Source organism: Lampris incognitus, chromosome 21 (assembly GCF_029633865.1).
Source record: "Lampris incognitus isolate fLamInc1 chromosome 21, fLamInc1.hap2, whole genome shotgun sequence".
Classification (NCBI taxonomy): Eukaryota; Metazoa; Chordata; class Actinopteri; order Lampriformes; family Lampridae; genus Lampris; species Lampris incognitus.
In genome coordinates, this window is record NC_079231.1 from 17,673,419 (window position 1) to 17,817,154 (window position 143,736).

The window sequence follows — 143,736 nt, forward strand, 5'->3', positions numbered from 1 at the left end:
TTTGTTTTTTTAATTCAGTTTCAAGCGAGTTGGTGGGTGTATGTTCACGACCGCAGCTTGCAGCCATATAGGTGTGAACCCATGTGCGGGTCAAACTGCGCAATGTGTAATTAAGCTAACCACTGTGGCTGGCGCGATCGCCCCACGGCAAGACGGTGCCGGGGTAGTCCAACCTTGGTGGGGGTCGTCCTCTGTTGGGAGTTTGCACATTATCCCCGTGTGTGCGTGGGTTTCCTCCCACAGTCCAAAGACATGTAGGTCAGGTGAATCGGCCGTACTAAACTGTCCCTAGGTGTGAGTGTGTCGACCCTGTGATGGCCTGTCCAGGGTGTCTCCTCGCCCAATGGCTGCTGGGATAGGCTCTAGCGACCCTCAGCAGGTCAGCCGGATGAGCGGTTGGGAAAACGGATGGACGGACTGTCTACAGAACTCATCGATTTGGACCCGGTGCTGCAGGATGATGCAGTAAAAGAGGTTTTTATGTAGTTTTCACGAGTGTTTAATTGGCGTACTATAAACCAATGCATGCGTGCGTGGAACCACAAACGTGTTGGTTCATTGCATGAGCAACACGACTTGACTGTTTAATGTCCAGCGGCTGCTTCAGCTCAGGTGGCCGTGATCTGAGAGAGAATCCGATGCACGATTTCCCCTGAACCGCAATGCAGATTCACTCCATCTTTAATTCCGATCCCGATAAAATGAAAACCTCACGAACAAACGAGAACCTGCACTGAGAGATGAAACCCCAAACAGCTCTGCAGAAGCAATAGTTATGCGTTTGCCTCTGGCCAGTTTGGATTTGTTCTTTTTTCCCTCTCTCTCTCTCGAAGCTGTTTCTGCCGGTGGTGAACTATACATGAAATGGGGCTCATCATGAACTGTTGCTCACAAGCCCGGGAAGATGAATAGAGATAATTAAAAAAGCCATAAAAGGGGGACGGGGGGGGGTAGCAGGGACTTTTATTACAGCAATATGTAAGGGCCTTTGCTTTAATGGGATGTTTGTTCCAGTGTGCAGGGCTGTCTGATGGCTGGGCTATAGTTTACTGCTGGAGTGACGCTGAGCCCCGACTCCCAACACACACCAGGGGCCAATAAAAGCCATACCTAATGATAGACCAGCAGGACACATGACAGCCACAAGTACACAAACAGACACGCGCCGGTTTCTCATTGAGAGGGGGAGGCGACTGTGGTTTTCAACATCGTGTCTATCACTCGTGCTGTAGGGATAACGCTTCTTTAGCAGCCGTGAGGCCGAGCGTCGCCGCAGTCGGGCAGAGAAGTGTCCGCCAGTGACGTCACTGGCAGACGACGTGAAAACAAAACCACGTACGGCTGTATAAGAGGGCGCAAATACAACTATACAGCTCTGTGACGTAGGAGTCGCGTTTTCTTACGCAGTGTAGCGTATAGGCCAACCGGGACGCAGGTTTTCACAATCACGGATAGCCTGCGTGTGACGTCATCGACACAAGACTGCTCAGTGTTATGGCTGCTAATGGAATGTTATATATATATCAACCCAGTCGCACGGACTTTAGTGATGTCATCACGTTAATTTATCGTGATACCATCACGATTATGACCTGATTTACGTGATGTGGCCACGATCTGATAGAACCCTAACCCTAGCCTTCGTGACATCACCAAAACAGGTGTAATCGTGATGGTATCACGATCGAAAGTCCGTGCGACCGGGTAGGTTTTTTTCTTGGTTGTTTAACCCCATTGGCAGCCGATGAGTGCGTGACGCACGGAACAAGCGTGTTCTGCTATCATTAGTTTCCCCCCACATCTTTCTTAATATTCCACTCATTCGTTGAGCACTTTTATCAACACCATTGACGGTTTCTGGGGGGGGGGACCGGGGGGACCGCTATAGAGAGAGAGAGAGAGAGAGAGAGATGTAGAAAATCAATCTTTATTGAGGGTCATGGTGGCATCAGCAGGAACATCTTATTTGTGGGGGTTTTTTCCCCTTCTTTTTATAGGTGGAGTAGGAGGAAAAACACCAGCCATATATTACCACCTACAAGGCAATGAGAGCATCGACTATCTGTCCGCGCTGGCTTCCTGGTACATTCTGCGCGGGGTGTTTTAAGGCCTCGCTCTCTGGGCCGCGTCATCCTCCATGAGCAGCCAAGCGCGTCCCCGCATGGCGGGGGTCGGTCACGGCGGCGCGGGGTCTAGGTCGACTAATGAAACGGCGCAGAGGTTCTTGACTTGGCCATTTTCCCCGAGATGAGGGGGGGGGCACATGACCCCCGAGGGCGCGCCGCTCCTGCTTTTTCTCTGCCTCGCCCCCCCCCCCCCAGAAAACACTCACCTAGTGGTCTGTGTGTGAGGTGGGCGGTGATGGCGGATGGAGAGGGGGGGGGGCGGATCCTGTCATGCCGGGCAGTCATAACATTATCATGGGTGCAGGTGGAGCATGATGGAGAAGCCACACACACACACACTCTGAAGGTGATGACAGTAGTCTGTATTAACACCAGACGTGCTGGTTGACTGTTTTGACAAGAAGCCAAAACATCTGTCTCCCTCACCTTGTCTGGAAAGAAAAGCAGCTCACTCTGAGAAAAATACCATTTCTGTCGCTGAAAAAGATTTATTTTTATTTTATTCCCGTGAACCACAGAAAACAGAAATGGCCGTTATCGAGGAGCTGGCCCTCTTTTGGGGCCGGGCGACTCGGACCGTTCACCAAACGACGCTGCCCGACTTTCACCACCCACACCCTTTCTCGTTAACCAGCAAAACCTCGCTGTCCAACCAGGATCACATGCTGACGTGTACAAATCATCACGCGCGCCCGTCTTACACACGCACGCACACACACGCGCCACTTCTGCCCTGCCCCATAATTAACCCTCTTAATTAAGGAAGGGGAAAAAAGTTGCTAATGAAGGAAATGGATTTAATTAGCCCGGTCCTTGCCTCGGCAGGTGCGCATGCCAAAAAACACACACACACACACACGTATACGCACATGCGCACGGGCACAAACCCGCGCCCGGGCGCGCACAAAAAAAACAATTAGGCCTCTTTTCATCCCGGCTAATGGCTTCAGTGACTCGGAGCCTTTCTCATTAAGACTATCAATAATATGCTGATTACATGCATCCGCTGGTCTCCTCCATCGGGGCACAAAGGGATGAGCGCGTGTCTCCGAGGTTTCTGGGGCGGGGCGGTGTGTCTGCGCGCCCTTATCTCCCGCAGTAGACGTGTGGCGTGTGTAACTGGAGGGCGCTGAAGAGCCTTTCCTCTTCCCGCGTCTTCGTGTTCTTCTCGCTGTTTGGCTTATTGACGGGCGCGCGCGCTTCTTTCATCCGGAGGAAGTGAAGTCTCTCCGCCGAGGGTTTTATGGGGGCATGTGTGATGTCTGTGGAGCTGCCTGTCTGTCCGTGCCAGGGGTGTAGCAAAAAAATTCGGGGCCCGATAAGCAGTCTCTGAGGGCCCCTGTCCTCACTCTTTGAGTTCGAGCATACTGTATTTTATTTACAATCACAGTACTGTAGCGAATTCGAAGGGGGGGGGCAACCACAGGAACTGCCGCGGCTGGGACGCGAACCCATATCCCCCGCACCACGGGAGACATCGCTGACCGCCCGACTAAAGGGTCAGACCCCCCCCAAATTCGCTACATCGACGTGAGAATGCGCGGACGCACTTTCTCGAAGGAGGGGGGTAGTGTAACGTGCATGAATAAGTAGACACGTTGGCCGTTAGCCAACGGGTCTGACCCTTTAGTCGAGCGGTCAGCGATGTCTCCCGCGATGCGGGGGATACGGGTTCGCGTCCCGGCCGCGGCAGTTCCTGTAGTGCCCCCCGAATTCGCTACAGTAAATTAATTACATTATTTAATCTGTTTTAACCTAACCTTAACCTAAATTAACTAATTTACAGTGATTGAAAAATGTATAGTACCACTTCAAACGTTGATGCATCTTAGGGTACTGATGCTGACACCCACCACGTTTATTCCACAGTGAATGCCCACTGACGGGACTTCTCGTTTGCAAAGTCATTGATTAGAACTTTAAGGTCCAATTGTTTCGCTAATCGGCGTTCAGTTGAGAGTAGTGCCAGGCTGTTCCGCCTCCCCTGGGACGTCGGTGATCCGGTCTTTGCGTGTCCTTGTATCAGCAGTCACTCGCGACAGGACTAGATGAGTTGCACTGAGAGAGGCTCGTGAGGGGCGGACTAAACCATTTTGCGCCTTTCGTAAGGGGTGAGAGGGGCCTCAGAGAGCCTCCACTATTTCCTTTAAGTCCCTCGACCGATTTATCGAGCCACTTTTAACTGAAGTTATGACACTAATTAAAAATTTGCAAACCAAAACAAACGTTTAATTCCAGGCTTCCCGAGCCCTCCTCCCCTTCTGGGCCCTGGTACTAGGTCCTTCCCCCCCTCCCCACTATGACACCGCTGGTCCGTGCCACCGGTTTCGCCTGTGTATCCATCTGCCTGACTGGCTGACAGCCTGTCTGTCCTCCCTGTGCGGCTTTAGATGCAAAACCACTCGTGGATCTGGCGTCTGACTCACTCACAAACTGACATGTGCAAATCTGAGTACGGGCGATTTTAGTATGCAAATGTGATACGGGAAAGGAATGAGTATGCATACTACACAGGAGAACGTATCGAGTGAGGAGGTTATGGTCACTAAACGACCCATAATTCTCTGTGCCTCTGTGGTTTCCATGGAAACAGCAGGCCGCGGGGGGAGAAGAGCAGGAAGAGCGGCAGCGGCGCTGACAAATGGAAATGTTCTCAACAATTTCCTGATGTGGCGTCATTAGCGTCGCGTGTGACAAACCTTGGTGATCTACTCCTCGTATGTGTGTAGTTATTAGCTGCGCCACACACAAAGATCCAGCGGCGGTTATTTCTGTCAATGATTAGGTGACAAATGGTGTTTTTTTTCTGCCGGTGTCATGAAGGCCTACTTTCCCATCGGATGTGAGTCCAGCAAGTATAACGTACTTGGTAAACACTGCATACTGTGTTCCATGTACCGAATAGCATGCCACTAATAGTATGAAGTGTGCGCCACATACTTTAAGGATGTAGAGTAGCAATTCGGACTTACGTTTAGCTGCATCATCTGCATAGATTTGGTGGGAGGGGTTGAATGCAACTAAAATATATGCTGCTCTAAGTCGTTGTATTCCTTCTCGGTAGGAAAATTGGCCAACTATATTTTTTCTGCACCCCCACCATTACTCCACCACTCCTCTCCCTTAGACTCTCCCTCGTATTCCATCCCATTTGGTATTGTCCATTTGGTGTCATTCCAAGTAGGATTTCACAGAAACGCCATCGACAGAGATGCAGGTAGTATGTCCTCTATCGTCTTTAACATGTTCCAACAAATCAATCTTTTCACAAAAGTTTTAAGCGTTTCTGACGTGTCGGCTCGCTTTTCTGGGTTGTTGGTAGGATAAAACACGATTCAGACGAGCTAACTAACTGCTGCAGAAGCATCTATTGCACAACATCAGTGTTAAGCGTCCAACCAAGATACGATGTAAATAATAGTTAATGTTAGCTACTACCTCCAATTACCGTATTTCCCGGGCTACAAGTTGCACCAGAGTATAAGTCTCAGTCAGCAAAAAACGCGTTTGTTGCAAGAGGGCAAAAAAATATTGCTTCGGTATATAAGTCGCACTTGTATGACAGTACAGTATAGAGCCCTGCGCAGGACTGTTTTCTTAATCGCAAACAGTCTGACCATTCACGCACGCGCAGTAGAGTTCCACTGATTTTGTGTTTCCTCCCGTCCTGCAGGGAAAACACGTTATTTCACAGTGTAGTATCAATAAAGATATGCATACCTGTCGGTAATATCATAGCGAAATTATGCTCTACTGCACGATTACATTCATACGAGTGCAATAATTTGTTATTCTAGTGCAATAAGTACACCTATTCTAGGACAAAACTACATTGTATTTATTTATTTGACTTATTATTTAAGAACATGTTGTTTGTTTTGCCGGGGTTGTTTTATTGTGTTTCGTTTCCCTGTCTTTTAATGCACTGATCAGCATCGTATTTTCTACAATGACAATAAAGCCTTTCTATTCTATTCTGTTCTATTCTTTTCTATGTGACCAAAGCCTTTCCGGCGACAGTAACATGGCCGAATGTCTCTACAGTGTGTAGGCAGAAGTACTTTATGTTTGAAGGCGAACTTACTTTGACCTGAGCTGCCAGATTTGTGCCCGTTGTAGAGCAACATTTGCGCACATTTTTCGCAATCAACAAAGTCCAGTTCGTTTCCATCGCTGTCAGTAACAACTGACAATCCCCCCCCCCCCCAAATGTCAGACATGCCTTGCTTTGTTTTGGTATTGTAATGACCTGCTTTAGTCTCCTTTCGAGCTTCCTTTGTGGACTCCATCCCTCTGGTTAGCGCTAGCTAAATCCCGGGTCCTGCAGTTTATTCTTCCGACCGTCCGCAACCAAGTTAAAATCCCCCGCTCTCGCGATATTTGCGTTGGGTCGCGGGATCTCAATCCCAACGCAGTCCTCTACAAGATTTAAAATCGAGTCACAAGGTTAAACAGTGCCATCTAGTGGCAATAGTTGAAATGCAGTGTCCGACAAAATTACATTGTATAAATCGTTTGGGAATATAAATCGCAGGACCAGCCAGACGAGTAGAAAATAAATAAATCAGGAATTTATAATCCGGGAAATACGGTACAAATTTAAGGCAATGATCTGTTCACCACAAAGTCACAAAAAAGTTGTGCTTTCCATCTATGATGCCATGTGTTGTTTCACGGCGCTGTGGATGAGAGAGGGAAAGGGGGGAGACAGACAGCCGTCCGTCAGACAAGCAGGAACAGGAAGAGGGCTGCGTCTCGACCTTCAGTCTCTTCCTGTTGGAACAGACTCTGGAGGTCCATCCCTGCGGGGAAGAGAGGAAGACCGAGGTTTGACCTGCGGAGCCACACCTTCACCATCCCCCCCCCCCTATATCCCATCCCCACAACATCCCCGATGGGGGCTGCCACCTCCCCTCTGATCTCCTCTGTTTTCTCATCCCAAGGCCGACTCGCGCTATTGTGAGGTTTGTTTTCCATCTACGTTCAAAGGCCTCATGGGGCCACCTGTGGCGCGGACGAGTCTTTTGTTTGGCCGCTGGCTTCCATCCCCTTTTGTTCCCCAACTGGTCCAACGGAATCCAGTCGTAGTTACACATAATGTGTTGCATTTATTTTCCTCTGCGTGTGTTACCCACTCAGGATGCATAGGGAATGGTAAGGTGCACTTGATTTAAAAAAAGGATCCTCAAGTCCTTGCTTCTGTTATCTAGCGTTTCTGTTGCACACCCCCCCCCCCCGGTTGAGAACTGCACCAACCTGCAGCCTGAAACCAAGCTGGGAGGAATTTCCACCACTGGACCCGAGGTCTGCCTCCAGTACGTGGCCTTCTTTCTCAGAGTCCGTCTCCTTCATACCGTCATACCTCCTTCATCCACCAGTCAAACCCCACTTCTGGCTGACCCTCAAGCGCTGCAGAGAACAAAAATAACAAGGGTCCATTTTCTTAAACTTTTCCCAAAGACTTCTGCCCGAGTCGAGCATGTTGTTCTTGAAACCAATCTGACGTCCCCCCCCCCTCCCCCCTAAAAAAGAAGAAGAAGAAGGCATTCCTCGCCGCCACATTTCGAGCGAGAGCCAAACGCAACAGCGCGCAAAAAAATGAAAATAAAGCGTGTTTGTCGGGAGGCCCCTGGACCCCCGTGATCCCGCGTCAGCTGTGCCAACAGCGGCGCGCTACGTGGCCTCTCCGGGGTTTGCCGCTCGGCCCCGAACGCCGGCGATACGAGACCAATAACAGGCCGCCCCGGGACGCGTGTGCACCAGGGAAGTTAGCGCGGATGCGGCTCAGCGAGCGGAGCAGATGTCTGTACCGACTGAAATAACACGGCGCCCCCCCCCTCCCCCACCCCGGAGCGAACCCAACACCTCCCTTTCATCCGCCAGGAGAAAAACCACTACAAAAGACTCCCGTTCCTCCTGTTTCTCTTAGATGTGGGGGTGTGGGGGGGGGATATTGGTTAACAATGGCTAAAGTGTCTTAGCCCCTATCTTTGATGTGGATTTTGGGGGGCGGGGGGCTTCTTTCTTCCTTCTTGCTTGCAAAGGTCACTGACGGGGGGGGGGGGATGCACCGGTGCTGATGTTTGATCGCCGTTTCCCCCAAACTTGCACCTCCACCCGTCCGCCCCCCCCCCGAGATGGGAGATGAGAGGAATTAAGGAAGCTATCTCCCCTCTCAGAGGGTCTCGAGCTGAGAGAGCAGGAGGGTCTAGGCGACCCCCCACCCCCCCAGGTGGCAAACACACCCCTCTCGTTTATGGATTCCAAAATACCCACGTTTGCCCAGCGGACCGTGACCTTTAATCCTGACTGGCACGCTGAAAGTGGATCTCGGCGTGTTGCGCACAAACACATTCCTGTATCGTCCGGAGCGCAGCGGAGTGATCGGTCTGAATAAATAAACCGCGCTCTTATCTCCCGACGCAAACCTGCATCGGCGCTCCCACCGGCGCTGCGTGGAGGAAAGCTGTCAGCACCTCCATTCTGGCTTCGTGGAGGTGCAGGGATTGAATCCTGTTTTTCTATCCAGTTCATCCTCCTGGTTTTCAATCCCCAGAGAGTCGTACTCCTGTGTGTCTCTGTGTGTGTCTGTGTGTGTGTGTGTGTGTGTGTGGCAGTGCGTCAGTATGTCACCATCCATACGCGATGATCCCTTTTCCTGCGTACTTTCTCTGCTGAGCCCGTTGCTTTCCCCCAGCTGATAAATCCACAACGTTGCAGAAATTTCCAGGTTAAAAAAAAAAGAAGTAAGAAAACAGGATTTTCCACATCGTCAGCCTTTAAACCTGTCTGCAGAGCCCTATTTCCCGAACGTCACGCACGCGCACACACTTGTGGGCCTTCGCTGCACGGCCCAGCTTCCCCAGCTCACCTCAGCTCTTAACACCCTCCACCCTCCACCCAATGCATTCATTCACATCCCGAACACCGTCATGAGCCAATTCCAAGGAAAAGGCCCGACTCAACAGTACTGATCAAGAGTTTTCCCCCTTTTTCTCCCCAATTGTATCCGGCCAATTACCCCACTCTCCCGAGCCGTCTCGGTCGCTGCTCCACCCCCCTCTGCCGGGCTGCAGACTACCACATGCCTCCTCCGATACATGTGGGGTCGCCAGCCGCTTCTTTTCACCTGACAGTGAGGAGATCCGCCAGGGGGAAATAGCGCGTGGGAGGATCACGCTATTCCCCCTCCCGCCCGACCAGAGGAGGCGCTAGTGCAGCCGACCAGGACACATACCCACATCCGGCTTCCCACCCGCAGACACGGCCAATTGTGTCTGTAGGGACGCCCGACCAAGCCGGAGGTAACACGGGGAGTCGAACCGGCGAGCCCCTGTGTTGGTAGGCAGCGGAATAGACCGCTACCCCACTCGGACGCCTACGATCCTGTCTGTTCCAGTTGAAAACCAGGCCTGTGACCCCGGAGGCCGTTCATTTGAATCCACTCAAGGCTCCTGACGCCAGCGTCGGTGCTGAGGGGGGCTACACACTGGATGTTCGAGGCTTTGTGTGTTCATGAGCCTCGTCAAAACCCAAAAGTCCCGGATAGCAGCAAACACCAGCTGCAGCGTCAACGTGAGGATGCAGGTGCCTTTAACCCGACGCAGCAGTGGTTTCAAGTAGGGGCGAATGTGGTTGTGTCCAAACAGAGGACGAGAAATGTGCCCTAGAGAGTATGTGTGCACCTTGTAGACCTTGGCAGGGGTTTTGTAGCAAGGCGATATCTATGGAGTAGTAAAAGAGCTCCATCTTGGATTAAGTTTAATACAGGTATTGAAAATGGCGAATGCAGCCATGAGAAATACACCGATCAGCCAAAACATTAAAACCACTGATGGGTAAGTGAATAACATTGGTTATCTCGTTGCATTGGCACCTGTCAAGGGGGGGGGTATATATTAGGCAGCAAGTGAACAGTCAGTCCTTGGTGTTGGGAGCAGGAGAAATGGGCAAGCAGAAGGATCTGAGCAACTTTGACAAGGACCAACTTGAGATGGCTAGACGACTCGGTCAGAGCATCTCCAAAACGGCAGGTCTTGTGAGGTGTCCCCGGTATGCAGTGGTCAGTACCTACCAAAAGTGGTCCGAGGAAGGACAACCGCTGAACCAGCGACAGGGTCATGAGCACCCAAGGCTTACTGATGCGTGTGGGGAGTGAAGGCTAGCCCGTTTGGTGCGATCCCACAGAAGAGCCACTGCAGCTCAAACTGCTGAAAACGTTCATGCTGGCTATGATAGACAGGTGTCACAACACACAGTGCATCACACCCTGTTGTCTGTGGGGCTGTGTGGCTGCAGACCGGTCAGACTGCCCATGATGACCCCTGTCCACCACTGAAAGCACCTACGGTGGGCACGTGAGCATCAGAACTGGACCATGGAGCAGTGGAAGAAGGTGGCCTGGTCTGATGAATCACGTTTTCTTTTACATCATGTGGACGGCTGGGTGTGTGTACATCATTTACTTGAGGAAGAGATGGCATCAGGATGCATTATGGGAAGAAGGCACGCTGGCGGAGGCCATGTAATGCTCTGGGCAAAGTTCTGCTGGGAAACCTTGGGTCCTGGCATTCGTGTGGATGTTACTTTGACACGTACCACCTACCTAAATATTGTTGCAGACCAAGTACCCCCCCCCCCCCATAGCAACGGTATTCCCTGATGGCGGTGGCCTCTTTCAGCAGGATAATGTGCCCTGCCACACCGCAAAAATGGTTCAGGAATGGTTTGAGGAACATGACAAAGAGTTTAAGGTGTTGCCTTGGCCTCCAAATTCTCCAGATCTCAATCTGATCGAGCATCTGTGGGATGTGCTGGAAAAACAAGTCCGATCCATGGAGGCCCCACCTCCCAATTTACAGGACTTAAAGGATCTGCCGCTAATGTCTTGGTGCCAGATACCAGAGGACACCTTCAGAGAGGTCTTGTGGAGTCCATGCCTGGGCGGGTCAGAATTGTTTTGCTGGCACAAGGGAGACCTACACAATATTAGGCAGGTGGTTTTAATGTTTTGACTGATTGGTGTATATTGTTCGATACATAATCGATTTCACATGCAGACCAACAGTTGTTTTTCTGTACAAGGACGATCACCGTTTACTGTTTTTATAATGGTGTGCACACCTAAACTCTACCCGGTACGTCCTCTTATTCATGCGAAGGGATTTTCTATGGGGTTTACGTTGATCATAGAGCAACATTGCCATCTGGTGGCAGACGTCTGAATAGCATCCTTTGACTTTGCTGCCGTTCATAGTGCAGTTACATCACACCAAGCAAACTCAGTCAAACGCAGATAAGTTCGCTGGGATGAGTCTGCCCCCAGTGCCTGACTCTTCCTTTAGCCTTCACTTAACCAAGGGAAGCTTTAAAGGGCCCAGGTCTGTACAGCTACGCCTTACTTCTCCTTTACCCGTCCCAGACACACGGGCACAAGTCTGTCTTTCAGAAAGACCTTGTTGTGAGACAACGTCACCAGACTGACTGGAAGGGTTGAGGTCAGTGCAGCTGCCACTCCATTTCCAGCATCCTGTTAACCCTTTGCATCCTGTCATTGGCTTTCAAAGTGTCTGATAGGTTGATGCTGTCGAATACAAACATTAATAAAAGAAATAATATTGCATTTCGACAATGCTATTATTAATTGATTCTGACACACAGCTGGGGATTAGATCAGTAGATAAATGAATACATAGATAAACAAACATGCATAATCTACTACGACTACTACTACTACTACTACTACTACTACTACTACTTTTGGCTGCTCCCGTTAGGGGTCGCCACAGCGGATCATCCTTCCATCTCTTCCTGTCCTCTGCATCTTCCTCTGTCACACCAGCCACCTGCATGTCCTCCCTCACCACTTCCATAAACCTCCTCTTTTGTCTTCCTCTTCTCCTCTTGCCTGGCAGCTCCATATTCACCATCCTTCTCCCAATATACCCAGCATCTCTCCTCCACACATGTCCAAGCCATCTCAATCTTGCCTCTCTTGCTTTGTCTCCAAACCGTCCAACCTGAGCTGTCCCTCTAATATACTCCTTCCCAATCCTGTCCTCCTTCATCACTCCCAATGAAAATCTTAGCCTCTTCAACTCTGCCACCTCCAGCTCCACCCCCTGTCTTTTCACCAGTGCCACTGTCTCCAAACCATATAACATAGCTGCTCTCACAACCAACCTGTAAACCTTCCCTTTAACTCTTGCTGGTACCCTTCTGTTGCAAGTCACTCCTGACACTCTTCTCCACCCACTCCACCCTGCCTGCACTCTCTTCTTCACCTCTCTTCTGCACTCCCCGTTACTGATCTTGTCCATCATACTGTCCATCACCACTCTTACCCTTCCTCCTCTCCCGCTGCCTCTGCACATGCCTCCCCCTCTCCTTCTCCTTCGCCGGACAGTAGCATAATGTCCACCGGCACCCTGCCGGCCAACAGTGGTGGTGGCGGTCATTGGTAACCCGGGCTTCGACTGATCCAGTATGGAAATCTGATCCGCATATTTGATTTGGCAAAGGTTTTATGCTCGATGCCCTTCCTGACGCAACCCTCCCCATTTATCCAGGCTTGGGACCAGCACTAAGAATGCACCGGCCTGTACATCCTCATGGCTGGGTTAAACAAACACACATACATATTATTCATAAACGTATAGCTGCATACATAGATGACTATTAAAATCTTCCAAATGATAGATAGATAGATAGATAGATAGATAGATAGATAGATAGATAGATAGATAGATAGATAGATAGATAGATTGATTGATTGATTGATTGATTGATTGATTGGAGTTTGTTATGGAAACACAATGTAAAGGGGATATAGATAGATAGATAGATAGATAGATAGATAGATAGATAGATAGATAGATAGATAGATAGATACATACATACATACATACATACATACATACATACATACATACATACATACAAGCATAGATTCGTTATGGTCCTAATTAAGGGAAGTTGTTGCCACAGCCTCTCCATCAAAGTACAAGTTCAGCTCCAAACAACCAAACACAAATCCATTACATTAGAAGACAAGTTCATCTTACATTTATACATACTCTCATACAGTTGGATTTGGCATGGTCATGGCATGGCCTTAGCATGGTGATATGGACAAGGACCAGGACAACCACCGGGGTATTCAAAGCCACTATGGCCGAGGGGACGACACTTCTGCCATAGATATAGGGGGTAATGGCAAGGATGTCTCTGACTCTGCCAAGGTTAGAGGGTCTGCTTGAGATGGTGGATGGAGGCATTGCAGAGTTCATCAAAAATAAAGGCGAGGTTGAATCTCTCTCTCTCTCTTTCTCTCTCTCTCTCTCTCTGATCGCTGAATGCTCGAGAGGGGTTCGGTCAGCCGAGGGGAGATGGCTTGGAGGTGATCTCTGGACCCTGTGGGTGGGTACCGACTAAGAAAGCCTTAATTATTGTTGCTGCTGGGCTCGATATGTGCGAGTGTAGCTGTGCAATGATTAGTGTAACAGTGAGCTACAACTCCATGCTCTCTGATGACACGGCTGAGGGGGAGGAGAAGGAGAAGGAGAAGATGAGGGCGATGAACCTTCAGAGCAGCTCACAAATCAAAGTGCACCTTTGACCTTTCTGCTTCCAGCTAAAAACATATTCACCAGCTTGAACATTCACCAGTATGGATGATGTGGACAACTGCACGGTCAGGTCCAGCAGTGATGGGCGCGATGGGGAATCGGCGAACAGCCACCATCTCGAGGACATGTGTGACCCCAAGAAAAGCAATTTCTATGCCGTGGCCGAACAAAACCCCGTATGGTCCCCCTTTTAAAAGTTTTTTTTTTTTGACCGGCTGGGCATCAGTGACCTTTTCTGGGACCTTGGACGGGAGATGGAGGTTGGAGGCCCAAGTATGTGGTTCCAGGGGGAGCTTGTTGAGACAGGGGGGCTGATGATGGCAGACTTGAAACCAGCTGGAACGCCTCCAGTTTTGAAGTGAATGGTTAATGAATCTGGCAATCGATGGAGCGAGAGGAGTGATGCACGATTTGAGGAGAAGAGCTGGAATGGGATCAATGGCACAGACAGGGGATTTCATTTTGCCATTGCTTTCCGTGACTTGTGGGTGAATTGATTATTTCCAGTATTATTTTCTATTGGAACAAAAACAAACAACTTAATGAGCACGATGCTCCAGGCTTGATGGCCTCATGAAATAGTTGTCATTAGCCTGCTTTAAAAGTACAAACAACTATTGTCTGTAATGAGTATCTATGGGAGGGTGGTTCACATGGTACTCAGTCGTGTGTCTTTGGGGGCCATTTGTATGCAGTTTTGTCTCTTACCCAACCTCACACCAGGTAACACCTATTAGATAAATTACCTTAAACTCGACAGAAGAGGGCCAATCGGATTTGGCTTGGAATGAAAACCCGCGTACACGCGGCTCTCCATGGCACGTGATACACGATACACGATAGCTGTTCGCGCTAACTCGTCCCTAAATTTGTGTGCATTGTGTCATATTCGCTAACATCTAACCATCAAGCAAGAGATGACTGCCCCTGCACGTTATCAATACCCAGCATCACGTAGACCTGGTGGTGTGTGGGAGAGTACCACCGATGGCCACTAGATGGCGGGGTCAGCACACTGAGTTGGAGCAGCCACAGCCGCTGGTTTTAATATCGCCATCGAAGTAGGTTTCACCATGTATATGGAAAAAAATGACAATAGCAAAAACAATTAACACTCAAAGTAACACAATTACCTTTGATCTGCAATTAATAATCTCAAAGCTATCAATCTATTTATCTATGTACTGTATCTATCTGTGTCTCAATGTATTTGCTTGTCTGTCTATTTATCTATCTATCTATCTATCTATCTATCTATCTATCTATCTATCTATCTATCTATCTATCTATCTATCTATCTATCTATCTATCTATCTATCTATCTATCTATCTATCTATCTATCTATCTATCTATCTATCGATCTATCTATCGATCTATGTATATCTTGCTCTCTTGCATATCTTGCTGTCTGTCTTTATCTGTTTTTCTACTGTATCTAATGCATGTTATTGCCTCCTACAGGTCTGTATTTCAAGCAAAAACAGTAAAGATGGAGAGGACCTGATCTCCAGCTCTGTAAGTATCATATTTGCTCCACAGATCTGTCTGGAGAGGTCACAAGTTGAAAGTGTGTGTGTGTGTGTGTGTGTGTGTGTGTGTGTGTGTGTGTGTGTGTGTGTGTGTGTGTGTGTGTGTGTGTGTGTGTGTGTGTGTGTGTGTGTGTGTAGTTGCCTGCCGTGGGCATCTAAACACTCCAAAATTGCAAACCTACACACACACACACACACACACACACACACACACACACACAGCTCAGCCACCCACTCTCAAACCCATAAATACATTTTCAGTGCAAATCACACAGCTGACAAGTCACCATGGTTACTGTAATGCAAAGGCAGCTGTACCAGGCTCTGACTGATGCCAGTGAGACAACTACAAATGATAATTTCAGAGAAAATATTTAGTGTGCTAGTCCATTAACGTCAAAATGAATATATGAACGGTGAAGCAAGCGAGGGGTGAGAAAATGTGGGAGTGAGAAAGAGTGAAAGAGTATGCAAAATTTCACTTTGATTCTGAGCTTAGCTATTATGCGAGAACTGACAGTTTCATGGGACAAACTTGCAGAATTTGTAAAGGGAGAGAGTAAACAGGGTGTGTGCTGCGTTTCCATTAACGTCTTTGATAAATGCTTGGCTTCCGCTTTCCTATTCAGCTCACACAGTCACTGCATTGTTTTCATTTATTCATGACTGTTCGAGTATTACGCTGGGTCAGGCTTTCATGTAACATCTCCCTCTTAAAGTACCCCTCCACTTAAACATGTGTTTTTCTAATGTGTGTGTCCCCTAAAATGTCTGGCCTTGACCATACTGACTTGTATCTTTGTGCAAAGTTTTGTCACAAGAGCGGCGTTTTCACATCCCTCTTCTGGAGAGGGAGTTGTCTGTGCACTTCCCTAAAATCTGAGGTTTGAAACCACTCTGCGCGAACTAGATTTGATACGTCACAAACCCAACAGCCAATCGCTGCAAATACGGGGCGGGGAAAAGAAACCGGAAACCTGAACCCTCCTGCTCAGAGCGGACTTGTTGATAATGCTAATGCGTTAGCGTAGTGAACATTGTGCAGCGAACATGGTAGAGTGTGCAGTTTTTCAACTATCTACCAAAATAAATAAAATAATAAAAAAAATCCCACAATATTGCTGAAATGGTTGGAATTTATTTACAGACGTCGGCCTCATGTGCTTACAAACCTGGAGGGACAGCGGCGCTCATTCCAGCGAGGAGTCCATAACCTAATGCGGAAGTAACTGAGCTGTCACTAGAAATTAGCTTTGAAAAATCTGATGTTGTGCCCCACCGTTTACCCTGGGACTGCGACAGCGAGTGGGGGGGTCACTGTGTAAATTATCTATTTCTTTTACTCAACCGACAGTCAAACGAAAGCTTACTGTGTTTCCTCTGTGACTTGCTAGTAGCGTTAGCTTTTTGCTAGCTGCTGCTATTTATTTAGCTAACGTTTCGAAGTTCAGCCGCATGAAACGATTACGTCATTACAACGCTGATCTAGTGCAACAAATCGGGCAATAACATCACCTTCCTAATATTATGCTAAATTACTGTCGCGCTGTTGTAACAGTTTTCCGAAATCCCCCTGTTATACCGCTCGCCGTTAATGGTTTTAGATAAGAAGCGCAACATAATCCAGTGTATAGCCGTAGCCCGCTGGCACAGGAAAGTTAATGACGGCCCCGGGTACGCTTCGATTAATCAGCCATTCCGACATGAAATACACGTGGTAGAATCACATCGTGTTCGTGCAAACGATATTCCGCTATTTTATGGACGCTAGCGAAATCTGGGGGGCGCCTTCAAATTAGCAAACAAAAGGCAAACGGTGGTGAACATCTAGCGGTTTTTCGTTTGCTTTGAGTTCACGGCGAATGCTTGCTAACGCACACTAAGAGGTAGGGGAGGCGCTCGTCGGCGAACAGTCATGGAGGCCGGACTCCTTACGGGCTTGAATCGTCGTAAATTGGTACGGCTTCGGTTACGTAGCCCTGGATCCTCCTTGCGTCGGTAAGTTTATTTTCATATCTCTATAGGCAGAGACTTACGGCACATCTAAGTTTTTATATTTACCAGGTAATAATAATGGCGTAACTGGTTACTTTCTTGCCCGGTGCGGGATTCGATACGGGTGTACTGCGCCGCAAGGCGACGTCACTAACCGCTCGGCTAAAAGGTTAGACTCGTTAGCTAGGGGCTAACGTGTCTTATTAGTAGTTTGCAATGGGTTACATTTATAAAGGGCTTTATCCAGGCACCCGAACAACTTCACAGAGAAGGGGGGAAACTCGCCTCAACCACCACCAATGTGCAGCACCCACCTGGACGAGGCGCTTCAGCCATTTTGCGCCAGAACGCTCACCGCACATCAGTTTGAGGTGGAGAGGGAGGAATCAATGAGCCAATCTGGGGGGATGATTAGGTGGCCAGGTGGAGGGAGCCAGGTTGGGAAATTTGCCAGGACAACGGGGGACCCCCCCCTACTCTTTGTGATAAGTGCCATGGAATCTTTAATGACCACAGTGAGTCAGGGCCTCGGTTTTAACGTCTCATCTGAAAGATGGCATGTCCTACAGCACTGTGTCTCCATCACTGCGGTGGGGGCATTGGGATTTTCCCCCCATCAGGACCAGAAGGAAGACTGCCCCCTACTGGCCAACCAGTATCACTGCTAGCAGCAAAGGTCTCCCATCTGAGTACTAGTCAACCCCATCCATACCTGCTTAGCTTCCATCATTCTGCAGAGCCAGGGTACATGTTGGGCCGTACCAATGTAGAAAACTTGTCAGAGCCGGTGAGTGGGACCAAGGTTTATCTAACATTAGAAACCCATTATTAGCTGACTGATAACGTGTCTGATACATCCACTTGTACACGACTGTGGCAAGTCTGTTGCCACGAGGGTATTTGGACAGAGGGATGGAGGCAAACATCATCAGTCACAGATATATTTTTACTACACATACATACAGACACAAAGAGTAGTCAGAATGGCTACAGATCTGGCCAGCACGGTGAGCTCTCCCAGTCTTTCCCCAACGCACCTCGCTCTGCTTCCTTGCGGTGACAGCCACCCAGCGGTGGCCCTGCCTGGCACAGTATGCTGTCCGTGGCACACACGGCATCTCCCTTGCTCTCCCTCCATCTTCTCTCCGTCTGCACAGGCCTGCTGTCTGTTTCAGCTCGGCCGTCTGGTACGTTCGCCTCCGCCTGGTGTGGCTGTGGTTGCGAGGCTCTGCTTGCCATGCTGGCCCCAGAGGGCAAACCGGTGGCTCAGCGGGGATGATAAAGGCTCCACAATCACACCAACTTGCCTCTTACTCTCCGCTGGTGCTAACAAGCCACAGCGACCCTGTCCAATATGCTCTTCTTCTTCGGAATCGGTTTCCGGTTCAAACCTGTATAGCCAAATTACTCCTATATGACCACTTGCCATTGTTCAGCGGATTGTAGCAAGCAAAGCAGACGACAAGCAGAAGTTTGTGTTTGATGAGCACAGTCGATGGTGAGCAGGTATATGCACTGCAGGCAAGTGGCGGAGGGGTGGGGGAGATTTGAATTGAGGGTGGGGGATAACTTGCACATTCATTGATTCTAGATTTTTTTTAATGAGGGAGGAGTAGATGTGAGTTTCAGGATTTTGACAAGATAATTAAACTTATTTTGCAGGGAAAAAATCATGCAATTTATTATATCTAGCAGAGCATATGTCCTAAAACATGCCTGGAGGGGGACTCAAGTCCAAGACCGACTTCCCTGTTGGAATAAAGGATTTATAAAGTAACAAAACGAACAAGACACTGACAGAGGAGGGATATACAGTATGTGGTTTGTTGTACGGCCTAGCTGATGGGCTGATGGACTGACTGATTGGCTCCCTGTTGCCGACAGGTTTCGACCGTGCTGCTGCAAGTCATTGGGACTGTCCTTGCAACCTGCTGCAGCAGCCAGCAACCTCTGAGCAAGAGGCATCAATATTTCAAGCTGATGGGTCGCCTTGAGGTAGGTTATTATTGTCTCGTAGACTAAGAGGGAAAACAGACACACACACACACACACACACACACACACACACACACACACACACACACACACACACACACACACACATTCCCCGCTCCCTTCCATTCACACTAAGTAGTTAATAAACCTCGCTATTATCCCCCTTTCCGTCTTTCAGTAGTGTGGCCAAGGGTGCACACTTGGCACTAGGTTGTCTCGTTTTCATGTACACATAGATTCACACAAATGTTTTATTCACTTACCATTTGTTGCTGTGCGTTGCATATTCGCCCCGCCTTCTCCCATCAAGGAGTTGATTGGCAAATAATTTTCCTCTGTTTAATAGTATGTTCTCACAATTATGTTAATAATATAGATAATCCCTGTTTAAAATATATTTGGGTTTAAGAAGCTGTAAATGCTTTATTTGATAGGGAAATATATTAATTGTGGGTTTTTTTTGTGTAATTATTAAGCGTAGTGGAAGGGGCTGCCTGTTTAAAAGGGCCGCCTTGGGCTCTGATGGAGTCAGCCTCGGCTTGGTTGCAGAGAAGGTAACACCTATTGACGTTTCAGACTGCTTTTTGGATTGTATTTTTTTAAAAATATATTTGAGTTATTGAGGAACTCCCTTTTGTAATCTTTTGTAATCTTGTATACAGAGTGTTTCGTTTCTCTATTTTTCATCTCTTTGCACTCTTTTGTAAATATTCTCACTTTCTGCACCTTGGGAAACCGGCATAATAAATGACACCATCATCATATTTTCCGACTACGCCTATGTTTTTCCAATGTTTGAGGAGTTTGAAATAGAACCCCACGACAGGCTAGTTGGTGTTAAAGCTCATAATTACTACTCTTGACTTTTGATTACTACTTTTGACTTGACAGTTTAATGTGTTTTTCTGTATGCATGTGTCTTGGGCACAGATCCCGGGGTGGTGGAAACCATGGTTACCTCCCCAATAAATTATTTGTAAATAAATTGTGCAATTAAAAATACATATTTAATAGAAGTTGACTCCACTTTTCAAATAATTTACGCACAAACACAACACCCCCCCTTTTTTTTTTCTCCCTGGCCAATTACCCCACTCTCCGAGCCGTCCCGGTCTCTGCTCCACCCCCTCTGCCAATCCTGGGAGGGCTGCAGACTACCATATGTCTCCTCTGATAGATGTGGAGTCGCCAGCTGCTTCTTTTCACCTGACAGTGAGGAGTTTTGCCAGGGGGACGTAGCGCGTGGGAGGATCACGCTATTCCCCCCAGTTCCCCCTCCCCCCTGAACAGGTGCTCCGACCAACCAGAGGAGGCGCTAGTGCAGTGACCAGGACACATACCCAGATCCGGTTTCCCACCCGCAGACACAGCCAATCGTGTCTGTAGGTATGTATGCCCCACCAAGCCAAAGGTAACATGGGGATTTGAACCGGCGCACCCCGTGTTGGTAGGCAACGAAATAGACTACTATGCTACTTGGACGCCCAAACACAACACTTTTTGAAGGTTTTGTTTATCTCTCCCCTACGTGTCCTGCTCAGTGGTCTGAACCGTTGCATATACTAAACTCAGTGGGAATTTGGGAAATGATTAAAGGTTTACTTCATCCTGGTACCGTTGCTTGCTATTGGACTACATTTCCCAGATTCCATCTCTGTAGCACGTCAGAGTTGCATCTTCAGTGAGTGAGTCTAGTGGCTGGTGTGACTGGTGACTGCTAGGACCATAGGCTAGTCCTGGGACAGATGCCTTGTAGAATAAAAGTGTTAAAAACATATAACCAGACTGTGTTTACCGCCTCATGTTACCTGTTCCCCAGCCAGATTCATATTTAAGCTAGCTTGCTAGCTAATGTTACATTGATCATACCCCGGGTGTGTATTTGTCTGAATAGCGTAGCACACTGTCATGGCGATTATTTAATTCCACTCTGACAATAAATGAGGAGCGAGACAAAATCTCTTAGAGTATTGTCACACTTTAATATGCTCACGAACAGACGCACAAAGCATAGATACTTCAGTGTGTGCTGATTAGTACAGTACGGTCTCTGTTATCGGGCGGTTGTCTGTTCTCCTTATCTCATGTTTTCCAGCTCACATCCCACCAAGACCGTTTCTCCAGTTACTGTGTACAGACTTGCTACACTCAGGGAGTTTCTCATATGTTCGTCTGCTATCAGCTAACCGTTAACAATAGGCCTTTGTGTGTTCACATGGACAAGACACCAACACTGCCTTTGTTATTACATATGAACTTTCAGCATCTATCTAGGCAATATAGATTCAAGTTAAACATGGTATATAGGCCATACATGGTCAAAGATTAAAAGCAGTTTGCCTTTACACACACCAGGGGCCTCATGTATCAGTCGTTACTGTGGGCAAATGTTTTCGTACACACCCATGGGATTTTTTAGCCCTGATTTTTCTCTTAGAGGCCAGTGTAGAACTTGGGTAACCCCTGAATTTAGACACCGATTGGCTAACACTGATGCCTTTGCCGGCCTGGGTGATTGCTCGTTGCAAGAGGTAGACAATAGATGTTAGGAGGAAGGAGTTACAAATAACCATCATGCTTTACTGCTGTCTGTCAGACAAGCTTGAGGGCTAAAAAATTCCACGGGTGTGTAAGAACAAATTTGCCTGTAGTAACGATTGATACGTGAGGCCCCAGGCCTTTATTAGAGACCGGCCGTTATTTGAGACAAGCGTTTATATCGTAGTTATATTAAATTAAACATTCAGAGACTCATTCTGGTGTCTGGTGGTGAGTGTAATATAATGGATGTGGAGGAGCTACAGCTTACTTGGTAACGATCGTCTCGCTAACATTTACTTAGCTATTTAAATGTGTGCCACCTCACACCAGCTACTGTGAAGTTATGCTAGCGTTATAGCCTCCAGTAGCCCACATTAGCACCCACTGTGCATTATGGCATATATTAGCATTATATTAGAGTTAAGTTAAAGTATATTAATTCCATCCATAATTACCCTGCATCCTTTGTGTGTGTGTGTGTGTGTGTGTGTGTGTGTGTGTGTGTGTGTGTGTGTGTGTGTGTGTGTGTGTGTGCGTGTGCGCCAGGTCACGGTTTACAGGAACATAGCAGAGAAAAGGAAAAAAAAAGAAATTTAGACATCAGGACATTTTTGCAGGATCAAAACGCCACTGTGTAAGTAGGAGGCCCCCTGTAATATTACAAATACTAGTTGATAAAGTCCTCATAGGAAATGAATGAAGGCCGAATACAAATGTTCGGTAATTGTGCCATTAGAGAACAACAGTAAAACAATCAATTGGAGGGCAGCAGCAGCAACACAGAGGGACAGAGACGGAGAGTCTCCGTTTTCACAGTTGTAGTAACACACTTGTATGAGAGGCCCTGTCATTTTCAGTAAACAAGCTGCAGAAAAATGAGAGAGACAGAAGGTTGGATGATGTGGGGCTCGTGAATCGGGAACTGCGGTGAAGTAGCAAGGATGAAGTGAGGGCAGCTATGAAGAGGATTAAAAGTGGAAAGGCGATTGGTCCAGATGACATACCTGTGAAGGCGTGAAGAAGTTTAGGAGAGATGGCAGTGGAGTTTTTAACTAGATTGTTTAACACAATCTAGTTAAAGATTAAGTTAGTTGATAGTTTTGCCGTGCCCCACAAGGGGCAGCACAGTGGCACAATGGTTTGCGCGGTTGCCTCACAGCGAGAAGGTCCTGGGTTTGAGCCCCCGGGATAACCTTTGGGGTCGTCCCAGGTCATCGTCCTCTGTGTGTAGTTTGCATGTTCTTCCTGTGTCTGTGTGGGTTTCCCCCCACAGTCCAAAGACTTGTAGGTCAGGTGAATCGGCCGTACCAAATTGTCCCTAAGTGTGTGTGTGTGTGTGTGTGTGTGTGTGTGTGTGTGTGTGTGTGTGTGTGTGTGTGTGTGTGTGTGTGTGTGTATGTGTGTGTGTATGTGTGTGTGTGTATGTGTGTGTGTGATGGCCTGGCGGCCTGTTCAGGGGTGGTGTACAGGGTGTCTGCTGGGTGTCTGCTGGGATAGGCTCCAGCATCCGCTTGACCCTGACAGAAGGCTAAGGGTTTGGCTAATGGATGGATGGATGGAAGTTGCAGAATGAATGGTGCTGCATTTGTGGATGTATGGCTCTGTAAAATAGGTAAATATGTATAGTGATGGTGGCCTAAAAGTGATTTATATATATGTGTGTGTGTGTGTGTGTGTGTGTATATATATATATATATATATATACATATATATATGTATGGGCGGCACGGTGGCGCAGTGGTTCGCGTGGTAACCTCACAGTAAGAAGGTCCTGGGTTTGAGCCCCGGGGTAGTCCAACCTTGGGGGTCGTCTTGGGTCGTCCTGTGTGGAGTTTGCATGTTCTTCCCGTGTCTGCGTGGGTTTCCTCCAGGGGCTCTGGTCTCCTCCCACAGTCCAAAGACATGTAGGTCAGGTGAGTTGGCCATACTAAGTTGTCCCTAGGTATGAACTTGTGTGGGTGTTAGGGTTGACCCTGTGTGATAGTCTGGCGGCCTGTCCAGGGTGTCTCCCTGCCTGCTGCCCAATGACTGCTGGCATAGGCTCCAGCATCCCCGCGACCCTGAGAGCAGGATAAGCGGTTCAGAAAATGGATGGATGGATGAATATATATATATATAATATATATAAAAGCTGCTAACATCTACTTCAGCATCTCTGATATATTATCTGCACCATTGCACTTTAACATCTCTTATTTCACCCGTGTAAGTCAATATGTGTGTATATATCTGAAGACTGTTATGTTGTGGTGTTGCTATTCTGTGTTAAGTACACTGAGGGAGCCACGAAACCAGAGTCAAATTCCATGTATGTGCAAACCTACGTGGCCAGTAAACATGATCCTGATTCTGATATTCAGGCTACTATTAATGGCTGTGTCTCTTACAGCAGATGATTTGATATACATTGGTAATGTTATTACGATGTCCCCTTCAGAAAATACTCCAGAAAATTCCATGTTTGCCCCCCCCCCAAATTGTATTGAGATCTGCGCCCTTGGTGTGTGTGTGTGTGTGTGTGTGTGAGAGAGAGAGAGAGAAAGAGTTTAGAGCAAGAGTGACTGTGATGTAAAGAGAGCATAATTAGCCGGCCTCTCTCTGATCCTTACTCTGTCATTTAATATTTCAAAGAAGTCTAAATCCTTTGGGCGAAAAGCAGGGACCGCCAAGCGGGGACCCCCGGGGCGGGGCAGAAATAACCATGTTGTGGGGGCCCTTCAACCGAACCCAAATTCCTGGTGATGTCACCGGCCTTGTCTGAACCCAGAGCTCATGAATACTCTTAATACAGTTCCTTTGCTGTCTGTGAAGGCAATCCTGACTGTCACAGGGAGGTCGCCAATGACGCATTGATTTCTTTTGTTCAATTTCGGGAAACAAGTCAGCTGAGAAATTAATGACAAAATTGCAGCTGACATGGAAAGCTGTTGTTTTTGTTTTTGTTTTTACCCGTATTGCCGCCATACGTAAAAGAATGAGGAGACGGTTATTTAGCTTGCTGCTGAACTCTTGAGTGCTGCAGCCTTGACAAAACAACGGCCTTGTTGTCATGGTAATACAGCTAATACGCCATTTCACTTGACATTTCCGACATTTTCATCTTTTGCAATTACTGTTTCCCATCTCAAACACCCATCATTTATTCTTGGATGTCCCGGGAAGAGATCTCGTGACTGTAAAAAGCTTACATTACAAGGCAGACTTGCATGAATTTATACAGACTGTAATGGTGTTGGATTAAACTATAATTCCTAAATTTGGATCATATTCTTCCTTGTGTCATGAGGAAATTAAGTGTTTTTGTGAGATATCAGCACTGAACATAACATCACCATCCTCTGTAGTGTAGCGATTGGGGGAGGCGGTCACTGACTGTTGGTGGCTCTGTGCTGGGGGAGCACAAGGGCTCATTGGACTGTTTATGTTCACGTTGAAATTGTTATGATTTATGTGTTCAATGTTTGGTTCATGCCGGGATGTGTTGTTATTTGGGGGTTTGACTCGGTCTGGGTCGAGGACTGTTTACCGACTGACTGACTGTAGGACCGTGACTTGGACTGACGATTCCAGTGGTGACCTTGGGGGGGTGATTGTTGTAATGTTAGTTCTGGCTTGGTGTGTAAATAAAAGAGCACTCACAGGGTTGTGCAGTGTATGGGACATGGCAGCTGCCATTAAAAAAAAGATCTCTGCATCCATTCTTCCATGCCGGCTCGCCACATTAGTGTCAGAAGTGGGATTTCGCTGAAGAATGGAGAGGGTCATCAACCAACACCCAGTTGATGATGGTAACAGGAGAAAAGTCTGGCATGAGAGGGAATAAGTCACTGCAAGTCCGGGCTGGAGACCAGGAGCTGGTGCATGGGTTCTGGCTCGCCAACATCCAAGACCCATGCATCATTGGCCTGAACCTGCTGATCCACTGGGGAGCCCATGTTAACGTGTCGGAGGCAACCATCAACCTCAGCACGAAGACCGTGGCACGCCGGTCCGGCCGGGGGAGGAGCGGGCTCAAGGACCAGCGAGCCAGTCGCCAAGCAGCTGCCACTTAGTAGGCACAGAGCCCTGATGCAGCATTGGAGTGCCGCTACTACCAGCGGCAAGAAGAGTGGGGCCAGATGATGTCGACGGTGGTGGCCGTCCAGACCGCCAGCAATGAAGAGCTGGTTCCTGTTGACTACGCAGCACCTGAAGCAGCAGCAGGAGGCAGATGTTGGCCTGGTGCTGTTGAGGGGCTGACTGGAGATGGGGCGGCACCCTGAGTGGACAGAGGTGTCAGCTCTGGGGCCCGAGGTAAAGGCCTACCACTCTCAATGGGGCAACTTCGCACTCCATGACGGGTTGGCGTACCGGAGGTGGCAAGCTCTCGGACGAGGGACCAACCTCCTGCAGCTATTGGTGCCCCGTATGCTCCATCCCAGGTTCTCCAGATGTTCCATGGCTTGGTCGGGGTGGGGCACTACGGGAACGCCAAGACCCTTCATCGCCTGAGGGGGCGGTTCTACTAGCCTAGCTCTCGATGAGACGTGGAGCTGCACGTGCACTGCTGCGACTCCTGCCACCACCGGGTCCATGCCGGCTCGGAAGTGCGGCAGAAGAGGACCTATGATGCACGGTGCCTTGGGCAGGCCTTCACGTGTGGGGACAAGGTATGGGTGTATTGTCCCGTTCACAAGAGGGGGATTTCCCTCAAGCTTCGCAGCCACTGGCAGGGGCGCGGTGAGGTCATGGGCTGACTGTCCGATTTGGTGTACTGGGTATGCATGCCCGGCCAGGGGTGCATGATGGTGCTGCACCAGGACAGACTCTCCCCATACCGCCCCCTTGCTCCACCTGTTGTTGCCAGGGGTGACAGTAGCACCCCATGTGCCAATCAGTATGCCTCGCCGACAGTTGTGCTTCCTGTGTGCCCCAGGCGGCCTGTTCGCCAGCGACAACACCCTGGATATTTGAGGGACTATGTATCGGGTGATGGGGTCATCGAGGATAACTGATCCCCTTAGGTGGGAGCTATGTAGTGACCGGAGGAGGCGGTCGTTCTGACTGTTGGTGGCTCTGCACTGGGAGAGAACAGGGGCTCGTGACTGTTACTGTTCGGGTTGAAATTGTTATAATTTATGTGTTCAAATGTTTGATTCATGTTGGGATGTGTTGTTGTTTTGGGGGGGTTTGACTCGGCCTGGGTAGAGGACTGTTTACTGAGTGACTGACTGTAGGATCGTAACTTGGACTGACGACGTCAGTGGTGACCTCGGGGGGAGATGGTTGTAATGATAGTTCTGGTTGGTCATGCGGTGTACGGGACATGGGAGCTGCCATTAAAAAGAGATCTCTGCCTCTCCACTCATTCTTCCACCCCGGCTCACCACAATATTATAGTATAGTGTAGATCGGAGCTGGCTGGAATAAAATGGACTACTTGAAATCTGACCATCTACTTAGAAACAACATGGAAACTACCAGATCGCTACTCCATTTGCAAGCAAGCCACAGGTTTGGTTTGTGTTTCCCACTAAACAAACTGAAAACAAATTACATTTGGACAAACTGAAATAGACCGAATTTAATAATCCCTTTGGAAATTGGGTTATTACAGCGACAGGGAGCAGGTTATAGATAAGGAAGAAAGTGCAGCATATTGACAGCGACAGCCAAGAACTGCATCAAAGGAGCACACCGAGAAGAAACAGAAGCGCAGCAGAACAAATAAGGGTGCAGAATGTCGGTCGACAGATTTACAGGTTAGCGTATGTTTGCACTTTATAGATTTACAATTTACAGTCAGTGCAGCGGATGGGGAACATGTGCTTTGCTTGCTGTCGTTTGTGTAATGGATTTCCGGTTTTGAGTCAAAAGCTGTTCGCTGAACATTACCAGGCATACAGATAGTAGAGGAATATATGTAGAGAGTGTGTGTTGGCGGCACGGTGGCGCAGTGGTTATCACTGTTGCCTCACAAAGAGAAGGTCCTGGGTTTGAAACCCGGGGTTGTCTAGCCTTGGGGGTCGTCCCAAGTCGTCCTCTGTGTGGAGTTTGCATCTTCTTCCCGTGTCTGTGGTGGATTTCCTCCAGATGCTCCGGTTTTCCCTACCATCAAAAAGACATGCATCCATCCATCCATCCATTATCCAAACCACTTATCCTTACCCAGGGTCGTGGGGGATGCTGGCAAGACGAACTGGAGTTGGTCCCCGGGTGCTGCACGGCGGCTGCCCACTGCCCCTAGCTACACAGCTTGGATGGGTTAAATGCAGAGCGGAATTTCCCCACGGGGATCAATAATCCATCCATCCATCCATTATCTGAACTGCTTATCCTGCTCTCAGGGTTGCGGGGATGCTGGAGCCTATCCCAGCAGTCATTGGGCAGCAGGCGGGGAGACACCCTGGACAGGCTGCCAGACCATCACACAGGGCCAACACACACATTCATACCTAGGGGCAATTTAGTATGGCCGATTCACCTGACCTACATGTCTTTGGACTGTGGGAGGAAACCGGAGCACCCAGAGGAAACTCAAGCAGACACAGGGAGAACACGCAAACTCCACACAGAGGATGACCCGGGACGACCCCCCTCAAGGTTGGACTACCCCGAGGCTCGAACCCAGAACCTTCTTACTGTGAGGCGACCCCGCTAACCACTGTGCCACCGACCTGGGACGACCCCCAAGCCTGCCACAGACAGGAGTCCAGGGTGTCTCGCCAGGGATCAATAAAGTATCTCAAAATTAAGAAGAAAAAAAATCTAAATCAAATTAGGGTGGGTAGGTAATACAATATCTTTGCTGGCACAGAAATGGGATTCTGAAGAGGGGAAGAAGGAAGATAAACCAAAAAAGGGTCAGAGGGGAATGCTAATGATGATGCACATATAGCCATCCTTCTCTCAGAGGAGACACCAAGTTTGGTGCAAAGCGTGAACAATCGGTCCAAAGAGGATCACCTCACACGGTGAACTGCACTCAGCTTGGACCATTAGAGGATCACTTAGTTAAAAAAGGGCCCGACAGACAGAAAGGGACCGTCACCAATTCATCATGACTTAAGCCCTTTGATTAATAAAAATGCTCACCAGAAGCGAGCCGGGAGGGAAAAAATACGCTCAGGTGATCTTCACTGCAATCATCAAATTGACACAAAAACTGACGCGTGTGTGATACATTGACAGGTCTGCACACACAATCACACACAAACACAGACACACACACACACTCACACTCTGGAGCTTGGTGTTAGCCGTAAGCCCTTTTCATTAAACCTGTGCTGCATTAAGCATTTGGGTTAAAAGCTTTCATAATCAGGTGTGTTCTCATTTAGTCCACGGAGATTTCCAAGATCAATACTGTCCTTGACGAGAGAGCGCTTTGCTGCTGCGTGTGTGTGTGTGTGTGTGTGTGTGTGTTTGATCTCCACCAGGTCAGACCATGAGGATGCATGGTGCTGCTGCATGACTACATGATAGGACGTCCGTATGCTTCGTCTTAGATGGACCAGCAGTGGTGTGCTGTAGATGTTGTGGTTTGCTTTCCCACATAACGCCTCCACAACTGATCCCAAGGTCCGCCCTGCAGACTGTTTCTGCTGCAGAATGTACGCGAAATCTCCCTAATTAAGCACAGACATTTACTTTTGTCTGCATTCAGAACTTATTTACTGATTTACTTACTTTCTTTGCTGGAGTTTGTATAAGTGTATGTGTGCGTGTGTGTGTGTGTGTGTGTGTGTGTGTGTGTGTGTGTGTGTGTGTGTGTGTGTGTGTGTGTGTGCGTGCATGTGTGTGTTTGAGGGGGTGTTCAAGCATGTTTGACTGTATACTCTATGCGTGCGCCTACTGTAGTCAGTGCATGTGTTTGTGTTTGTAAGTGCGGGGGTGTGCAGGGACTTAGAAGCAGTGCTAGCGGCAGCAAATGCGTCCTCTGCATTGAGATCAATACGTTAATCCTTGGGGATGCGTGTGACCCTTGTGAGCATGTTTTCATAATCACTTATTTCTTGATTAGTGTTTTTCTTTATGGTAGTGTGAGCCTATTTGTGCTGTATTGTACGTAACAATATTCCCGTCCCTTTTGTTTCATTCTAATGAAAGGCCCACTTCGGGAGAGAGCAAGATGTCTGAGAGAACATCTGGGCAATTGGTTTCATTTTCAGATTCATCGGCATGAGATCATTTTTGGTGAAGGTGAACTTTTAGGGGGCCCCCAAAAGCATGACGTGGCATCAGATGTGAAATAATGGACTATACCAAAAGCATGACGTGGCATCAGATGTGAAATAATGGACTACACCAAAAGCATGACGTGGCATCAGATATGAAATAATGGACTATACCGTCTTGAAGGGGTTTCCCTCCCGCTTTTTCCCCCCAATTGCACCCAGCCAGTTACCCCACTCTTCCGAGCCGTCCCAATCGCTGCTGAGATCCTAATCTCTGCCGAGGTGGGAGAGCTGCAGACTACCACATGCCTCCTCTGATACATGTGGAGTTGCCAGCCGCTTCTTTTCACCTGACAGTGAGGACGCAGCACGGGGGCCCAGTGGTTAGCGCTGTCGCCTCACAGCAAGAAGGTCCTGGGTTTGAATTCGGGGGTTGTCCAACCTTGGAGGCCATCCCTGGCCGTCCTCTGTGTGGAGTTTGCATGTTCTTTCTCCCCGTGTCTGTGGTGGGTTTTCTCTGGGTGCTCCAGTTTCCCCCACCATCTAACAGACATGCATATTAGGGTTAATACTCCTGTCTGTGCCCCTGACCGAGGCATGGCAAGACGAACTGGAGTTGGTCCCCGGGTGCTGCACGGCGGCTGCCCACTGCTTCTAGCTACACAGCAAGGGTGGGTCAAATCCAGAGCACAATTTCCCCACGGGGATTGATAAAGTATATATCAGGAGTTTCGCCAGGGGGACGTAGCGCATGGGAGGGTCACGCTATTCCCTCCAGCTCCCCTCCTTCCCCAATCAGGCGCCTCAACTGACCAGAGGAGGCGCTAGTGCAGCAACCAGGACACATACCCACATCTGGCTTCCCACCCGCAAACACGGCCAATTATGTCTGTAGGGACACCCAACCAAGCCGGAGGTAACACAGGGATTCGAACCGGCGATCCCCATGTTGGTAGGCAACAGGATTGACCGCTACACTACCCGGATGCCCCCAACTTGAAGAGATTAACAGTTGCCTCTAAATGACAGTAACCTATAACCTCTCATGTTAGCATAGCCACTGTTTGGGAATGCTTCTGAGAGCCAAGGATTTACACCCCACCAAGGTCATTTCTACAACAAAGACTGGGAAAACGTTATGGCATCAGTAACAGTCATCACCAAGTCTTACCCAAGATTAGTTCTTCAGCTTTGAGTCACCACACAAATGTGACTAAACCCATCAAGCTCTGTGCTTCCGACAATGAGGCATGCTTTGAAATATCCTGCAGTGCATCCGAACAGCAAACCCCGTTGCATTTATTTGCCTGTTTTTCCAAACACCTTCTAAGTCCCTTATTAGCTCTTATGCCCAATTATTTTTCGTAGCTGTTATCTCACGGAATGATACTGCGGCTGCTCGTCTTCGCTTGCTTTCTTTTGGTTGCCTGCACTGTTGATGTTCACTGAATAAATGTCTCTTCTGTTCTTGTACTGAGTGTCTGTTTCTCTGCACAAGACAGCAGTCAGTAGTTAGATATAGTAGATGTAAATGGAGGTACCACTTTACAACAAGGATACTTTACAACGGTTTTTAGATGGTTACTAATTACTTTTTCAATGGATAATAACACGTTTATTAACGCATTACAAATCAGTAATCAAATGTGATGATGCATTAGTCAGCAGACTTTAGGTTGCTAGGTTGAGAGCCCATATTTTATCAATACTAGAGTCTTCATAAACATTCCGTTGGAAACCACCTGACTGGCGAGGCTTGCCGATTTACATTTCCAGCAAGTGATGTACAAATATCATGACTTGTCCATGTTGTATAATGGCGGCATGATGGCCCAGTGGTTAGCACTGTTGCCTCACAGCAAGAAGGTCCTGGGTTCGAACCCCAGGCTGTCCCTGATCCTTTCTGTGTGGAGTTTGCATGTTCTCCCCATATCTGTGTGGGTTTCCTCCGGGCGCTCCGGTTTCCTCCCACCATCAAAGACATGTATGTTAGGGTTGATACTCCTGTCTGTGCCCCTGAGCAAGGCAATAGGAAGAAATAACTGGTGTTGGTCCCCGGGCGCTGCATGGCGGCTGCCCACTGCTTCTAGCTACACAGCAAGGATGGGTTAAATGCAGAGATTCAATTTCATTGTATGACAAGTAAAGTGTATTTTATTCTATTCTATTTTATACACAAAAGGCGATTTTCCGGCTGTTCACTTTGGTTTGGTCGTGGTCAAGTTTTGGTTTGTGATTAGTCGTTTGTCTATCTTTGTCTAATCCAATGTCTGTGGGGACTCTTACTATGCGGGCTCCCAACATGGCACCCCAAAAAGTATTTTTTATCAATGCATAACATTATTACAACATTAATAAAGCAGGTAACACTTTAGTATGGGGAACATATTCTAAGTAAAAAAAACTGAATTACTCGTGAATTAGTAATGATGAAGATGTCACTTTAGTATGGGGAACATATTCTAAGTAACAAAAAGTTAATTTACAGTAATTTAACACTATGAACACTTGTAGTTTTGTGTGTTGTTATGTAAGAACAGACCATATTCATTAAGTGTTAGTAAGGGAGAATAACTCTTCTTGTGGTACTACCACCTTATAAAGGCCATACTAAGCGAAGCATATTGAGATGGTACTACTAATAAGCAATACTTCTGAGGTTATAGAGGGAAAACTCATAGTTAATGGCTTACTGGTTGTATAATAAGGCCATGCAGAATACGGCATTAATAAGTGCTTAATAAAGACCAATGAAGAGCCAATATGTTGCTAATTTGCATGCTGATACGCACCTAATTAATGGTGTATATGTTCCCCATACTAAAGTGTTACCATAAAGCAATTAGCCACTATAAAGTGTGCCTTATTATAAATTGTTACCCAAATGTGAAACTTAAAACATGATTGCTGATCAACAAAATCTTTATCATTAACATTCCCTAAGGCCTCTATCCTGACTCCCCCCCCCCCCCCCCAAAGAGAGTCTGTGATGCCTTCATTCCCGGTAACATTTAAACAAGGCAGGCCTTGGCCCTGACTGAGCAGACTTTGATGGCTGTGTTCATTGTTCATGCGCTCAATCGGCAGCACATGGTGTGGGCAGCAAGTCAGTGGGGCTAAATTTGTGCAGGCTGCTCTCTCGGCTCATTCCAGGCATATTTGTGACCTGCTCCTTGTTGACTGGTTGCGCTCCTTGCTGACAACGGGTCCTTGTGTGTGTCATATAGGCCGCTAAATCCAGCCAGCTGTTAGTAATTAGGGCTTGCAAAATGCAGGAGACGTGCACCCTCCTCTGCAAAGCGTGACGATGGCGCACGCCGCCTGCATTTTGTGGCGATATGGCGACTAGGGGGCCTGTTGCGAGCTGATGGGGAGGAACCAAAAGACCGATTCATTTTGCATCTTTGTTCATTGCAATATCGGTTTGTGTCTTCCATCCGTGATGGGAATGTGGTTTGCGAACAGAGAGGTGAAAGTAATTCATGACATCCCGCAGCGCATGGAAACAACTGAAAAAAGTGACTTGATGAAAAATTAATAGTAGAAGTCGGTGGCTCAGTGATTAGGTAATTCGTGAGAGCACCTATGCCATGCCTCTAAAAATATCACATTACTGCCCAAAACACCCACTGGAGACAAAAATGAAACTTCGGTTTGATAGACTATAAGGCAACCCTCCACCCATCCCCCATTCACCCACCACCACCATAAGTAAAAATTAAAATTAAAAAAAAAAAGTTCCCTCTTAACATACACTGCCCCACGGGTTCACAGTAGTTTATTTCGCCGAGGAGATTTGCAATTTGCTGCCTCTCGGTTTCGCTGCGCACCATGTCAATGGCAGGTTCCCCTGGCTGATCAGCTTGTTGATAAATCAGTGGCCACATCTTTTCCCCCCCGGGAGATTCACTCTTGTTTCCTAGGCAACAAGCAGCCCCCCCTCCCTTTGCCCTGGGTTCCTACGGACTGTACCACTTTTATTTTAAGTAGGAGATTTGTTGGCTGCTAATGAAAATAGATATTTGCACTTAACATCAATTAGTTTGGCTCACATAGGGAGACGATATGGTGTTCATTTGTCAGCTGCGTCGTACTGCCTCTTGAATGCGGGCTAACGGACAGGATATAAACGTTCGCACGGCGCTGCCCAACCCCCCCAACCCCCCCCCCCCAGCCAGCCAACATCGTTTACCGTCGCCTTGAACTGTCAAAATCGCTTGTTGCTTCCTTACCTAGCCTTAAAAGTAGATAGCGAGCTAGCAGGCGCGGAGCCACCGCTCACTTTCTGCCCCGTTTACTGACATGTTTTCCGTGGACGGAAAAGTTTGTGTTTGAAATAAACAACAGCAACAAAAAAACAACAACAACAAAAAAAACGGGAAGACTGTCGAATAACGCTTTCGCTGTCCCGCTCGGTTCGGAACCGCGGGTGTCTCTCGGGAGCGGCGCCCTGGCTTGAACGGTGGAGGCGGCGGCGACCGGAGTGCAGCTGGATGTGACAGGTCCGTCATCAGGTAAGCTCGCAGGTAGGCTGCCCTGCGTTAGCTTAGCGGCTAGCGTTAGCCTCTACCCTTCCGCCGGCGCTAGTAATGTTTTCCCTCGCCTCCTTCCCCGCCTGTGGCTTCGGTCGGACGTGTTTGCCCACAGACGAGGCGGAGTTGGCTTTCCGATATTATCCCCGTCGGTGCCACTTTCGACGTCAGCGACGTAACGCAGCCCGTCGTTTCCTGGATGGCTATGCTAGCTACCTGCGCTGCTTTTCAAAGTGAACAAGTGAAAGCTAACTAGCATAATGGAACATTATCTCACCTCGGTGTGGGAACGGCCCCCCCTCCCCCCCAACAGTGATTTTAACGTCGTAGCTTGTGTGACAAGTGTCGTTTGTAATTGCTGGGATAACCAATAGTCCCATGTGTTAACGTTTTCCAGGTCAAATTCAAGTCGGATCAAATTGATTTGTTTAGCCCTTAATTTCGATGGAAGTCGCAGAGGGCTTTACGGTTACATTAGGTTCTCCAAATGATGTAAATAGAATGAATGGCAGCGTATTTATGGCATCCCCCTATCCCGAGACCCTCGGTTCGAATGAGGAAAAACTTAAAAAAAAACAAAACAGAAAAATCAGGAAAAGAAAACTTAAGGAAAAGCATCAAACTGATTTGGTCAGTGACTCCCAAATCTGTTACAATATTATGCCACATAGAAATAACACATTGATTCACGCCGTAGTAATAAGTTACTCAAGTTGTCAGTGTTGTGGTAGATTCGTGTGCGTGTAATTAACCAGCTATAGATTGTAGTGGCATCCCAGTACTACTAAGTTTAAAACACCAGAGGCTAATGAATGGTGACGCTTTAGTACACAGTAAAAGAAAACCAACTCAAACTACGGTTTTGTGGAGGTACGTTTAAATCCACAGCAGGGTGTCCTACCTGGATCTCAACAAGCGCTTAATCTCAGCCTTCATTGATTACGCTTGCTGGCAGGTCATATGAACAGTCCTCTTGAAAATGCAAATGAACGTTAGAAAATCTTCCCATGCTCGCAACCATGGAAACCCAACGATGGAAGCAATGGAATAAAGAATAGAGCAGTTAATGATACAGAAAGATGGCTATTAGCTCTCTTTTTGAACTAAATGCATTTTGTCAATTGAGACGGTTGGCTGAAACACCACTATTCACAATGTGCCAGGATCACTTGGAAATGGCTCATAAAGGCTTGTACTTGTACATAAGCAGGTAAAGCATTGGCTATGATGTATGTGGTCAACTTGGAGAAATTATATCATATGTGTTTAATTTAAGTCAAGTGAATCCAGTATTTAATTTCTATCTTACTTTTCACTTTTTTTTCAATTTTGAGACATAATATTAAGGTATGCCCAAGGTTGTCTCAAAACATACCATCAGCCAAGGCTATGGCACACTTGAGAGAATGGATTTCAAGTGTAAGACAAATTCTCTCGGGTTTGATGTTTGATTTAAGTACAGCTAACAATAGAAAAACACAGCAGCCCTTGATCGCTCTCTCTCTCTCTGTCTGTGTCTCTCTCTCTCTCTCGCTCTCTCTCTCTCTCTCTCTCTCTCTCTCTCTCTCTCTCTCTCTCTCTCTCTCTCTCTCTCTCTGGTGCCCTATTTCCAAACCTTGCTGTTTTTATACTATAATGGTAAGATTACATGGTAGTAATAAACAAAGGTACATACACCATAACAGACACGCACACACACACAAGCATTTTAAAAGATACCGAAAAGCTGAAAAGTTAATTTAGTCATTTTTTCAGAGCACTTGTTTAGTATTTGAAAATTACGCCTCTTTGGGCCACGGAGCCCTAAATCTGGCAGAGTCCGAGCAAGCCAAGTTGTTTGGGGTCAGACAGGACAGGGATAATAAGAGGGGAGGGGACACCATGTGGGAAGGAAGTGGCCTGGCTTGTTTGTCCGCCAGGCTCTTGTTTGTTTTCCTGTTAGACATATCTATTTATGAGATAGGCTATCTGTGGCTTCATGGTGGAAATTAGCTACAAGCAGGGTTTTTTTTTTGTAAGCTTACTGACCATTATGCAGTTTTATTGTTACTGAAGAGGTCCGTTGCAAGAGTTTATATGCCGTGTTGCCTAAGCCCACCTTACGCTGCTGCCAGTATTATTTTAGTTGGAACAATCATTGTGCTTTTGGGTCGACGTTCTAGGGGTAATGGGCTGTGTATTTACAAAAAGTCACAGTGTAAGTGAAACTTTGTCAAGCCGTCACCTTTTCCTCTCTATCTCCCGCATCTGTGTAGCTATGTAATGTAGTAAAGCAAGACTGAATTCAGGCCAGATGTAAGGTGACACTTTCCCTTTTGACAATGATGAATGGCCCTCTCCCACCACCCCTTGGGTGCTAACACGAGATATAACATGAGAGTGTAGTGCTAAACCTTTGTAATTTCCCTACAGGTGCCCTCCGTAGGTGACGTCATTTTTAACCCCCCCCCCCAGCAATCGATGTTGTTTGCTGAGGTAGACAAGTCTCCATGTTTAAGAGACCCCCCCCCCCCGAATGCGCTTGAGAAAATACAAGCCCATGGAGCTTTCAGTTTTGCAATGCTATCAAAGCACAACCCAACAGTTAAGCTAATAGGTTTGTTTATCGTGGAGCTGAAGAGCATGTCTAGCCTCATTGATGCTGATGAAACGCCCTGGCTGCTGCATCATTTACAGTCTTTGTGTGCATGCATGTGTGTGTGTGTGTGTGTGTGTGTGTGTGTGTGTGTGTGTGTGTGTGTAAGAGAGACAGAGAAAGGGAGAGAGAGAGAAAAAGAGAGAGTACAGCTGTTCTATTGAATTTGGATCGAAAAATCGTGAAGCTGGAGCTCTGACTCATCAGTTCTGTGATGCTCAGGCTCCAGAGCTCATGTGATGCCAACCAGCATGTCATCAATAGGGTGGGGAAGGGAAGGAGAGGAAGAGACGAGCAGGGGGACTGGGGTAGGGGTGGGGGGGTGGACCTAGACCTATGGACATGACCAGTATAAATGTTTTTCTTGGGGGGGGTTTGCGTAGTTTGTTGCATTTATAGAAACGATCATTCTGCGTCCACTTTTCTGATGAATGAACTATGACAAGAGGATGAAAAGGAAAAGGTTGCAGGAAGAAGGGACAAGGGGGGGGAGGCAGAGAGACGGGTGGGAGGGGAAGACGGACAGGAGTAGGGGTGATGAGGAGCGGAGGAAGAGACGTGAAACGAAAGGAGCAGAGATGGATAGGGAAGGGGAGGGGGAGAGGAGAGGACGGATGCTGAGGGGGAGACAGGAGGGAGACAGAGGTGGAGAGCTGGGGGGGGGGGGCGCAGAATCACAAGGCTTTGTTTCCTGGGGGGATGGTGTTAATGATAATGTTTGAATGTAGACAAGAAACAAGACTGACGCTCATTATTTAAGTTTGGTTTCTCAAAAACATATCACTAGCATACCTACAGTATGCTAGTGATATGTTACTTAGAGTGGCCCTTAATTGATATTGATAAATCAGTGAGCTGTATGAGTATTGTAATATTTCCAATATTTTTTATCCTATCCTTTGGTATTTTTTCCTCTTGCAATATTTGGAACATTTGATTTTAAATGGAATTCACATTTCCAAGAGAAGAACGTGAAAAAGAGGGAATAACATGTGATATGATTTTTGGGCATGAAATTGGGGAAATACCCCTCAAGATCAGTATGCAGAGGTTGTCACTGTAGACACAGTTATGCCATGTCACTCATCCCACTCCGAGCCAATAGAGAGATGCGGAACTGTATGATTTAGGGACACTATCGTCGTATTGGCTAGTTTCGTCAGGGGGCAGGGCCTCACCAGAGGCTGGTGGGCAGGAAGGGGCTGGCTTTGGAGAGGGGGGATGGCTGGAAGTGTTTCAGCCAGATATTTGGAGTAGACACTCTTCTGCTTCCTGCCTGCCTTGCTCGCTCTGTAGCTGAGAGAGAGAGTGAGAAAATCCCTATCTAGGCATGGGCCTCCGGCTGCAGCACTCGGCAGCTCGTGAGGAATGATAACAGTTCACATGGTCATTAACTCCAGTCGCTGAGGCCGAAGGGAGATATCTGTATTGAAGCGGAGCGACACAGAAGCACCTGGTGCCTCTCACGTCCGAGACAGAAGAAGGAGAGGCACACACCAGACAGCGGAGACTCAGTGAAACGAGGTGGGCAAGAACCGACATACCGGTTGCCTTCTTTTTTTTTTTTTTTAAAGACTTTTTTTTTTCAGGAGTTTGCTGCAGTGTGCTGCATACCAGCCTGGGTGGGGAGGGCCAGAGAGAGAGCGTGAGAGCGAGAGAGAATGTTTTATCTGTTAAAGAAAAAGTGACAGACTGAAAAAGAGGGGAAAGGAAAAGAAGGGGAAAATGGGAAAAGAGAGACTGAGTTGGAGAATACACAAGAGCCTCGGTAGCTTGAAGCCAGTACAGTTTGCAACTACCGTTACTGCAGTTCTCGATACAGTAGTGGACTCTCTTTTGCCCCTCCTGAGGGAGAGGCATTATCACAGCGGTTAACATGCCCCTTGCTTACTGCTTGAGCCTCTTGTTTGCCACATGAGCTTCATATTTTTCACTTTTTGGCGAGGGAGACTTGTTGTCTGGTATGGCATCTGCCCTTTCAGTACCTGCTTTGTATGGGTCTCACAAACTTCTGCTTGTAACTCTCGAGTGTGCATCTTTTACAGTTGCAAGGGCAACACTACAGGCCAGTGTTGTTATACTGCGAAGGCCTTGACGGTTACGTCGACAAGCACAGGCAATTGACTCAATTAGTTGGGACTTCACAGTTTTAATAAGGTCCACATCCTAATTAACCTTTTGAATTTGTTGGTGGCAAGGTTGCTGTGTATATAGCTTTCTGCTGAACGTGGGGATTTATCGTTTAACTGGGTGCTTGGTCCGCTGTCGTTGGGCCCGCAGACATTGCCTGTCTGGAAAAGGCCAGTGGTGTTATGCCTCGGACTGTTGATTGGAGGGAAGTCGGTGAAATAGAAGATCAGCTCAGCCCTTCCTGTTAAGAAAAGAATAGGAGGCATCTGAGAAAAGCACTTGGAAAAATAATTCCACAGCTTAAAGCCACTTGAGCCAGAAAGACCCCATCCCTGGGTATTATTCTCATACAAATTGTACCTCATCATGTTATTAAAAGGTTTCATTGCTTGGCAGGGTTTTTAGAGCTGCTCTGCATATAGTAGTCCGATCATTTTTTGCGGTCATGTCAGGTCTGCTGAATCATTCAGCTCCCGTGATAGAACTGGGAGGCATAGCATTGCTTTCAAGAAGAGTCATGGCTTATAAACGTGGGCTGATGCTTTTACACTTTTTTTTTTGAGTTTATGAATGTCTTGAATAGAATTTCTGCAATCGTTTATAGACCTGCTTCACTTTTGAAGCTGAAATGAGAGAATGACCTCCTTCGACGAATCCAACACTTAACTTTAATATTAAGCCTGGATATTCTGTTAATCATGGTGCTTATCTGAACGATAGAATTCACCTCTTGCTGCCATTTATAATTTAGCTGATGACTGGTCTGAGCTTTATGCCAAAGCAGGAAATAGATGTTCTTGCCAAGGAAAATGTCTGACTTTGTAGAGAAGGGTTCAGTGCTGGGTTAATATTAGGCCCACATGCCATCACTCTTTCTTTCAAGTCGTCGCCAAAGTCCTAGGACAAACTCAATCAAATATTTGTTATAAGTTCAGAGAGGCTATTCTGTGTTTCAAAAATAGCCGGGTCAGGAAAGCCCAATCCCACTGTCTGAGCTTGGCCATTTGGGTCACCATGGTTTAGCTAAGGCTATTATTATATGGAGCACACCTATCTGCTGACTCTGTGAAATGCTTCTCGCATTGCCTCCTCTCAGTAGCTTAGCCTCGCTATAGCCTCTGCTTACCTTACACTCTCACTTGTCCTTATCACTAATGGCACTGATGATATTGAACCCGCAGAGCTGCAGCTTACGCCAAAGACAATTTCATAGGCGTCATGGCTTCCACAGTATTAAATACGAATTAGGCTGTAGGGCATAGTCCTCCTCTGATCCTCCAAGAAAACTGCAAAGGCATATCTGAAAAATGAGCAAAACTGCTGTCACATGAAAGGTGGGTTGTGTTGGTCAAAGGAAATAACCTCGTTGAAGCCTGCAGTATTTCGACTATGCACTTTCCATTACAAGCTAAAATGTTACTATGTTGATCTCTATGATTTTGCCCTCTTTCCACAGCCTTGAAAACACAGACCACTTGTTCCGCTTTGCCATGCAAATGCCAGAGTACCGTGGTTTGCCGACTTAAAATGGTAATAAATGCTAATGCATTCAACCAGGTACCCTATTCATTTCCTTGTCTGTTACAGCCATTTGTATTTCTACTTTTTTTTTTGGCTGGTGGCAACACCCCACTGGTGCCCCAGTAAAGGCTGTCACAGGGTTTCCTACGCAGTGAAATGAGGCAGCTTATCTTCTGTGCCGAGCAAATACAAGCAGCCAAGATAACCTGTGTTGCATGGCCAGAGTGACGAGATACCAGACTAATGGGTTACATACACGGTATCCAGAGGTCAAGCCAATGACTTTCACTCGAAACGCCCCGGTCCCGCTGACTCTCATTCAATTAAGCAGACTGTCCAAGATAATGCCCTGGCCAGCTGGCCTTAGTAAGCGACAGTAATCCATAAAGTCTTGTACTATGGCGCTTTTCTTTACATCTTTGTCCTGCTTTACTGATAAACTCGTTCTTTCCACACCGTGTTGTGAAGATATAAGGGGATAAAGTGCTTTAGGTTGGGAAATGAAAAAATAAAATGGGATAAACAGGTTTCTTTTCGGTCCATCTTTAGCTTTAATGATAAATGTCATCCCCTATGGCATTGTACTGTCGATATCAATTCCCAAATTAATTAAACTAAATCATGACTCATTGAAACTAGGTTTTTGTTAATAGATTAAGTCTAAATATTTGGCCCAACCTACATCTGGATATCGCCCTGTGTTTATCAACTGCGCCTTACATGGGTAGGAAGGTTTTTGGTGTAGAATGAGTATCATCTTATTACGCCAGCCTTTAACATACAGTTTAATACAATCTGATTTGTCAAATAGTAAATTGTTTGTTAATCTACATGGATTCTTACTGAAATGGCTAACTTTTCACCATTAAACGACATCCAATATTCTGTCTCTGGAGAACCCATTTCTGCAAAATCAGAGCCTGGGCCTGCTGCAGCTACAGGGGTGCACACCAGAACTAAATCTCTGCAGGTCATAGCATAGGGTGTTGCATGGCCCCTTCCTACCTGCCTACCATCTGTCCTTCCCTCTTCACATCAGGAGCATTGTCCTGGAGGCACGAGTGCTACGCTCAGCGTAAACCAAGCCAAGCTCTATAGAGGAATATTGTGGTAGCATGCGCTATGCTAGCCAAAACCAAGACATAATTTTCTGACTCTGACCTCAGCTAGCATTTTAGTGTGTGTAGCCATTACTGCATAGCAGATGAAATGTAGGAATTCTTTGGGTTTTCTGCTCTCAGAATGGGAAGTTGTCATTTGTCAGTGGTCAAATGAAATCACAGTTTCCTCCCTGGTTTATGTTGTTATTGCCTATATAAGGGTTCTGATGGAGCTATTCTATGGAGCTTTTGATTTTGAATCACCGGTATGTGTTTTGAATACTGAGCTAACATTTTTTGACTATTGCATAACGAGAGCCTGAGAGCTTTTCAAACCCGTGTTAACTTAACTGCACAGCCCACGCTTTTTTCTTTTTTCTTTTTTACAAGAATATCCATACTTCAAACCTACCCTCTTACAAAAGGAAAATCAGTCTGATATACCTTGATAACGTTCCAATATACCTCGTTCAATTAGTCAAGGCCAAGTCATTTCACAGGAATGGCACCTTTTCCCTTTCTCACACTCTGGAAGAAGAAGTAGGCTAGCAAGACCACGGACTTCTTGTGGCTTCTAAAAATAAGAAGGGATTAATTGTGAAAGGTCAGATCTGACATGATTCTTACCTGACTGTCTCCTTCGCCGCGATTGACTCTCTCCCAGGGGAGATGATGTGAAATTAAATCCTGCCTTGGAGAGCGGAGCCCGGGCCTTTGTACGATACGGCAAGGCAGCTTCTCATCCCATTTTCTGTGATCAGCAGTAAAGTGGGACAATATGATTCGCTACACAGTAGTCAGGTTTCACGGGTCTAGATCAGCATAGGCTAATCATCCAGCGTAATGGGCGATTACATTGGGAGGCATCGTTCTGCCACTCGTTGTGGTCTAAGCGCTAAATCTTCCATTGTATTCTTGCTCGTATTTGTTTTGTTTTGTTTCACCATTTGATTTCATTTAATCTTGTGGAGCGCTATAAAGACACTATTTAATATCAAATTCAAACCGAAATAAACTTCACATTTGAATGTGAAGCTTAGACTTCCCTGCTTTGTTGTAGCAATTGAAAGTAAAGGCTGGTTGATATAGGTCTTTGTTTCATCTCAGGTGACGCTTGGATGTATTGAACATACGGGGTTGGTAGATGGGTGCTTTATTCTAACAGCTGGCTGCGTGCTGGAGCTCGGAAAGATCAATGTTTAGATACAAGTGCATCTCACGCTGTCAGGTTATTGCAATGTTTGCTTTGCATTCATGCAACTGGGGTGGGTGACCCCTTTCCCAACACACACATGCACAAGCGCACACACACACAGGTGGGAAGTTGGAAGAACGTAAGCCTAAGATAATGCGAATTCATCATCTGGCCCACATCTGATAAGTTTCACTGAATGCTGCCAATGGCTCTTTCTTTTGACGAAGCGAAGTCATGAAAGAATTTCATTCTTTCGGAGTTGGTAGACGGTTTGAATACACGTCTCAACTTGTCTTATTAATGTCAAGTGAACCTTATCATATGGCATCAGAACTTGCTCAAGCTTCTGTTTCTCAGGGGTTCTCGATCGTTTTTCGGTGGTGCAAGACTGGGACAGGCTTGGGGGTTGGTTGCTAGTGACTAGTGACTGGCTTGCAGTAGTCCCATAGATACTAGGCCGAGGCTTATGAACACAGTGAATGGGGAATCGTTTAACCCACAGCTGTAGGTTTTTACAACTCCTCTCCTCCTCCCTGGCTCTGTTGTCCCCAACCCCCTTTTCCCGCCCCTAGTTAGCACAAAAACATTTCCAGATGTGCCAAGCAAGAACTCCTTACGCAGTAGTCACTCGGTAATGGATTCCGTACGCCAAGCTAAAGGCCATTTCCTCAGATTGTAGCTCTACCAATTGTCCCTCGTCTCTCCCTAGACAATTGCCAGATAGAGACCAGTGCCCTTAAACAGGACGAGGCAAGGCTCACGGACACGCACACACGCACACACGTTCAGTCCGTAAATGTAAATTGACTGGCTGTCAATGAGCCGGCGTCTAATTTGGATGGTGGGAGGCCAGCTAGTGTTATGGGGCTAGAGAGGCAGCCCTTCAGGGTACCGGGCAGCGTCATAATCGTGTCTGGCACCGGCACATGCATCTGTCTCGGTCCCTCTCTCACTTTTGGATGGCGGCCCGGAATAGTGCTGCGCTGCACGCTTTTCTATTGGCTGTGCTGTCCCGCCGCGCATTGCTCTACAGGGTAGGTTGGACCCCGGGGCTTTTTTGTCTCTCTCTCGCTCTGGCTCACTTTAGTCTGCTGTCTCACAGCACAGGGCCGCTGCCATTCACCACTTTGTGTGCAACACCTCAGAGAGCCAGAGGGCTTGTACTCACCCGCACAATGGGGCACAGCTAATGATGGTCGGACTTAAACCCAAGTGGCTTCTGAATAACCTCACAACTGCCTCTTCACTGCCTGATCAGCTTTATACCCCTTCATACCTCTTTTGAGCCAGCAACCCTTCAGGCAGTCTAGGAGATGTACATAAATTCAGATTGACAGGCGCACAACAAACACTGTTAATGCCTGTTGAAGCCTATTAGATAGATTGTTGTCCATTGTATTTAAGCTAGCCATTCTCTCTCTCTGAAAATAACTCTCCCTCTCTGTCTCTCTCTCTCTCTCTCTCCCTTTCAGATCACTGACAGAAAGTGCCTTGTCAGAAAACACCTCCGCATGAAGTTACCTCGGCATCTCAGAGCACCTTCGGACATTTCCCCTACACAGCTGTGACAGTAGATAACTCAACCACAAACTCTGGTGACCCAGCTGGTCCCCTCATTACCTGTCCCTGGCGCTAAGAAACTCAAGTGGAAAGGCACAACTGCTGCACGGCCAGCCAAGCTGCCAAAGCTCACAGCGAGTTAGCACTGAGGACGCTTAAATAGTAATAACCCACCAACTTCAGGGCAAGCGTTGTCCTAAACTGTGCCATCACACCTCAAAATAGCATTAGTTTCACGCCCCTCTCCCACCCTCCTCCAGCTATAATCAGACACAGAAAGGACATTTCGGGGACATCGGTCCAGCCAACGCAGCCTATCTTTGAGCATGCTCCCCTCTGCCTTGTCAGAGGTGTGCACCTGAGACCAGATGATTGATGAATAAATGTTCTTTGATTGACAGGCCAGGCCATAGAAGCACTTTCCTATGCTTTGGCCACAGGGGCTTTGCCAGTGTATTACCAACGCTCTGCAGTCTGCAAGGGCAAGCCTCAGCCATTGACCTGAAACAGATATTTTTTTTTAGCTACATGATCCATTGGTTTTAGTTATCGTTTCGTTTTCTTTTTTCGTTGTTTTTTTTTTTTTTTCCCTTGACCCCCACTGGAATTCTCTGAGACACTCCTTGGAGGACAACCCTGCTCTTAAAACCAAGTGGCTCCGTTTCAACGCAGCCCCAAAGCCTGCTCCACTGCTGACATGGCTCTAAACATTGCTTCAATACGGGACACAAAATGGCTGACTCTGGAAGTATGCCGGCAGTTTCAGAGGGGGACCTGCTCACGCAGTGACGAGGAATGCAAATTTGCACACCCGCCCAAAAGCTGCCAGGTGGAGAATGGGAGGGTGATTGCCTGTTTCGACTCTCTAAAGGTGAGCAACATCAACTCTAGTAGGCCACTGCTGTGTAATGTAGGAAATTACACCTTCTGCTCTATTCTGTTTCCTATTCTCATTTAATCCCTCATGCAAATTTATTGTGTCGGGCTAAAGGTCTTCTTCGCAGGAACAAACCATCTAAATTGTCCTTTTTCTGTTTTGGGAACAATGTCTTTCCAAACCAGAATCTACTGAACTTGCCAACTGACGTGATGCCAAAAGAAAATTTTGGTTTATATTTCTGCAGTGTGATGAATATAGTAACCGCAGTGTTAACATAGCATCTGATGTTACAGCCCGGTGTGTCCTAATGGAGGATGGGTATTGGTTGTCTGCTCAGATTAGCATGTGTGTCAGGTCTCCATGCCATGCTGCAGTCACCAGACTAGCCTGACCTATGAAGCTAAAGGCCACAGAGGTCTCCTGTCATGTTCAATGTCACCCAGTGGTGCGCTGTGTGAGCACGAGTATGTGTGTAAATTGCTTGTGCAATGCGTATGTGATGTTTTTTTTTTTTTTCATTGATACGTTCAGTTCTAATGTTACCGTGCCGCATCCATCATTTGTACTTGTGGGCCAACATCTGATCTCAGCAGGTCATCGCAGGGCTTCTATTCCTGGATGCGCGTCAGCTGTCCCGCAGAAAGCTGCAAACAACAACAAAAAAAATAAAATAACTAGAGCTTGTGTTGTCAGGCGTTTTGCTTTTTTATTTCAGAAATTCAAGGAGTGTTTCCTGTGTGCCAGCTTTCTTCTCGATAGCCATCTTTTATTCTTTTATCTTATCTAGTCTTCTATCGGGCTGTCAGATTTCTCTTGGGCTGTTTGCTCACTTGTGGCCTTGAACCCCACGTGGGTGTCATGTCACCTTTATTACACGGCAACAATCTGTCCTATTTTCCCCTTTATATTAGGGGTTATAGTGCTGTAATGGAGCTGGGAGTTTGTTAGAGTCGTTTTACAACAATTTGTTTTTCACTGTGGGAAAAATCCATTAAATTTGCTCAAAACTCAGATACTTTCATAGTCTGTTTGGTTATAACAAGGTCACTTCACCCAAGCCCCACATGCTGCGAAATGAGACAACTGCACTGAAGAAGAACACCCCATTATTTTCAGAGCCGTCTGAATTAAAAATAAAAATCACAGCTGTGACAATGATAAATAGCCGATTGCAAGTAGAGCAGAAAAGTGGAACTGCGAAGAGCTTTGCATGAACTACAGCAGCCAAAGATAGAGCGCACTGCGCTGGAAGTAGCCTATATTACACATTTCTTCCAAGGTCATATTTAAGGTCAAAGCTGAAAGTTGGATTACATTTTCACCTAGATCTAGGTGTGTGCCATCATGAGGTCGTGCAATTTGATTTAAAAATAGCAGGAACGTAGTTGATATCAGTAAATGGAGATGTTATCATATCCCAATCTGTTTATTTATATACTTCATTACTGCCTCTTGATACGTCGACACGGTGTTGATGTAATGTTGATGGAAGCTTCCCCATCCTGAAAAGTACACAACCCCAACCATCTGCTTTATTTATATTTCACCTGCAATTTGTGGACATCATCGAGGTCATGACCCCTTCCTTCCTGAAATGCATGGCACTCTGCCCACCCCACGCCAGTTAAACTCAACTCCACTCCACCACTTTCACCTTCAGTACCATTCGCTTAAGAGCCATGAAGACTCTCAGAGGGTGAGCACACCCGCTTCATTAGATACAGCGTACCTCTCGATCGCAAACATTCATTCACGTACTCACTTTCCCGTGGCGAAAATTAACCATATTGAGGGTTCACTCGGCTGTTTTTTGGCAAGGGCTCGGTTCATGGTAAGCCATGATGAGTTATTGCTCGGCACTCGGCCATTGAGTGACAGCCTCTTCCAGCTGCTTGCCTGTGTCAGACCCTGTGATCGGTTTGTTATTGCGCCAGGCAAAGAAAGGCTCGACATCCATCCGCTGCCCATTACATTACTTTTTTTTTGCGCTCCTTTAAAAGCTAGGATCAGTCAGTCCTAACTGCGGAAACAAAATGGTCAGTGCAAAACGTTAATATGGTTCTCTTGCACTAGCTTTAATAATGGATTGTATGTGTGGGGAGAAAAAAATGGTAACAGGGCAAACACTCACTGAACCTCAAATGAACAGAATAACATATAGGGATGTTATTCTGAGCATACACATGGCACTCACTCTATGTGCATGCTCAGAGGGTCCAGACCCTTTGGGGACACACAGTGTGTCCTACCATGAACATCGAGGGAGCACCTCTGCTCCCTTGTTAGGCAGAAATATTTCCGCTGAGGAAGAAACAGGGAGACTTCGTGTATCTCAGAAAAGTAAATCTACCCAGCTCTTATTTCTTTCCCAGGAATTTCTGTGTCGATCATGGGAATTCTAGGGACCCAGAAATATTTGTTAACGCTATGGCCAGGCCTCTGCGGCTTTGACCTTTGCACTCTTACCATTGGTTAATTGTTCTCTAGGAATTCAGACTTGTCCTACTGTATTCATTGTACTCAATGCAAGTTGCTGAAGAAGTAGGTGGCCTCTTATTGTCAGATCTCACCCTCTATCTCACTCTCTCTCTCTCGCTCTCCCTTTCTCTCTGTCTCTCGTGCGCGCACACCCCTGTCCTTCGAACTCAAGCCTTCCCTCTTGTAGACTTTCCTCATGACAGGTAAATGAATGAGTGCTTTATTAAGCATTAGGAAATCTGCCTCGCTCCACGCCTGACTGATTTCAGCCCATTACACCCATATCATCTTCCTGGGTCTCCTCACCTCCTCTCACCTGATGGAGTTATCTATCTGGGGCTGTGCCCTGCCAGGCATTACTTGGCTGGCAAGCGGAAGGGTCTTTTTCAGCCGAGTCAGAAAGGTGAGATCATGGAACAGAGCAGCATGGAAAGTAGGCCCGCACGATATATCGTTTCAACATCGTCATCGTCGCATTGTGTGCATGCACAATAGTCACATCGCAGGACGTGTTACGTGAAGTAAGGCAAATTAACTCAAACACCTCATGATACAACTTTTTGCTGCTTGATACAAAAGCAAAACTCACACGGTTCTCATTTTCCATGTCTAATCTACAAGCGAATTCTGTCTGATATAACATAATTTACTCCGATTTAATGCTTAGAACTTTGTCATTTATCACTCCGTAACACATCGACATGTTCGTCTACTTCTGGGCTAGTGATGCACAGATCACAGTTATATCCACGGGCACCACGGTTAATCCGCAGATCGAGATTAATCATTCTGATTAATAGTGGCTGTGTTGCGGGTGGGTGAAATTATGCACTGTTAATGGAGAAAATAATGTGGACATACCTTAAGCTTCATTTTTCGTCAGGCAGGAATTAGCAGACCAGACTCTCATTGGGCCAATTGCGGCATCCATTTGTCTTAGAACAGCAAGAAGAAAGAAAGCCACTTTATTTTGTCATTGTAGGTTCTAACGAAACGTGTTCTCTGCATTTATCCCATCCTATGGTGTAAGAGCAGTGGGCAGCTGCTGCACCCGGAGACCAACTCCAGTTATTTCTTCCTATTGCCTTGGTCAGTGACACAGGAGTATTAACTCTTAATATACATGTATTTTTTGATGGTGGGAGGAAACCAGAGCACCCGGAGTACACCCATGCAGACACGGGGAGAACATGCAAACTCCACACAGAAAGGACCTGGGACAGCCTGGGGTTCGAACCCAGGGCCTTCTTGCTGTGGGGCAACAGTGCTAACCACTGGGCCACCATGCCGCATGCCCCAATGGAGGCAAAAAAGATCTGAGAGGAAATTAAAAAAGGAGAATTGAAGAAAAAAAAAGGGAAGGGCAGAAAAGTTCTGTATGGGAGCGATTTAGTGAAATTCTTAACCATGACGAGGCAAGTGCTGGGGATGTCATACAACAGCTGCGAAGCACTGTGGGTATATGATAGCGTCAAACCTGGTACCTCAAACATGGTGTAATATGTTACCATGTCATCACGCTTACATATATCCCACTGAGAAATAATGGTAATGTGTAATCGAGTGCGGGTCTCTAAATCGGAGGAAATTATTTGTTTGGGTGGGTGGCGGGTGCATGATGCTTACATGCCGATTCGGATGACGTCAGAGCCGATCCATGACTCCTCTCGGCCATCGCCACGTGTTGTCTCTCTTGCTCCATCTCCTCCTCTTCCTGTACAAATAGCGAAAAAAGGCACCGCCCACGTTTCACAATTTCCCAACAACTCCCCCACAAAATCACCCCAATCATTCTAGAGGGATTCATACTTTACAGATAGAGCTATTCAAGTCATCTGGTGAAAATCCCTGTATTTTTTCATATCGCAGGAAAAAAAAATCGCAATGAGTTTTTTCCAATATGGCGCAGCCCTAATGGAAAGAGCCGTTCTGTCCTTGTAGTTGCCAGAAAGTGGTATGCAACAGTCCTGCAACAAGGATTTTGACTCATCTGATTGGTCAGATTTTGTCTGTGTCCAGACAGTTGTTGCGGGGTTTTCCCCCCACAGCTGACAATATGATTCCTCTCATTTGACCTTCACGACAGCTAGCTCCCTTTGACGTCATCCAAGGACCAAGGTTAAAAAAAAGTCAAGTTATTCGTATAATGAGGCGACATGCCTGCAATTTTACTTAGGGTTGTTCTGTACTTTATCTGTATTTATGATTTTGACCCAAAGTTTTACAGGTCTGAGAGTAAGGTGCACTCTTAAGTGTTGCCAGCAAATGTAATTACTTAGGCTGTGATGTTTAGGCTGTGTAATTTTGAGGTCATAATGATGACAACCCAGCTTTTTAAAGGTGGCATTAAGAAATAGACACTTAGGGCAGTGTAATATGTTTGACTTTTAAGAATCGCTGCTGTCTTTGCCGCAACCCCCCCCCCCTTTTCTCCCCAATTGTACCCGGCCAATTACCCCACTCTTCCGAACTTCTTTTCACCTGACAGTGAGGAGTTTCGTCAGGGGGACGTAGCACGTGGGAGGATCACGCTATTCCCCCCAGTTCCCCCATCCCCCGAACATGCACCCCGACCGAGCAGAGGAGGCGCTAGTGCAGCGACCAGGACACACACCCACATCCAGCTTCCCACCTGCAGACACCGCCAATTGTGTCTGTAGGGACGCCCGGCTAAGCTGGAGGCAACACGGGGATTCAAACCAGCGATCCCCATGTTGGTACGCAATGGAATAGACCGCTACACTACCCGGATGCCCCCTTTTGCTGCAATTTTTAAGGTTTTTTTTCCTGTAGAGTGTGAAATAATCATTCAGTTTCCCCCTCATGGAAGGCACACAGTGAACAACCAGGCCTTTTCGGTTTTTCTTTGTGTAAAGCCCTAACAAACAGGGCAGATGCCGGAGTTGAGGCAGGGGCAAGGGCAGAGTTGAAGGGGGGGGTGGATGAAGAGAGCAAGCAAATGGAGGCCGCTGGCACAACTTAGATACCCAGCCATCTGTGGCTGAGCAAAGATCTGCAGGGGCAACAGAAACTGAAACGCCTGGCTTTGCATTTTCCGTTAGCGTAGTTTGCATTGAAAAACTGATGTTGAGGAATTGCTCTTGTCACTGCCTTGTTTTGGTCTCCTTGCTCTGAAGCGAGGCATCGGTATCCTGAGCTCCATAGCTACTCTCGGCGTTTTGTTTCCAGAGCCTGTCATCTCGGCTGGGGTTATTTTTTGTCCTCCCGCTCTCCATTGTGGGATTTAGATATAAAGTCTGTCTAAACGGCATTTGTCATCTCTTAAAATAGGAAGAGCTGCTTCATCTCTCTCCAAGTAAAGCTGTTTAACGTCGGATCGGTAGATGATTAAACAGCAAGCTGGGTATCATTCATTTTTATTGAGCGACAACGCCGACACTTCTGACAAAGATGATGTCAGCGACAGACGGGGCAGTGAGAAATGTTCAGATATATCAACTTCCATCAAACATTTCATTATCAACCGTACGTACATCTTTTACTCCCATTATTCACCGTCCGTGGCCACGCCAGAAGCTGAATGTGTTCATATTCAGCACTACCTGAGGATCAGATTTAGAAACGAGAACATTTACATGAAAAAGGCATAAAGCCACGTTTTTTTTTTTTGCATGCATGCATGGCTCTATATTTAAAACACACAGAGAAGACCCATGCAAATTCACCTTGGACTTTTATTTTATCACACTGATAACTTTTTTCCCCCTGCACCTCCCACGTTTCATAGCGTAAGCGCACACGCAAGGAATGTGATTTTCGACAGCACTTTTCCTGCGGCGTCACAGCTCACGCTAGCTGGTCGGAGCTCTCCCCTTCAAGAGCTGTGGTACTTGTTGAGCTGTTACCGTGGAAACTGTGTCTTGTGTGGGCAGGGCGGCGTAAGGAATGAATGAGGGTATCTAATCTTAATAGAATAAAAGCAATCGCACCGGTCATGCGATGATGTCACACTAGCCGTGACTCTGACAGTGGCCTTTTGTTGTGGTTCAATTCTCCCCGCTTCCAGCTCTTTCCCTTTTAGTGCTTTGTCTCTGTCCCTGTCTGCTGACTAGGTTAGTGCTTCCTGCAGAAATGGACACGATTTCGATTCCAGGCACCGGAGTCAATTTACATTCCAGACCGCTCGTCCTTCCATAGACGCGATGTTGTTCTCATAACCTCCACCGAATACTCCAGCGCTTCTTTTAAACGTGTTAGGTCATTGCTTGAGGGCAACGAAAATGTTGCGTGAATCATTGCATAGGGTTTCAGTAGAAGCAAAATTGAAACAGCAGAGTGAAACAGAGACTAAGGAGACCCCTAATTGTTTTTGATTTTTGATTTTTTTTTTTTCATTTACACAGCACTTTTTCGTTTACCCAGAAGTCAGACTCCTTCTGGTTTTATTTTACCAGTCTGAGATTTTACCAGGTGACCCACACCCTCCACAGCTGAGTGAGCTTTTTTGCTTTTTTTGGGGGGGGGGTGGGTGTTGTGGGGTTTTTTTTGTACTTTGAATGCATCTAACCACTATCACATTTCACTGAGTTCAGATTGTCAGAGAGAAAGTGGTGGAGCCGGAAAAACAATAGCAGGTCCTTCCAGGTGTGCCTTGTGTTTTCTCATCTCTGTCAGAGACCCAGCCTGGCTCCCCTGGGGCTAAAGGGCCCTGATTTTCCCTCGTTCCGTCAAAAAAAAAAAAATCTTAATCTGCACCCTGTGGGAAGCAAGGAGGTGAGGACGAGGAGGTGTGGATGTTAGGAGACAAGGAGAGAGGGGCTGTTGATGTTTCCGCGGTGGTGGTGGGGGTGCTGTGAATGGCAGTGGAAGACGTTGAATAGAGGAAATAAATGTGTGTGTGCTGTAATGTCAGGAAATAAGGACATGATGGAGGGAGCAAAGTAGGCTTTTTACCAGTTTGCCGGTTGCAATGTCCAGCCCAGCACGGAAGTGGCGCAAGATTGTTAAACCAATTATCAAAGATTGTGATTAAAATTCAGTATGACGCTGTCACACAGCACTAGTCTGTCACACCACGGCAGCGGCACCGGACAGAAACCACACAGTGGAACGCCGAGAACTTCACTCACTCAAACCCTTTTTTGGCAGAGTCAAGATTTCCTCCCAGCTCAGTTCTACCGTAACTGCCGACTTTTGACCCTTTTGTATTTGCATATTAACGTTTCTAGGAAGCTTCAGTGAACATGAACTTAACCCCCCCCCCCCACGCACACACACACACACCTCTGCCATACGGGGAGCTGCCCCCATCCTTGTTTTAAAAGATGGGCCATGCCGCATTCCTCAATGTAATCCCCTCGAACTGGGCCACACCCCAGGCAGAGCAAACATGTGGAGGGGAATGTCTGTGGCACGGCGGGCCCTCGGTGTCTCCCCAGGGTCATTCACAGACACAATGAGGCACTGACTTGAGCTTAACATGGGGTTGCGGCGGAGGCGGTGCGCTTTGATGAGCCCCGAGGAGACACAGTTCCTTAACAGGGGCCTCTCGTACGCACACGCATGCAACCCGTCCGCCGAGTTCAAACCACGCCAGATTTCATTTGATCCATGTGATTTCACCCTCACATCCCTCGCAGTCTGGCCGACCAGAAGAAAGAGATGCAGAGAGAGAGGGATGGAGGGATAGGCATAGATAAAGGATGTTAATCAAAGGGGAAACTTCGGAAAAGGAGTTAAAGAAACTCACCAGTTTATCTCTCATGACTTGGGTCAAGGAGGTCAGACATATTTGGGGCTGGGTATCATTTGAACGTACTGATGCCACTGCCAAACAGTACTGCTTCATGGGCTTTGTGTGTATGAAAGCATTTTTGGTAATTAACTTTTTTTCTGAATAAAATATCTGTTAACAAATTTCTGTAGCAAATATTTATTACACGGCAGTGACGATTTCTTTGTATTTCAGCCACTGGAGGCTTAGACTGGGTGATGACTAAAGTCCCGCTTAGCAACGGGAGTTCAGTGTTAAGGACTTACTATCTATGCTGAATGACAGCTGGGTCAAGGCTTTGTTTGCTAGTGTAGCGTCTTGACACGCAAAAGATGGTACATTCAGCAGGGATGCAAACAACTCGCTTTTTTCCCATCAGTTTGGGTGACTTGAGTGAATTGTCCAGATCCAAAGAGTTTTTCTTTGGGATGGGGGGGGGGTATGGATGACAGACAAATCTCCTTAAGGATTTCTATAGTGTATTTCTGTCACGCTCATATGAGTGAACTGTATTGAGCAAAAAATTCTACTCAATTGTGAGGACCTGTTGTGAGGACCTCACATTACATCACTGGTTACGTGGCTGTTATGGAGGGGACATTGCATTCGGTCACTTTTGTGTGTTTGTGTGTTTATGTATCTATCTGCGGCATACTACTGGCCTATCAGCCTAAATCTTTTTTTGCACAGTTATGGCTGTATGTTCAAGAACCTCTCATGGTTGCGGTGATTCAAAACCTTAGAAAAATGTTTGTTCTCGCTACCGCTGCTCCCTCTCTTCATTCACACTCCAGCTCGCTCGACCAATGTTGCTCTCTGTCTCTGCCCGATCTGAGTCAACCGTAGATGTGAGTTGAGCACGGTTGACTTGGATCGGGCAGTGACTGCATCACAACATTATGTATTCGGGTATGAGTCTTGAAAGTAAACGAGGGGTCGATCATATTTTGCAAGTCAGCAAATCATTCGCTGCTGATCTCTGTATTTAATAATAATCTCTATTTTCATAATAATAATATAATAAAGCTGGGTAAACCCTTAACACTCGCGCATGCACAACTCGCAACTACTGTAGTTGACTCAGATTGGGCAGCAACGTGATCAAAAGTTATTAAAAGAATTTTGATAATCCAAAAAAAATGTGAAAGTTATAAAGGAACAACTTCCTCTAGGTTGCAGTCAAAACAGAAAGTGTTGCATATTCTTGTCACTGCCCAGCTTTATTATATTATGAAAATAAATAGAGGGTTAGGGTTAGACCAAAATGGCTGCATAGCAAACCTTTTCTCTTTGGAAAGTGCAAGTTCATATTAGACTTGGTCGCATTCGTGCGAGGGTCCACCTAGGAGGCTGCACATCCACAGACTGACAGGCAAAACATTTTTATTAGGTAGATTTTTTTAGCATGAGCGCTGCATATTAACAACTTTTTTTCCAATATTTCCCATTCAATTGACTTGGGCACTCTGCAAAAGTTTATAATGGCAGGAAAAACACTGGTGTGTGTATGTGTGTGTGTGTGTCCCCGCTGCTAATCTCACATACTACTGGGCCTGTCAGCCTAATATTTTTTGTACGTAGTTATGACTCTATGATCAAGGACATCTCGTCGTTGCAGTGATTCAAAACCTTTAAAAAAAAACCTGTTTTATACTGCAGTTGAGCGCTAACTCCTCGGCTGGTTTGTCCCCCAAGTCGAGCACTGGAGAAGGGGAGATACACAGGCAATGCCTCCATATTTTCCCTTCTCCCGGTAGGCGGAAAAAAGGGGTGTTTTGTCACCAAGTCTGATCACACGTAGAAGGGGAGATATGCCTGGCGGGGATCTGCACTCTGCTGAGTACACTCTTCTAGTTTACTCTAGTCTTGCTGGACCGTGGCTGACATCAGCAAACGCTAGGAGGTTTGTCTATGACCACACCACTCTCTCCCCTGCACTGTGTGGCTCATTTTGAGGGGCGAGTGGCTAGATCACCTGAGGTAAGGACATTTGCTTTTTTCTGTTGGCTGACTATTTTATATGGTTTTGACTTTTTACACCAGTAGCTCTGTAGGTCATGTACAGGCCTGTTTCACTGACTAGGCAGTATAGGCAAATGCTAGGGGCACAAGATGGTCTGGGGGACATACAACTTCAACCTAAAAAAACAAAACTTATTTTTTTAATGCACCCCTATCAATATAATATAAACATGTTTTCCGCATATATTACATTATACACAAGCGAAATAATTTTCTTGATTGGAACTTGGACTTGGCTCTGTTCCCCCATTCTCACTGTTAACTTGTGGTGATTGGGGGGGGGGCGCCACCCTAAATTACCTGTCCTGATCGAGTGACTTCTGCTGTTAATGACGATGATGGTGACATGTCTTAAAAAAGCCTGAATTATCTGCTCCCCAGGAGAGAAAAAGAAAGAAAGAGGAGGAGGAAAAACGTGAAAAAGATAGCAAACTGGCTTCAGAATCGGCGTGGTTTCCCAACTTGCCATCAAGTAACTTGACTCCAATGCAACTTCGGACTTTCCTATATGAAAAGAGCCTGGCAGAAATCCATCCTAACATGTGGGCAACGTTGAGAATTTCTGCCATGCTTCAAATAACAGTGGCTTCTGCAGAAAGGAGCTTCTCTAAGCTCAAACTGATAAAAACTTGAGGACTACCATGGGGCAAGAACGTCTAACTGGACTTTCTATAGTAAGCATAAACCACCAAGTTTCAGAACAGCTATCATAAGATGACATGATTGATTATTTCACAGCAAGAAAAGCTAAAAGGGTCTAACTGTAGAGGATGGCTGTAGTTCATAGTAGTTCATAGTTTCAATGTCTTGCCTTTTTTATTTATACGTATTTCTTAACCCATCTATTTTTCTATGTCGATATTTAATCACAACAACCTAATGTAAAGAGATGTAAATAGTTGATTTTGTAGCATACTATATGAGCACAATTCACCATAATTGGTAGACACGGGCCCTTTAAGAAATGGTTTCTGGGTTGAGAGGGCGGCGCGAGGAGTAGATCGGTTGGGGCAGCGCCATGTTGCTCAGGCTGTTGGTTTTGTATGAAAGTGAATTATTTCCATAGAATCTGCGACATATGTCCCCCCAGAGTTCACCATAATAGAAAAAGTCAACATGGAGGGGGGCAGATGGCCCAACCGCAACGGCTTCGCCGTACAGGTGTGAAGGCCGGGATGCCCACAGAAGGTGCCTTAGGGACCCTGCGATGGTGTGGGGGTAGGGTGGGGGGTGTTGAGGAACCTTAGGGACTTTTTTGGGGGTGGGGGCAGGGTAGGAGGGCCTTGCGCCGCCCTCTCAACCCAGAAACCCTTTCTTAAAGGGCCCGTGTCTACCAATTATGGTGAATTGTGCCCATATAGTCTGCTACAATATATTCATTTACCTTTTTGTTATTGTGTTTTATTGATTAATTTTATGAAACAAGAAGTGGACATGTAGCATTACAACGGCTGCAAAAAAAAACAAACGTGTAAGTGCACAAGAGCGCAAGAGGGCTGCACAGGAAGAGGAGAAAGAAGCACGGATGAGACATGCAGCCAAGCAAAGGGATGCTGCTAGATGTAAAGCGCTAGAAAGCCTCCAAGTGAAGGCAAAGAAGTACTGTTGGACTACTGATGAACTAACTGCTAGTTACTTCACAATAAAAAATGTTCAACTACACTACTCTCAAAGAACTGTAGCTTGTCAAACTAGGAGAACATGCAAACTCCACACAGAGGACGACCCGGGACGACCCCCAAGGTTGGACTACCCCGGGGCTCAAACCCAGGACCTTGCTGTGAGGCGACCACACTAACCACTGCACCACCTTTCCGCCAAAAGTAGTTCCACTACATCCAAACTATGTTGTGGAAAATTATCACAACCAGAGTCTGGAATCTCAAATAGTTACACAGAGGTACAACTGAAGTGACAAAGAGTAAAGTGTGACAGTGTTTAATTTAGTAACCAGGGCAAGTAAGACCTCACTTAGGCAGCCTGAGGGTGTGTTTTAAGGAGACGACATTGTTGGACATTGAGGACATAACTGAACTACATGTCGTTAACTACCCAACACTGCAGTTATGTTACTTTTCTAACTGACGGCACGTTGTCCCTGTGGTTAGCATTGTTGCCTCACAGCAAGAAGGTCCTGGGTTCGAACCCCAGGCCATCCCTGGTCCTCTCTGTGTGGAGTTTACATGTTCTCCCCGTGTCTGCGTGGGTTTCCTCTTGGCGCTCCGGTTTCCTCCAACCGTTAAAGAGACATGCATGTTAGGTTTAATACTCCTGTCTGTGCCCCTGAGCAAGGCAATGGAAAGAAGAAGTGGAGTTGGTCCCGGGTGCTGCAGCTGCCCACTGTTCCTATGCAATAGGCTGGGTTAAATGCAGAGAACACATTTGTTGTCAGAATACAATTTGTTGTAAGAATACAATGACAAAATAAATTATTAATTAATTAATTAATTACTTAGGCTTAATTCTGAAACAAAACCTTAATTTACTACTTGACTACTGTCTGTCTCTTATTGATCTGAGTCTTTTAAATAGAATTCTCTGTATATGTAAGCATACAGCACAGGCCTTTGTCACATGGTTATATGTTATTATACCGTCACATTTTTTTTTCGAGTTCGGGCAGCTCTGTCCTTTTTCACCATGCATGTGTGCATCTCTGATTCAGATGCTGCCAGTATGCAGCTCTATCTTCAAGCCTGTTTAAGTTATGAATTCTTAACATTCTTAGCAACGGCGTGTTGACCTCAGAGGCCTGCACTGTAACGATAAAATCGGCTACAGATTTATATGTAGGCCTAAGTACTTCTTTTTTTTTACTTGGTTCAGAGACAATGGGAACCTGCAGTCGGGAGACAAATTTTCCCCTTGTTAATGTGACTTTTACTGGTTGAAGTAGGCAGAGTTACTGTAAATGTATGTGGACTGGGTTACATTCTTCTGTCACATAACAGAACGGTGTTTAGCATGGTTTACATGAGGTTTATAGGGCATCCAGTTGGCATGGCGGCCTATTCCATTGCCTACCAACACAGGGATCGCCGGTTCGAATCCCCATGTTACCTCCGGCTTGGTCGGGCGTCCCCTACAGACACAATTGGCTGTGTCTGAGGGTGGGAAGCCGGATGTGGGTATGTGCCCTGGTCATTGCACTAGCGCCTCCTCTGGTCGGTCAGGGTGCCTGTTCGGGGGGAGGGGAATAGCGTGATCCTCCCACGCGCTACGTCCCCCTGGTGAAACTCCTCACTGTCAGGTGAAAAGAAGCGGCTGGCGACTCCACATGTATCGGAGGAGGCATGTGGTAGTCTGCAGCCCTCCCCAGAACAGCAGAGGGGGTGGAGCAGTGGCTGGGACGGCTCGGAAGAGTGGGGTAATTGGCCAAGTACAGTTGGGGAGAAACGGGGGGGGGAGGCCAAAAAAAAAAAGAGGTTTATAGATGTTTCTATCCGAGTATCTGACTGTGCGGTGTCGGATCTCTAAGCAGGCACAGTGGTGTCCGAGCTCTGTGGTCAAGCGGTCGAGAGTTGAGCGTCCGAGTTCTCTTGTTGTTGTCGGGAGGCAGCAAGGTGCGTACACTTCTAAGGGCTGCTCTTGGTGATAATGACGCGCAACAGGCCTGTTGGAAGGAAGGAGTAAACACTTTGAGACCCGGCGATGTGTAAACGCCAGTGACCCGAGGGAAACCTTGGGTCACTGCCTCATGTAAATTTTCCCACGTTGAGCTCCAAACCAAATTTTTGTTGGAGCCGTTTTATCAGGAGACCTTCAGGTTTGGTTGTAGAGGGGTCCATTTATTCATTTTTTTCATGTCAGCCGTTGTCTTAATTTTTTTCTGCTGTTATGTGTTCCTTCTCACATCAAGACAGGAGAAGTGTTATCAGAGTAATGGCAACGCTCTTAGAAGAACTACGCAACTTTTACAGACTGGTGTTTTCCTGTGGGGAATGACTCCAGTGGGACTTCATTTTTAAATTGATGTCAGTATTTGTCCACGAACAGAAACGCAGCACTGTGTTGCTGTTGATTAGACTGATTCAACACAGTACATGTTGATGTTTTAATAGGGCCACTGCACTTACCCGCTTTGTGCATGTGTGTGCTTGTGTGTGTGTGTGTGCTATGGTTTCCACAGCCTCTCCCTTTGGGTGTAGCTGTAGAACCCAAAATAGACGCTGATCTGGGAATTAGTCATAAAATATAATCCCTTTCTTCAGCAAGTACCGCCCAGGCACACTTGAGCAAGGCACTTCACCTCCAGCTGCTCCGGCGGCGCTGCCGAGGACTTCTTGGGGTTGAGAGGAGGGAGTGGCTCCCATGCCACACAGGGAGCTCAGATGTATGCAGGTTCAATACCACAGACACAATTAGGTATCTGAGTGGATTTGGCGTGAATAACTGTAATACTGCGTAGCCTATACTGATACAGAGCAACATATATATTAGATCTATGGGGTGGCTAGTATTATGGTATGGCAGGAATGGGTTATTATTCTCAACATGTTTATTGATTACTTTTTATGGATTTTCTTCCCTCGGTGACAAATGTAGGGCCATGAAAACCATTTTAGTGTTGGATTTCACAGGCTTATATTTACTGGATTCATGCCTTTGCATTCAAAAAGGCTGACATTATACTTTGCATATGCCTGCTTATAATCAAGCCTATGCTGATCTGTTTATTACTTGCAGGAGCAGTGATAATGTGTGGTATGTGGTTTTCTATGCTACCTGTTTTTGGGGACAGTCAACTGTAACGTGAGGCTTGAAGAATAGGTTGATTCGGGGTGAACTTACCCTTTAATTATAACAAAAATCATCATATTTGAAAATACAAATGCTGGGGTGGGGGGTTTAGGTGGCGTGGTGGTCTATTCCGTTGCCTACCAACACAGGGGTTCGAATCCCGGTGTTACCTCCGGCTTGGTCGGGCGTCTCTACATACACAATTGGCCGTGTCTGCGGGAGGGAAGCCGGATCTGGATATGTGTCCTGGTCGCTGCACTAGCGCCTCCTCTGGTCGGCGCCTGTTCAGGGGGGAGTGGGAACTGGGAGGAATAGTGTGATCCTCCCACATGCTATGTCCCCCTGGTGAAACCCCTCACTTTTAAGGTCAAAAGAATCGGCTGGCGACTTCACATATTTCGAAGGAGACGTGGTAGTCTGCAGCCCACCCCGGATCGGCAGAGGGGGTGGAGCAGTGACCGGGATGGCTCGAAAGAGTGGGATAACTGGTCAGATGCAACTGGGGAGAAAAAATGCAAATGCAAATCAAAACTAAGAAAAATACGTATAGGAAATGTTTTTTTTTGGCTTGAAACGTATTGCAAGTACTTATGACTTTTGGCTGTTTTGAGCAATTTACACCCACACCAAAATATACCCGACACCAGAAGGAGAAAAGGTGGTGGTCTTAAAGAGAAAAAGCGTTGGTCTTCAGGGGAAATTTCACCACTGATAATCCGCATGTCTTGTAAGTGCTGATGATCTCTTTCCCTACTGTAAAGAAATATGTAGATAAAAATCAGTGCGTCAGTATTGATGCCCTCCTTACACCTGACAAATCTTAAGCCGAGCTTCATGTAAAACCCTCAGTACTGTAGCTGTGAGTGCTGTTGTCAGTACCTTTCCGGGCGAAGCCAAAAGCAGTTCTATAGAGCAGCAGGCAGCTCCCTCCTGGCATGTCTGACCTTTTGTACTCGTTCATTAATTATTGATAGTCAGTCTCATCACTGCACATCAGATCTTTCTACGTCGGACTCAGCTGTTCTCGTTCTCGTTGCTCTCTGTTTTACTCCTCGGTCCTCCTCCACGATACGTCACATCACATTGCCATCATCATTGCACCTGAAAAAGAAAAAAAAAGGTTTCAGTTATTTCTTTTTTCTCGATTGTGTTTTGACAAGACCCAACATGCAAGTGCTCTGTGCCTCGTGTCTGTTGTGTGCCTCCGTATTGCAGCTTGCGTATGGACTTTAGTGAAGCCTTGCGGTCACAAAATGGATGAGCCAGCACCTTATTGTAAAGCAGTTGACTGTCTGGAGACACCCTGCAGACAACCTCCTTTTACCCCCCCCCCCCCCGAGGGAGCCAAAGACAGTAAGGCTGATAGACAGGCGCAGCTGGCTCCCAGGGGCCAGTTGTTATAATGAGAAGAGATCTCCTTAATTGGCTCCACTTAATGAGGCAACAGAGATGCAGCCTGAAGGGGCCCTACACTGGAATGCCCCTCAAACCCCCTCCCCCTTTTGTATTTTTTGCATGAATGACAGCCTCCGTGTTGGTCGCTATCAAATGGTCTATTCTGAACTTGACCTATCAAGACTTCCCATGTGAAGATGTTTCAGTATTGAGGTCATATAATACAAATTGGCCTACACATGATGTCATCACTTGGAAGGGCGGTTTCCATTGAGTGAGGAGCATGCTGTTGGATTATTGCCAAGTGATGCAGCCTATCCACTGAAAAGCATTTAAAAAGGAACTACAATGGCAAAAAGCCCTGTGTGACCTCCCCCATCTTGCCAGAATGTGTCCTTGTTCTGTCTCATCTCGTGGTCAGACTTGTCAGCTGGTTGTGATTGACTGCACAATAAAAAGGGAACCTGCCGTAATTTACCAAGCAGCACTCCCTTGTGATGCCTGCTGTGCCACAGGTATTTATGTGCAGAAGTTAAGACTGCAGGGTGGACTTCAGAAACGGCACTTTCAGTGGATGAACGAGTGTTGTATATTCTGCACATTAACTTTTCAATCCCCGACTTTCGTCACACAGGTGAGCAAGTGCTGACAGTTCCTAACCAACCACCAAAGCCTGTGCTACAACCATAGCACTGGTTTTGGATGTTTATTTTGATATTGGCAGGCCATACAAAGGACGATTAAACCGGTTGTTTGCACCTCTTACGTCACATTAAGACCTATGTTGCAGCGAGGAATTTTGATGGTTTATTCATAAACTGGTCTAGATTTGGAAGAATCGATTCATTTTTTTACTTGCTTGGAAGTTTGAGTCAGCGAGAGTCAGCGTGATCTACCCTTGATGCCTGTATCTTAGCATTTGTGGAAGATGAAGTGTGATCTGAAATATTGTTTTATTAATGTTTTGATACCTTAGCATGGCTGGCTCAGATTTGATATTGATTTGCTTCTAGAAAGATCTTTAAAAATACTCCTTGGTGAAACTGGTTTCAGCTTTAGTGAACTGCATGAAATAATTATTTTTTTTCTCTTGAACAAGCCTTGAATCAACCTTTATTCTGTATGGTTTAATAGAAATTCCAGCAACCAGGAAGAAAAAGAAGAAGCAACTTCTTCTGCTCTTAAGATCCCACATTTTGAAGTCCTTCACAACGTTTTCATGTATCGATAATGGACCTGAAGCCAGGAATTGATATGACAGTGATGCACGGTTTTGTTTTTCTGTTTTCCCAGCCCTGGTCAGAGATATATTACTTGTATCACACCCGGCCCACTTTTCCCATCCGCACTGAATGGCCATGCCACCGAGGTCATGGTCGGTCATGGCAGCAGATCTGTGTGTGTGTGTGTGTGTGTGTGTGTGTGTGTGTGTGTGTGTGTGTGTGTGTGTGTGTGTGTGTTGGTGGTGGTGGGGGGCATTGGGGGGGGCCATGCAAAGTTCAGGGACGAAAGTGAGATGGCCAATTTCACACCCAGCAGATGCCTGCACCAGTGACCCATGGCGACAGGTGGGGGACACTAATTGGCAGCGCACACCATCAGAGACCAAGATGAGTCCATGCTGGGCAATGGAACGAGGGAGAGAAGGCACTCCAGTGGGGGACATAAACTGGGCAACACACTTGCTGTTGCAGACCGTTAAAAAAAAATCCCTGGTAGGATGAGTTTTTGATTCAGTGGTTATATGGCCCTGGCAAAGATCGCACAAGGGATCATGAATTTTTTATTTTTTTTGTCTGATTCGGTTTTTGCTTTTCTGTCAAAAGAAAATGGCCAACTTTCTGATGATAACCAAACAAATAAGTTGCCATTTAATAGTTAAGAATGGCCAGGAGACTTGAGATTGGCTTGGCCCGTAGCCCAGTTTTAGACTGCATGCTGCTTGCTGTAAGTCCTCATCAGATTCTGTCTCTGAGAATCTCACATTCTCATCCATTTGGTTCGCTTTGCAGTTTTGAATTGGTTTCAGCTAGCCACTATACTGGCCTCATTGGCTCCATAAAACCTTCGGCTGGCCTGGCGCTGAGGAAATGGAGAGATGAGAGGGGGTGGGAGGGGTTGATGAGATGAAGGGGCGGTGTGGTCAATGTGTTTGACTACCCGCACCCGGGGATATTTCGATAAAAGGCGGCTTCCCGCTTCACACGGCGTTTTGAGTCATCCCACCCTGTTGGATTTATCTCTCTCGGCTTTGACCGAAGAGCACCTACTTGCTCAAACCCGAGTGCACGGTACGAGCTCCGAGCTGTGTTTTGTCTCCAAACTCCCACGGGCCCTCTCCATTCCCACAGGAGTCCGCAGAGGCTTCGCCATCTCAACCATCAAAACATGTGGACCCAGCCTTTGCTTGTGTGTGCTCACAAGAGCTCGACAGCTTCGCTAAGAGACTTGTCGACAGTGCTGTGTAACTATAAGCCAATGCTTTTTTTGTGTGTGTGTGTGATGCTGCTGTGACTGAATCGTTGCTCTGTAATGGAGTCAGACTGAAAAGTACCGAGAGCCGTGCAGTGGTGTAGCGTGGGGGGGTGCTGGGAGATGTTTCGGCCCTATCTGCTGAGTGTGTTGGAAAGGAGCTTTGATGAATAGATCTGTTCACTCCACTCCCATCTCATTATCCTCCTTTATCTGTTTTATGGACTTAACGCAGGTCCGTGTGCCGTGCACTGACATGCTATCGACAGATTCTGGAGGGGGGGATTTAAGCAAGGGTCTCTGATATCCTCTAATTCTTGGGTTCACGTTTTTCCCTACCAATGTCTATCGTGTGATTTGTTAAATGCAAGTGTGTTTTCCAACCTTTTACTCAGGAAAAAGCAAATGAGCTCATACCCTGACTCACATTCACACCCAGATATTCTGTTTGTTGAATCCAGCTTTGTGCAGTGAGTTTGTTATCGTTTTATCATTAAATAAACTAGGGCGTCAGCATCATCCCAATGGTTGCTGGCAGTCAACAAGTAAAGTGGCAGTTGTGTTAGTGTGTAAGCGCAACTTTAATCCCGTTAAGAGGTTCACGAGGTGCCCAAAAAAACCGTTTGGCATCTTCACATCGCCGGCATTTGCGATCCGCGCCAGCGCTTCAGCCATGAAACCGTTGAAATGACTTCTCGGAGGGCTGAAATCCCAGCGAGTGGAAAAACAGGCCATCGCCTCAGTCTTTCAGCCCCTAATAATCAGTCAGCAGACGTTTAGATGGTATCATCCTAACCCTGTCCTCTGGGTGTGTGTGTGTTTGTGTGTGTGTGTGTGAGAGAGAGAAAAAAGAGCAAAGGAGAGTTGCATGCATGTGTGCTTGTGTTTTTGTGTGTGTGTTTGTACGTTGCATGCGTGTGTGCGAGCTTGTATTAGCATGTGCATGTGTTTGTCCGTGCATGGATTAGAGGAGCTCTGAAAAGGTGGGTTTCATGTCTCAGCAGGTTACAGATGATCAGATTAACTGGAGCAGGGCTCCAAACCACCGGCCAGATTACCAGGAGACACCGGGGGCCTCGTGTATCAGTCGTTACTGTGGGCAAACGTGTTCTTACACACCCGTGGGGTTTTTTTTTTTAGCCCCTGAGGTTTGTCTCAGAGACCAGTTGTAGAGCCTGGCTAACCCCTGAATTTAGACACCGACTGGCTAACACTGATGTCTTTGCAGGCCTGGGCGATTGCTCGTTGCAAGAGGTAGACAATGTTAGGAGGAAGGAATTACAAATAACCGTCATGCTTTGCTGCTGACTGCCAGACAGTCTTGAGGGCTAAAAAATTCCATGGGTGTGGAAGAACAAAGTTGCCCATCGTAACGATTGATACATGAGGCCTCAGGCCTCTGCAGGTGCCTCATGACTACCCTGTGTGGGGAATGTGGGGACCCCACACACACACACACACACACACATGAGGTGGGAGGTTAAGTTAGTCATCTGCAAAATGCTCTCCAAGATATTATCACATGGAGGTTATCTGTTCTTTTTTCATCATGTTTGATGTGATAATGAAAGTGGGTGGTTCATGTTGTGCGTTGCCCGCTGCAACCAGTTAGCAGAAACGCTCAAAAAAGCCGAGTTCTTATACTCAGCATAGCGGTATTTAGGTTACTGTGATAAGGATGGATTCCCTCTTCTCTTCTCTTCTCTTGTCTCTCCCTCTTTCTCAAAATTTGGGTTCGTCATTCAGACCGGGAGCAGCCAACGCCTTGTCACGTTCACAGCTCGCGCTAGAATAATAATTAATTCTACGAGCGAGCACATGGGATGAATGGTAATGGGAATTTACCAATTCCTAGGTGCAGCACCGGTGCTGTGTGATGGCAGCACAAATGCGATTTGCAGTCGATCAGCAACAATTGTGCAGATATTCGGTCAGTTGACTGTACCGCACTGAGAAATGAGGGAGCAATGGAAAACAACTCAACCCGCGTCTGTCATTATAAACTTACTGGGTGTGTTCAGTCGCTGATTTTGCTCGTGGCGTGGACACGTGTTGAACCCAGAAATGCTCCGGTGCACGCCGCACACATAGACAAGGGTTGTGTTTGATTTGTGGGACTGTGGGATAGGTTTCTATTGTTGCACACTTGTGCCAACACTACCAAGGCAGAAAAAAACAAAAACATCGTCAGTCTCTTTCCTCACCTATTCTTGCCTCATTATTCTTCAAGCACTGACGAGTCTGTCTGTGCCCATCTTCTCTCTTTCTATTTACCTCTCCCTCCCTCCCTCCCTCCCTCCTGTTGTAATCTCAGGCATGTTGGCAACAATGCTGCTCCTCCATCTGTGGGATTACTTCTGCTGAAACAAAGGCACTTAATTACTGCTGAGGCAACACGCTGGTGTGTGTGTGTGTGTGTGTGTGTGTGTGTGTGTGTGTGTGTGTGTGCGTGCATATGTGTTGGATGCGAGAGAAAACGAGAAGAAAACACCCTTTTGTTCCTAAATTACCTGGCTCCACTCCTTCGCGTTGAGGGCGGATCTTGTTTGTAGTCACACATTTAATCGCTAATTAACCTGCAATCCTATAGCTAGCCTAGCCGGCCAATTTGTAATCAACCCTCCGTACACCAAACGGAGCATTGCACCACTCAAAGGAGAGCAGAGGATGGTGGAGATTACGGTTGGAAAGCAGGGGTGGAGGGGTGTCTCCACAGCTGTACACAAAAGTGATTTGTGAGTCGCTGTTTCGTGTTCTCCATTACCAGCCTAAATGTGCGCAGGAAGCCTTTAGATATGGTTGCATAATGGGTTTCCAGTGTTTCCTGCAGAGATGGAACCTCATCACCTCAAACGGATCCATTAGAGTCCAAAAACAAAACAGGATCTGGGAGAGGGAGCGCTCGCCTTGCTTGAGAATGAAGGGAAGCCCTGTCCAAGTGCATCCAGCACCTTCCCGTTTCACCCAGCAGTGGAGTCAGCGGCTCTGCCATTTTTTTTTGGGGGGGGGGGGTCGTTTGAGCATAGGAGTGCCTATCCTGTTTGGCTTTCGTAGCTGGAGGCTTTCACTTAAGTGGTTTCCCCGTGGCCAGCGATGGGCTGATTTCTAACCAGCAATTAGTGCCCCCGGGGGCAAGTCGGAGGGCGTATAGCAGGCAAACAGAGTAACAGACAGAGGGGCAACGGGAGGAAAAAGGAAAGAAGCAAAAAAGGCAAAAAGAAAGACATGAAGTATTTAATTTCCACTCAACCAGGGAAGTCAGGTAAACAGCTCGACTGCTGCAATGGAGGGGGGGGGGGACCTGTAGGTGTGTGTGGGTATGTGGGGGGGGGCAGTAAAAAATTTTTTTTGGCATTTTCCGCTTTTATTGGATAGTGATAGTAGAGAGAGAGACGGGAAAGGCAGGGGATGACTTGCAGCAAAGGGCCCTGGCTGGATTCGAACTCAGGCCACTGCCGTAAGGACTCAGCCTGATGTGGTGCGTGGTCTACCAGGTGAGCCACCGGGGCGCCTAGTAATTCTGATTCACTCCTAGGTCCATTCCCAGGTTAGTTTAAAACTTCAGAAACAGCTCTTATTTGGAGAGTGACGCTACAGACGTGTGCTTTATTTGCGACTACAGTGTTGAGTCAGATGATGAACCTTCACTGTGTTAACACTTGTCCAGCTGCGGGGGGCCATATTTCAGGCTGTGTGTGTATGTATGTCGGGTTGGGGGATGGGGGTTACCAAAGCCAAATGAATGGAGAGGGGAACACCGAGCAGGGCGATAGAAGCTGCAGCGACGTAGCCCAACAATGCAAATTACATAGAGAATAATGACAGGTTAGAAGTGGTGCACGTCCATCACGTCAAATCGAAGACAGAGAGTGCTAGAAAGAGAGAGAGGAAGATACAGAGAGAGGGTGAAAGAGAGCCACATGGGGCCCCTTAGCTGTTCCGTGAGGATTCAGGGGGGGTTAGTTCGCTATGCTGTAAGGAGATTACACATATCACAGGCTTCATGTCAAAAAAATTAGGGTCAGTTCCTCACTGTGGCCCTCCTCCACTTGGGCTGAGAAGGGACAATCGGATAAAGGGTGGTAGAGGACTTAGCCACAGTTTCTCTATATAATGTAGACATCCAAGACCAGATGGGATAAACCGGACAGAAATGTAAGTACTGAAACGTCGACCTACTCTAGTCGGCTGTGTCGGTGTTTTGCTCTCAAATTACAGCCTCCTACTTCATTTCAAGTCTCATCCATCCATCCATCCATTACCCAAACTGCTTATCCTGCTCTCAGGGTTGCAGGGATGCCGGAGCCTATCCCAGCAGTCATTGGACGGCAGGTGGGGAGTCACCCTGGACAGGCTGCTAGGCCATCACAGGCCGACCCATAGAGGGACAGTTTAGTACGACCGATTCACCTGACCTACATGTCTTTGGACTGTGGGAGGAAACCCACACAGACACAGGGAGAACATGCACACTCCACACAGAGGACGACCCGGGACTACCCCCAAGGTTTGACTACCCTGGGGCTCGAACCCAGGACCTTCTTGCTGTGAGGCAACCGCCAGCCACTGCACCACCGTGCCACCCTATTTCAAGTCTTACTGTGTCGTTATTTTCCACTCTTTCACTCCTAGGATGTGTCCATGTCATGATCTGCTTTGCAGGCACGTTGATGGGAGTTCTTGAAGGGGTTAAGCACACTTCTCATCTAATTATCTCACCACAATTTTCCCTGCCATTAAAAGGATTTGAACTAGTAACCCTATTTGTCAATGCCTGATTTGTGTTGGGCTTTGCTCCTTTAAAATTCATCTGTAGTACTTTTTCCCCCCATGTTCTTCCCCCATGATTGCGTATCGGGTTTTTGGGGCTTTAGTCTGCCAATACTGCTAATGCCGCTTCCACGACTCACACCTCCGAGCGCTGTGCCAGCATGTGGAAGTCACAATGAGGACTCAAGCATGTCAGGCCCCCACAGCTCCTCTCCCCAGGCAGAAGACAGGGGGATTAATAGACACACACACACACACACACACAAATGCTATGACGTTGATTCCTTAACATTGTTGCTCAAAAAGTGAAGTGTTAGCGTAGAAAAGCAATAGTTCATTTTGAGTCCAGCCATCCTGGAAGAGAGCCGGCTAGCCTTCCCATTAAAGGCAATTGGAACCACTGGGGCATGATATAAAGGCGCGTTTCCAATCGTTTATTGCACTTCTGTCGCCTGCAGCCTATAGGCAGTCTCTCTCTGTCTATGGCAGGGCAGAGGATAGAGACTCCATTGAGAGCAAAATGCAAATGTTACAGTGCCGAATTGGGGGGGGCACAACTGAAGCGCTATTCTGCCGCAGCGGTGGATGAGTGGCTCTCTGTGTCCGTGCCACCCACAGACACGCCACAGTCATCACTCCGGCCATTCAGCCTTGGCTGATTGAGGAGGTGGGGGGGTCGACGAGAGGGTTTCTCACCACCGATGAGGAGGGGAAGGAATAAGGCCCGAGCAAGGGCCCTTTTAATGCTCGTGCCGCATACACACACACACACACACACACACACACACACATATACCACTTGGGCACTTGCTGGGCGAAACCGACTCTCTAGCGATGCAACTGAGTCCCTCTGTTCGCCTATTCGTCTCACGGACTTGTTAATTGGTTCAGTTTTGTCTGCTGATGGTGGGCGTGGGCAGATAGGTGAGAATTCCAGTGGGTTGTGATGAGCTAGCGGGAAGAAAAAAACCGATGTTGACGAAAAGATGAAACTAATGTTATTCAAGGACAATTTTAAAATGTGTGCCACTTATTAAACTGTAGCCTACTCTGCTGGTGTCACAAGCCTGTGTTGAGTGTTGGAGTACAGTCATGGTCATGTTGTGTTAATGGGCTTTTTTTGTGTTTTTTTGTTCTCATACCACTGTGTTAACTAAGGTTTTTTGCACTCTCTCTCTCTATCTCTCTCTCTTTCTCGCTCTCCTTGCCAAGGGCTTTGTTGAGGAAGTGCTGTGTCCCCGTGTCTGATTCGGACCATGATAAGTGGATAAGAGGGGGGGAATTAATTTAGCTACCTTGTTTCAGCGCCCTGCGTGAAGACGGGGTTGAGAGGCATTAAAGTTTCAAGGTTGCCGGGATTTGGCCCTGACTCGCATCTAAACATCGTACGGACCGTTGGTGAAAGACAACGGCTTCACGCGGAAATAATGGCAAAGCGGAAGGCTTGCCAAATTGGGAGCCACCGAGCAATCAGTGAGCTCTAATTACTGAGGAGTGTGAGGAGTGAGCGAGCCTTAATGGGTTAAATGGGCATAATCCTAATCTGTTTATGAAATTAGCAGCGTTCATCCCCGTCCCCCCGGGGGATCAGATCTAATGGAGAACACGTTTCTACTGACACTATTACTGTACGGGAACCGGACGAACAATAGACGGCTTTTTGTGACGCGACGCCCCTGCGGGATATCAAGAAGATGTTCCGACGGTCATGTCTGCCACTTAAAGATCCCCCGATAGGGGGGCTATTTAAAGGCGAGCCGGTGATTTATCACTGATATCTACCTCCATTGTCACTCGTTCTTCAACGGGGAGCAGAGAGATAATTATCCAATCGGCGTTACAGCCGTTATTAGCATATCCGTGCATGGATCGCGGCATCCGATGCTGGTAGGGGGCAGTAGTCTGGCCCACAATGAGAGGCTGCCATGTGAACGACACAGCTGAGAGGTATAATTTATCTGTGTAGCTATGGCTACACACCGGCGGCTGGCGCATGAGTCACAGAGGTGCCTCGGGGCTTTCAAAGCTCCTTTTCATAAACGGCTGCTCGGAGGCGATGCCCGCAATGAATGGATTTCTGCTCTCCTCCGAGTGGGTGGCTCAGACAGGCGGCACACTGCACCGCGCGCGCGTGTGTGTGTGTGTGTGTGTGTGTGCGCGTGTTAAGTGTGTGTCCACCTTTCTCTCCATCTGCAGATGTGCACGCCTGCACCCATCTCCCCCTCGCAGAGGGAAAGGGTCTGACACCAGACGATGGTTGCGTCACCGTTATCAGTCACATGGCCGCTGGCTAGCATCGTCATTGTCGCGTCAGGTGCACCCCCATCCCCCAGCGCCCCAGCTTAAAGCGCCACAAGCAACCCCCCCTCCTCCCCTTTTCTTTTTTTTTTCCATCTGCGACACAGCCCCGCAGCGCCGGTCCTTACCTCACCCTGTGTGAAGAGAACACATAATTGTCTCAGGGAGAAGGCTTTTATAAATGTCAGCCAAGTTACCACCAGGAGCCTCTGTTCTCTGTTCTTGATCATTATTATTAACAGCACGCTCAAACGGATAATAAAAATGGTCCAACGCAATTACCGACACCCTGTCTAAGGTGGGGCCGTCGCGTTTTATTAAAACCTCTAACAGGAAAGTCATGTGGGTAGCCGGGTTCGAGCTGACGTTCCTTGCTCTCATAGTAACGGATTTTATGAACGAGTGTATTTTTGTGTGCCTCTGTGTGTATTCTGTAAGGTTTGAATGTAAAAATGCATAGGGGCGTCCGGGTAGCGTAGCGGTCTATTCCGTTGCCTACCAACACGGGGATCGCCGGTTCGAATCCCCGCGTTACCTCTGGCTTGGTCAGGTGTCTCTACAGACATCATTGGCCATGTCTGGGGGTCGGAACCCGGATGTAGATATGTGTCCTGGTCACTGCACTAGTGCCTCCTCTGGTTGGTCTGAGGGGAATAGTGTGATCCTCCCATGTGCTACATCCCCCTGGCGAAACTCCTCACTGTCGGGTGATAAGAAACGGCTGGCGACTCTACGTGTATCGGAGGAGGTATGTGGTAGTCCGCAGCCCTCCCCGCAGCGGCAGAGGGGGTGGAGCAGTGACCAGGATGGCTCGGAGAGCAGGGATGATTGGCCAGGTACAATTAGGGAGAAAAGGGGGGGGGTTGCATAGGCCTGTGTGTTTTGTCTTTCTGGCAGCACACACTACCTCAGTCCAGGTCTGGGTGATTGGCATATCTCCTGTGTTTATGTATGTGTACATTTAAGAGTCACATCCCACCCGGTCGGTGTCAGCCGTGCTCCGGCCTTTTCCCATCTTTGAAAAATGCTCAGAAATCAGACATTTTGTGAGGGGTCTCTGTCAGAGACTAGTACAGACAGGAAGGGGGAGCAGTTGGTCGAGCTCAGACTGGTTCTCAGATCATTGTAGGCTATGATCGATGTCTGTCATTTAAATGATGTTAATATTCTAAGTGCTTCTCTCAGAAAACTGGGTGGCGCAGTGGTTAGCGCTGTCGCCTCACAGCAAGAAGGTCCTGGGTTCGAGCCCCAGGGTTGTCCAACCAAGGGGGTTGTCCTCTGTGTGGAGTTTGCATGTTCTCCCCGTGTCTGCGGTGGGTTTCCTCCGGGTGCTCCGGTTTCCCCCACCATCAAAAAGACATGCATGTTAGGGTTGATACTCCGTCTGTGTCCCTGACCGAGGCAGGGCAAGACGAACTGGAGTTGGTCCCCAGGCGCTGCACGGAGGCTGCCCACTGCTCCTAGCTACACAGCTAGGATGGGTTAAACGCAGAGCAACGTTTCCCTATGGCGAGCAACAGAGTATATCAGAATAAAAAAATGTGCAAAATCCGATCATGATCAAATCCATAACTTGTTCACAGTCAAACGATCAAACTCCCCCATATGATTTCATATACTTTAAGACATTTTTTTAAAATGTGCGTGAGAAACCCATTCCTAACTCACTCCTCCCTGCATTAATCTGATGTAAGACTGCTTCTCCATGTCAAACTTCTCTGCTGAACAGGAAGACAAGCCAGCCATAAGTCACACGATGACCAATCAACGCCGCAAACGAAGTGCGTTTGACACGATGAGGAGAGACATTTTTATGGGTCCTAGGCTCGTACTTAGAGCGACGGCGCTCTGCCTGAATATCTTTAACCACCACTTTACCTCACCACCTGGTATGGGGAGTAGTGATGGAGCGCGTCGTTGAGAGGAGCACATATCAGTCACATTAAGGGGACAGAGAGTCAAAGGGGAAGTTGTCTCACTTTTGTGCCAGGTATACACACATACGCACGCATTGTTACCATATCTTTGATGGGTGTGTGTGTGTGTGTGTATGTTTTTGTGTGAGAGAGAGGGCGTAAGAGAGTCTGTGATCTCTCCAGGGTGCGATGGTGATGCGGTGCTACCGTGCAGGGCTCAGTCTCAGTTTGGGACAAAGTCCAGAGCCCTGAGTCTCTCTCTCTCTCTCTCTCTCTCTCTCTCTCTCTCTCTCTCTCTCTCTCTCTCTCTCTCTCTCTCTCTCTCTCTCTCTCTCTCTCTCTCTCTCTCTCTCTCTCTCTCTCTCTCTCTCTCTCTCTCTCTCTCTCTCTCTCTCTCTCTCTCTCTCTCTCTCTCTCTCTCTCTCTGCCACTCTCTCTTACCCACTCACTTACTCACGCGCACACACACAGTTGCGCCCTCCCACGAATTTTTTCTCACTATCTCTCACTCACACACATATATACACATACATACACACACACACACACACACACACACACACACACACACACACACACACACACACACACATACACACCAACAGTTGCACCCACACACATATTTTCTCATGCTGTCAATCTCTCTCTCACACTGACACACACACACACACACACACACACACACACGCAAACACAGTAAGGTATTGGCCATCATAGTATTAGTGAAAAAAGACCCGATTAGCTTTGACACCCCTAAGGTTTTTGGCTGTAAGGCCTCTCCCCAACATGGTTCCATTGACTCGGCTAAACAGAGCTTACTGAGCGTGCGGTGTCTGTTTGCCCGCGTGTGTTTGCGCGTGTGCGCCTGCCGTTGCAGTCGTTTTGTGGGTGGCCGGGACGCTTACATGCTCGTTGCTTGTGTTGTTGCAGGGCGGGTGTGTGTGGGGGAGGGTGTGAATTAGTGTGTGAGTGAGTGAAGGAGGAGGACTACCCATGGCTCACACACCGTGTGTGTGTGTGTGTGTGAGATAGTCCAGATTTTGCACCTTAGCAACTTTTAGACTCAGTTAACGAACATATTGTTTTATTGTAACTACATAGCTAATCAGTTGTATGAGGCTACGTAGATAGGTAGTCAAGATCAGTAACTACACTGTTTGCAAATTATGATGTATTCCCTACATTTGTAGTACAGTTTATACGACGGTATAGATTAACCTAAACTAAACTAAAATATACATACATACATACATATGTATGTATGTACATATGTATGTATATGTGTGTGTGTGTGTGTGTGTGTATGTGTGTGTGTGTATATATATATACACACACACGCATCAAACAGTGCCTGTAACAAAGGTTGACGGTGCAAAACCACAACCCGGGGGTCGACTGACCTGAAATCGATATTTGATGACAATAAAGCTATATGATAGAGGTTTTGTGAGAAAAAAACAAAAATAAAACTGATCTAATATCTCTGTTAGATATAAATAGCCAGTATCGGGTTTTAACTCTCTGGGCAAAACGTGCTGCTTCAACTCAGGTACTTGTACTGTGTTTTTATTTAGCCAGGAAGGCCTGTGATGGCCTGGCGGCCTGTCCAGGCGGCCTGTCCAGGGAGTCTCCCCGCCTGCCGCCCAGTGACTGCTGGGATAGGCTCCAGCATCCCTGCGACCCTGAGAGCAGGATTAGCGGTTTGGATAATGGATGGGTAGCCAGGAAGGTCCCATTGAGATACAAGATCTCTTCTTCCAGGGAGCCCTGTTTGATACTCTCTGTAGGGTTTCATTAATAGCAGTCATGAAGAAGAGAAAAGCTAGCTTTCATTGTCTTCGTCCTTTGATAAGACTTGATGATCCATGGCTTACGTGGTTAATTTACTCTGGGCTTACACCTCATGCCGCTTCTTCATTAAAGGACCTGCTCTGTTTGACTGCACTCATACAAGAATTTCCTAGCACAAGACAAGGATAATAACTGGAGTGCAAATGTTGCCAAGGTATTTTAAAAGTGAGAACACTTACCCATTGATATCATGCTTATTGGGATGCACTCCATTAGTATTATGATAAGAGCAGTAGTGCTACTGCTTCTACGACTAGTACTACTACTACTGATGATGATGGTAGTGTAACTGTCTGAGGAGGATTTCATGTTTGTAGTGCAGCCCCCAGTACAGGGAGCAAAGTCCCAGGGTCAGCTACAGAACAGAAGGGAATCAGGAAGGGAAGAACGGCTTGGCTTTCAGTGGTTTGCTCCAGGACACTTCAGCGGGGCTGTTGAACGCCCACACAGGACCTCTTCATGTCAACAGGTGCTACTTCTACTTGCTACACCCCCTGCTGGGGGCCCTGACTTCCCTGTCAAATCTGATCTATTGCTGGTCCACATATCCACCCTGCTGCTCACATTGGTGCCCATATTCTAAAAATGACCAGTAAGAGGACATCAGGATCAGGCTGGAGACCTGTTTTCAGATGGTCAGCCTACTTCAGTACCACAAATCGGTACTTAGGAAAATAAAAAATAAAATCATTGAAATGGTATTCGAGTGCACTGCATAAGTAAATGTACTCCATCAAGCCCCATCACTGAGCAGCTGTGTCCTACTTCCTCATGTGACATGGGGAAATGACACATCAGTAATCAGGCCACCATGCTGTGGCACTGGCTGCCGTCCCTTTGCGCTTCCCAGTACCCGCCATGGGGGCCAGAGGTGTTTGGAAAGGGCAAACACAGCCCCCCCCTCCTCCAGCACTCCTCTCCACCACCGCTGTCATCCTCCCCTCGTTTTCACTCCGCTCTGTCTCCATCCCTCTCCTCCTCCACTCCTCTCAGTGTCTCCCTTCTGACCTCTAACTCCCATCATTTCTTCTCCCCCTCCTCCTCCTCCCACCCCCACCCAATATGTGCTGTCTAGGAGAAATCCATATTGGATTATTGTGTGTTTACCATCAGCCTCTGGGCTGGCGGTGTAATTGCCTCTGTATACGAGCCGCTCGGTGAGCCTGACCCTGCTTCCCCCGCATTTGCATCCCCATATTGATAACTGGAGGACCTGCGCATCGTAAAGCGGAGGGGGCTCAGTTCGACGGCAAACGATCGGCCAAGGCCCCTGTCTCCTTAGGCTTAAATGAGACTTTTGCTGTAAAGTAGGTGCTAAAGCCAACGAAACGCGCTGACGTCAGAGCCCCTGGTTTGTCTTTCACATAGATGTCTCTGATCAGAGCCCTGGGCTTGTTAGCAGCCTGCTAGCCCCACCAGGTCAGCGCTGAAACTCCTCAATGTGTAGATCGAATATTTTCTAAGCTCTACGCACTCTCAAAGTATGAATATGCATGCTGCCCTCGAGCAGTCAGTGTTTTTGCGTCACAGTCAGTATGCGTACCCTAGATATCTGGCCCGGCCTCGGGCAGCGGGAGCCTATTCATGCTCATGTTCATTATCAAAACATAGCTCTGCTTATTTGACTACAACATCTCCTCCCAACTACATTCTGTTGATCAGACTTGCAAGTTTTCAAACGAGACTATTAATTAGTTTCTCTCTCTCTTTCTCTCTCTCTCTCTCTCTCACGCTCTCACTCTCTCTCTCTCTGCCCCACTCTACCTTCACCCCCCTTGTCGGTTCCCCTTTTCATCCCAGGGCCGATGCACGCGAGAGAACTGCAAATATCTCCACCCACCAGCTCACCTGAAGACCCAGCTGGAGATCAACGGACGAAACAATCTGATTCAACAGAAGACGGCAGCGGCCATGTTGGCTCAACAGATGCAATTCATGATTCCGGGCACCACCATGCAACCCGTGGTTAGTGGGCTCGCCACCATAACAATTATTACAGAGCAGAGTGACTCACCAGGAAAAAAATAATACCTATGCCGTTCTGTTGTTGTGTAACACTAAAAAAAAGTTTGAATAGTTTCTATTAATGTACATGACATCAGATTTTACATCCGCTTTTTAAGTATACCCAGGGTATCACGATGTGCTGCCTATTCATCGTGCCGGTAGTGACTCTTGAGTAGTTGTTATGTAAATGTAGCCTGCTTATGAAGATTGTTATGTTGAAACAGGTTTATGTTCCTGCTGTTATTTTCTTGTTGTTTCCATTCGGACACTGTCCATTTTGCCTGTTGTGCAATTCTTCACACGAATGAGTCCCATGCCACCCTTTTCACCACAACTTTTATCAAGGGCCGTTGAGCAAGGCACTTCACTCTTAATTGCTTCAGTGGAGCTGCCTGGTGGTTAATAGTTGAAGGTGATGATTATAGTGGACAGCACAGTGTGTCACTCCCATCTCATAGCTCGCTCCCCATCTTCATCCACCTATGTCTCTTGATTCATCTTTCCGCCCCATCTCCTCTTTCTGTCCCATCTCTCCTCTTTCTGCCCCATCTCTCCTCTCCTCTTTCTCCCCCATCCTTCCTGTTTCTGACCCATCTCTCCTCTACTCTTTCTGTCCCCTCTGCTCTTTTTGCCCCATCTCTCCTCTTTTGATCATCCATCTTTCTGTCTGCTCTATCACCGTCTGTCCCTGCTCTCCACCCCCCCTTGCCTGTTTCTGCTTTTTCAGCCACCACATGCAGTGCCCCTCCCTCCATCCATCACGCCATCCTTACCTTACCCTTTTATTCACACACACACACACACACACACGCGCACACACACCACTCTAATCAGCGAAATAGGGGGCAACATTTTGCATCAACTTTCAAATCTAATTTGTTTGACAGAACAAAAGAACATGCCAAAAGAAACCTTTTATTTTTATTTTATTTAACCTTTATTTAACCAGGTTGTCATTAAGAACAAATTCTTATTTACAATGGCGGCCTGGCAAAAGACAAAAAAAAGAAAGAAAAAAAACTGATAGAAACAGGAAGTGATCTAATAAATTGATTCTTCAAGGACACTCATTGGCCAAATATTAATGTGGCGTAGCCGTAACTTAGACGGCACAGCAATAACATTGTGAAAGCTACTAACGGCACAATAACGCTCTCTTTGTTTGTATCTACAGCAGACATTCCCAGTCAGCCAGGGCCTTGGCTCCAGCGCAGGATTGAGCTACACGCCCTACTTGACTCCCATGTCCCACAGCATGGGCCTGGTGCCCACCGACATCCTGCCTAGCGCACCCGTCATCGTACCCGGCAGCCCGCCCGTCTCTGTAACTGCCAGCTCCTCCTCCAGTCAGAAGCTGCTGCGCACCGACAAGCTGGAGGTGACCCACCCAATCACGGCTCTTCTCACAGACCCTTTGACCTCAGTGGCCAATCATAGCTAGCAGTCCATTTTAGGTCGCAGTGAATCAATGCCATTAAACCTGACATTGTGTTCTTTATGGTCCAATGGTAATGAATTAGTGGTAAGATGTAGTCAAGCGTAATCATCGGCACCAAAGTAACAATAATCACCACATGAAATAACATCCAATGGCTTTTTATACAACAGTTATCAATATTTGTGTGCATCACTCAAACAGTTTCTTCAACATAGTGCATATACATCAGAATTAAACATTGCAAAAGGCAAGAAAGATCACTAACTAGCTCCCAAGGTACCGGAACATTTGGTATGGCAACCAGCAGCTGTAATTACGGCCAGCAATTCTTTGAGGGAGTTATAAGCAAAGCTGAAATGCATTTTTGATGAGTTATATTGCTGTGATGAAACTCTCGCCAGTATATTTTGGTGTTGGTGGAAGGCTGGCGGAGATGCAAACACAGTTTTCTCAGGCGCCAAGCGAATTTTTCTCGGCTGCATCTGTTTGGTATCTTCATGGCTGTGCTGAGATGGGTTGGGTGACGCTGTCACCAAAATTACCAAAAATGTACTGGACACACCCAAGTACGCTAGTGCACCACACTTGCACCCAGTTTCACAAAAATAGAGCCCTCTGTTGCGTAACCTGCCTCATGACCTGAATGGATAGTTCTGGGTTTTCTTTTCTTTTTTTTTTTTTTGACTTTTCACCCTTTTTCTCCCCAATTGTATCCAGCCAATTGCCCCACTCTTCCAAGCCAACCAGGTAGCGTAGCAGTCTATTTCCGTTGTCTACTAACACGGGCATCGCTGATTCAAATCCTCGTGTTACCTCCGGCTTGGTCAGGTGTCCCTACAGACACAATTGGCTGTGTCTGTGGGTGCGAAGCCAGTGCGAAGCTGGTCGGTCGGGCCACCTGTTCGGGGAAGTGGAGGGAATAGCGTGATCCTACCACGTACTATGTCCCCCTGGCGAAACTCCTCATTGTCAGGTGAAAAGAAGCGGCTGGTGACTCCACATGTATCGGAGGAGGCGTGTGGTGGTCTGCAGCCCTCCCTGGATTGGCAGAGGGGGTGGAGCAGCGACCAGGCTGGCTCGGAAGAGTGGGGTAACTGGCTGGATACAATTGGGGAGAAGTTGGAATTTATCAGTTGTGGTTTCTCAGCTGGGTCTAAAGCCTTTTATTTCTTATCATAAGCATAATAAGACGTGTTGTGAATCAGACCTGCGGACATTGAGTATTTAGTTAGTTATCTCAGCGCTGCTGTTTTGGTATATACATGTATACATTCAGCTAGAGAGTGTGGTAGAGTAGAATGGCGGTGAAACACGAGTTCGTCTCATTACCATCTGGCCCTGTGGCGAACAGGGTCTTCTCTGAGTGAGAGCGACTGTGTAGTTGTGAAACTCTGTGCGAAGGGAAGGGGTATTTTTCTCCCCGTTACATGTATCAAGATAAATAATAATCTACCCAAGTCCTGAAGGTGATGTGTAGGCGTGTGTCTGCGTGTGTTTTTCTGCAGGAGCGCTATCACTTAGCAACTGAAACAAGTTGACTCTAATGAAACAGCATCCCTCTGAGACAACAACACACTCCCACACAAAGTGAATTTAAATTTGTGTGTGTGTGCCCTTGTTTTGTGTACTTGGATGCATTGTAGCCGCGAGTGTATGCGCACGTGTGCGTCTATCTACGTGTGATTACATCTCAGTCCCGTGTTGCGTGTGACGAACGGGTCCTCCTGTGATTGCACCCATGACTTGAAACAGATGAGCACATCAACTGGTTGAGAGTCTAGAGTAACACGGGTTTAATGCACATGGTTATTTTGGTGATGTGGCGACAGAAGGCATCGTTGGGTGGGAACACGTGCATCTAAGTTTACCATAAAGTTCATACCAACCTTGTTAGCTCACAATTTTACTGCGAGACATCGAGAGAGTTTTGGGATCTGCTGTAGTTGTAAAATAAAGTGACGCTGACGAGGACCTGATATGTAAGCTGTCACGGTTAGCCTAGCACTCGCAGTTGACGTTACGTGTCTGTGTCCATCTGCCTCTCCCTGCATCACGCTCTCTCACCATCTCAGGTTTGCCGCGAGTTCCAGCGTGGCAACTGCGCACGTGGGGAGACAGACTGCCGCTTCGCCCACCCCAGCGACAGCCCCATGATAGACACCAGCGACAACACGGTCACCGTCTGTATGGACTACATCAAGAGCCGCTGCTCCCGGGAGAAGTGCAAGTATTTCCACCCCCCGGCCCACCTGCAGGCCAAGATCAAGGCTGCCCAGCACCAGGCCAACCAGACGGCAGTAGCCGCACAGGCCGCTGCCGCAGCCGCAGCCATGGTGAGAGCACAGAACTGCCCCCCCCCGCCCACCTTTCTGTACCTGCTCACCGGGCTGCCCACTGCCCACACTCGGTGGCATAGCAGGGAAACACACACATTCACATTGTGATGCCATCCGAATCGCACAAGCTCTTTTCCTGCTTTAGAAAACTGAAGGAAGTAAAAGCCTGTAAGGTCCGGATGGGATAACAAGAATACTTCATAGGCCTTTTTTTTTTTTACACCATACCATAAAACTTAACAATTGACAGTGGGCTATTTTAAGTAAAACAGCAACTAATAATTTAGTGGGTTTATTTTTTATTCATTAAATGTAGTAAGCAAATCAATACTAACCTCATTACAGGAAGATGTGCAGTAAGAAGAGAGCGCAAACAATCACTCAAGCTAGATTTGTGTAGTTGATGCTCAAAGTGAACATTCATATTAGTATTCATATTGGGGGACTGGTATGAAGCACTTAAGCCCCTTTTCCACTATACATGGTACCGACTCGACTCGACTCGCTTCTGTGTCGTTTCCATTACTGTAACAGTACCCGCCTCAGTGTACCCGCTCCAGTTTTTTTGGAACCTCGACAAAGGTGGTACCAGAAAAGTGGTAACAGTTACCAAAATGCCGGTACTGTAATGGAAAATGAAAAAAGGACGAGTCGAGTCGAGATGGTACCATGTAGTGGAAAAGGAACATTTGTTTTGTTGCTATTTGTACCTGGCTCTGTTTGAAGCGTATATTGGGTTTGAATTAGGACCTGATTTTGCACCCAGTGAATCTGAACTAGCTGCAGTTGAGTGCTAGCAGTAATTGAACCGAGCCAAACACTCACTGTGCAGCAGGCTGACATCACAGATCCCTTGTATTGTAATTAATGTGAGTTATGCAGATCAAATCTGAGCAGTTTTGAACTGGTTCATGATTTTATCCATTTTATATGGTCACCTGGGCTCAAAGGACACATGTCACTGCAATTACAAATTATCTTTGTAACGGTATGCACAAACATATGACATGCAGTTTTTATTGACAACCACAGTAACATAAAATGTGGAGCACTGCTTTATTACCGTATAAATCATGCTAATTGTTTCGAGAGGACTCCCGTGTGCGGTCCACTAACAATACTCATTTCAGAGTAAGGCCATTGTATATGATAAACAGGGTTTAGCGAGACCTAAATGCATCAGTATAATGCGCCCACAACATTCTGTCATTATCCTGCTGCAGTCCCCTTTTATTTTCAAATGCCCTTGGTTCATATAAAGACAATGGACTCACTCGCCCCCCCCCACCTCCACCACCCACTCCCAACCCCCACTCTCAATGATAAGTGCTCCTCTCTGCAGGATCACTGCAAACTGAATCCGAGAGACGGATAAAAGCGAAATGGCCGGGCGTAAACTCAGGGGTGCGATCTATCCTCCTCCACCTTACACGTGCAAACATCTCCCCAACAAGTTGAGGAAGAAAGAGATACAGACAGACACAGAGAGAGAGATAGAAAGAGAGAGAGAGAGACAGGAAGTCAGACAGATGGGCTGACAGACACACCCAGTGTGGCAATGGCAATGGATTTGGCAGTAGACAGTGTGTCTTGGCTGAGCCCTACTCTCTCCCCCCCCCAGGCTGTGAGTGGCTTCTTTTGAATGTTGGTTTGGCTGCTGCACTCACACGCCCTGCACTACGCACATGTGCTGACTGACTCTTCTCCCCCATGGCATGGGCATGCTTTTTGCGCTGCACATACACCTCTCATCAGTTTACTCCATTGCTGCTTGCCCTCCCTGTCCTTCCTCCACAAGTTCCAAGCGTGGACGATAAGCACTGTGTATCCACCTGTTGTCTGTGCACGTAAATGGCAACTACTCCAAAAAGAGACCCGCAGCAAAGACAATGTGGAACCAACATAAGTAGAAGAAAGTGTGAGACACCACGGTAGCCATTTTAGTCATTGTAACCTGATGTTGACCCTTTAACCATGTAAAAAAAAAGAGATGCAACTTGCACATGAGTACTGCAGGCAGGTTTTGTAGCAACTGCATTCTGTCTAACTTCCCATACATCATACTGCTTGATTGTCTGTTCCTGTCCTCTTGGACAGTCATCAACCACACTAAAAGTGAAGAGTTTAACCTGAAGATAAAGAATTGTGTTGTCAGCACTTTAGAAACAATATTCACCATAGCCGAAACTGAACCACTCGAGTTTATGAAATTATATGGAGTCATATAAACTTTATCCTGCACTGCCGCAGAGATTGCATCACTAGCTATTAATCACATGTTCTTCGTTAAGCGTATTAAGTTTATGAAAGATTAGAATTCATATTAACTCAGTGAGAAGATCCTCGGGTTAAATAATACCATGTTATTGTGCTACATTATCTGTTGCTTGCCATGCTGTAGTCTTTTTCCTCATTGCAAGGTGAACGCAGTCATCTGTGCCTTCCATGCTAAATCGATTGCGCCCGCCATTGTGACTAACACAACCTAATGTTTTAACCTTCAAGTCAGCGGTGCGTTGTCGCTCTGTAGTTGGATTTACTGTTGCACACGGTGGGAAAATCCACATACCCAAAACAGAAGGCTTTTGCATGGGCTCCTCATACGCTGTGCTCATCACACCCATGGCAAACCTTTTTTTTTTCTTTTTTATTGGAGCAATTTCATCAAATGTTTCATTCGAAACGTTTTAGACAATAATGTTAAATTAGCTGAACAATCAACTAACACCTATTAATTATTTGGATAACGATAATGATCAGTTTTACTCATCTTCAAGTTGAATCCAGGAGGAATGTAAGAAATGAATAGAGCGGGTGGCCGGGTAGTGTAGCGGTCTATTCTGTTGCCTACCAACACGGGGATCGCCGGTTCGAATCTCCGTGTTAGCTCCGGCTTGGTCTGGCGTCCCTACGGACACAATTGGCCGTGTCTGCAGGTAAGAAGCCCGGTGTGGGTATGTGTCCTGGTCGCTGCACTAGCGCCTCCTCTGGTCAGTCAGGGCGCCTGTTGGAGGGGAGAGGGGGAACTGGGGAGGGAATAGTATGATCCTCCCATGGGCCCCCCTGGTGAAACATCCTCACTGTCAGGTGAAAAGAAGTGGCTGGCGACTCCACATGTATCAGAGGAGGCATGTGGTAGTCTGCAGCCCTCCCCGGATCGGCAGAGGGGGTGGAGCAGCAACTGGGACGGCTCAGAAGAGTAGGAAAATTGACCGGATACAATTGGGGAGAAAAGGGGGGGTCCCCAAAAATAAATAAATAAATAAATAAACAGAGCTCCACATTCTGTGATGAACTACAATTGGGATGTCACAGAAAGTTGAATCAGTTCATCTGGACACAACGTTTATTGACAGATACACTTCATCATTTATCTCTCCAGTCTCAGCTGACTGCAGGTATCCCCACCCACCCTTATAAACAATACAGTGGCATACAACCGGGATATCATCACTTCACACCACGTCTCCTCCCTGTAAATTGGATCGATCCACAATAACAAGTCACCGTCCCTTACTGAAGATGTCTTGATGCCCCCACAGAAAAAGTTGTAATTGTTGAAGTGTCAGACAGACTACATCTCGTAGCCACCATGAGACTCAAAGTAACATTATTTTCTCTCTTGTTATAGCGGGTATAGCTCTTAAAATCTCATATCCGAGTCTGTCATGGGTCTTTTAAGTCACCCTTCAGTATTTTTTTCCCAGTAGGCCCACTGCCACCTCACACCAAACTGTATTTTTTTTCACTTGAGTGGCCAGAGGAGCATCGTACTTGTTGAATGTATATATTGGACTGTAGTTTTGGCTGAGCGTCCTATTTTGAAATCTGCAGAGAACCTCTGTGCAGATCTCACACCAGGACTCAGCCCACTATGTATAGTCAGTGTCTAATGTGTTTATCCTGCTACGTTTTGTTGTTGTGCAGATGTTGAGAGTTGATTTACTCAGTTTACAGTTACTACTAAAATGCTTTCCCTGTAGTTTGGAGTACATCATAGAACCTTGCTTTGATAACCAGAGGTTAATATAGATGCTTTTTTTTGTTTGTTTTTTTTGTTTTGCTTTTGTACTAATTCAAAAAGTAGCAATGTTTTCTTTAAAGTAAACAAAACGACAAGTTTTTTTGTTTATGTGCATGCCTATTGTTTTGTATGTGGTATACTTGCATTCAGATTATTTTTGTTTTTGTTTTTTTCCTTCTCACCTATCCACAATGCAATGCTGTCCCCCATGACGCACCTCTGCTTGCTGTTACCTGTATGTTAATACGCTTGAATCCCATTGGCCCACTGCCATCATGTGCTCGCTGCCTGCTAATTAAAGACTCAGTCGACTGCCAAAGCAATGAAGCGACCCCTCGAGGCAACTGTAGACCTGGTACTTTGACCTTTCACCTTTTGCTTTGCATGTAGCTTGTTTAATTGTACTGTAGCCACTCACAAAATTTAAGTTGGCTCTTTTGTTTTTTTGAACCCAGTATGACACTGTAATCTCAATGTATATATAAATAAATATATGTGTATATATGTGTATATATGTGTATATATATATATATATATATATATATATATATATATATATGTAAAGCACTTAGATTGACCAGTGTAATTAACAACCACATTTGTAATGTTAAATTAATTCCAGTTATCACTGTTTTCCCAAATGTTGAGGATTGCCATGCTAGTGTGCAGTTCCTCATGGTTCTTGTGATATAGTCACACTGTTAAATTGTCATTTTTTTGTTACCTTGTTTTGCTGTGCTTAGCCAAATATTCAGATGCAAAACTATCTTTGTAGAACTCACTTCTAACTGTGTGTGTTCAGCGCCCGCCCCGCCCGTCTAACAGACTGTGATGTGTGTTTCTGTCCCGGCCAGGCGTTCCCCCACGGCGTTCTGCAGCCCCTACCAAAGAGACCGGCACTTGAGAAGAGTAACGGAGCGAGCTCCCTGTTCAACCCCAGTGTTTTGCACTACCAGCAGGCTCTGGCCAACGCACAGCTCCAGCAGCCTGCTTTCTTTCCCACAGGTAGGTGTGCCACTGGGGGGCGCACGGCGCACATGCATGGTACACATACCGTCTATGGACACATGACACATAGCCCTGTGTACCCACAAACAAGCGCACACACGTTGCACCGGGTGTGCTAACCCTCACTTCGCTTCCTCCTCACATAGGCATTTTAGGAAAGCATGCCCGGTGATTTTTGAGATTTTTTTTTTTCAAACCATGTCAACAATTTGTCTCTGGAGCTCATGGGCTGTATTGTTGTTTTGTTAGTCCACTGTCATTCCTTCTAAGAGGAAATTAATTTGAATGACTCACTGTTGGACTTTGTTCTTTACGGTGCCATGTGATAACGTTTGAACTGTTCGGTGTGCCGTCCTGCAACTTTGATCCGCTGCCTGCTTATATAAATGTGTAATGGCTGCCAGGTGGAAGGGCAGCGCCAAGCGCCGAACAGGCTTTGATCAGGCAAATAAAAGACGATCGCTTTCGGCCGACATATTATCACCTGAAAATGATACACTTGGCATACCGACATATAAGCATTTTAAATAATGACCAAAAAAAAAAAAAAGGTAAATAAGTCTGGCTGTGCAGCAGAGAGCCCATTAGAATGATGTGGAGGTTCCGATTTTATGGGTGGAACAAAGAAAATGACAGAAAAACGTCAATGCTTTCTAAGTAAGATGAAGGCTGAGCACGCTGTCTTGGGCCATGTCCACAATTTAAAAATTCGATTTGAACAAAAATGATTTCTGATCTAGCTTCCCCCCCAGATTAATGCACGTCTGCCCAGGTACTGTACTCTAACTTCAGCAAGTGGGTCAAGTCCATGCACTTGAATTAACGCTCGGTTCGGCCTCCTCTGGTTCGCTGCCAAATGAGTTAACAGCTTCTGGTGCGTTAGCCTACAGCAACGCTGAGTCACCGGTGTGAGACACTCATCCCCCTTCTCTCTGCCTTCCCGTCCTCTCGATACTATTTGTTGAATCATGCCCGGTGGCCCCTGCTGCCACTCCCCTCCGCTCGCACCCTCCCTCCCTACATCCGCTCTCTCCCTCTGTGCCAGTGTGGGGGCAGCAGCCCTGGGTCAAATTTGTGTTTAGAAAAAACAAGAAAGCGTTCTTTGCAATTGTTTCGTTCTCTACATGCATACCTCATGGGTGGGGTTGGACAGTAAGAGAGGGAACGCTGTGAGCTCCTGCAATTATAGAAAATTACAAGGGATCATTTGAAATTCAGTTGTGTGACTTTCTGTGATTGACAGCATAGCCGACGCTATCCTTATTTATCAAAAAGCCACTCCTGTGGAAGTAAGAGAACATTAAAACGAGCATTAAAAATCATTTTGCAAATGCTGTTTGACCCAGGTCTGGTGAAAAGCCTCGTTCAAAATATTGTGTTGACGCTGCATGATGCTAATGTTGGGGTCCGTAATCTTTTAATTTCCACTCCCTGAATCCACCCATGCTTTTCAGTTAGTCTCCTAGCTCCTCTTGAGTTAAAATACCCATTTGTCGTGTGTAATAGTACATACTACACTCCCACATTCTGGAATAGAAGTATAAAAATCACGATTAGTGTCGCATCAAAATCAGTTGTATGGTTTCCTCTGCATGCACACTGACTAACCAAACCGAATAACGTGGATGAAATTTGTGTGTTTGGAAGGTCGAAAGGTTACAAGAAGGGTTGAGATTGTGCAAACGAAATGTATACCCATAAATTATGCCGGTGATGTGATATCCCTTTCTGCACCAGCAGTCATTTTATTGGGACAGGAGGTAAATTTACGAGTCATTTTGTGTTTCTCCTTCAGTACTTTATACGGTCACTACTGTTTGGCTTGATGGGACGGGACAGTTGCAGCCACTTAAATGCAAAATGCATGCAAAACCTGGAAAAGGTCATGGAGGTTGGGAAAAGCATTCATGATTTTTCCAACCCAACAAGAGTTAAAAGTAGGGTGTCCGGGTGGTGTGGCGGTCTATTCTGTTGCCTACCAACATGGGGATCTCCAGTTCGAATCCCCGTGTTACCTCCGGCTTGGTCAGGCGTCCCTACAGACACAATTGGGCCATGTCTGAGGGTGGGAAGTTGGATGTGGGTATGTTGTGTCCTGGTCGGTCGGGGTGCCTGTAGCATGATCTTCCCACATGCTACATCCCCCTGGCGAAACCCCTCACTGTCAGGTGAAAAGGATCGGCTGGCAACTCCGCATGTATTGGAGGAGGCATGTGGTAGTCTGCAGCCCTCCCCGGATCGGCGGAGGGGGTGGAGCAGCGACCGGGACAGCACGGAAGAGTGGGGTAATTGGCCAAGTACTAGAAAACGGGGGGGGGGGGGGGGGTTAAACGTAAAGATTTGCTGCTGGTAGACCTTGTCATACCCATTCTCTGGTCTGATGTGCCATGGAAAAGTCATTTTTAGTACCACTACAAGCTATTTGTGATTTAAGTGATTACAGTAAGAAACCTACTGCACAAACTACCACATGCTAAAGTATTTAATCACCCGCGAGGTAAAAAAAAAAAAAACTGTAGGCCCTGAGGTAAGAAACGGTGCTAATAAAACCAAACATTAATTTAGTTTTGTCTCTCCAGTGAGCAAAAACTCGGGAACCCACATGTCTCGCTATATATCAGTTGAAGCGTCAGCCAACAGATTATTTGAATATCTAGATTTTATACTTTAAAAACTGTTGAAGTTTAAATCAGAGCTTTCTGTTAACACCGGCAACAGTGGAGGCATCATGAATTATGAATATACCTGCTCCTGCGGTAATTAGAAAATACGACCGCCGTTGGCGCGTTCACCAGTGTGTCTCCGTCACCCGCACGTGTCTCACCAAAGGCGTCGGGGACGTACATGATGTCAAAAGCTATCGCCGCGTCTCCGCGAGGCACAAACACACGGCCCCGTGCCGCGTCGCAGCTGGCGTCTCCCCTCCAATCCATTTTACATGGGACGCGAGGGAGGCAGAAACCGCTCGGTGCCCCTGCGCTTCCGATCCGCATCTGTTGTCTCCCAGGCCTGAGGCGTATCACAAGAGGCGGACCATAGCTAGCGCTTCTTACCGTGTCAGCCGAGCTTGTGAACCTTGTCAACTTGGCATGTTTTTTAACAGTGAATACTCCAAGCTGTCTCATTTTCATTTTTTAGTTTATTTTTTTATTTTGTCTTGTCTAACCTTGTTCTTCTCCTCCCTCACAATTAACCCATGTTTCTCTTTCTTTCTCTCCTTTCTCTCCTCTCTCTCTCTCTCTCTCTCTCTCTCTCTCTCTCTCTCTCTCTCTCTCTCTCTCTCTCTCTCTCTCTCTCCCTCACTCTCTTCACTGCATGGCCTCACAGGGTCAGTCTTGTGCATGACCCCTACTAGCAGTCTTGGTAGGTCCTGACCTTCCCTCGTTCTCTCTCACACACACACCCTCTGATATAGGTGGGGGGGTGGGATGGGATGGGGGTGGGGTGGAGTGGTTGGAGGAGAAGGGGGTGAGCGGGCGTCATCAGCTGGAGACCCTCACAGGTGACACAAAAGGTTATCACCCCTCTGCATCTTGTGCGGTTCAAGCTGAAAATGTGCTCGGGACAATTCCCATCTCCCAGCGAGGCGGGCGGCGCATAATGTGCCGCCCGATCAGGCCTCGGCTATTTGTCAGAACGGCTCTTTTTATGTTCAGCCACCATTGTGTATCACCTGGGAGAGCTCATTTTTAGCTGGGACTTGAACTCTATTGCTCCACGACAATTAAGTTACATTTTCGTAGCTTAATTGTTTCTCGATTAACAGTTACAGGGGGAGGGGGGTCTTGCTCATGCCAATATCTGGATAACAAAAATGTCACTAGTTTGGTTGTAATACTGCTGACTGTACTCCTAAATCTATCTAACCTGTAGCCGCAGGCTAGACATTGTCGTTTTGCTGTGCTTTGTTGATCAGGAAATTTAAATCAGTTTCCCAGAGAAGTGATTTGAACCAGATTTGTTTGAGCATCCGGATCTCTTCAGGAGGGATGGGAATGATCAAACTCCAGGAATGAGGTTATGGATAAGTGATTGATAACTTCATTCAAGACATCTCTAATATCTCCGTCGAACAACACGACGTGGGATTTGGCGTGCAAATGAGAGGGCTGCCGGTTTTTAGGTGCCGTTATTCTTTCAGACCATTTCAGATAATTTGGCGGTGATATCGGTGACAAATCCCATCCCCTCCTGCTGCTGGGCTCTGATTCACCGGATCGGCTCCCTGTGCCTCATTCCTCAATCGTCTCTGGGAAAAACAGCAAACTGATTTCTCCATCTAAATTTCCTTACTTTGTGATTGTAATCAGCTTCTCTCCTCTTGTTTTTTTTTTCCCTCCCATGCTGTTTCTTTTCTTTCTTACTTTCTTTTCTTCCTTCCTTTCTTTCTCTCCCCCCTTGCTTTGCGTTGTGAATGGCTGCATGCCATCTGCCGGTGTAACCCTAACGATGGCTTGCTGGCTCTCTGTAACATCTACCACCAACAAACAACAACAAATGACATGTCACATACACACACACACACGCACAACCACACACAACCACACAAACATAAACACACACACACATACATACATACACACACGCCACAACTGTTGCCACGGTTACCATTTTGCTCCACCTACCTGTCCATTGCTTCCACCTCCTCCCCTCTCCCCTCCTCCTCCTCCTCCCTCTCCCCACTTCTTCACCTTCCCCTCTCCCACCCTCCAAAAAAGTCCCAATGATGTACAGTGCTACGCCTGCTACTGTCTCTGCAGCAACAACTCCTGCCACAAGTGTACCCTACGCAGCAACAGCACCAGCCAATCAGGTTTGCTCCTTTTAAAGCTGTCTTTCATCAGTCCCCTGGAGCTCTGAACAAGCGTTGCCCCAACGGTTCGCCATTTCTAACCCGCAGACAAGCCTCGGTCTGAGCCGGGCCCTCCGTGCTCCAGCGCCTAGCAAGCCCACACATGCACGCAAGTGGGCATGAGCGGGTTGCATTTCCTAGAATTGGAAACCGTGGGCTGCCCTTGCAAATACAGCACACGGTGTAGTGTTGCCTGCGAAGAGTTTCGCTTCTTTGCTTTTTACGATCAGCGCCAGGCCCCCCCATCATGAATCTGACCAGCACTTGTTCAGAGCTCCCACATTTGCAAAGTAGTAGTCGTGTTGTGTTGCACTACTTCCTGGTTTTGTTTTTTCGCATGTTCTGTTTTAAGTTTTGTTCTCCACTCTCTCTTGTTGTTGTCTAATATGCCTCTTCATCTGCAGTAGGGGTGTCATCTGTATTGCTTGTGTGCTACGCAAACTCAGTTCACACACATCCTGCCACACACCAAAAAACCCTCGCGCACATAATGGGCAATTACTGCAGCAAACCAGCGTGTAGCAAATTTCACAGCTGCTGTGTTGGATCCTGCCCTGTACTCGGTCTTTCCAAATTAACCCTCTTCCCTCTTCCTGTTTTTGGGCGAGCGGGAAAAGGAAGCAGTCTCCGGGTAGGGCTGATTGGGTGAAGTGGACATAGAAGAAATGACCCGCGGAAACCATCTAAAAATGGCCTCCAACATCCAGCCCTCCCGTGGCTGTGTGTCAGCGGGAGGCAGCGAAGACGAACCGTGGTCGAATACCAGAATGACTCACGTGTCCCATTTTAAACCTGGAAATTTAGCTACACGTCGGCACTCCGGCTGTAAACATCTGATAATCATTTCAACTCCTGGTTGTGCGCTGCTGAGGGGCGTCCAGGCCTCTGCAGTACACTTAATGTAGATGGACTGACAAGGAGTGTGGTGTGTGTCCACCGCTGAAAATAAAAAATTTGTCAGTGAGTCGGTCATTTGCAAACCCAAACTAGTGCAGAGCTGTCTATATTTAACCTGGCGGCAGTAAACAGTTTAGAGCTGGTGAGGACTGGAGACTGTAAGCCTTCAGGTCCATCGGCTCGCATTAGTCCGTCTCTTCCCCGTGTGGAGTGAGTCATGGTGGCCCACCGCGCTTCAACATACTCGATGTGTTCTTTCATCGCCCAATGCAGAGAACATAATACCTGTCTGACAAGTCTTGTGAGCACACAGCCCAGCTCCCTCTTCTGATGTGATGTAACATGGCTCAAATACAGCAGCCTTAAGTCCAATCGCATTTGAAGCTGAAATCGAAAAACACTGGAAGGGAATTGACGTCAGGCCTAAAACGCAGCTGGCATGTGGAACTGTAGCTTGGTGCCAGGTTCTGCTTGGTCCCTGTTCTCCACTTTGTTACTCGGAGGCTTTGCCTTTCATCTTTACCAAAAGCTGCGGCAAGATAACTCGGGCTTTATTGCCCCTCCCGGGCCACCGGTGTTCTCACTTCCTGTGAGTCACCGTCTCTTCCTGTAATTGGCATGCAGCAGCAGTAGCAGCAGGGAGCGGGGCTTGTCTTTAAAAATGCATGTTGAAGAGGGAGTCAGAGGAACACTGACGCCACCTCTCGCTCTCTCCCTCCCTCCGTCTGTCTCCTTCTCTCTTTTCTTTCCCTGCCTCCCTTTCTCCTTCTCTGTCTGTCCGTCTTTCTCTCTGGCTAAAGAGCCTTCCCGCTCAGGCATTGTAAACACCTTCAAACACCTACTGTGCTGTATGCAGTTCAAGTCCTCTTGACTAGCCCCTTTTATTTTACACGTAACCCACTTCCTGTCTTTTCAAGGATGAAGGCCCTTTAGACCATCGTCTGTATTTCGGAGAGGCGTGTACGCAGCCAGTGTCGTTGCGTTTGTCGAAAATCCCTCTATCACACCCAAACTGTCCCCAACTGTGAGCTCTGGAGGAGCTAGTGCTATCAGACCCATCAGCCTTGATTCAAACCCTACGGGAACTCAGTCTCTAGCGGCGCTAGCAGGTAACTGTTGGCTGTTGGTGTCTTTTGTGTCGCCACTGTTTCCTGGCCCTGTCGAGCAACCGTTTGAGCACATCAAGGGGAGAGAAGCTTCATGGGGAGCCTTCGACAGGCTTGGCGTGCTGTTAAAAGCCTGAGAACTGTGTTGCATCCTTCATGCTCGCACCAGTGTCTGGTTTTTGGGGTTGCCGCTGAAAATGACCGCCATACTCAAAAGGAGTGAGAATCTGCCCGGACTAAAAGACTTTTCATGTCATCACAGTGTTTTAGAGTTACTCAGTCCAGACAAAATAGGTATTAAAGCTGTGTTGCAGACTGTTGCTTGTGCACCTTAGGCACCACGTTGTGTGTGTCTACACTCTGTAATGCACCAGTGTGCGTGGTCTGGCGTTTTGGTGTCACAGGAAGTAAGAATCAGTCATCACAGCATTCCCTTTCCAAAGCCACATTACCAGAGCTAAAAGAGTTAGCCTCCCTGTGTCTATTACTGCCACTGGAGAGACTGTGAAATTGTACTGCCCTCTACCGTTGGACTACACAAGTACAAAACCTTGGCAGCACCACAATCTCTGGCTGTTACTGCCCTTACTGTGAAAAGATTCAGATGGGTTTTTATTGCCACAGTGAAGTCCTGACTGAGCCATTCAGATACAACACATCTGAGATCATGCCGCGGTGATCAATCTGGCAACATCCACACTTTGTCAAACCTCCACAAGTGACCAGGAAGATGTTTGATCCCACTACCTGTTACACAACAAGCACTTTTTATATATATTTCTAGCCGGCTGCATCATTGTCAGATGCTGTCAAGCTGTTGTGAATGCTGGTTTCTAACATGCATCAGAGCTGTATTTCATTGTACGCATGCATCACAGGAACACGCTACTGGTATGAATGCACACATCTGGGTGAAGTAATATTTGCAAATTCTTAAGTATATGAAAACGGACTCTCATATTAAACCGTGTGCCACTTGAATTGTGAAAGGTGGAAAACGCCACCCTGCCCGGCACCTTGTTATGAGGCAAAAAAATAAGAAAAGGATCTGCAAATTCCTCCCTCCAGGTGCGCACTGTACTATGTAGCTGCTCCCTTCTCAGCCCACACACATCATGCTCCCCCCGCCCGTGGCGACCTTCTGTGATGTGCGATGTGACCAGCGGCTCTTGTCCTTTGCTGACACCGGCCATTAACAAGCACCACGCTGCTTCGTTGTACGGTCGCCCGCCGCCGGTGATGACACGCTGCTGACAGGCCAGCAGCTCCTCTCACCTGTCTCACCCCCTGCAGATCCTACTCATCTCGCTAACTCCCCCGCCACCCCACCCACCACACTTCTCTCTCTGTTTTTTCTCTCTCTTTCTCTCTCAGCCACCCCCCCAACCCCCAACAACATGGTGGATTTGTGTGGATTTGCGGAGGTGACCAGACCTGGGTCAAATACTATTTGTTACCGGCATAAGGTGCTAGAGGGGCAAACTGCGTCCGGACAACTCGGTTGTGTCTTTCCGATGCTTGATATGTTGTCTGCTTTGGTAAACCCCATCCTAACCTCAGCTGCCTAAATAACACTATGCGACACACAATTTTGTTTTATTCTTTTTGTTTCAAATACTATTTAACCCAAGTCTGAAGCAAACACCTCCTCCTGCAGACCTATACTTCCCATATACTGTACATATCAGACAAGCCCAGTAAAACCATATTATTTCACTGGTTCATTAGTTCTCTGGTCCATTTAACCCGCGGCAGTGTCACTTCTGTATCACACTGCATACTCTTCTGACTGAAACACCCGTTTATTGGACGAAGGAACGTTTTACTGTAATGTATTGATGAAAATGATTTCTCCATTTGACTGTTCTTTTTTTATCTTGTCCCCCCCCCCCCCCGTCTATGTCTGTCTGTCTCTCTACCAGATCATCCTGAAGTAAGCGTCAGGAAGGGAATGGAGTGTCACAAAGCTGCACAAGCAAACCCAAAACAGCCCCTCTGTAAATACTACCTTACCTCTCCCATAGAGGTCCAGCAACCTGCATGCTAAGAGTGTAATACTACAATTTAACCTTAAGAACTGGAGTGCCGGTGTAACATACATACACACACACACACACTCACACACACACTCACACAAAAAGATGTATGTATTGCTAGAAAAACAAAACTATTAACATGAAAAAAGACAAAAATATTCTTATGTACATTCTACATAGCCGACAACACTATAGAGATGGTGAGGTCATTTTAACGATTGTTCTCTCAAGGTACCGTGATTCCCTCTCTTTTCGTTGTTTTAAAACCTCTGCACAACACTTAGCCCTCAGTCGGTCACCGAGAACCTGTGGGCAACCACACCAACCAACCCCGGCGCTCTCCGACAGACTAGAAGGATTTTGCTAACATCGTCCTTGCGTTGCTGTCTGCAGAGTTGAATGTCCTCGGGGCAGACAGGCTCATGTTTACTTACCGTGGCTGTCCCGGCGAGGGTCTTGCATTGCCCCCACCCCACCCCACCCCTCGTTTTCCCGAAAAACCACAGTTGCGATGCCATGATAAGAGTTCACCCTCTCGAACCCCTGCCAACGCGTTTGTCTCTTGGACACAGCTCGCCAAACTGACGGCCTCACAACTGGTTGGAGAAACAGTTTGTGGGATTCAATATGCAAGAAGGTGGAGGCGCGGTTTTGATATCCAACCCCATTTTTTCCCCTTTTGTTCCATTTCCCAAATTCAATGTTAAGCAAATAGGGTCGCCCTGCACACCGTTTTACCTTCTTTTCTTTTTTTGTGCTGGGTCCAATTTTCTGTATAGGAAGGGTGGTGGGATAGGTTGTGTGTAGATGTGTGTGCGTGATGTGAGTTGGGGGCGGGGGGGGGGTGATGCTCAGCATTGAGAAAGAGGACAGTAGTGGCCATTAAGAAGAAGCCTAAAGGCTCTGGTCTGTGCCAAGGGCTTAACAAAGCTTGTGGGTTAGTTGTAGACGTACCAAGCCTTGTGTGTGTATGTATGATTGTGTGTGTGTGTGTGTGTGTGTTCAAGTGTGTGGGTATTTTTTTTTTGAGCCTGATGGTCTGCCGGCAGACAGGGACTTCAAGCGGGGGTCCACCAGGGGACTGCAGTGGACTCGGTCTGGCAGGAGCAAAAGGGTAATGCCCCGGGGCCCGACAGAACGGTTGGGGGGGGGGGACTCAAGTGCTAATGCTCAATAACGGTGCATTTGACGATCCTCGTCAAGCAAAAAAGTGACTTGAACTTTGACTGGGGGGCTATCTGTGACTGTCGGTTGTTCTGTCCAACCCTGCTATCACCGATAATCCTGTTCCATTCGAGAAACTTGTAGAAGTGCCTAAAGAAAAAAAAACACAAAACTTCAAAAAAAACAAAACAAAACAACGCTCATTAACGCCACATGCATCCGGAAGTGTCGCCGGAAGTCACAACACACACCCGACCAGCCCACGCGAAGAAAAGGCTTTCGAGATCTGCTCTGAGGTTTTGTTTAGTGGAGGGGGGGGGGACACACAGACGTCACGTTTCAGGTATCATAACCGAAGATTTGTCACGATAACCGTCAACTTTAACAATAAGTGACTTTCTAACTTAAAAAAAAAAACAAGAAAATAAAAAAAAAACAAAAAAGAGGGACGCGACGAATCAGATCAGCTGTGTACAATGTTTGGCGCGCCGAGTTTCTCGCCGCGGTTGCAGTTCACGCGCGAGCGTGCGCAAAAGCCGCGCCCGCGCGCGTCAACAGTGTCTTTTGGTGTCGTGAGTCCGAGTTAGCGCTGGACGTTTCCAGAAACGTGTCTTGAGGTTATTTAAGAGTTTGCGTCGTTATGTGCTACCATGGTATGTTTGTCACCCGCCCCCTCCCTCCCCCCCAATAACCCCGCCCCCCATCCACCTCCAGAACAATCACTTGTATTGTTTTTTATGATCATTATATTATTATTATTTTTAGCTATGATTGTAAAAGTTAGCGTCACATCCTCAGAACAGCCCTCTTTAGTTTTGGTTGACGTGTTTTAAAAACACGTTTTTAACTCATTTGACGCTAATAACCCCACCCCCCCCACCTCATGGTGCTTAACCATAGACAATCCACGGCCACGCCCACTTTTTTTTTTGGATCGAAGACGACCAGACGCGTCTTCGCTTCCGGTCCTCGTTTCGGCGTCCCATTCATTTTCACCTTTTCTTTTCTTTTTTTTCCCGCCAAGTGAATTACAGCTTGTATGTAATATTTGATTGTGTTTAGGTGGTTTAAAAAAACAGTTTGGGAAAGAAAAAAAAAAGAAGATATATTTTGTTGTAATTTATCTTACGTTACTCTTGGTCGAAGTTTTAGTCCAAAAAACAATGTTGTAAACTATTCTATTTTGAGATGAATGTAATTTATTGAGCTGTGCTGCGTTCTGCACAGACGGTGGCGTCGAGGTGTTTACCCGTTTCAGGTCAGCGGATGAGAAGTCGATGGTTTAACCGGTAACCCACCACTAGAAAGCTACTGGATCCTTCTTTGCCTTCTCATTTAAAAAAAAACAAATAAATAAGATAAAAAATGGATCAAGAGGTTGCAGAAAGGAGCATAGCTGTTAGAGTCGCTTGTGTTGTTGGGAAAAAAATGTTTATTGTATAGATGACATTTTACCAAAAAAAACAAAAAAACAAAAAAAAGAAAAAAAGAAGAAATTTTCAAAAAAGATGTACTTTTCACTCTAGTTATAATAGTATTTCATAACAATATTAAGTTGTTGCTGTGGCAACCTGAAGTTGCAATTACTAAAGTTCGGTATTTTTGTAAATGACATTGTTTAAGTTGATTCCTTTTCTCTTTTTTTTTCTTTCTTTTGTTTTGTTGCTAGAACCCTGTACACAAGTTAGATTGTAAAGGAGAGACGAACATTTCCTATTCTTCACGGAGGTCATGACCGTGACCCCGATTAATATTTTCATTAGCGAATAACAGCCTCGGTAGAGCTGTGTCTGTAACACTTAAAAATAGAGATATAAAGTTATCAATGTTACATAGATTATATGTATGAAAGTAACTAAAACTAAAATAATCTATAAATGACTTAAGTTGAGATATGCGGACTCTTCCCCTGACCCCTGACCCTGTCCACACTCTGACACGTTTCTATGCGAGACAGACTGTATGTATGACCATAGCTTAAGGATTGCACTTTGCATATTGTTTGGAGACGTTATCCTTTCTGGCTCCCGGAAGGTTTGGAAGAGGTTACCGAGAAACAAGGCAGCGGTTTTGTTTATCCATCACAGATATTAGAAAGAAAAATAAGATCAGTAAAACTTCAGTTGAGCATCTTTGCATGAGGAAAACAGCATCACTTTTTCTTTCTCACTAAACGATAACGCGCTGACTGTTTCCGGTTACACCGGAAAACAGGAGGAGATAAACTAAATAAATAAATGTCTGCACACAAAAGTGTTCCCAGTTTGCAACCCCACGATGCCCACGTGTACCACGAAGCCCTCTTGACATGAAATGTTGTGTTGTTGTTGTTGTTGTTGTTTTCTTTTTAAACGTGTTGGCATTGACTGAATGAGTTTTCAAGAGGAGAAACACAAAGACAAAAACATGTAAGCACTTTCTGAGCAGTCGGTCACGTCAGCAGACTCGGCTTATCCAAACAACTTTGCCTTATCCTGAGTCCAACCGTGCTTAATGAGGTTTTATGTCCCCCAAGAGCTCTTAAGGAGTCCACTAAAGACACACCGGCTGTCTCTCCAAGCAACTGATGTCTCACTTTCATTTCAAATAAATGCGTCTTTATAATCTAAAAAAGATTTTTTTTGTATTTTTTTTTGCCTCTCATCATCGAAAGGCGGAAATGATTGACTGCAACAAAGTGAGCGTTGATGGATTCGTTTTAATTATTATAATTAATATTATTATTATTATGTCCCATTGCCTTAAAATGGGACGAAGATCCTTTTAAATGTCTTTTATTTGGGGGGGGGGTGATGTCAGTCGGACCTTGTCGTTGCCAGTTTTAGCCGGCAGAGGGCGCTACACTGTGACCGGCAGAGGGCGCTACACCCGGGTGCTGCTGCACGGTAGGAGGAGGAAGTGACTGCCTGTGCCATCGTTTGATGCAGTGCATATCTAACCATTGTAAAAACAAAAGATCGTAAATTGACAAGACCCTCATTGGATTTATAGTTTCCGTGTAATCATTTTTCAATGTTTTCTCTTTCTTTTTATTTTGCATTTGTTGTTTTTTTTTGTTTTGTTTTTTTTGTGCTATTTTATGTTTCTATAGTCGAATGTTTCTTTGGTTCAAGCAAGATAGTGTAAAATCTATTGAAAGAAAGAAATAAAGAAAATGAAGACAATAAATGTGACGTGTGGGCTTTAAAATGAGTCTCCGAAGTCCTTTATGTGTCTCATGGACTGTTACACACACACACACACAGACACACACAAGAGCTCTACAGTCGGTGAGTGAGTGCAGGTTAGAAGCAATGTGGGAACGTGTAACAATGAATGTCGTGTGACTGACAGCGTAAGGAAACAGGAGGAGGACATTTTTACAGAAGGGACAATGCAAAGTAACACGGAGTGACGTCACTCAAGTGAAAATGGATCAAACCGAAGCAGACAGAACCCACGAGTGATCAACACGTGTACACATGTGTACACATGACGCATGTGATGTGCCCATGTTGCAGAGGCAGGTTTTATATGTGTTGCCCTTTAAGGCTGTGGATGCAGAGCAGCGCTTTGAATCTGAAGACAAGACAAGTGGTCCACATTCAGGGTCCACATTCAGCCTTAGAAGCTCAGAGTGCTTTTCTTTTTTTTTGCATCGTGGTCGGGATGGCGGTAATGCTGAGCAGCATGTGATGTGAACTCGTCGCCCCCCCCCCGTCTCGTCGGCAGCGCCGCTGGGTGCAGCGGGTCCTTTAAGGGGAGCTCGGTGTCTATTTGCAGGAACATCCACCGGCTGCAGACAAGAGGCGTGGATGCTGCCGCCGCTGCCGCTGCCGCCGCTGCGAGTCCCCGGCTGCGTCTGTGCTCTTGTTCGGAACCCATAACGCCCTCCCTCGTTTTGTTCGGGTGTCCATAACCAGAGGGGGGGGGGGTACGCGGCGTGCGCTAACAGTGCACGTGCCGTTCAGGGGGGGGGGTTGTGCATGCGGCGTTAGCCCTTTTCAAGTCTGCACATGGACCGAGACGCAGTAGGCGAGTTATCGCCACTTACGGGCCCTCTTGTTTGTGTCACACCGGCGGCGCCTTGTTGCATTATGGATGCGAGCGGAGCGGCGTGCACGAGCGGAGCCGGCGTGGGAATTCGTCGGTAAGCCTACAAGGAAAGAAAAGGGGGGGGGAGAAGAAGAAGGGGGGGGGAAAGGGGGAAAAAGCCGCGACTGGAGCGCGTCCGTCTCGCCGCCGAGGCCGGTTCCGGCGTCATGCCCATGCCCGCCGCCCTGAGTCTACGGTAGTTCAGACGTGCACCAGAGGTGATGCGCTTTTCTTCCCCGGCCGCGTCTGCAGACTCTCCCTACGTGCGCAGTCTGGTGGTGGTGCGCCATGCGTGAGTACAAGGTGGTGGTGCTGGGCAGCGGCGGGGTGGGCAAGTCGGCCCTGACGGTGCAGTTCGTCACCGGCACCTTCATCGAGAAGTACGACCCGACCATCGAGGACTTCTACCGGAAGGAGATCGAGGTGGACTCGTCGCCGTCGGTGCTGGAGATCCTGGACACCGCCGGCACCGAGCAGTTCGCCTCCATGCGGGACCTGTACATCAGGAACGGCCAGGGCTTCATCCTGGTCTACAGCCTGGTCAACCAGCAAAGTTTTCAGGACATCAAACCCATGAGGGACCAGATCATCCGGGTCAAAAGGTGTGTCGGTGGAGCTGGGTTTGGGTTTGGGATAAGTACCGATCCCTCGTGGAGAGAATGTGTGTGTGTGTGTGCGTGTGTGTGTGCGTGTGTGTGTGTGTAAGGACCAATTTGACTTTTCACCCCTAGGAGCGAGGACATTTTGGCCGGTCCTCACTTCTTTGGGGGTCTATTTCAGGGTCAGGACTTGGGTGTGGGACTAGTTCGGATTTAGGGGGGGCTCGGGGATGAATGTTGTCAGTGAGGGTCCTCACAAGTACAGAAAAACGTGTGTGCGTGTGCGTGTGCGTGTTCTGAGTCAGCTCTGCGTGTCTTGTGTCAACATTTAGGATTTGTGAGGGAACTCGTTTTGGGGTTACCCTGGCAGCTGATAGACAGGACAGTGCGGAGAGACGGGCTGACGTGCAGCAGCGGGGCTCTGGATTCGGATCCGGGACGTCGCGGTTAGGCCTCTAACTGCATAATTCGCCTCTCGACCAGTTGGACTCTTATAAAAGCGATGCAGATGGACGGAGACCAGTTTGTTATTACGCGGTGCGGCGCGGACGTAACCCGTGTACGGCTGAGGTTTGGCCCGGTGCGCCCTGCTCCACAGTTGCACACCCGGATCAAACCATGTCACAGCGCAAAGCACATATAGGATACATCTGCCCCCCCCCCTCTGTCTGTCTCTCACTCTGTCTCTCACTCTCTGTCTCTGTCTCTCTCACTCTCTCTGTCTCTCTGTCTCACTGTCTGACTGTCTCTCTCACTCTCTCTTTCTCTCACTCTCACTCTGCCCCCCTCTCTCTGTCTCTGTCTTTCTGTCTGTCTCTGTCCGTCTGTCTCTGTCTGTGTGTGTGTCTCTCTCTCTTTCTCTGTCTCACTCTCTGTCTCTCTCTCTCTGTCCCTCTCTCTCTGTCCCTCTCTCTCTGTCCCTCTCTCTCTGTCTCTCTCTCTCTCTGTCCCTCTCTCTTTCTGTCTGTCTGTTTACTGTCTGTCTGTCTCTGTGTGTGTCTGTTTGTCTCTCTCTTTCTGTCTGTCTGTCTGTCTGTCTGTATCTGTCTGTATTTCTCTCTCTCTGTCTGCCTGTCTGTCTTTGTCTCTCTTTCTGTCTCTCTCTCTTTCTGTCTGTCTGTCTGTCTCTCTCCCGCCCCCCCTCCCCTCTGTCTCTGTGTGTGTCTGTTTGTCTCTCTCTTTCTGTCTGTCTGTCTGTATCTGTCTGTATTTCTCTCTGTCTGCCTGTCTGTCTTTGTCTCTCTTTCTGTCTCTCTCTGTCTGTCTGTCTGTCTGTCTGTCTGTCTGTCTGTCTGTCTGTCTGTCTCCCTCTCTCCCGCCCCCCCCCCCTCCCCTCTGTCTCTGTGTCCCGGTGCTTCACGCGGAGCGGTGTCGTTACGTGAATCCAGCTCACATGTTCCTCATAAGAGCCCCAGCTGCGGCTCACCTGTCATTGATCAACCCGCTGAACTCTCGCCGGTTATTTTGATGTTCCCCGTCTCACGTCACCGGGCCTCGCCGGCTTTGATCCCGCCCGTTCCATTACTCAACAGAGCCAGTGAGCTCATCTCGCGGAGTTATCTGACAAGAAAACAAGAAGAAGAAGAAGAAGAAACCCACATGGAGCAGCGCTGAGGCGTCTCCCTGGTGGAGTCGGCCCGCTGGGCGAGTGACAGCAGCCTGGCCTGTGTGTGGACAACGTGCTGCCCGGCGGCGGCAACGCTCTTGATTTGGTGTCCGTCCGCTTTGATGGGAGGCGAGTTGACATTTTGACAAATGAGATGGCGGCTTTGAGGTCGGTGGACTAATGAATGTGGGAATGTGACGGGGGGGGTGAATGGGGGTCATAGCAGGACTCGTCTCAATGGCTTCTCAAGCAGCGGCGTTACGTAGATGGGTTATGTTAGTGGATTGGGAGCGACCGCCGGTAGAGGTCAAAGGTCGCACCCGTTTAAGAATTATAGCCATAAATTCTATCCCAGATTAAACTTTTTTTTTGGGGGGGGGGCATTTTCCTCCCTTTTCTCCCCAATTGTACTTGGCCAAATACCCTGTTTTCCAAGTCGCTGCTCCACCGCCCCCTGCAGATCCGGGGGAGGGGCTGCAGACTACCACATGCCTCCTCTGATACATGTGGAGTCGCCGGCCGCTTCTTTTCACCTGACAGTGAGGAGTTTCGCCAGGGGGACTAGCGCGTGGGAGGATCACGCTACCCCCCCCCCCCCCAGTTCCCCCTCCCCCCTGAACAGGCGCCCCGACCGGCCAGAGGAGGCGCTAGTGCAGCGACCGGGATACATACCCACATCCAGTTGTGTCTGTAGGGACGCCCGACCAAGCCGGAGGTAACACAGGGATTCAAACCGGCGATCCCGGTGTTGGTAGGTGCAAATTAAACTTTTAACCACTTCCTTCCGAACCGACGTTGTTTTGTTGTGGAAAGGCGCCGACGTTTCTCTTCGGCGTTTGTCTCGGCTGCCGGGCCCTGTGAGGCGGCGCATCGTTAAAACCAAAGCGTGCCGAAGCCTGTCGTCCCCCGAGGCCGAGGCACAGCCAGGTGACGCCTGTGCATCTTTGAACATGAAACTGTACGTTGCGTGTTGTGGAAAGCCTGATCCGCAGTCAGCAAATAGTCGTGTTTATTTATGGATCGCTCCGGACTTCCTTCTTGGCCCCGGCTGGACACATGTAGAGAAACACGCACACGCACACACACGCACACACGCACACCATATGCTTTTGCTATCTATCCTTGATGAGATGAGAACCATACTCTCCATTAGCTGTCTTCAGGAGGCCGCCCGCTCTCCCTCAGGAAGTTCTCGCTGAGCCAGCATCACACCGCACTGAGATACGGGGTGTGTGTGTGTCTGTGTGTGTGTGTGTGTGCGTGCGTGTGCGTGCGTGATGCCCACTCGCCGGAGCTTAATGGGATTGTGTTGGGTTGTAGGCCAAAAAGACATCATCGGCCTCCATTAGTCAGTCCTATAAACCTCTAATGCTCCGCCGGGCTCCTGGCGGAGGAGCATGGGAAAAGTAAGGGCAGTAAAGGCGGGTCGTAAAGGTTGCGGTGCTGCGCCAGCACGCGGGTGGCAGGCAGCCACGTCGCCTTGATGAGGTTTCCCCCCGCCTCGGACCAGACAGGGCCTCACATCACCTCGACGGTGCCGCCCAACAGCCGCCTGGGGGGCAGCTGACCGGGTTTGCCAGTTTGAATCCCGGGTTTGGTCTGCGTTGACAACCGGGGCGGGGCGGAGGGGGGGGGTTGCTTGTATCAGGACCCTAGCTGTGGTTGTTGTGCACTTTGGTGAGGCCCTTCCACCCCGAGGGCATGTCGGCTGCAAAACTTCCATTGCGGCAAATGAATCAATTTAGCTGGACTTAGCAGAGTCCAGTAGACACGGTCAGACTTTAGATCCGATCTGAGGCAAACCAAAACGTCTGCTTTGTTGCGGTTGTACTTTTCATCACCCCTTTACGGCGCTGAGTTGTTTTTGTTTGACAGTCTCCATCTGAGGGGGGGGGGGGGATCTAAAGGGGATGTCATCCGCTCTTTTTGAAAAACATAACAAAGTGCATCGTCGCCTTGGGGAAGTCGCCATCCCCTTCGGGTTTGAGGCGCTACCCGACACCATTTCACTTCCGGTCTTTGAATTTTATACGTGTGTTTTGCTGCGTTCCGGTCTTCTGGTTCGCAGACTTCAAAATCCCCTTTAAGAGACACAATGGTGGAAGCTGATGGAGGCTACTGCTGACCCGAGGGGGGAGAGGCTGGGAGCAAACACCTTTACAGAACAAAATAGAAGATCAGATATCAAAGTATCATCAGTGGCAAACCCCCCCCCCCGATAACCCCCCATGCAGTTAATTTAAATGTGCATTTTTCGTTCTCGCATGTCGGCCCTCGCAAAGAAATGAATGCAGAATAAAAACAATGATACCTCAGGTCGACAGGCTAGCTTGCTAATGCTAACTTTATGTTGCTAACACACACACCGATCTTCAAACTAAGGTGTCTTTTGAGTGGCGTGGCAGTCTATTCCGTTGCCTACCAACACGGGAATCACCGGTTCGAGTCCCCGTGTTACCTCCGGCTTGGTCGGGCGTCCCTACAGACAAAATAGGCCGTGTCGCCGGATGTGTGTGTGTGTCCTGGTCGCTGCACTAGCACCTCCTCTGATTGGTCATTCAGGGCGCCTGTTTTGAGGGACTGGGGGGAAATAGCGTGATCCTCCCACGCGCCACGTCCCCCTGGCGAAACTCCTCACTGTCAGGTGAAAAGAAGCGGCTGGCGACTCCACATTAGGGGTGTAAGAAAATATCGTTACACTCGAGTATCGCGATATTATCTTTTGTGACACTGTATCGACTCGCAAAACCACCGTATCGATTTTTAATTGTTTACATGCAAAGGTTGGTGACAAACATTTTGTGTTGTGTGTAACCCCACGACCGCTAGATAACAGTGTTGTCATCTATCTTCAGCCATTTGACTCTTCCACTCCAACGCAACAACGTAAACCGAGACAGGAAGTAGCGTAAGCACAAAGAACACAGGCCTATGAAACCGCGATATATTGCCTTTCTTACAGTATCGCGATATATCGCCGCGTGAGCCCTGTATCGCGATACTACGTATCGTATTGTATCGCCAGATTCTCGCCAATGCGCAGCCCTACTCCACGTGTTTCGGAGGAGGCATGTGGTAGTCTGCAGCCCTCCCCGGCTCGGCAGAGGGGAGTGGACTCGGAAGAGTGGGGTAATTGGCCGGATACAACTGGGGGAAAAAAGGGGGGGGGAGTTTATTAACGTGCTCGCTCTCTTCCTGCTTTGTATAATCGGTGAATATCAGCACTCATATTGATCTGAGTAGCAAAGCCTTCTGCCAATGTGCACCAACACCTTCGACAAACTGTGCTCATATGCATATAACGTACTCCGTGTTGTTTGATTGTGTAGTTTTGTCTGCCCACGGGCAAACACCTCCAAGTCTGCAGAGAACCCTTCAGCCCCAGCGTCTCACAGTAAAGAGCAAATAAAGCCATGTCAGTCGCTGACCGTGCAGACAAACATCTGGGTGTAGCCCTCCTCGTAATCTGCTGATCTCTCCGCTTGGATGTGCAAGTTTACGGCCGTGTCGACGCGGGGGGCGGCGGGGGGCTCTGCACGCTGCGCCGATGCTGTGTCTAATAGCGGCTCTGCTGACTGGCGGGGCGGGGGCCGAAAACTACGTATCCCAGAGGGCCAAGGCAACTTCCTGACCCCTGGGGCTTTTTTTTCTTTTAGGGGCGACAAAGACGTTGGGGGTAAGCTAGATGTGAGGAGACGACTTGAAAGCATGCCTCTGCGGTTTTAGTAGCAGTATAATGGCGCGCAGACCGACCACACCCAAGTGAACTTCCGCTGAACTGGTTTGGTGACCCGTCTGCACTCACCCAAGCGTCACAGTCCTCACATTAGACGCCGTTTTGGAGCCTCGTTTGCCCCCCCCCCCCCTTCAATCGACTCTGTGCGCAGCTGTAGCCCACCGGCTTCCGGTTTCTACCGCAGCGGTCATACCAGTTTCCTGTTTGTTGGCGTGCGCTGTTGACAATGACATATTTTTGGCGATGCCTGCGAGATTTACCATGGATAAATGTCAACGACATGCACACAACTGTCGACAAACTTTGACCCGCACCCACCAGCAAACGGGTGAAAAGTTTCAAGTTGTGCGTATCAAGTTACGTCCAGAAACCCCTCCGTCCGTCCGCTCACCCTCATGGACTTGTGTTTCATTAGCCCAGCAAGCCATGCCTTTCTGACCCTGCCTGGTGAGGAATACGGGGTTTGTACATTATTTCCTTTGTACAACTACACACCATTTTGCACATTTGCGTTCAGATTAGCAATGTCAGCTGATTAGCCATAGCAAGGCTAGTTGTAAGGGTAACTGGATGAAATGTGAACTAGGTACAGTCCAACATGGTGACACAGGATGGTGTAGACTAATATACACTTCCGGTCGGCTTTGAGAGTGAATGTGACGCAGACGGTGTGTAAGGGATAGTTTACATCAGACGTTGTGTGGCCTGAAATGATGAAACCTTGAGATTCATGGCTAACTGAATGGTAAATCATATCATATCCACCAGGGGGCGTGACACAACCGAACAGCCGAGTTATGAACGCTTTATCTGCAAAGGTTGTATCTCAGTCAACACAAAACCAACTCTTGATTGTAACTGGGTTTGACTTGTCAGAAACATCGCTATGATCCTCCAAGTTCTTTGGTTTAGTGGTTCAAACAGCGAGTCCTCCTATCACCTACCCCACCACAAGGCTGTCAATCTCTGAAATATCTGCAGAGGCAACTGGCACCTACATGTAATGCCATCTTTTTAGTCTGAAAAGGTGACAATAATCACTATATAGACATTTTTTAAATATATTATTATTGCCACCTTAACAGCTAACAGGTATGCAATGGACAGAAGGCAGGGAGTCACCCTAAACAAGGTCAGTACACACAACCCCCCACCATTAATACTGATGATTAATTCAGAGGCTCTGATTCACCTAACAAGCATCTCTGTGGATGGTGGGATGAGAAAAAAACCCCGGTGTGAACACAGGGAAGATGAGGCTGAGCTCGAACACAGGCAGTCAATTCGGGTCAAGTCAATTTTATTCGTGTAGCCCAATATCACAAATTACAAATTACCTCAGTGGGCTTTACGCCAAGACAACATCCTGTCCTCAGACCCTTGCATCGGATAAGGAAAAACTCCCTAAAAAAACCTTTAACAGGGAGAAAAGAATAGGGAGAAACCTCAGGGAGAGCAACAAAGGAGGGATCTCTCTCCCAAGATGGACAGACATGCAATGGGTGTTGTGTTCACACAATTTGCACAATACAACATTGAAAGAGGATAGCAGAATTATAATGGAATTATAAGATATATGAGGAATATGATGAGGAGGATGCCAAGCAGTGTCCAGTTGTCACCGGAAGAGCTCAGGACCCGAGCCACGCAACCAGCATCACCATGTAGACCTTGCAGGAGGACAGACTCCCATCGCACCATTCACATACACGGGAGAGGAGACAAGAAAAAAAAACACGAGTCACACATCAGAGTGAGAGAAGGATATAACATTGAAACAGGATAATGAAAGTATGTGGATTTATAAGATGTATAAAAGATGTGATGAGGAGCATGCCAAGCAGTGGCCAGGTGGCGACCACCATCACCATAGAAACCTGGCAGGAGGACAGACTACACATGCACACAGGGGAGACTCACATCACACCATTCACACACGGAAGAAGAGACAGGAGAAGACATCATTCAGAGAGAGAGAAAAGACGCCTTAAAGAAGAGTACAGTTTGCAATAATCAATAATCTATACTTTATAATCTCGTCGGCAGAACAGTTCTTGGTAAATTCATTGAGACAGAAACTGACCCGCCATGCAGTACAGGTTGTGAAGTGCTCAATTATATAGTCAACTAATTGTAAGTTAAGGCAAAAAGATGAGTTTTAAGTTTAGATTTAAATTACTCAACAGACTGATTGTCTGGCGGCAGCAGGCAGGTTATTCCAAAAGAACAGGGCCTGATAGGAAAAGCCCCTGCCAACAGCTGACTTATTTTTAATTTTGGGTACACACAGCAGCCCTGTATTTTGAGAGTGAAGAGCTCAAGATAGAATGTACGATTGAAGGAGATCAGACAGGTAAGATGGGACAAGCCCATTTAGGATTTTATAAGTCAGGACAATGTAATGGACTGTGATGGACTGGCAGCCTGTCCAGGGTGTCTCCCCGCTTGCCGCTCAATGACTGCTGGGATAGGCTCCAGCATCCCCGCGACCCTGGGTAAGGATAAGTGGTTTGGATAGTGGATGGATGGATGGCAGTCAGAAGAAGCACCTTGAAGTCTGATCAAACATGGATATGAAGCCAATGAAAGGAGGCAAGAATTGGTGTAATATGGTCAAATTTTCTAGTTTTAGTTGGAATACTAGCTGCAGCATTTCGAACCATCTGAAGACTTTTACTACTAGTATGTGGCAGACCTGAAAACAGAACATTACAGTAATCAAGTCTGGGTGGAACAAATTCATGTATTAGAGTCTCTGCATCCGCTATGGAGAGGAAAGACTGAATTTTAGCTATGTGATATAAGTGAAAAAGGGTAGTCTTGGTGATTTCTTTAATGTACCTATCAAAGGAAAGGCTGGGATCAAATGTAACACCAAGATTTTTGGCTGCCATACTTCATGAGATCACAGTACTGTTACTTTATCAAATTGGTGTCTGTGTCTAGCAGGGCCGATGACCTGCATCTCAGTTTTATCCAAATTTTAAAGCAGGAAATTTAGAGACATCCAATTTTTCACAGCAGCCAAGCAGGTCTCTAAATTAGTCATATGAGTACAATCATCAGCCCTTACAGGCACATAAAGCTGAGTATCATCGGCATAGCAATGGAAATTTATTCCATGACTGTGTATAATTTGGCCAAGAGGCGAAATATAAAGAGAGAAAAGTGGAGGGCCAAGAACCGAGCCCTGAGGTACGCCATATTCAACATCAAAGACTTTTGATGTAATATTATTATAACAGACACTGTGTGTTCTTCCAGATAAGTAGGACTTGAGCCAAAAGAGAGCTAAACCAGGCACACCAAAATTACAATTTATTCTGTTTAACAGTATACATTGATCAATGGTATCAAAGGCTGCACTGAGGTCCAGTTATAGGAGCACAGAAGTGGAATCAAGAGTCCACAGCAAGTGGAAGATCATTTAATATTCTGGTTAGAATAGTTTCAGTAGCATGACAGGCCCTGAAAGTCAATTGAAAAGGATTATATAGTAGATGGTTTTCTTCTATATGGGTCGAAAGTTGTTGATACACAACTCTCTCTAGTACGTTAGAAAAGAATGTAAGATAAGAGACTGATCAAGTTATTAAGAGATCCTAGATTAAGGTGCAGTTTCTTAAATAGAGGTTTGACCACAGCTGTCTTAAAACTGCTGGGACCCATGCCAATATTAAGTGATAAATTAACAATGTTTACAACTGTAGGGCACAGAAAAGGCCAGAAGGCTTTAAAAGGTTTTGCTGTTAAGGGGTCAAGTAGGCAAGTAGTTGGTTTAGAAGCTGACACGAGCTTTGTAAAAAAATCAAGAGACAGTCTCAAAAGCTGTAATAACAGGGACTATCTGTGGCCCATTGTATAGATGTGAATTTGGTAAGACAGGATCTGTAGAAGTAGCTGGAGTTGAATAGCTAATTTTGTTTCTAATCTCGTCAAATTTATGCAAAAAAAAGTGTAGAAACTCATGGGCCGTGAATGGGGAACAGCTAAAAACAGGCTGCTATTTAGTAAATTTAGCTACAGTGTTAAAGAGAAGTCAAGGAATGTTTATTAATATTGATTAAGCGAGATAGATACGCTGTTTTCAGATCAGATAAAGCACGCTTGTATTTCAGTAAAGACTCATGCCAAGATAGGTAAAAAAAACTTCCAATTTTGATTTTTGGCATCTGCGTTCCAGCCTCCTGTAGGCCTGCGTAAGAGCATGTGTCTCATCGTTAAACCAGGGTGTAGGCCTCTTTAGTCTCCTAGCTCTAGTAGTGAGAGGTTCAACTGAATCCAGGAGACTAGAGAGGGCCACATGTAAGTCGCGAGGGAAATTTTCATGAGTCAGTCACTACAGTGAAAGGAGCCAAGACTTCAGGCAGCTGCTGGCCAAATGCAGCTACAGTGGAAGGACCAATGTGGCGAGTGGCAACTACATCTGTGCCGGCATTAACAGAACAGGCCGGTGATGGTTCAAATTTAATGAGACAATGATCTGACACAGCAGATGTGGTTGGCAAGACAGTTAGATCAGAAACAACTATCCCTTTAGTTAAAATCAAATCAGTCAAGAACATCTATTTGTCATTTCATTCCATGCACCTGTGCACATGGAATGGAACAAAATATAATTTCCCCCAGACCACAGCAGTGCAACACAAAGACAAAAACACATCCAACTACAAAACTGCCGGTCCGCATGGGCTAGCAGTTAGCTTAGCCTGCCACGCTTCCGCATCCCGTCAGATGTGGAATCCAGGGAAATCAAGGGTGTTACCATGGCAATGAGCCGACTCTTGGACAAACTGAGCGAACCCAAAAGTATCAGTAAGTGTCAAAAAGGCTTCAGTTAGAGGATCAGCAGCCTTATTCTGATGAATATTGAAATCACCAAGAATTAGAATCTCATCAGGAGGAGAAACAAGACCTGAGATAAATTCTCCAAATTCTTCAAGAGATAGCGAGTAAGGGCCAGGAGGTTGGTTGATAGAGTATCACAATCTGGACTAAGCAGAGTCTGTTCACAGCTGAGAGAGATGGACTTAGAATCAGAGCCTGAAAGGATTTGAATTTAGTTTTTTGGACCCTCTTGTTGTTCGGTAACAGCGCACACCATGTAACCCAATACTGATAATGACGATTATAATTTCAAATACAAAACATACTGCAACTACTACTACTACTACTACCACTGCTATCACCACGACTACAAACAACGATAACAATAACAAAATAATGATAATAATGAGATATCACTTTTCATACGCTGAACTCTGTGCCATTAAAGATGGCAAAGACATTCCATCGTAGAACAAAAAAAAGAAAGAAAAGAAAGAAGAAAAACTCCAAAGGCCTCCCCCATCTGCAGTGCAGGCCTCCTCTTCTTCATCTGTTTATCACAGGAATGTTCATGGTGGATTATTTTGTTTCCTTTCTTTCTCCTTCGTGTAGCCCAGATGCGTGCACCCTCAAGACACAACCGTGGAGGCCTTGGTGCCTTACTGGAGCATGTCTCTTGGGGACTGCAAATACTGGTGACATATATTTAGTTATAAGACTTACATACCTGGCTCAGCGGACAAGTAGATACACACATACATACTGTATACCCTGGCTGTCACAATGCAGTGATACTACCGTTAATTAAGAACAGATGTGGTGCGTATAAGAGCCTCTGCAGACGTTGGCAATAGGCTGGTTGTTCCTAGATAATTAGGGTGTGTGTGTGTGTGTGTGTGTGTGTGTGTGTGTGTGTGTGTGTGTGTGTGTGTGTTCATGCATGTGGTCTCGTATGCATGTGTTCGGGGGTGTTGTGAGGTTTGTGAAAACAAGGGTAAGTGAACACTGCTGTTGATACTTTAGCACAGCAGGTAGACATAATAAGGCTGCCGTAGCCACGGGCACAGGAGAGAGCGTAGACCACCCTCTTGTGGGTTATAAACAGCGGTTGTGTATGTGTGTTTGTATGCGTTTGTGCTTTGTGAGCATCTTCCAAGAAATGTTAACCTAAGCAGGTACATGTGTTATACTCCTTTTCCCAAAAGGAATCATCCACAAAGAAAGGACACTTTCACAATACACAAGTCCCCCTCCTTTTCTCCCCAATTACCGGCTCCCCCACCCCTTTTGCCGATCCAGGGAGGGCTGCAGACTACCACATGCCTCCTCCCATACATGTGGAGTCGCCAGCCGCTTCTTTTCACCTGACAGTGAGGAGTTTCACCAGGGGGACGTAGCGCGTGGGAGGATCACGCTATTACCCCCCCCCGAACAACCGCTCCACCGACAGACCGACCAAAGGAGGCGCTAGTGCAGCGACCAGGACACATACCCACATCCGGCTTCCCACCCGCGGACATGGCCAATTGTGTCTGCAGGGACGCCCGACCAACCCGGAGGTAACACGGGGATTCGAACTGGTGATCCCCGTCTTGGTAGGCAACGAAATAGACCGCTACGCTACCCGGACGCCCAACTATAAGTCATTTAAAGGTGTTCAGTGTGTTTGACACTTGGGGTTTGAGCTCACCTACACGTTTTTCTTTTTTTTTAGAAAGTCGCACAAAATCATGCCGTCCCTAATTATAAAGATGTATGTGTGTTGTTCCGCAATAAATACATAAATGTGTCAGTGCCAGATTCCCTTTATAAGCGGACACGCCTGTCACACCTCCTTGGCAAGAAGGACCCGAGGCTTTATTAGCATGGGGTCTCCAAGAGGAAGGATGAATGCAACGACTCCACTCAACAAAACTGTTCTACCACCCCACCCCCCACACCCCCCCCCGTGACGGCATCGCCGTGTTGGGGTGCGCCGTACCATAACCCCCCCCCTTCCTTCTGTTTTCGTTTGGTTTTTGTTTGTTTGTTTGAGGGGGGGGCATGCGCACATGTAGCGCTTCGTCCGTCCGGGGAATCGGCAGTTCGCCGCCATTTTGAAAAACGTGGTGCTAACGTTACTCTGCAGGAGCTACTCCCCACGCGGGACGTCTTCCCAAAGCAGCCTGCTGACGGCGTGAAGAAACGCACAGGGAATTAATTTAACGCCGGCTGGACGAGTGAGTATGTTGGACGCGCTCTCTCTTACTTTTTATCCTCCGATGTTCAATCTAAATGTACGCTATTGAGGAGAGAATGTTTCATTCGGTTTGATAACCACTCGTGATGGACTTAATGATGAAATTGACGATGAACGATTGATAACAGTAATTACATCCTCGATGGTGGCTTTTATGCAAGACATATTTGACACACCTCATAATTATCTGCATCAACTATCTAAACGGTTGTTTCGTACCTACGTCACCACCTCCATACCAGTAATGTCAGTGCGAAAATGCTCTCTCAGGTGTACAGGAGTCGAATGAGTCTGCGGTAACGTCAAGTGTGTAGCGATTTCGGGGGGGCAGGGGGGGGAACCGCCGCAGCCGGGACGCGAACCCGGGTCTCCTGCACCACGGGGGACTACGTTAGCCAGTTGACTAAAGGGTCCGACCCGTTAGCCAAGGGCTAGCGAGGCTAGTTATCAGTGGTCGTTACACTACCCGTTAGAAAGGTTCCAAATGTGTGTGTGCGTGCAGAACTTTCCTCGTTCTCCAGTAGCGCGTCGGACCTGTTTAAGTGACGGACCGAAACCAGCATAACGTTATAGCGTGAGGTTACCGTAGAAGATAAGGGAGAGTTTGATTATATTTTCTCCTGTCCCCCGAAAGACCTGTTGTGTTCGTGTGCGTCCAGAGAAATAACCACACACACCCTCACCGTGTGTTTCTGTGTCCTTCGGGACCGGAAGTCAGCGTACCAGCTCCCTCACGCCTCTGGGCGCACACGCTTCCGGTGGCCTCACGGTCTCGCCATCCCACTTCTGACACCAGAGTCACTAACGAATTGCGGGTCGCAGCCGGGACGCGAACCCGGGGCGACTACGTTAGCCAGTCGACTAAAGGGTCCGACCCGCTAGCCACGGGCCAGCAGGTCTAGTTATCCGTGGTCGTTGCGGGTGGTTTAAAACAGTCGGGGTAGATAACGTAAGCCTGGCTGTTCGCAAACTTAACAGTCAAGTATTCATGTTAGAAAACACGTCCTGTCGGTTGGTGCGATGGCGGTGAGTCACAAGAGAATATGTCCTGTCACTTGACACGTGGGGGCGTTATAGCACTGCCCCCAACCGCACGCTATAACGCATGGCGTCGTGCAGCATGGGGCAGCCGTTCCGGGCGCTGCGTTGGGACGGTTACTGCTAGCCTGCATTTTTTTCTGCAACGATTCAAGCTGTTTGATATATTGCACAAAAAACAACAACACAAGAGTCTTTAATATAAAGCCACCCCCCCCCCAGATGCTGGGCTCCCCTTGTGTCTTTGTGGTTATATATAGAGTTTCTCCCTGCAACGCTTGTCACATTGCATCTGTCTGCATTCTGCTTTTCTTTTGCCCCCCCCCCCCATTTCGCACCCGCTAGACTCAAAACTGTTTCCAAACATGCGGGCCATGGGAGTTTCTTGTCCTGCTGAGGTCAGATGATTTGTGTGTGTGTGTGTGTATGTGTGTGTGTTAGACTGCAGTACCTTCAGGCCCAGTGCCAAGGCGTCAAGGCAGTGACTTCAAGCTGCATCTCGCATTTGCAAGAAAATGGGGAATCCTGGAGGATAAGTAGGATTTGTAAACTCTTTTTTGAGCTTTAGCAAGCACGTCGCCTAATCACGTTACACATCACGGTCAAGAGCTGTATCAGTAATTATTTCCCGCTGCTGACTCGATAGTTTTTTTTTTTTTTGGGGGGAAACACTTAATATTTTAAGCTGAAACACATTTATGGCTGACCGTGCGGGGCCGGGGTATAAAAATAATTGCTGCAAGTCATCAGCGGTGTTTGTTTTAGCTCACAAACGCGTGGGAATTGCCACGGCGGGGGGTATGCAGCGAGGGGTGGGTCGTCAGTTGCAGAAAAGGATGACGAATTGACTTTCGAACACTTTCCAATCACCAACAGTTATATAGTGTCATATTTAATCAACCCCACCCGTCTGGTGAGCCAGATAGACTTAAACAAACCCCATTACACTGTGAATGCTGTTAATCTAAAGCCTGTTGGTGTTTACTGAGTTAATCTCACACACACACACACACACACACACACACACACACACACACACACACACACATATACATTGGAAGGGCAAAGTACAAGGTCATCTACTCAGGAGCGCGAGCTGGTGATGATTTTTTTTTGTTGGCTCAATGGCACTTCAGCAGGGCAGCGCAGGGGTCAAACCTGTATCCTGTGCAGTTTTATTTTATGTCCAGGCCCTCTCGCACCCCACAACCCTCCTCTTGTCGGGTCTTCCAGCCCGTCTCCAGCTTTCTTTGGCGCTCGGTAGTCGCGCCGTGTGAGTTTGCCGGCCCTTTTCCCCCGCGGCTCAGCCCTTCTCCCGGCCGAGCGCGGGGCCCCGCAACCTGTCAGCTCCCTCGTTAGTAGATAAGAGCCCATTACTCAATACCACCAGTGGATCAATAACCCGGGCTCAGCATGCACTCAGCGGTGGCTGATAGCTATTAGGTGATTCTTGTCATGGTGTCCTGAAAATTTCCATTACCTGTGGCGAGAAGCTGCGGCCCTCTGTGGGCCCCCCCCCCCCGAATCATTTGTTATTGTGTCAGAGAGTAAATGTGATGGGTGTTGTTTCCGAAAGAGAAGATGAAATATAAAGCGAGGCCGCCCTTCCTCACTCGTGACCGCCGAGAGGAGAAGAAGAGAAGCCAGATGTGGAGAGAAAACGTTCAGTCCGTTGCCTGTAAAACACTGACCTGTGTGTCGTGGGGACCCGGAGACGGGTGGGAAGCCCTCACACGGTGCTTCTCACATAAAGGCATTATGAATTGTTAATCTCTGGCGTTAATGTCGTGTGTGTGCGGTTGCTAGTTGTCGGAAAATCCAGAAAGGCCTCGCACGCCTGAGATGACGCTCGTGCTGGAGCTGGGTGGGAAGTAGAAAATAGTTGTTCCCGACGCACGAGGGCATCGCTGGCGTCCCCTTGTGAGAGCACCGCATTAGCTTTACTCAATTATTCAATAACCTCTTCCATTACTCTCCCTAGCTTGGTTTCCTTGTATTGATGCCTCGGAGGGGGGAGAGAGGTTTGGAATCGAACGCTACGGGGGGGCGGCACATGCTTGGTGCATGATAGGAAGATGTAAAGTGGGAAGCTGGCCGTTTAAATGGACGCAGCATCTCGAGGCGTTGGGAGGGGTAGCTTGCACGCCATCGCCGATGCGGCCTTGATGATGAATGGCACACAGCGCGGCATTGTGGGTCACGTTTAGGGAGGCGAATCAGTGCAGCGCTCAGAAGGCGCTGCTTTGAAGACCGCCTGCTGAGATGAAGCACCCAAGCACTGATGGGAGTCTCTCCTGAGAGCTGGCGCTAGTGTGTAACTGTGCGTATTTGTGTTTATCTTTTACTGCACACTCCATCACACACACACACACACACACACACACACACACTATACTATATTGTACACACTATATTGTTTTTACAGTGGGTTCACACACACTCCTCTACAGTTGTTGGGGGGGGGTATGTACAGGAATGGCATTCTTTTTTACTACCCCCCCCTTTTCTCCCCAATTGTATCTGAGCAATTACCCCACTTTTCCGAGCCGTCCCGGTCGCTGCTCCACCCCCTCTGCCAATCCCGGGAGGGCTGCAGACTACCACATGCCTCCTCCGATACATGTGGAGCCGCCAGCCGCTTCTTTTCACCTGACAGTGAGGAGTTTCACCAGGGGGAAGTAGCGCGTGAGAGGATCATGCTATTCCCCCCGGTTCCCCCACCCCGAACAGGCGCCCTGACCGACCAGAGGAGGTGCTAGTGCAGCTTCCCAACCGCAGACCAAGCCGGAGGTAACACGGGGATTCGAACCGGCGATCCCCGTGTTGGTAGCCAATGGAATAGACCGCTACACTACCCGGACGCCCCTTTTTCCCCTATTTTTAAAATTCTGACTTCTAATTTACTAGACAGGAAAGATGGTCAGCAGTCCTACCAGTCACATGTGCACAAGTGAAATGTACTTCCCTACTCACCTTTACACCTGTCTGTCCTCCCTGTGACTCTCCCCAGTGGTCCCTCCGTCTGTGTCCGTCTCTGTGTACTTCTTTGCATAGAACCATATAAAGACATAAGACGCTGTCTTCAGCCCAGCCAATCGCATCACTGTTTGAATTGCATCATCAATCGCCACCTCGTTCTCCTGAGGGGAGGAGGACGGACAAACAAGGCTGACCTGGCAGGTGGCGTCACATAAGTTGATTTAAAAACAAACAAAAAAGAAAACACTTTTAAGAGTGTTGCTATGTGAAAAACGTACAACTTTGAGAGCTGAACCCTGGACAGATGAAGCTCGGGTATGGAGAATAGCAGCTTTAGAGTCAGCTTAGGTCAAAGCACCTCAGTCTCATGAAAACCCAGAGACCGGGACAGTGCCACAGCACGTGTCTGTCTGTTGTTTAGGTCCAGTCAGTGCTGCAGCTGGATACCTCATGCTATGCAATTAGCAGCTATAATGGAAGTGGTCTGCATGAAAAAGTGTGCATGTGTAAAAGGAGCATGAGAGTCGTTTTCTGCAAACTTCTGCCCGAACACAACCTGGAGTTTTCTTGAATGCACCCAGCCCTGACGGAGGATGTGTACTATTTTATGTAATACCTCCCCATGCATCCTCTCTAAATGCTTGTTTATTTATTTATTACCCGGGATTAGGGGTCCATTAGGGGGAGCGTTATTACTTTCTTCAGGGAGGGATATGCCCATTAAATTGTGAAAACGCACAGTCACTGTAGCCAATAGTCTGGCGTTTCCTTTATCCTTATACCCTTAGCAGTTCAATACTGAATTAACCCCCGTGTGTTTGCACTGCTGCTTTCACTGTTCTGGAGTAACACTGATAAATTCAGTCGTTTAAAAGGTGATGTGCTGCTGGCATATACTCCGATTTTTGCAGTGAACAAGGCTTATTTCTTTCTTGCTGTGCATTGGCTTCTTACGTGCTGCCTCCATACACTTTGTGTGTGTGTGTGTGTGTGTGTGTGTGTGTGTGTGTGTGTGTGTGTGTGTGTGGCATGTGATGTGATGCAAAGGAAATTGTGCTGTGAACGTGTGAGCCCGATGTTTAGCTCGAAAAACTACATTTGTGGCTCGGAGGACTTGAGCCCCCTCCTCAATTCGTCTCAGACATTTTGAGTCAGTCCATGTGATTCATCGTGCACCAAATGCAGATTCAACACCATCAGTACAATGTGGATTTGATAGAAACGGGTTCCTATTTAGGAAAAGACACAGACCTGCTTGTCTGTAGGAGGTGACCTATAAATTGTGTTTTTACACGGTGTTTCTCTGCGTTTTATTTCATTTAGAGCCAAATGAGCCTCTGTACAGTATCATCTCTGATGTTTTGCCTCTGTCTCATCCCCCGTCTGTCTGCCAGGTACCAGCAGGTGCCGGTGGTGCTGGTGGGGAACAAGGTGGACCTGGAGGGAGAGAGGGAGGTGTCCCCCAGCGAGGGCCAGGCGTTGGCCGAGGACTGGGGCTGCCCTTTCATGGAGACCTCGGCCAAGAGCAAGACCATGGTGGACGAGCTCTTCACGGAGATCGTCCGGCAGATGGACTTCTCACCACTGCCGGACAGAAGCGAGGCCTGCTGCGCCACCTGCAACCTGCAGTAGCGGCCAGTTAGCGGCGACGGATTAGCGGGGAGGGGAGTCTTCTTGACGAAACTTAAAAGATGCAGACGTATCCCCCCTTTTTCACTATTAGATCCCTGGAGACGAATTGAGGAAGAGCCACACTTTGGACCCCCCCCCCGATATCCACCACCATTTCCCCGGATAAACTTGAGTATGTGACCCACCGGTAGTAGCTAGATGTAGGCTGGGTTTGCCAAGGACAATATAGAGCCAGACCTTCTTCGAAGCCATTAAAAAGGAGGATCGGAGTGCTAAAGCGGATCATAACACACCATTCGTTGGCTTTCTCGTGTTTGCTGTTGTCTGTCTGGATTGATGTGTGTGGGGGGTGGGGGGTGGGGGTGCACTTTTTGGACATATTTGTTAGTGTACCCATGTGCCAGACATTGCCAATCAAACACCGAGCGTATTTGAAAACGATGTCAAATCCGACCGTGGACTGTAGGCGACCCCGCCGCGAACAGGGGAGGGGAGGGGGGGGGGGTCATAGAGGAAACACCACGTGTTTGTTTTTCTGTCCACCTTTTTGTCTGTCCAAGAAAAAAAGTAAATAAGGATGAATGTCAAAAAAAGTTAGGACTCGGCCGCACCGTTAGCGAAATTCATTTTGGAGCTTAAAAAGGTTGGAGATGCTCCCTGCGGATGGTGATGTGTGCATGTCAGCTTGTGTGTCTTATAAGCGTTCTGTCTCACTTGACACCGAGTACAATCAGAAGTCATCCAATCCAAAAGGTGAGACAGAGTCACCCAATCAGCCGATCATAAACGTGTACGGGACACGCTGCTGGTGTCGTAACTATGATACAGACGAAACACCAATGCCTTGCTCTTATGTATGAAGTTAACGTCAGGCTGAAGTATTTTCTATGTATGAACCGTCATTCTTAAACCACTGCAGATATGTTAGTGGGCCGATGTTCAAGAAACACCTATTTTCAACGAGAATAAAACTTTACCGCACAAATGTGTCTCCCTTTATTGTTTCATCTCGTCCTCGTGTTTGTTTTGTTTCTACCTTGCTTACCCGAGGCGGTGTTTAGACCAGCAGTACGCCATGTGAAACCAAGTGGCACACTATATACCTCACCTGAGGAGGAAAGACAGAAGGCCGGGTACAATTGGGGAGGGGGAAAAAAGGGGGGGGTGTTGAGTCAGTTAGAAGAAATTATTTGCATGCAAGTCATCTTATTTTACTTCAGAATAGTGTTTGTAAAAATAAATACCTAAATAAGTGACTGATTAGGATGCATCCTAGGAGCCTTCTTTTTGGAGGTTTTCCGGGCACGTCCAACTGGGAGGAGACCCCCGGGGTAGACCCGAACTCGCTGGAGGGACTACTTGTCCAATATGGCCTGGGAACGCCTTGGGATCCCCCAGGAGGAGCTGGAGGGCGTTGCTGGGGAGAGGGACGCCTGGAGTGCCCTACTTAGCTGGCTGCCACCGCCACCCGACCCCGGAGAAGCTGCTGCTGCTGAGGATGAGACTAAGACTGCTGATGGTCTCCCTGTGTGGTGGACCACACCCACCTGATACGCCAAGCTTGTTAGAACATAATAGGAGCGATGTACTGAATGCTATGTGAAGCAGATGGAGTGGAAGGGGTCAGAACAGGGCAACAAGGCAGTTTACTGGGGGAGTTTAAAACTGATGCAACACTATGGTGGATGCTTTGATTTTAATTTAGGCCCGGAAACACCATGACACGTAAAATAATGTGGAACTCCCCATCATTCAGCCATGGCGGTTACATGTGTGTGAAAGATGAGATGAACTTACCCAGCGGTTGAAATGAAATATAATGTTGACCTAATGGGGGATCTTAATTAATTGATTAATTGGTTAATTAATAGTAGGGTCAACATTAACAGTGTGTGATGTTTGTTAGTTAGCAGTGAATTCTCCGGCCCTGCTGCTGCCATTAGTGGCAACACGTCCCTGAATCCAGACCCCGAGAAATAACACACGTGTTTGTCACATTCTGGCCGCCTTTAGAGTCCACGGTTTTCCATTCTTAGGGGATGCAGTTCACCGAATGAGACGTTTCCCCCCCTGTGTGTCTTCATGAATCACCGGCACCACTGACATACTGGGGGGGAAAGCGCAGCATATTAAACGTTACTGTCGCCTCATAACTGTATTCAAGTCATTCACCGGCGGTGTTGCCCGCAGAGTTTGCAGCAGCGGCGGGTTTCGCCCGAGTCTTCGCTGGGACGAAGGACAACAGCGACACCTGCTGTCCGATATCGGAAGCGCGTTCCCAAGCTCGCTCGGAAACTTCCTCCGACGCCCCCGTTAGTTCCTACCCGGATCTTAAATCACGTTGCACGCCGCCCGGGCGCGTTGTCCTTCAGCTGGTTCCTACCGGGCTCGCGAGCGGTCCTGCGCCGTCCGTGGCTGTTGCGAGAACACTTCTACACGATGACGTGCCGGACTCTGTGCCGGCTCATCCATCGCCGTAAGTAGCGTGACAGTTTTGAGTTGAAAATCACACGTAGCGTTAGCTGGCGAGCTAACGTTAGCCCCGTTGACGTTCGTCTACCCCAGGAATTCAAGCGTCCGGTCGACCCCGGGTGATGCAGAAGCACCCCACGACGGGTGGTTAGATGGCTATATTCCATAGTGCGCCTGCTATTCAAGCACTTCCGGTTACTGCAACCCTAGAAAGTCTGCCTGCACCAGTCCCTCCAAATTAATGATGGCGTTGTAACCTTATTTTACTTTACGTTGTGCATTGTGTCAGATGGCGTTCAAGAGAGAATATGACTCACACCATGGCATGCTAGCACAAACAAACAACGTAGGAGTATGCTATGTTTTAATCTGGATTCAGCATGCATAAGATAATGGATGGGTGAATGGATAGTGTGATTGGGTAGTCAGGTCAAGTCAGTTTTATTTGTACAGCCCAATATCACCAATTACAAATTTGTGTCATGGGGCTTTACAGTAACACAACATCCTGTCCTTAGACCCTCGCATCGGATAAGGAACAACTCCCTAAAAAGAAAAACCTTTAACCATCCATCCATCCATTGTCTTAACCGCTTATCCTGCTCTCAGGGTCACGGGGATGCTGGAGCCTATTCCAGCAGTCATTGGGCGGCAGGCGGAGAGACACCCTGGACAGGCCACCAGGCCATCACTGGGCCGACACACACACACGCACATACACACACCCCTGTTAATTCCTAGGGACAATTTAGTACCGCCAATTCACCTGACTTACATGTCTTTGGATTGTGGGAGGAAACCGGAGCCCCTGGAGGAAACCCACGCAGACCCGGGGAGAACATGCAAACTCCACACAGAGGACGACCCAGGATGACCCACCTAGGTTGGACTACCCCGGGGCTCGAACCCAGGACCTTCTTAATGTGAGGCAACCGTGCTAACCACTGTGCCGCCTAAAACCTTTAACAGGGAGAAAAAATAGGAAGAAACCTCAGGGAGAGCAACAGAGGAGGGATTTCTCTCCCAAGACGGACAACGTGCAGTGGATGTTGTAAATCGTTGTGTGTGTTTGGACTGTTTCTCTCACATTTCCTATCTTTGTGTCGTCTCCAGGTATGGCGTCTGTGGCAGCAGCTTCACGTCCCACTGCAGAGCAGGTCCTCGCTCACCGCAACACTGTCTTCTCCCGGGAGCAGGCCAGGCAGAGGGCCCTGTATCCCCGCATAGAGAAAATCGAAGTGACCATCCAAGGGCCTGGACTGGAGGGCACACTGATGGTCATGAATAAAGGGATGTCCACGCCACACAGCTGTGCCAGGCGTGAGTGAAGGAAGGCGATTGTATGCATGCAACGTGTTTTCCATGTTGCATGCATATATATCCATGTCTCATATGTATCCCTAACAAGGTCCTTTTTACACATGGAACAAAAATATTTAAAATGTTTATGATTAAAAATAGACCTTTGTTTCTCTCAGATTTGACAGAGTACCATGTGACCAGTTCAGCCCTGGCCCTGGTGGACGGGGAGCCATGGCCTCTGTACCAGCCCCTCACACACTCCTGCACTGTTTCTCTGCTCACCTTCAAAGACAATGACCCGTCGCTGGTCAACCAGGTGCTGACCACAACAAAAACCACAATGAGAATTTTCAATATTCTGATCGCATCGCTAACTTACTAACTCAATAGTTGTCACCTCCTAACTGGACATGTTTATATAGATGCCATTATTGCTGGCTGACATTTGTCTACATTTTTGGGATGCGCTTAATAGCACAAAATAACTTTCCCACCATAAGCGATTGGTGAAAACATTGATTTAGCTTCTTCTTCTTTTTTTTAGTTTGCTTTCTACCTTCAGCCTTTCTCATTCACATCTTCAAAAGCTTGCTACTGTGTCCTGAAACAGCATTTTGTCCTGTCTAAAGTAGTTTAACAAGACACTGAACGCTACTAGTGACCTCCATTGTGGAAAACTGTGGCAAACCTTGTCACTGTAACATGGTTTTAGCCATAATTTGCTCTCCAAAGGCAATATAGCATGAAATGCCCATGTCACATCCACTCCTCCATACCAACGTATTACAGTTCAGGGGTTTTGTGTGTGTGTGTGTGTGTGTGTGTGTGTGTGTGTGTGGGGGGGGGGGGTTCTGGAGCCTATCCTAGCATGCAGTGGATTGAACACAAGGCACACACACGACCACACTTAAATCATTCATACTGATGGGCAGTTTAGAGTCTCCAGTGCACCCAACATCCATGTTTTTGTACCATGGTGTCAAACCAGAGCATCAGAAGGAAACCCAACAGAACCAACAAGCTGTAATTCCTCTCTGTTTGTTTCCCTTTACCCAAGGTCTAACAAATAGTCTCTGTCTCTCCCTCCAGGCCTACTGGCGTTCCTGTGCTGCCCTTTTAGGCCAGGTGGTGGAGACTGCTTTCAAAGAGGAATTTGCTGTGGAACTGCTAGCCATACCGGAGGTGCCAGGTAAAGGAAATTCTGTTTCATTATGGGTCAAAGGTTGACACCGTCACCAGCAACAATTGCACCGTGAAGTTCAACCAGCCCATATGTTGGTTGTTAAATAGATGGATTATTTTATCTTTCAATATGTTATATTTCCACTGGCAGTCAACTGTCAGTGATGGTAGCCAGCATCATTGACAGTTGCTAACGAAGTTCATGTTACCATTCAAATGGCAGATCACTTGGTTTCATATAAACCTCACAATGGATACCAATAATCTTCGCTATCTGCCCCCACGCATCATTTTTTATTAATGTCTCTGTACGTAGACAGGGAGACTTCATATATAACAGGAAAACCGAGAACATTTACAATCAACTGTTCTTCCATTTCTGCTAAAGGAACTAAAGTCAAAACAAGTTTAACAGCAGAGCAATATGAGGTGAACATATCTATCCTCTGACTGGCCATTACTACACCACATCACTGCTTATTTGCATAAAGTTGAATTCTGCTCAACTGACCTTTTTCACAGACATGGCCTTCCGCCTCATCATAGAAGGGTAAAGATCGGTTCTCCCCACTGCCCACAGTGTAAAAAAGCAAAACTTTCCGTTTCCTTAGATTCTGTCTGTGAGCACTTATTTTGTGTGTCAACACAGCATTTAACACATTAAACGTGTTGTCGCTGACCCGTCTTTATGTTTCTGTTGTCAGACGACTGCACCTCTAAAGATGGATTTGATCAAAAGGTCACAAAATGCTAATTGGCTAATCAAGGCTAATGGTAATTTCAGGGCTGTTAGCATTTTGTGATTCTCAATCAAGTCACTTTTTTAAAGTCACGCAGTCGTCTTATAAAAGTAACAAAGATATATCCATGATCACAACTAAATTGTGTTGCACACTATTTTGAAACACAAAATAAGCAATCACAGACACCATCAAAGGCAACTGAGAGTTGGCTTCTTCTCTTCTTTTTTTTTTGCCCCCTTTTTCACCCCAATTGTATCCGGCCAATTACCCGACTCTTCCGAGCCGTCCCGGTCGCTGCTCCACCCCCTCTGCCGATCCAGGAAGGGCTGCAGACTACCACATGCCTCCTCCGATATACCAGCCGCTTCTTTTCACCTGACAGTGAGGAATTTCACCAGAGGGACATAGCTTGTGGGAGGATCATGCTATTCCCCCCAGTTCTCCCTCCCCCTCGAACAGGTGCCCCGACCTACCAGAGGTGGCGAAAGTGCAGCTACCAGGACTCATACCCACATTCGGCTTCCCACCTGCAGACACGGCCAATTGTGTCTGTAGGGATGCCTGACCAAGCTGGAGGTAACACAGGGATTCGAACTGGCGATCCCCGTCTCGGTAGGCAACAGAATAGACCGCTAACATTGCAGGCAACAGGAAGAACTGATCTTTACCTTATTAAATTGATGTGGAATTATGTCGGCCATGTTTGTGAAAAAGGTTGCCAAGTTGGTGAGATCTCTCCGCCAGCCGTGATTCCAGCCTCCATCTCTCCTGTTCTCCCAGCGCTCAGCTGAAACTGATGACTTCCGGCCGCTTTGCGTCTAGTTGCCGCTGCTGGTATGACTGCATGGTCAGTCTTTTGGAAAATAATGTTTCTTGCGCTCTGTTTGTCTTCTCACAGTCACTTCAGGAGCCTTCTGCTGTGATGTGGTACTTGATCCTCAGCTTGACTCATGGACCCCCTCCGAGGTGTGTGCAATTTTTGTGTATGTCCTAAATTTCCCAAAGCCATGATGAAATCTGTTGCATACATTATAGTCGTATCAGGAATCAGGAACATTTATTTGTCATTTCATTCCATTGCACACATGAAATTAAATGAAATATCGTTTCCCCCAGCCCACATCAGTGCAACACAAAGACAGAAACACACCCAAACTACAAATACACATATATCCAACCTACAAAAACACATATAGCCAACATATCAAAAAAAAAAAAATTTCACTGTCCAAGAGAGCGAATGCCAGGATGACTGTTGGACTGCTGGTCTGACATTATGCCCTTTATCCACCAAAATTAGCACATATAAGCAGGTTTTTTTAACGTGTGAATACCCACCAAAAATAGGCGATTGACCGGTGTCCCAGTGCAGTAGATGAGTGTGCCTTTCTGTTTTGTTTTTTTTCCCTTCTGGTGTTCATTGTTACGAATGGGCCGGTGTTGTGCCAAAAAGTGACCGTCCTCCAAAAACTGATTGCCGTCTGCAAGCTGTATCAATTTATATATTTCAAGTTATTTTGAGGCAGAAAAAAATCTTTCAGTCACAAAGTAGGCGCTGCAATCACTTTTTGGCAAGTGGAAACCGTGGACGGCAGTCAGTTTTTGGCAGACGATCACTTTTTGGCAAGGTGAAAATTATCGCGTCCACCCGAGTGTCATGTTTCCATCGCTGCCAATCGGAGCTGGAGCCGATAAATTTCTGTGACTACCGCAGAGTCATTTGTCCCGGGACTGAATGCCAGCTGTAACCTTTCCCACTAGAGACAAAAGCCAGATGTTAGTGGGTGTTTTCTCCAGGGGGAATGAGGCATTTCTTAAATGGATTCGAAGTGCGTATGGTGAAATCTTGTGCCAACAGGCTCACGTCTCTGAATGTGTTGCTTACATTGACTGGTTAGTGCCCTGCGTTGACGAAGTTGTGAAGGTACATTAGGCCAGTGTATTTCTGTGTTGTGAGCTTTTCATTAGCCCTAAGTGTCTGTCTCCCCAGGAGTCCCTGCGCTCTCTAACCCGAGGTGCCCAGCAGTTGATCCACCAGGACTTGGCCTGGGAGCCTCTGGAGGTGGTGCCCGCTGTGGCCTTGGAGGCCTTCTCTCACAGCAGGTAGGCTTTGTCTCTGGCGGGCATGTAAACACTTTTGCCTCCAACTTGGCAACTCTTTCCTCCGTCTTTGTTTATCGTTTTCTGCTCGTCTTGTTCTCTATATTTTTTTGCTCGCTTTTTGTTGCAGATGTAAACAAGAAGAAGTGGAAAAAAAGGCAGCAGAGAACCCAAAAGGCACAGTGACACTCTACAGGCAAGGAGTGCACATACATTAGAGTTTTAATCCTGAAATTTCTTCTGAAAAATCACCAGTCTGTCGCCCGTATTGTCTCTCAAACAAACACGCTACCGTTGAGGGATCCTTTTGTTTAAATACTCACTATGTTCATTACATCCACCAACAGCTCCTCACGCCAGAATGTGTAGCTACCTTCTCCGTGTATAATGCCAGCAAATATTATGTACACATACATTAAAATAAACCCAACTCTCCTTGGCTCTAACCCTGTCTATTTCTCCCTCAGATGTGGCGACTATGTGTTGTTGAGTGGGGGCCCCCTGGTGGCCAGGACAGGTCTCTGCTTCCAGTATGAGGTTACGGCCCTCCACAGCCTGGGACAGGGACCCCACGGCCTTCACCGCAGAGCACAGGCCCTATCCCTGCCGCTGCAGCAACAGGTGGGTAAACGGAGCTAAGTGTGCATGGACACAGAAATTGTTTACACCCAAGGGATCGGTAAAATAGGGTTAGGACAGGAATTTTTTTTTTTTTTTTTTTTTTTTTTTGGCGTTTGTGTTTACAGCAAAGGATTACATTTGGAGCCAAGGTCAGGGGTAGCTGTGTACTGTTTAGGGTTAGATGTGCATTTGTGTGGATGAGAAAGACATGGTTGCATTTCTATTGGCATTTTCACAAACAACTATTTAAAAAGTCCCGACCAGAATCCTCAGCTACATTACATAGCAATAAGACTGGTCCGTTTCACGCGGTCCACCTCCGGTCTTGGCCAATTTTGGAAAAATTACAACATAAATGCAATACACTGTAGGGAAACAGCAGGATGTCTTGGATGCTTTTAGTTTGCTGACTAGCTGAGAAACTGGCTCTTAAAGCAGGGGTCTTCTTTTGATCATGGAAATTAAAGTGATGAAGAAGTCTGAGAAAAGTCATTGAAAACCAATAGGGGGAAAAGTTTAGGAAGTCTGGTATTGGGATCGCTCAAAAAAATAAAATCCCATGGTGCATTGCATCATGTTATCATGTTCCTAACCTGGTTAGGACTAGAATTTGGTATTGCTTCACGCCAGCTTGGTCCAACTGGAAGTACGGCAAAACCCCGAATTTTATTTAACTTTCTGGACTAGTTCAGTGAGAACCAAAGTCCACAGGAAGTGTTCACACTTGAAAAAAAAACCCAAAACAAACAAATTTAACAAAAAGTAGAAATTGTGTTTGTAAATTGCCAGAGGCAAATTGACGAAGCTGCATGAAAGTAAGGTTGAGCAATAATTCAATATTATCGTTTATTGTCTTTCAGTGGTATTTTATCAGAATGACATTTGGATATCATCATATTGTGATACACACGTTTGTTGTCTACATTAATGATATCAAGAATATATTACCTAAAATTTCTCACAAAGTGAGACTCAGCCTTAGAGATAAGGTGAGGAGCTCGGACATCCGGAGGGAGCTCGGAATAGAGCCGCTGCTCCTTCATGTCGAAAGGAGCCAGTTGAGGTGGTTCGGGCATCTGATCAGGATGCCTCCTGGGCACCTTCTTTTGGAGGTTTTCCGGGCACGGCCAACTGGGAGGAGACCCCGGGGTAGACCCAGAACTCGCTGGAGGGACTACATGTCCAATCTGGCCTGTGAACACCTTGGGATCCCCCAGGAGGAGCTGGAGGGCGTTGCTGGGGAGAGGGACGTGTGGAGTGCCCTACTTAGCTTGCTGCCACCGCGACCCGACCCCAGAAAAGCGGCTGATGATGAATGAAAAAAAAAAGTCTCACAAAGTGAGGTTTAAAATGTTAGATGGGATTATTATTTGAAAACTGGTTTTTGGTTTGATATTATACTTTAACACTTCAAACTGAGGAAACCTAGGTTGGATTCTTAAATGTGGTATTTTTGCACTATGTAAGCAGCTATCACGATATATCTCGATGTTGTGTAAATTGTCCTGTGGTTATAACTGTAATTTTCCATCTTGTCCAGCGCCACTTGAAACGTTCTCTCTCTGTCTCCTCAGGCTCATCACACGGTGTGGAGGAAACTGAGGCAGAGGGCAGAGAAATTGGTAAGAACTAACCCCCCCCCCCAACTCGAATCCAACATCGCTGGCAACAGAGATGAAACGGCAAGACCGCCGAGTTTTGGGTGGGGTGCTTAGGGGCACTGATGCAGACGTGGGATAGAAGCGCGAGTGCTGCAAATGTAGGTTAGAATCTGATGTTTAGGCCTTTTTTTCTTCTTTTCCTTTCTTAGTAGAGTGTGCAGGCGACTCTTTATTATTTTCATTATTTATTGAGGCGTTGTCGGGAAAACGCGGAAGAAAAAGCAACGGCGGGGGTGCACCTAACTGCTCTTGTCAGCTGGATCGGCTCGACTTCCTTTTGACACGTTGGGATCATTTTTAATTCTCATTCAAAGTCTACAAAAGGAGAGCATCACGACGTTGCTCGGGATTGTCAAGAAATCCAGGCGTCATCCTCCTCTCGAAGGACAGAGCTGTTGTTCTCTGAATCAAAGCAGCAGACACAAGCTCCAAGATCTGAGGAAGGAGGATATTTTTAAACTTCCTCAGGTTGGAGGCTCTTATTTTGGACTCTGTACATCCCGACACTTAGGCTGCTGATGCCAAGCTGGATCTGCTCTGCCTGATTATAACCAAGTTGACTTTCAGAGTAGAGAAGCATAAATTCTTCAAATTAAAACTAGGTTAGGAGTTAATTTTGGATGGAGCCTTCTAGGTTAAGTATATTTTGCTGCAGCCTTTCCGGCGCTCTCCGTTCGTCGCTGACTTTGAAAGGGGGCATAAAAACCTTAAAACATACTCTTGTCGATAGCCGCGCTTGATTTACTGGCTCGTGACGAAGAGTCATGTGGCCTATATTTCTAGTCGTATACAAATTCAGTCAAGTAAGTCCATTTTATTTGTGTAGCCCGTTATCACAAACTACAAAGTTGCCTCAGGGGGCTTTACTGCAACACAACATCCTGCCTTTAGACCCTCACATTGGATAAGGAAAAACTCCCTAAAAAAAAAAACCTTTAACAGGGAGAGAAAATTAGGAAGAAACCTCAGGGAGAGCAGCAGAGACGGACAACCTGCAATGGATGTTGTATTTACACAATTTACACAATACAACCTTGAAAGAAGATAACAGCATTATAATGGACTTATAAAATATATGAAGCATATGATGAGGATGCCAAGCAGTGTACAGATGCCACTGGAACAGCCCAGGACCTGAACCACATGACCACCATCACCATGGAGACCTGACAGGAGGACAGACTACACATGTACACAGGGGAGACTCAGATCATACCATTCACACACACAGGAGAAGCGGCAAGAAAAGGCATGAGTCAGACATCGAAGAGAGAGAGAAGGATATATCATTGAAACAGGATAACAGAAGTATGTGGATTTATAAGATATATAAAGAGTATGATGAGGGGGATGCCAAGCAGTGTCCAGGTGGTGACCACCACCATCATGGAGACCTGGGAGGAGGACAGACTACATGTGCACACGGGTTAGACTTGCATCACACCATTCACATACACGGCAGAAGAGAAAGGAGAAGACATTCAGAGAGGGAGAAAAGACGTGTGAGAGAAGAGAACTGATTGCAATAGTCAATAATCTATACTCTATAATCTTGTCGACAGAACAGTGCTTGGTAACTTCATTGAGACAAAAACCAACCCGGCATGAAGTACAGGCTGTGAAGTACTCAATTTAAAGGCAACTAATTGTAGGCTAAGGCAAAAAGATGAGTTTTAAGTTTGGATTTAAAGGACTCAACAGATTCTGATTATCTGACGGCAGCAGGCAGGTTATTCCACAAGAACGGGGCCTGATAGGAAAGGTCCCTACCACCAGCTGACTTCTTTTTAACTTTGGGTACACATAGGAGCCCTGTAGTTCAAGAGCGGAGATATCAAGATGGAAAATCAGAATCATGTTTATTGGCCATGTAGGTTTGCACATACATGGAATTTGACTCCAGTTTCATGGCTCTCTCAGTGTACTTAACATAGAATAACAACACAACAATCTTCAGATATATATACACACACAAGGATTGACTTACACAGGTGAAATAAGAGGTGATAAAGTGCAATGGTGCAGAGAATATACCGGAGATGCTGAAATAGATGTTAGCAGGGTACTTACATACATGCCTGAGGTAGATGGACATGTTAGAGCGTACCATTATACATACGATGTACAGTACAGTATATACAAAATGGTTTGATTTATTGACAGTGTTAAGCATTCATTTGTATGACAGCCCACAGAAAGAAACTGTTTTTATATCTGGTTGTTTTGGGGCACAGTGCTCTGTAATGCCTACCACAGGGGAGAAGTTGGAACAGGTTGTGGCCAGGGTATGATGGGTCTGCAGTGATGTTGCCTGCCTATTTCCTGAGTCTGGAGGTGTATAAGTCCTGAATGGAGGGCAGGTTGGCACCAATAATTTTCTCTGCAGACCTAAATGTCAGTTGTAGTCTGTCCCTGTCCTGTTTGGTGGCTGAACCAAACCAGACAGTGATGGATGTACAGAGGACAGGCTGGATTAATGCTGTGTAGAACTGAATCAACAGTTCCTGAGGCAGGTTGAATTTCTTGAGCTGGCAGAGAAAGTACATCCTCTGCTGGACCTTTTTGATGATTGTGTCTATGTTGGATGCCCACCTTAGGTCCTGGGAGATTGTGGAAACCAGAAATCTGTAGGTTTTCACCATAGACACCATGCTGTTGAGTATAGTGAGGGGGAGCAGTTTTGGGGGACTCCTCCTGAAGTCCACTGTCATCTCCACTGTTTTGAGCATGTTCAGCTCCAGGTTGTTTTGGCTACACCCGAGGGCCAGCTGATCAACCTCCCATCTATATGCAGACTCGTCACCATCCCGGATAAGGCCAATAATGGTTGTGTCATCCGCAAACTTCAGGAGTTTAACAGACATATACCTGAGGTGTAGAGGGAGAAGAGCAGAGGGGAGAGCACACATCCGTGGGGGGTGCCAGTGCCTATTGTCCGGGTGCTGGATGGGATTTTCCCCAGCCTCATCAGCTGCCTTCTGTCTGTCAGGAAGTTTTTAATCCCCGGGCAGATGGGGGCTGGTACAGTGAGCCAGGTGAGTTTGGAGTGGAGGATATCTGGGACGATGGTGTTGAACGCTGAGCTGAAGTCCACAAACAGGACCCTTGCATATGTCCCTGGGGAGTCGAGATGTTGGAAGATGTAGTGCAATCCCATGTTGACTGCATCCTCCACTGACCTGTTTGCTCGGTAGGTAAATTGCAGAGGGTCAAGCAGGGGGCCTGTGATTTCCTTCAGTTGGGCCAACACCAGTCTCTCAAAGGATTTCATAACCACAGACATCAGGGCAATGGGCCTGTAGTCATTTAATCCTGTGATATGGGGTTTCTTGGGGACCGGGATTATAGTGGAGCTCTTGAAGCAGGATGGGACTTAACACAGCTCCAGTGATCTGTTGAAGATCAGTGTGAAAATGAGGGCCAGCTGGTCAGCACAGACTTAAAGACAGAAGAGTGACATGCCATCCAGGCCCAGTGCCTTCCTGGTCTTCTGTCTCTGGAAGAGCTGGCGCATGTCCTCAACACAGATCCTGAGTGTGGGGGTCGGTGGGGAGGGGAGAGTGGCTGGTTGGGAGTGCAGAGTTGGGAGGCAAGAGTTGTTTTAGTTAGGATTCCAGCTGCAGCATTTTTAACCATCTGAAGACTTTTAGTATTAGCATGGGGCAGACCTGAAAACAAAACTTTACAGTAATCAAATCTGGATGAAACAAATGCATGTATTAGAGTCTCTGCATCAGTCATAGACAGGAAAGACTGAATTTTAGCCATGTCACCTAAATGAAAAAAGACAGTCTTGGTGATTTCTTTAATGTGCTTACCAAAGGAAAGGCTGGGATCAAACGCAACACCAAGATTTTTGGCTGCCACACTTTGTGAAACCACAGAGTTGTCGATTGTTATTGTTACTTGATCAAATTGGTGTCTGTGTCTAGCAAAGCCCACAACCTGCATCTCAGTTTTATCCGAATTTAAAAGCAGGAAATTTAGTAATATCCAATTTTTCATAGCAGCCAAGCAGGCCTCGAAATTAGTTATTTGAGTATGATCATCAGCCCTTATAGGCACATACAGCTGAGTATCATCCACATAGTAATGGAAATTTATTCCATGACAACATATAATTTGGCCAAGAGGTGAAATATAATGAGAGAAAAGTGGAGGGCCAACAACTCAGCCCTGAGGTACACCATATTTAACATCTGAGAATTTTAATGTAATTTTATTATAGCAGACACACTGTTCTTCCAGATAAGTAGGACTTAAACCAAGAGAGAGCTAAGCCAGAGACTAGTGTACAGTGATCAGTGGTGTCAAAAGGCTGCACTGAGGTCCAGCAGTAGAAGAAAGCCACTTTATTTTGTCATTGTACAGTTGTTCAGTGAAATGTGATTTCTGCATTGAACCCATCCTATTGTATAGGAGCAGTAGAAGCACAGAGGGGGAATCAGAGTCCATAGCAAGTAGAAGATCGTTCACCACTCTGGTCAGAACAGTTTCAGTGGAGTGACAGGCCCTCAAAGGAATTCAAATAGCACTTCTCTAAAGACACAAGCTAAACAGGAGAGAAGACGGATGACTGGTTTAGATGCGCTTAGAAGTAGATGGGGAGAAAAAGAGGGGAAAAAACAACAACAAAAAAGAAAAGAAAAAAGGGAAGCGCAAAAGGGAAAACAGGAGGCTCTTTTATATATACTATATATATATATGTGTGTTCATAGTTGGTCCCTCTCTGGTTCTCCACACTAATCTGTAGGTTTTACATGTATACGATTTAATGTAGACTGCAGGACTGAGTATAAATCAGTTTTCTGCATTTAGAGCAAATGTTATTTCATTGACATTAAACTCTGTTGTTTGGGTGTAAAACAATTCAGTATTGCGACCTAAAATCTGACTGGTTCATCTTCTCCACAGGTTGAAGTTCCATCAGCCGCTGAATCGGCCCCACCACCTCCGACTGTATCAAGTCCACCTCCAGCCAGCCAATAAAGACCAATATGTAACCTTACATGCACACACCTACACCTATACATATAAACACATGCGTTGTCATGGCTCTGATTGTAATATTTGTTCAATAAATGTGTAAAAATGTGACTATACTTTTCTTTATATCTTCTTTTGTGTGTGTGTGTGTGTGTATGTGTGTGTATATAGGGAGTGGGACAAAATATTGATACTGGAATATATCGTAATACTTCTTATGATATGTTATCGAGACATTGGCACTTTTTTAGTGATAATTTTTCAAACTCAAACAAAAGTAACGCATACAGAAATTTAAAGAACAGAAGAGGAAACAAGTTGCCAGGGAATTTTATTTTACATTGGCCTGGCGGGCTGTCCAGGCTGTCTCCCCGCCTGCCGCCCAATGACTGGTGGGATAGGCTCCAGCATCCCGCGACCCTGAGAGCAGGATAAGCGGTTTGGATAATGGATGGATGATGACATACGTGGACAAGTTGCTGTGCATGTGTGTGCGTGTGTGTATGTGTGTTCAAGAGGCATTAAGGCTTAAGCTAAGACTCTATGCACTTTGTTGGACATTGTTTCATCTCAGTTGTCAAATTCTGTGAAACTGACACCAGAATGCAGTGTTTTCCTTGTTAGGGGTATTGTTTCTTCTTCAGCTACACACATGTCGTGATATATCAGAGATGATGGTCTTGCGGCGTATCGCAGAATCACTGTATCGTGATACCATCATTATCATGGGCAGCGTGTCGTGATAGTATCGCATCATGAGTTACTCTAATTCCCACGCTTAATATATAAACCGGTGTCCATTGACGGGAAAGAGGTTTTCCTTTTTAACAGTCGATTTGTGATCATGTCGACGTAAGACTACCGCGTTTGTTTGTGTAGGGGGGGTCTGTACAGCGATTTTAAAACTCCCATGGTGGTCCCTTCTCTGGGTTTTAAACCTTCAGCTGATTGTGCGTGTGTGTGTCTGAGCGATGGGGGTGGGTTGCCAACGAATGCATGCAAGTGTGCCTGTTTGTGTGTATGTGGAGTGCAGTCAGCAGTTTGCTTAAAGACAAAAGTGAAGTGTGTGTGTGTGTGTGTGTGTGTGCGCGTGTGTGTGTGCAGAGTGACCGTCAGGGAATTATGCAGCTGGTTGTGTCTGTCACTGTCAAACAGGTGTGTATGTCTGTGTGAGAGAGAGAGCGAAGGAGCCTGAAGGGTTGTAAACAAACAGAAACGTCATATTTCTACTTTTCCTTCCCCGGGATTGTTGAACATTTTTGGAAACATTGGACACAGTCCCTGCTGCCTTGCACACTCACATCCCCCGTTTCGTGGTAGCATCTTTTCTGGCTGTGCCCCCCCCCCCCCCCGATGCCAAATAGCCTGTTGGGTCCAATGTTGTGATTCACTATGACAAATTGGTGGTGGTTGGTGGTGGTGGGGGGGGGGCACAAGTTAACTTATGGCACAATTCATCACCAACTCTGTGCATTAATTAACACGAGGACAAGGCTGAAGAATGTATGATACATGGAGACGGAAAAAGTTGGCCAGTGTGCAGCTGTTGCTCCCATTCATACACACCCCCCGCCCCAAACACTGACACACCCAAGGACATTTGCCATCGACTCAGAGCCAGTCACGGTATCAAGGAGCAAATTGAGATATTTGAATCATTGCCCTGGATTCCTCCTAAATGTCTGCTGTAGCCCTTGAGCTTGGAAGGCGATGAGAAATGCGTGCCGTGTGTCTGCAGAAGCTGCTTGCAGACCTTACATGTGAATGGCCACGGAAACCTCAGTTACCCCTTTCTGCAATAACAGGAAGGTCCACCGCGTCTTCATTTCATCATCTCGGGTGTTTGTTTTTTTTCCCCTCATTGGTAGACTAAATGGCGTTGAAACGCGCTTAAATCCTATTAGACATCGACTGCATAACTGTAGTCGACAGACTTCCGGTTTCTACTGCAGCGGTTATACCAGTTTCCTGTTTGGCGTGTGCTATAGACAATGGCATATTTTTGGCGATGCTTGCAGAGATTCGCCATGGATAAATGTCAACGACATGCACACAACTGTCGAAAAGTTTCAAGTTATACATCTCAAGTTACGTCCACAACTATGAGGATGAGCATCCTCGTCCTCATAGTTGTGGACGTAACTTGAGGTGGAGGTGAAAGTTTGTCGACAATTCTGCGCACGTCGTTGACATTTATCCATGGTGAATCTCGCAGGCCTTGCCAAAAATATGCCATTGTCTATAGCACACGCCAACAAACAGGAAACTGGTATACCCGCTGCAGTAGAAACCGGAAGTCAGTGGGCTACAGTTGTGCACAGAGCCGATTCGTGGATATACATGGGTGTGGGTTGCTCATCTAAACACGTGTGCTGTTTTTCCCGTAAAGCGTCTCCTCTGTCGTAAAGATGAAACGGCGATTTCGATTTGAAGACCATCCTTCCGCGCTCCACAACTCAAGACCACCCTGTCCGGTGTTTACGGCAGTATGACATAATGTATACTGTAATATATATGTTTTGTAGTGCACTAGACAGGATCGGGAGGTCGAAGTTTCCTGTAAGACTAACGTGAAAAAACCCCCCAAACACAACCAATCTCATTCCACTTCATAACATAGGTTATATTTGGATACGCAACAATGTCTTTCTGACTTAGTTCAGAATTCTGTTTAGAGGCCGGGATGGGGACAAAATATACCGGGGGTGCTGAAACTCCCACAGCACCCACAGAACCGCCACCTATCATATAAACGTAGGTGTAACTTTAATGCGCTCCATCATTGCAGGGTAAACACAGCTACCACTAAAAACGATAGTGTATCGATGAGCAGGTATTGGTATTGCTTGCTTATTGGTAGACCTAGTTAGTCAGACGTACCCATTATTGATTTAGACGCGTCTGCGTGAAGGGTCCACGGCACATGTTCCGCGTCGGGTCGCCCACAACGCGTAATTCTCGTGTATTGTGAATTATGGCGCAGGACGGTCGTTTTTCCACGGGGGAGTTGTTTAATGGGCTACACCTAACAGGTGGCGCTCTCTTCCTCGGAGACTCGCCATCGCTATTTGATGAGCTTCTCACCAAACTCGTCCGACTCCTACTCGGATTTGGGTTTGACTCTTTCCACGCACCGGTCTATTTATTGCCAACTGCCGACCAATAACACGCGCAAACAAACAAGCGCGTGCGCGCACGGTGCATGCCATCTGGTGCAGGTGGCTGTGCGTGCAGTGCGCTTTCTTGGACGCGGCGTTGCGCTCTTCGCATTCCACACCACTCGTTCTCCGAGAGCGACCCGCCCTCCCTCCATGTCCTCCCTCCCTCCCTCCCTCCCTCCCTCTCCTCCCATTAAGCCAGTGCCGAGGGAGCGCAACACGGGACAGCGTGGAGCTCAGCCTCAGTCTCACCCGGCTACCAACTGGAAGCGCCGCGCCGCCGCAGCGAAGGGTTTTTTTTTTTGCGTTTGGCTGATCCTCCCCCCGACACCCCCACCCACCCCCCCACCCCCCCATAGGTGCGTCCGGCCGGGTCCGTCGTTCCCGGAGAGAACAGTTTTGTTTGTTTGTTTGTTTTGCTGGGGTTGTGTGTGTGTGTGTGTGTGCGCGTGTGCGCGCGCGTATGTGTGGCGAAAACGGAGCGTCCCGGAAAACTGGAATAATTCAGGAGTTGCCACGAGAGAGTGGGAGACCAGGTCCTCGGGGCTCGGCACGCAAGACCCGACTTCGCCGAGAGTTGTGGATAATGGAGACACCGTCACTTTATCTTCCCGTTGTTATTTTACTGATGCAATGTAAGTGAGCTCCGGTGTGGGATGTGTTAAATGATTCATTCAGAAGAATGACCCCATGACCCCCCCATACCCTCCCCGTGCATGCGCGCGCGTGGTGTATGTGCATGCGTTCGCGTGCGTGCGCCAGAGCGCAGTATTCAGCTTCTGCATAGATGATGGAAACGCTTATGGCAGCAGCATAATTGTACGTTTTCTGCGTGTGTCACATTTCCGCTGTCACTTCACTCGCTGATGCTTTATGGAAGATGAGCACTCAGTTCGCACCTTTGTGCACGTGCTGAAACACCCCCCCCTACTCCCCAACTCCACTGTCTTCGTTGAAGCCTTTAACCGTGCAAACGGATGGGCAGTTTAGTCGTGCGTACGGAGCCGGGCTGGCTCCCTTATAGACGTTGGCAGGACGCCACCCAGGGGTGTGGGCGGCACAGCGGGCACCGGCTTTGGCAGACGAGGTGTCACCTCCCCGCTTGAGATAGCGTTTCTCCTGGCAGAGCTCTCCCCCGCCCCCCCCCTCCCCAGTTATTTTTTTAACTATTATGATATGCATCAAGACATTTTCAGAGCAGGAATGAGACCAAGGATGCAAAAAAAAAGAAAAAAAAGAAAAGAGGGTCCGGGGGTCAGCAGGAAAAAGGAAGTTGGTAAAAAGAGAAGAATTTAAAACCCGCGGAGACGGGATAGAAGTACCAGCGGCTTATCGAGAGTTTTCAGGCGGGCCTCGTCGATTGGGTTGATGTGATTGCGGGTGAGGGGGGGCTGTGGTGTGGGTGTGGACAGGACGAAGCAAGGGCGAGTGACTCAGATAACGCGCGGCTCTCCTCCGCTTCCCTTTTTTACTCCCCCCTCTCCCCCCATCGGCCACCTGTTCACCCGGGTGGGTCGTGGGTTCAAGGAGCAGTCGTGCGTAGCATTGAGGCCTTTTTCTTACAACACGGCACAAATATCGTTTAATCCCAGGAAAAAAAGGTGGGGAGGGGGGCACGGCGATAAATGCCAACGGGATACACCGTTGGCATTTAGGGGGCAGCCGCGAATCAACGCTGACCTGAAAGGTGCAATAGTCCAGGAAACGAGTTGTGGTTGGCCACATTTTAGCATTGTAGTGTGTGTTGGGGTGAGGCTCTCTGTGGCAAAGGCAGCCCCCCCTCCCCACCACTCCATCCCACCCCCATTTCATTCTCTCTCTTTCTCTCTCTCGCCATCTCTCTCTCTCTCTCTCTCTCTCTCTCTCTCTCTCTCTCTCTCTCTCTCTCTCTCTCTCTCTCTCTCTACCTCTCACTTTCTCTCCATTTGTCTCTAGCTCTCCGTCTAATTCATTCCCTCACACACCCAAACACAAACACACACACACACACACACACACACACACACACACACACACACACACCATGTCTGACTGAGACAGCTGTTGCTCACTGAGGAGTGCAGGGTTACAGTCATACAGAAGGGCTTTGTTCCGAGGAACACACACACACACACACACACACACACACACACACACACACACACACACACACACACACACACACACACACACTGTCCTCGCCCTGTTTTTCTGACTCCCCGCACGGTACTGAAATGTGTAGGCTCTCTGCATTCTCATTATGCACATCAAACCATCACACCATGTCATTTCGGCAAGTACGTCGCTCGCCTTCAAATGTAGCCACTTGCTCATTTGAATAAGTGCCCTAATTATATTTTGTGCCGGGCCTTGGACCTCTGCACAGCGCGCGGAACGCCCAGTCCATTCTCTTGTGACACTCGGTACGGACCACATAGCGAGAGGAGGCCCCGTGTGCCAAAGGAGCAAGCGTGCCATCTTTTGTGTTTTGGCTGGGGCGGGAGGGCGGTGGCCCCTCCGTGGGTTTAAGCTCTCTCGGCGTAAACATGGCGGTATTATAACGCAGCACAGAGTCTGTATGTGTCCCCTATATGCTCGTCTTTACATGCGCCCACGCTTTTGGCTGCGTGTCTGTCCGTGTGCGTCTCAGCCACAAAGTCCTGACCAGATTTTTTTATTTTGTTCTGCTTATCAAAACACAGCACATGTGCAAGGGCGGTTAGCGCTGTCGCCTCACATCAAGACGGTTGTGGGCTCACTGCCGGTCGTCTCTGTGTGGTGTGTCCCCCCCCCCCCCGCGGTTGTGTCAGTTTCCTTCCGGACACGCCGATTTCCTTCAGCGGTCAGACAGACGTGTATTTCAGATGAACCAGAGACTCTAGAATGGGAGTGGTTGTGATTATGTGTGTTTGAGCCTGTCAAGGCCCCGGCCTTCTTCCCCAACAGAGGCCAGGCCCGTGTGAGCCTCTTTGTGTTGGACTAGAAGACCGAGGTGTTGACAAATGTGCGCGGTGACAGGACAGGAACCAACACGAGAGGTCAAGGTGGCGGGAGCTCGCACACAGTGCTTGTGTGTGTCCAGTCCCCTTCGCTAATTTGTGTCTTTTTTTGTGTCCACATCCGTGAGTGTAAGCTCTCCCCTGTTCCCATGTCTATGTCCACGTCTGTGTTTGTGCGCAGGGGTGTAGCACAAAATTCTGGGCCCTGTAGATAAGCCGTCTCTGGGGGCCCCCTTCCCTCTTTTGTCTCTCACGCATCACTTTTTTTTTTGGAGTTTTAACACTCGGTATATTCTGTACAGTCGCAGTACATTCATCTATTTTAACCTAACCTTAACCTAACTAGATGAGCTGCATTGAGTGGTGCTCGTGAGGGGGCGGACTAAACCATTTTGCACCTTTTGTAAGGGGGGGTGAGAGGGGGCCTCAGACAGCCCGCACTAGTTTCTTTGAGTCCCTCCAGCGATGTATTGGCCCCATTTTCACTGGAGTTATGACACCAATTGGTTAGAAATAAACATTTGCAAAGCAAAACAAGGTTTTAATTCTAGGCTTCCTGAGCCCCCCCCCCCCACGACGCCGCTGCTTGTGCGTGTCTGGTTCAGCGAGTCCCTGACCCAGCGGCGAGTTGGTCGGATGGACGGATGGACGGACGGACACGGCAGTGGCAAAAACTGGGGCCTTGTTGACAGGCTCGCCACATTTCTCGTAATCTCAAAGAGACACCCTTCAAGGTGGCGTTGGCCCTTTGACTCACACTATGTGACAAGAGCGTCTCCCGTCCCCCGTGTTACCGCCCGAGAGTATCTCCCTCGCGTTGAGCCCCGCTCTAATATTCATGCCTCCGCGCGTGCCTGCCTACCCCCCTGCCCCCCCCATACACAGACACACATTTCTTCTCCTTTTGCTCGTTTTCTCTTCCCTGCCTCGCTCATCCTCTTCCCTCCTGTCCCCCTCTGCCTCGCTCTCTCTTCTTGTCCCTTCCTTTGTGTTCTATTCTTAGTCTCCCCCCCCATCCCTCCTTTTGTTGCTCTTGTTTTTAATCTCGGCGTGTCGCTCTCTCTAACTCTCTTGTTCATCCTTTTAACTCCTCAGACGGTTTCGCAGGTACGCGTGCCAGGGTCCAGTGATAATCCTGTTACACTACTACAAATGAACTAATGGCAAACACGGAGAGGGGAGACTGCTGTGTTTAATTAACACCCCCCCAACCCCCAATCCTAGTTCTGAGGAGGTGAAATTCGTGCTTTTTCTACGGTGTTGAAAGCAAGGACGTGGGTTTGGCTAATACAGGGCGCAGGGGGCGCCGCCCCCTTCAAATATCAAGAGATGAAAATCTACTGAAACATGTTAAATATAATTTAGTTGTATAATGCAAATATTTATGAAATAAAAAGTGTTTTTTTCAGTCTGCGAGCGCCTGTCAGCAGCCATTAAATATTGGTTCCAAAGGGTATTTGGTTGATTTCTGTCTGAATACATGTACTTCCCGGGTGAGGGGCGCCGGCCATACGTTATGTAAGCCCTCAAACTTGTGGCGAGCAAGTGACCCTGAGGCTGCTGTCTGATTGGTTTCTTCAGATTTTCCAGGGGGCGCAGTTCTGTGCTGCCCCAGACACTCCCATTATTATTGGCAACGAATTGGCATTGTTTTAACGTTTTTTGATCTAATGTGATTGGACAATTCACGTGGCTGTCAATCTTGTTGGCACCCACCACCACGCCTCGTCTCGACTGTCAATCATCCACCGTCTACGAACCCTGATAAAATCAATAGGTTACATTGTCCTTCTTAATAACTGTGACTGTGTGGACATTAAAGCAGCTGTCAGGTGTGCTGCGCCAAGGTAAATTGCGCCCCCCCCCCCATTTTTTTTAGCACCAGCCGCCACTGAGTACAACCCTTCTTTTCTGCGTTGGTAGCGTTCCCCAGTTCTTCTGGCGTGTGGTTAAAAGGCGGGCTACAATGTCCTCTTTGTGTATTTTATTCAGTCATCTTCAATTTACACCAACACGACAAGACAGCACGCTGCCCCCACCTCCCCCGCCCTTACCCCCACTCTACCACCATGTTACTCCCCCTCTGGGACGCTCATATAACTGTCCCTCCTAAACAACTGCGGGTAGGAACTAATATTCACTCGTAGGCAAAGGGACACTAAGTAACAATTTAAGTGTTACACGTGTAAATGTATAAATAAAATATTAGTTAAAATGCGTACAGTAACTAACTAAGGTTACAGTAGGGACATTTTGTCAGACCAACACACGCGCGCAAAGAGCTACCTCTATTCAGTGCACGTCTGCTTATATAATTGGTCCAAAACATGAATTTTATAGGGTGTTGCGATACACAGTTGAGGGTAGCTTCACCAGGGGGCTGCTGCTCCTTTAAGGCAGACATGCAGAGCGCTGACGTAGGCACTGCGTAGTTTCCGGGGCGGAGCCATGTTTGCAGCGAGCCTGGCGGTTAGCTGGTTGCCACGAGAGGTGGCGCTGTGTCGGTGGTGTTTTGTGTGGTGAGTAACCGACTCGATCTCTCCGTCTCCTCATTCCCGCACTCCCACAAGGGCTTTAAAAAGTGTCACGCAGATCCGTAACCTACATGCGATCAAGGTGTATTTAAAAGGGAGAATTCCCTGATTTCCAACCTCATCTCCCGTCTATCTGCGACAGGGGCCATTGTTAGCGCGTTAAAACACCCGCTGTTGTCCCCGACCGTTCCGCGTCTCGGGGGCGGCGGCGTGTTTTTTTCCGACCGCCAAGTGACGCGCCGTGACGTCAGTTCGCGGATGGGAAAACTATACGTGCCGCCTAGCAGGGTTTCTAATACGCTAATCTCCCTCGAAACATGCTGTTCAAAAACAATGCCCGGCTGTGTGACGTTTCCGATAGTGGAAATGACGTCACACAACACTAGCGCCGAGGCTCTTACGGACGCCGATGCGAGAGCTAGCGTGCAGCAAGGGATTCTGGGATGTGTAGGCGCTGAGTTTCACGTCAGTATAGTACACGTAGGGTTGCCAACCGTTCCTTAAAATAAGGAAACGCTCCTTATTTTATATATATATATATATATATATATATATATATATATATATATGTGTGTGTGTGTGTGTATGTGTGTGTAGTGTAAGGCACATTATATTTGTTATGCCCGCAACGCCCCGTCCATCCAACCCCCGTCCCTGTCCCCTGTTCCTTATTTCCATTTCAAGGACTTGGCAACCCTAAGTACACAGTGGGGACTTTATTGCTTCAGTCCACCACAGTACTCATCAGTACTGGTTGCACATATACACAAATCCATTTACATTTTTCCTTTAATGTTATTCCACAAGCGCTGTTAGTTTTCCGTGGTTGAACTAGTTGCACTTGTGAACTGAATTTCAGTGGGTTTTAATGGCTGTTCTGTCTCCATCTGATCCAGTTCTTTATTTTCTTTATTTTTTTTATTCGTAACAAAAATATTCCTCAGGACAATCCACTAGTCCCTTGACACTGGTAGGGACATATCGCCTCCCGTCCATACCCAAATCTACGCCTATGGTTTCAATGAAATAACTATAACAAACAGTATCTGATGTGTATTGCCGCATTTGATTTCTAACACTGCAATAGTTATTAGCTGAGTTGTCGTTGCAATAAACCATATTTACTTCAGCACCAGCCTTAACGCTCTTACTAATCCAAATTCTGTTTGTCCCCTCTGTGCTCCGTTTTCATGGCCATTCAA

The 143,736-nt window shown here is 47.3% G+C and overlaps 5 protein-coding genes across 16 annotated transcripts in view; all 5 read left to right on the forward strand.

Annotated features, from left to right (window-relative positions):
- LOC130131422 (zona pellucida sperm-binding protein 3-like) overlaps positions 1–2,107 on the forward strand; it is an 11,001-nt gene extending 8,894 nt beyond the window's left edge. The window contains exon 12 of the mRNA XM_056301097.1: positions 1,998–2,107. Coding sequence (XP_056157072.1) covers positions 1,998–2,107 — 110 coding nt within the window. The remainder of the gene's footprint in view (positions 1–1,997) is intronic.
- Positions 2,108–34,347: 32,240 nt separating this feature from the next.
- Positions 34,348–99,241, forward strand: mbnl2 (muscleblind-like splicing regulator 2). Of its 6 annotated transcripts, none has more exons than XM_056300921.1 (10): positions 34,348–34,484; positions 44,556–45,514; positions 77,000–77,164; positions 78,381–78,584; positions 80,717–80,977; positions 85,306–85,359; positions 85,859–86,009; positions 89,340–89,375; positions 90,773–90,825; positions 94,790–99,241. In XM_056300921.1, the coding sequence occupies exons 2-10, from the start codon at positions 45,341–45,343 to the stop codon at positions 94,802–94,804; spliced, it is 1,113 nt and encodes a 370-aa protein (XP_056156896.1). In that variant the 5' UTR covers positions 34,348–34,484; positions 44,556–45,340; the 3' UTR covers positions 94,805–99,241. The 6 variants fall into 6 exon arrangements, with proteins under 6 accessions (XP_056156896.1, XP_056156893.1, XP_056156895.1 ...); XM_056300918.1 differs by having other exon boundaries at positions 90,731–90,825; positions 94,790–94,844; XM_056300919.1 differs by lacking the exon at positions 34,348–34,484 and adding an exon at positions 38,481–38,661 and having other exon boundaries at positions 90,731–90,825; positions 94,790–94,844.
- Positions 99,242–100,429: 1,188 nt separating this feature from the next.
- LOC130131822 (ras-related protein Rap-2a-like) lies at positions 100,430–118,797 on the forward strand. Of its 3 annotated transcripts, none has more exons than XM_056301599.1 (3): positions 100,430–100,564; positions 100,616–100,743; positions 118,560–118,797. In XM_056301599.1, the coding sequence occupies exons 1-3, from the start codon at positions 100,430–100,432 to the stop codon at positions 118,795–118,797; spliced, it is 501 nt and encodes a 166-aa protein (XP_056157574.1). The 3 variants fall into 3 exon arrangements, with proteins under 3 accessions (XP_056157574.1, XP_056157575.1, XP_056157573.1); XM_056301600.1 differs by having other exon boundaries at positions 100,430–100,489; XM_056301598.1 differs by having other exon boundaries at positions 100,430–100,743.
- A 2,314-nt stretch (positions 118,798–121,111) lies between these two features.
- On the forward strand, positions 121,112–133,969 carry mrpl39 (mitochondrial ribosomal protein L39). 2 transcript variants are annotated; one of them, XM_056301596.1, is made up of 10 exons: positions 121,112–121,273; positions 122,383–122,589; positions 122,748–122,887; positions 123,661–123,760; positions 125,395–125,462; positions 126,487–126,599; positions 126,727–126,792; positions 127,064–127,217; positions 128,792–128,839; positions 133,793–133,969. In XM_056301596.1, exons 1-10 carry the CDS (start codon positions 121,237–121,239, stop codon positions 133,865–133,867), a joined length of 1,008 nt encoding a protein of 335 aa, XP_056157571.1. In that variant the 5' UTR covers positions 121,112–121,236; the 3' UTR covers positions 133,868–133,969. The 2 variants fall into 2 exon arrangements, with proteins under 2 accessions (XP_056157571.1, XP_056157572.1); XM_056301597.1 differs by lacking the exon at positions 121,112–121,273 and adding an exon at positions 121,985–122,192.
- A 3,233-nt stretch (positions 133,970–137,202) lies between these two features.
- Positions 137,203–143,736, forward strand: part of jam2a (junctional adhesion molecule 2a) — a 21,380-nt gene continuing 14,846 nt past the window's right edge. For 2 of the 4 annotated variants that reach the window (XM_056301216.1, XM_056301217.1), the window contains exon 1: positions 137,203–137,657. In XM_056301216.1, the coding sequence (XP_056157191.1) occupies positions 137,486–137,657 (172 nt within the window). In that variant the 5' untranslated portion in view covers positions 137,203–137,485. The remainder of the gene's footprint in view (positions 137,658–143,736) is intronic. The other 2 variants (XM_056301219.1, XM_056301220.1) reach the window with 1 other exon arrangement.

Coding starts and splice junctions, on each gene's coding strand:
- mrpl39 (XM_056301596.1), top strand. CDS start 121,237: ATGACGTGCCGGACTCTGTGCCGGCTCATCCATCGCC. Junction 121,274..122,382: donor GTGCCGGCTCATCCATCGCC/GTAAGTAGCGTG, acceptor TGTCGTCTCCAG/GTATGGCGTCTGTGGCAGCA. Junction 125,463..126,486: donor ACTCATGGACCCCCTCCGAG/GTGTGTGCAATT, acceptor CTGTCTCCCCAG/GAGTCCCTGCGCTCTCTAAC.
- LOC130131822 (XM_056301598.1), top strand. CDS start 100,430: ATGCGTGAGTACAAGGTGGTGGTGCTGGGCAGCGGCGGGGTGGGCAAG. Junction 100,744..118,559: donor CAGATCATCCGGGTCAAAAG/GTGTGTCGGTGG, acceptor TCTGTCTGCCAG/GTACCAGCAGGTGCCGGTGG.
- mbnl2 (XM_056300918.1), top strand. CDS start 45,341: ATGGCTCTAAACATTGCTTCAATACGGGACACAAAATGGCTGACTCTG. Junction 78,585..80,716: donor TGCGCACCGACAAGCTGGAG/GTGACCCACCCA, acceptor TCACCATCTCAG/GTTTGCCGCGAGTTCCAGCG. Junction 89,376..90,730: donor GACCCCTACTAGCAGTCTTG/GTAGGTCCTGAC, acceptor CCTCCAAAAAAG/TCCCAATGATGTACAGTGCT.